The following is a 144,179-nucleotide window of genomic DNA, read 5'->3' on the forward strand; positions in this document are numbered from 1 at the left end:
CTGGATGCAGGGGGGTGGGGGTGCAGGGAGACATGAGTGGGGGCCTGGTGGAGGGTGCCCCTGACTGGTGGGGGGTGGGGTGCTGGGAGACATGAGTGGGGGCCTGGTGGAGGGTGCCCCACAGTGCTGGCGGGTGGGGGTGCTGGGAGACATGAGTGGGGGCCTGGTGAAGGGAGCCCCTGGATGCAGGGGGGTGGGTGTGCTGGGAGACATGAGTGGGGGCCTGGTGGAGGGTGCCCCACAGTGCTGGGGGGTGGGGGTGCTGGGAGACATGAGTGGGGGCCTGGTGGAGGGTGCCCCTGACTGGTGTGGGGTGGGGGTGCTGGGAGACATGAGTGGGGGCCTGGTGGAGGGTGCCCCTGACTGGTGGGGGGGTGGGGGTGCTGGGAGACATGAGTGGGGGCCTGGTGGAGGGTTCCCCACAGTGCTGGGGGGTGGGGGTGCTCGGAGACTTGAGTGGGGGCCTGGTGGAGGGTGCCCCTGACTGGTGGGGGGTGGGGGTGCTGGGAGACATGAGTGGGGGCCTGGTGGAGGGTGCCCCACAGTGCTGGGGGGTGGGGGTGCTGGGAGACATGAGTAGGGGCCTGGTGGAGGGTGCCCCTGACTGGTGGGGGGTGGGGGTGCTGGGAGACATGAGTGGGGGCCTAGTGGAGGGTGCCCCTGGATGCAGGGAGTGGGGGTGCAGGGAGACATGAGTGGGGGCCCGGTGGAGGGTGCCCCTGACTGGTGGGGGGTGGGGGTGCTGGGAGACATGAGTGGGGACCTGGTGGAGGGTGCCCCACAATGCTGGGGGATGGGGGTGCTGGGAGACATGAGTGGGTGCCTGGTGGAGGGTGCCCCTGGATGCAGGGGGGTGGGGGTGCAAGGAGACATGAGTGGGGGCCTGGTGGAGGGTGCCCCTGACTGGTGGGGGGTGAGGGTGCTGGGAGACCTGAGTGGGGACCTGGTGGAGGGTGCCCCACAGTGCAGGGGGGTGAGGGTGCTGGGAGACATGAGTGGGGGCCTGGTGGAGGGTGCCCCACAGTGCTGGGGGGTGGGGGTGCTGGGAGACATGAGTGGGGGCCTGGTGGAGGGTGCCCCTGACTGGTGGGGGGTGGGGGTGCTGGGAGACATGAGTGGGGGCCTGGTGGGGGGTGGGGGTGCTGGGAGACATGAGTGGGGGCCTGGTGGAGGGTGCCCCTGACTGGTAGGGGGTGGGGGTGCTGGGAGACATGAGTGGGGGCCTGGTGGAGGGTGCCCCTGGATGCAGGGGGGTGGGGGTGCTGGGAGACATGAGTGGGGGCCTGGTGGAGGGTGCCCCACAGTGCTGGGGGGTGGGGGTGCAGGGAGACATGAGTGGGGGCCTGGTGGAGGGTGCCCCTTACTGGTGGGGGGTGGGGGTGCTGGGAGAGATGAGTGGGGGCCTGGTGGAGGGTGCCCCTGGATGCAGAGGGGTGGGGGTGCAGGGAGACATGAGTGGGGGCCTGGTGGAGGGTGCCCCTGACTGGTGGGGGGTGGGGTGCTGGGAGACATGAGTGGGGGCCTGGTGGAGGGTGCCCCACAGTGCTGGGGGGTGGGGGTGCTGGTAGACATGAGTGGGGGCCTGGTGGAGGGTGCCCCTGGATGCAGGGGGGTGGGGGTGCTGGGAGACATGAGTGGGGGCCTGGTGGAGGGTGCCCCTGACTGGTGTGGGGTGGGGGTGCTGGGAGACATGAGTGGGGGCCTGGTGGAGGGTGCCCCTGACTGGTGTGGGGTGGGGGTGCTGGGAGACATGAGAGGGGGCCTGGTGGAGGGTTCCCCACAGTGCGGGGGAGTGGGGGCGCTGGGATACATGAGTGGGTGCCTGGTGGAGGGTGCCCCTGACTGGTGGGGGGTGCGGGTGCTGGGAGACATGAGTGGGGGCCTGGTGGAGGGTGCCCCACAGTGCTGGGGGGTGGGGGTGCTGGGAGACATGAGTGGGGGCCTGGTGGAGGGTGCCCGTGACTGGTGGGGGTGGGGGTGCTGGGAGACATGAGTGGGGGCCTAGTGGAGGGTGCCCCTGGATGCAGGGTGTGGGGGTGCAGGGAGACATGAGTGGGGGCCTGGTGGAGGGTGCCCCTGACTGGTGGGGTGTGGGGGTGCTGGGAGACATGAGTGGGGACCTGGTGGAGGGTGCCCCTGACTGGTGGGGGGTGGGGGTGCTGGGAGACATGAGTGGGGACCTGGTGGAGGGTGCCCCACAGTGCAGGGGGGTGAGGGTGCTGGGAGACATGAGTGGGGGCCTGGTGGAGGGTGCCCCACAGTGCTGGGGGGTGGGGGTGCTGGGAGACATGAGTGGGGGCCTGGTGGAGGGTGCCCCTGACTGGTGGGGGGTGGGGGAGCTGGGAGACATGAGTGGGGGCCTGGTGGAGGGTGCCCCTGACTGGTGGGGGGTGGGGGTGCTGGGAGACATGAGTGGGGGCCTGGTGGAGGGTGCCCCACAGTGCTGGGGGTGGGGGTGCTGGGAGACATGAGTGGGGGCCTGGTGGAGGGTGCCCCTGACTGGTGGGGGGTGGGGTGCTGGGAGACATGAGTGGGGGCCTGGTGGAGGGTGCCCCACAGTGCTGGAGGTGGGGGTGCTGGGAGACATGAGTGGGGGCCTGGTGGAGGGTGCCCCTGGATGCAGGGGGGTGGGGGTGCTGGGAGACATGAGTGGGGGCCTGGTGGAGGGTGCCCCACAGTGCTGGGGGGTGGGGGTGCTGGGAGACATGAGTGGGGGCCTGGTGGAGGGTGCCCCTGACTGGTGGGGGGTGGGGGTGCTGGGAGACATGAGTGGGGGCGTGGTGGAGGGTGCCCCTGGATGCAGGGGGGTGGGGGTGCAGGGAAACATGAGTGGGGGCCTGGTGGAGGGTGCCCCTGACTGGTGGGGGGTGGGGTGCTGGGAGACATGAGTGGGGGCCTGGTGGAGGGTGCCCCACAGTGCTGGGGGGTGGGGGTGCTGGGAGACATGAGTGGGGGCCTGGTGGAGGATGCCCCTGGATGCAGGGGGGTGGGGGTGCTGGGAGACATGAGTGGGGGCCTGGTGGAGGGTGCCCCACAGTGCTGGGGGGTGGGGGTGCTGGGAGACATGAGTGGGGGCCTGGTGGAGGGTGCCCCTGACTGGTGTGGGGTGGGGGTGCTGGGAGACATGAGTGGGGGCTTGGTGGAGGGTGCCCCTGACTGGTGGGGGGTGGGGGTGCTGGGAGACATGAGTGGGGGCCTGGTGGAGGGTTCCCCACAGTGCTGGGGGGTGGGGGTGCTGGGAGACATGAGTGGGGGCCTGGTGGAGGGTGCCCCTGACTGGTGGGGGGTGGGGGTGCTGGGAGACATGAGTGGGGGCCTGGTGGAGGGTGCCCCACAGTGCTGGGGGGTGGGGGTGCTGGGAGACATGAGTGGGGGCCTGGTGGAGGGTGCCCCTGACTGGTGGGGGTTGGGGGTGCTGGGAGACATGAGTGGGGGCCTAGTGGAGGGTGCCCCTGGATGCAGGGGGGTGGGGGTGCAGGGAGACATGAGTGGGGGCCTGGTGGAGGGTGCCCCTGACTGGTGGGGGGTGGGGGTGCTGGGAGACATGAGTGGGGGCCTGGTGGAGGTTGCCCCACAGTGCTCGGGGGTGGGGGCGCTGGGAGACAAGAGTGGGGGCTTGGTGGAGGGTGCCCCTGGATGCAGGGGGGTGGGGGTGCTGGGAGGCATGAGTGGGGACCTGGTGGAGGGTGCCCCTGACTGGTGGGGGGTGGGGGTGCTGGGAGACATGAGTGGGGGCCTGGTGGGGGGTGCCCCACAGTGCTGGGGGGTGGGGGTGCTGGGAGACATGAGTGGGGGCCTGGTGGAGGGTGCCCCTGACTGGTGGGGGGTGGGGGTGCTGGGAGACATGAGTGGGGGCCTGGTGGAGGGTGCCCCTGGATGCAGGTGGGTGGGGGTGGGGGTGCTGGGAGACATGAGTGGGGGCCTGGTGGAGGGTGCCCCACAGTGCTGGGGGGTGGGGGTGCAGGGAGACATGAGTGGGGGCCTGGTGGAGGGTGCCCCTGACTGGTGGGGGGTGGGGGTGCTGGAAGACATGAGTGGGGGCCTGGTGGAGGGTGCCCCTGGATGCAGGGGGGTGGGGGTGCAGGGAGACATGAGTGGGGGCCTGGTGGAGGGTGCTCCTGACTGGTGGGGGGTGGGGTGCTGGGAGACATGAGTGGGGGCCTGGTGGAGGGTGCCCCACAGTGCTGGGGGGTGGGGGTGCTGGGAGACATGAGTGGGGGCCTGGTGGAGGGTGCCCCTGGATGCAGGGGGGCGGGGGTGCTGGGAGACATGAGTGGGGGCCTGGTGGAGGGTGCCCCACAGTGCTGGGGGGTGGGGGTGCTGGGAGACATGAGTGGGGGCCTGGTGGAGGGTGCCCCTGACTGGTGTGGGGTGGGGTGCTGGGAGACATGAGTGGGGGCCTGGTGGAGGGTGCCCCTGACTGGTGGGGGGGTGGGGGTGCTGGGAGACATGAGTGGGGGCCTGGTGGAGGGTTCCCCACAGTGCTGGGGGGTGGGGGTGCTGGGAGACATGAGTGGGGGCCTGGTGGAGGGTGCCCCACAGTGCTGGGGGGTGGGGGTGCTGGGCGACATGAGTGGGGGCCTGGTGGAGGGTGCCCCTGACTGGTGGGGGGTGGGGGTGCTGGGAGACATGAGTGGGGACCTGGTGGAGGGTGCCCCACAGTGCAGGGGGGTGGGGGTGCTGGGAGACATGAGTGGGGGCCTGGTGGAGGGTGCCCCTGACTGGTGGGGGGTGGGGGTGCTGGGAGACATGAGTGGGGGCCTGGTGGAAGGTGCCCCTGGATGCAGGGGGGTGGGGGTGCAAGGAGACATGAGTGGGGGCCTGGTGGAGGGTGCCCCTGACTGGTGGGGGGTGGGGGTGCTGGGAGACATGAGTGGGGACCTGGTGGAGGGTGCCCCACAGTGCAGGGGGGTGAGGGTGCTGGAAGACATGAGTGGGGGCCTGGTGGAGGGTGCCCCACAGTGCTGCGGGTGGGGGTGCTGGGAGACATGAGTGGGGGCCTGGTGGAGGGTGCCCCTGACTGGTGGGGGGTGGGGGTGCTGGGAGACATGAGTGGGGGCCTGGTGGGGAGTGCCCCACCGTGCTGGGGGGTGGGGGTGCAGGGAGACATGAGTGGGGGCCTGGTGGAGGGTGCCCCACAGTGCTGCGGGGTGGGGGTGCTGGGAGACATGAGTGGGGGCCTGGTGGAGGGTGCCCCTGGATGCAGGGGGGTGGGGGTGCTGGGAGACATGAGTGGGGGCCTGGTGGAGGGTGCCCCACAGTGCTGGGGGGTGGGGGTGCAGGGAGACATGAGTGGGGGCCTGGTGGAGGGTGCCCCTTACTGGTGGGGGGGTGGGGGTGCTGGGAGACATGAGTGGGGGCCTGGTGGAGGGTGCCCCTGGATGCAGGGGGGTAGGGGTGCAGGGAGACATGAGTGGGGGCCTGGTGGAGGGTGCCCCCGACTGGTGGGGGGTGGGGTGCTTTGAGACATGAGTGGGGGCCTGGTGGAGGGTGCCCCACAGTGCTGGGGGATGGGGGTGCTGGTAGACATGAGTGGGGGCCTGGTGGAGGGTGCCCCTGGATGCAGGGGGGTGGGGGTGCTGGGAGACTTGAGTGGGGGCCTGGTGGAGGGTGCTCCACAGTGCTGGGGGGTGGGGGTGCTGGGAGACATGAGTGGGGGCCTGGTGGAGGGTGCCCCTGACTGGTGTTGGGTGGGGTTGCTGGGGCACATGACTGGGGGCCTGGTGGAGGTTGCCCCTGGCTGGTGGGGGGTGGGGGTGCTGGGAGACATGAGTGGGGGCCTGGTGGAGGGTTCCCCACAGTGCTGGGGGGTGGGGGTGCTGGGAGACATGAGTGGGGGCCTGGTGGAGGGTGCCCCTGACTGGTGGGGGGTGGGGGTGCTGGGAGACATGAGTGGGGGCCTGGTGGAGGGTGCCCCACAGTGCTGGGGGGTGGGGGTGCTGGGAGACATGAGTGGGGGCCTGGTGGAGGGTGCCCCTGACTGGTGGGGGGTGGGGGTGCTGGGAGACATGAGTGGGGGCCTAGTGGAGGGTGCCCCTGGATGCAGGGGGGTGGGGGTGCAGGGAGACATGAGTGGGGGCCTGGTGGAGGGTGCACCTGACTGGTGGGGTGTGGGGGTGCTGGGAGACATGAGTGGGGACCTGGTGGAGGGTGCCCCACAGTGCTGGGGGGTGGGGGTGCTGGGAGACATGAGTGGGGGCCTGGTGGAGGGTGCCCCTGGATGCAGGGGGGTGGGGGTGCAAGGAGACATGAGTGGGGGCCTGGTGGAGGGTGCCCATGACTGGTGGGGGGTGGGGGTGCTGGGAGACATGAGTGGGGACCTGGTGGAGGGTGCCCCACAGTGCAGGGGGGTGAGGGTGCTGGGAGACATGAGTGGGGGCCTGGTGGAGGGTGCCCCACAGTGCTGGGGGGTGGGGGTGCTGGGAGACATGAGTGGGGGCCTGGTGGAGGGTGCCCTGACTGGTGGGGGGTAGGGGAGCTGGGAGACATGAGTGGGGGCCTGGTGGAGGGTGCCCCTGACTGGTGGGGGGTGGGGGTGCTGGGAGACATGAGTGGGGGCCTGGAGGAGGGTGCCCCTGGATGCAAGGGGGTGGGGGTGCTGGGAGACATGAGTGGGGGCCTGGTGGAGGGTGCCCCTGGATGCTGGGGGGTGGGGGTGCAAGGAGACATGAGTTGGATATGAGTGGGGGCCTGGTGGAGGGTGCCCCTGGATGCAGGGGGGTGGGGGTGCTGGGATACATGAGTGGGGGCCTGGTGGAGGGTGCCCCTGGATGCAGGGGGGTGGGGGTGCTGGGAGACATGAGTGGGGGCCTGGTGGAGGGTGCCCCACAGTGCTGGGGGTTGGGGGTGCTGGGAGACATGAGTGGGGGCCTGGTGGAGGGTGCCCCTGGATGCATGGGGGTGGGGGTGCTGGGAGACATGAGTGGGGGCCTGGTGGAGGGTGCCCCTGACTGGTGGGGGGTGTGGGTGCTGGGAGACATGAGTGGGGGCCTGGTGGAGGGTGCCCCACAGTGCTGGGGGGTGGAGGTGCTGGGAGACATGAGTGGGGGCCTGGTGGAGGGTGCCCCTGGATGCAGGGGGGTGGGGGTGCTGGGAGACATGAGTGGGGGCCTGGTGGAGGGTGCCCCTGGATACTGGGGGGTGGGGGTGCAAGGAGACATGAGTTGGACATGAGTGGGGGCCTGGTGGAGGGTGCCCCTGGATGCAGGGGGGTGGGGGTGCTGGGAGACATGAGTGGGGGCCTGGTGGAGGGTGCCCCTGGATGCAGGGGTGTGGGGGTGCTGGGAGACATGAGTGGGGTCCTGGTGGAGGGTGCCCCTGGATGCAGGGGGGTGGGGGTGCTGGGAGACATGAGTGGGGGCCTGGTGGGGGGTGCCCCTGGATCCTCGGGGGGCGGGTGCAAGGAGACATGAGTTGGACATGAGTGGGGGCCTGGTGGACGGTGCCCCTGGATGCAGGGGGGTGGGGGTGCTGGGAGACATGAGTGGGGGCCTGGTGAAGGGTGCCCCTGGATGCATGGGGGTGGGGGTGCTGGGAGACATGAGTGGGGGCCTGGTGGAGGGTGCCCCACAGTGCTGGGGGTGGGGGTGCTGGGAGACATGAGTGGGGGCCTGGTGGAGGGTGCCCCTGACTGGTGGGGGGTGGGGTGCTGGGAGACATGAGTGGGGGCCTGGTGGAGGGTGCCCCTGGAAGCAGGGGGGTGGGGGTGCAGGGAGACATGAGTGGGGGCCTGGTGGAGGGTGCCCCTGACTGGTGGGGGGTGGGGTGCTGGGAGACATGAGTGGGGGCCTGGTGGAGGGTGCCCCACAGTGCTGGGGGGTGGGGGTGCTGGGAGACATGAGCTGGGGCCCGGTGGAGGGTGCCCCTGGATGCAGGGGGGTGGGGGTGCTGGGAGACATGAGTGGGGGCCTGGTGGAGGGTGCCCCACAGTGCTGGGGGTTGGGGGTGCTGGGAGACATGAGTGGGGGCATGGTGGAGGATGCCCCTGACTGGTGGGGGTTGGGGGTGCTGGGAGACATGAGTGGGGGCCTGGTGGAGGGTGCCCCTGGTTGCAGGGGGGTGGGGGTGCAGGGAGACATGAGTGTGGGCCTGGTGGAGGGTGCCCCTGACTGGTGGGGGGTGGGGTGCTGGGAGACATGAGTGGGGGCCTGGTGGAGGGTGCCCACAGTTCTGGGGGGTGGGGGTGCTGGGAGACATGAGTGGGGGCCTGGTGGAGGATGCCCCTGGATCCAGGGGGGTTGGGTTCTAGGAGACATGAGTGGGGGCCTGGTGGAGGGTGCCCCACAGTGCTGGGGGGTAGGGGTGCTGGGAGACTTGAGTGGGGGCCTGGTGGAGGGTGCCCCTGACTGGTGTGGGGTGGGGGTGCTGGGAGACATGAGTGGGGGCCTGGTGGAGGGTGCCCCTGACTGGTGGGGGGTAGGGGTGCTGGGAGACATGAGTGGGGGCCTGGTGGAGGGTTCCCCACAGTGCTGGGGGGTGGGGGTGCTGGGAGACATGAATGGGGGCCTGGTGGAGGGTGCCCCTGACTGGTGGGGGGTGGGGGTGCTGGGAGACATGAGTGGGGGCCTGGTGGAGGGTGCCCCACAGTGCTGGGGGGTGGGGGTGCTGGGAGACATGAGTGGGGGCCTGGTGGAGGGTGCCCCTGACTGGTGGGGGGTGGGGGTGCTGGGAGACATGAGTGGAGGCCTAGTGGAGGGTGCCCCTGGATGCAGGGGGGTGGGGGTGCAGGGAGACATGAGTGGGGGCCTGGTGGAGGGTGCCCCTGACTGGTCGGGGGTGGGGGTGCTGGGAGACATGAGTGGGGGCTTGGTGGAGGGTGCCCCACAGTGCTGGGGGTGGGGGTGCTGGGAGACATGAGTGGGGGCTTGGTGGAGGGTGCCCCTGGATGCAGGGGGGTGGGGGTGCTGGGAGGCATGAGTGGGGGCCTGGTGGAGGGTGCCCCTGACTGGTGGGGGTGCTGGGAGACATGAGTGGGGGCCTGGTGGGGGGTGCCCCACACTGCTGGGGGGTGGGTGTGCTGGGAGACATGAGTGGGGGCCTGGTGGAGGGTGCCCCTGGATGCAGGGGGGTGGGGGTGCTGAGAGACATGAGTGGGGGCCTGGTGGAGGGTGCCCCACAGTGCTGGGGGTGCAGGGAGACATGAGTGGGGGCCTGGTGGAGGGTGCCCCACAGTGCTGGGGGGTGGGGGTGCTGGGAGACATGAGTGGGGGCCTGGTGGAGGGTGCCCCTGGATGCAGGGGGGTGGGGGTGCAGGGAGACATGAGTGGGGGCCTGGTGGAGGGTGCCCCTGACTGGTGGGGGGTGGGGTGCTGGGAGACATGTGTGGGGGCCTGGTGGAGGGTGCCCCACAGTGCTGGCGGGTGGGGGTGCTGGGAGACATGAGTGGGGGCCTGGTGGAGGGAGCCCCTGGATGCAGGGGGGTGGGTGTGCTGGGAGACATGAGTGGGGGCCTGGTGGAGGGTGCCCCACAGTGCTGGGGGGTGGGGGTGCTGGGAGACATGAGTGGGGGCCTGGTGGAGGGTGTCCCTGACTGGCGTGGGGTGGGGGTGCTGGGAGACATGAGTGGGGGCCTGGTGGAGGGTGCCCTGACTGGTGGGGGGTAGGGGAGCTGGGAGACAATAAGTGGGGGCCTGGTGGAGGGTGCCCCTGACTGGTGGGGGGTGGGGGTGCTGGGAGACATGAGTGGGGGCCTGGAGGAGGGTGCCCCTGGATGCAAGGGGGTGGGGGTGCTGGGAGACATGAGTGGGGGCCTGGTGGAGGGTGCCCCTGGATGCTGGGGGGTGGGGGTGCAAGGAGACATGAGTTGGATATGAGTGGGGGCCTGGTGGAGGGTGCCCCTGGATGCAGGGGGGTGGGGGTGCTGGGATACATGAGTGGGGGCCTGGTGGAGGGTGCCCCTGGATGCAGGGGGGTGGGGGTGCTGGGAGACATGAGTGGGGGCCTGGTGGAGGGTGCCCCACAGTGCTGGGGGTTGGGGGTGCTGGGAGACATGAGTGGGGGCCTGGTGGAGGGTGCCCCTGGATGCATGGGGGTGGGGGTGCTGGGAGACATGAGTGGGGGCCTGGTGGAGGGTGCCCCTGACTGGTGGGGGGTGTGGGTGCTGGGAGACATGAGTGGGGGCCTGGTGGAGGGTGCCCCACAGTGCTGGGGGGTGGAGGTGCTGGGAGACATGAGTGGGGGCCTGGTGGAGGGTGCCCCTGGATGCAGGGGGGTGGGGGTGCTGGGAGACATGAGTGGGGGCCTGGTGGAGGGTGCCCCTGGATACTGGGGGGTGGGGGTGCAAGGAGACATGAGTTGGACATGAGTGGGGGCCTGGTGGAGGGTGCCCCTGGATGCAGGGGGGTGGGGGTGCTGGGAGACATGAGTGGGGGCCTGGTGGAGGGTGCCCCTGGATGCAGGGGTGTGGGGGTGCTGGGAGACATGAGTGGGGTCCTGGTGGAGGGTGCCCCTGGATGCAGGGGGGTGGGGGTGCTGGGAGACATGAGTGGGGCCTGGTGGGGGGTGCCCCTGGATCCTCGGGGGGCGGGTGCAAGGAGACATGAGTTGGACATGAGTGGGGGGCCTGGTGAGGGTGCCCCTGGATGCAGGGGGGTGGGGGGTGCTGGGAGACATGAGTGGGGGCCTGGTGAAGGGTGCCCCTGGATGCATGGGGGTGGGGGTGCTGGGAGACATGAGTGGGGGCCTGGTGGAGGGTGCCCCACAGTGCTGGGGGTGGGGGTGCTGGGAGACATGAGTGGGGGCCTGGTGAGGGTGCCCCTGACTGGTGGGGGGTGGGGTGCTGGGAGACATGAGTGGGGGCCTGGTGGAGGGTGCCCCTGGAAGCAGGGGGGTGGGGGTGCAGGGAGACATGAGTGGGGGCCTGGTGGAGGGTGCCCCTGACTGGTGGGGGGTGGGGTGCTGGGAGACATGAGTGGGGGCCTGGTGGAGGGTGCCCCACAGTGCTGGGGGGTGGGGGTGCTGGGAGACATGAGCTGGGGCCCGGTGGAGGGTGCCCCTGGATGCAGGGGGGTGGGGGTGCTGGGAGACATGAGTGGGGGCCTGGTGGAGGGTGCCCCACAGTGCTGGGGGTTGGGGGTGCTGGGAGACATGAGTGGGGGCATGGTGGAGGATGCCCCTGACTGGTGGGGGTTGGGGGTGCTGGGAGACATGAGTGGGGGCCTGGTGGAGGGTGCCCCTGGTTGCAGGGGGGTGGGGGTGCAGGGAGACATGAGTGTGGGCCTGGTGGAGGGTGCCCCTGACTGGTGGGGGTGGGGTGCTGGGAGACATGAGTGGGGGCCTGGTGGAGGGTGCCCACAGTTCTGGGGGGTGGGGGTGCTGGGAGACATGAGTGGGGGCCTGGTGGAGGATGCCCCTGGATCCAGGGGGGTTGGGTTCTAGGAGACATGAGTGGGGGCCTGGTGGAGGGTGCCCCACAGTGCTGGGGGGTAGGGGTGCTGGAGACTTGAGTGGGGGCCTGGTGGAGGGTGCCCCTGACTGGTGTGGGGTGGGGGTGCTGGGAGACATGAGTGGGGGCCTGGTGGAGGGTGCCCCTGACTGGTGGGGGGTAGGGGTGCTGGGAGACATGAGTGGGGGCCTGGTGGAGGGTTCCCCACAGTGCTGGGGGTGGGGGTGCTGGGAGACATGAATGGGGGCCTGGTGGAGGGTGCCCCTGACTGGTGGGGGGTGGGGGTGCTGGGAGACATGAGTGGGGGCCTGGTGGAGGGTGCCCCACAGTGCTGGGGGGTGGGGGTGCTGGGAGACATGAGTGGGGGCCTGGTGGAGGGTGCCCCTGACTGGTGGGGGGTGGGGGTGCTGGGAGACATGAGTGGAGGCCTAGTGGAGGGTGCCCCTGGATGCAGGGGGGTGGGGGTGCAGGGAGACATGAGTGGGGGCCTGGTGGAGGGTGCCCCTGACTGGTCGGGGGTGGGGGTGCTGGGAGACATGAGTGGGGGCTTGGTGGAGGGTGCCCCACAGTGCTGGGGGTGGGGGTGCTGGGAGACATGAGTGGGGGCTTGGTGGAGGGTGCCCCTGGATGCAGGGGGGTGGGGGTGCTGGGAGGCATGAGTGGGGGCCTGGTGGAGGGTGCCCCTGACTGGTGGGGGTGCTGGGAGACATGGAGTGGGGGCCTGTGGGGGGTGCCCCACACTGCTGGGGGGTGGGGGTGCTGGGAGACATGAGTGGGGGCCTGGTGGAGGGTGCCCCTGACTGGTGGGGGTTCTGGGAGACATGAGTGGGGGCCTGGTGGAGGGTGCCCCTGGATGCAGGGGGGTGGGGGTGCTGAGAGACATGAGTGGGGGCCTGGTGGAGGGTGCCCCACAGTGCTGGGGGTGCAGGGAGACATGAGTGGGGGCCTGGTGGAGGGTGCCCCACAGTGCTGGGGGGTGGGGGTGCTGGGAGACATGAGTGGGGGCCTGGTGGAGGGTGCCCCTGGATGCAGGGGGGTGGGGGTGCAGGGAGACATGAGTGGGGGCCTGGTGGAGGGTGCCCCTGACTGGTGGGGGGTGGGGTGCTGGGAGACATGTGTGGGGGCCTGGTGGAGGGTGCCCCACAGTGCTGGCGGGTGGGGGTGCTGGGAGACATGAGTGGGGCCTGGTGGAGGGAGCCCCTGGATGCAGGGGGGTGGGTGTGCTGGGAGACATGAGTGGGGGCCTGGTGGAGGGTGCCCCACAGTGCTGGGGGGTGGGGGTGCTGGGAGACATGAGTGGGGGCCTGGTGGAGGGTGTCCCTGACTGGTGTGGGGTGGGGGTGCTGGGAGACATGAGTGGGGGCCTGGTGGAGGGTGCCCCTGACTGTGGGGGTGGGGGTGCTGGGAGACATGAGTGGGGGCCTGGTGGAGGGTTCCCCACAGTGCTGGGGGGTGGGGGTGCTCGGAGACTTGAGTGGGGGCCTGGTGGAGGGTGCCCCTGACTGGTGGGGGGTGGGGGTGCTGGGAGACATGAGTGGGGGCCTGGTGGAGGGTGCCCCACAGTGCTGGGGGGTGGGGGTACTGGGAGACATGAGTGGGGGCCTGGTGGAGGGTGCCCCTGACTGGTGGGGGGTGGGGGTGCTGGGAGACATGAGTGGGGGCCTAGTGGAGGGTGCCCTGGATGCAGGGAGTGGGGGTGCAGGGAGACATGAGTGGGGGCCTGGTGGAGGGTGCCCCTGACTGGTGGGAGGTGGGGGTGCTGGGAGACATGAGTGGGGACCTGGTGGAGGGTGCCCCCACAATGCTGGGGGATGGGGGTGCTGGGAGACATGAGTGGGGGCCTGGTGGAGGGTGCCCCTGGATGCAGGGGGGTGGGGGTGCAAGGAGACATGAGTGGGGGCCTGGTGGAGGGTGCCCCTGACTGGTGGGGGGTGAGGGTGCTGGGAGACCTGAGTGGGGACCTGGTGGAGGGTGCCCCACAGTGCAGGGGGGTGAGGGTGCTGGGAGACATGAGTGGGGGCCTGGTGGAGGGTGCCCCACAGTGCTGGGGGGTGGGGGTGCTGGGAGACATGAGTGGGGGCCTGGTGGAGGGTGCCCCTGACTGGTGGGGGGTGGGGGTGCTGGGAGACATGAGTGGGGGCCTGGTGGGGGTTGCCCCAAAGTGCTGGGGGGTGGGGGTGCTGGGAGACATGAGTGGGGGCCTGGTGGAGGGTGCCCCTGACTGGTAGGGGATGGGGGTGCTGGGAGACATGAGTGGGGGCCTGGTGGAGGGTGCCCCTGGATGCAGGGGGGTGGGGGTGCTGGGAGACATGAGTGGGGGCCTGGTGGAGGGTGCCCCACAGTGCTGGGGGGTGGGGGTGCAGGGAGACATGAGTGGGGGCCTGGTGGAGGGTGCCCCTTACTGGTGGGGGGTGGGGGTGCTGGGAGATATGAGTGGGGGCCTGGTGGAGGGTGCCCCTGGATGCAGAGGGGTGGGGGTGCAGGGAGACATGAGTGGGGGCCTGGTGGAGGGTGCCCCTGACTGGTGGGGGGTGGGGTGCTGGGAGACATGAGTGGGGGCCTGGTGGAGGGTGCCCCACAGTGCTGGGGGGTGGGGGTGCTGGTAGACATGAGTGGGGGCCTGGTGGAGGGTGCCCCTGGATGCAGGGGGTGGGGGTGCTGGGAGACATGAGTGGGGGCCTGGTGGAGGGTGCCCCTGACTGGTGTGGGGTGGGGGTGCTGGGAGACATAAGTGGGGGCCTGGTGGAGGGTGCCCCTGACTGGTGTGGGGTGGGGGTGCTGGGAGACATGAGTGGGGGCCTGGTGGAGGGTTCCCCACAGTGCGGGGGAGTGGGGGCGCTGGGAGACATGAGTGGGTGCCTGGTGGAGGGTGCCCCTGACTGGTGGGGGGTGCGGGTGTTGGGAGACATGATTGGGGGCCTGGTGGAGGGTGCCCCACAGTGCTGGGGGGTGGGGGTGCTGGGAGACATGAGTGGGGGCCTGGTGGAGGGTGCCCGTGACTGGTGGGGGGTGGGGTGCTGGGAGACATGAGTGGGGGCCTAGTGGAGGGTGCCCCTGGATGCAGGGGGGTGGGGGTGCAGGGAGACATGAGTGGGGGCCTGGTGGAGGGTGCCCCTGACTGGTGGGGTGTGGGGGTGCTGGGAGACATGAGTGGGGACCTGGTGGAGGGTGCCCCTGACTGGTGGGGGGTGGGGTGCTGGGAGACATGAGTGGGGACCTGGTGGAGGGTGCCCCACAGTGCAGGGGGGTGAGGGTGCTGGGAGACATGAGTGGGGGCCTGGTGGAGGGTGCCCCACAGTGCTGGGGAGTGGGGTGCTGGGAGACATGAGTGGGGGCCTGGTGGAGGGTGCCCCTGACTGGTGGGGGGTGGGGGAGCTTGGGAGACATGAGTGGGGGCCTGGTGGAGGGTGCCCCTGACTGGTGGGGGGTGGGGGTGCTGGGAGACATGAGTGGGGGCCTGGTGGAGGGTGCCCCCACAGTGCTGGGGGTGGGGGTGCTGGGAGACATGAGTGGGGGCCTGGTGGAGGGTGCCCCTGACTGGTGGGGGGTGGGGTGCTGGGAGACATGAGTGGGGGCCTGGTGGAGGGTGCCCCTGGATGCTGGGGGGTGGGGGTGCAAGGAGACATGAGTTGGACATGAGTGGGGGCCTGGTGGAGGGTGCCCCTGGATGCAGGGGGGTGGGGGTGCTGGGAGACATGAGTTGGGGGCCTGGTGGAGGGTGCCCCTGGATGCTGGGGGGTGGGGGTGCAAGGAGACATGAGTTGGACATGGGTGGGGGCCTGGTGGAGGGTGCCCTGGATGCAGGGGTGTGGGGGTGCTGGGAGACATGAGTGGGGGCCTGGAGGAGGGTGCCCCTGGATGCAGGGGGTGGGGGTGCTGGGAGACATGAGTGGGGGCCTGGTGGAGGGTGCCCCTGGATGCAGGGGGTTGGGGGTGCTGGGAGACATGAGTGGGGGCCTGGTGGAGGGTGCCCCTGATGGGTGGGGGTGGGGTGCTGGGAGACATGAGTGGGGGACTGGTGGAGGGTGCCCCACAGTGCTTGGAGGTGGGGTGCTGGTAGACATGAGTGGGGGCCTGGTGGAGGGTGCCCCTGGAAGCAGGGGGGTGGGGGTGCTGGGAGACATGACTGGGGGCCTGGTGGAGGGTGCCCCTGACTGGTGGGGGGTGGGGGTGCTGGGAGACATGAGTGGGGGCCTGGTGGAGGGTTCCCCACAGTGCTGGGGGTGGGGGTGCTGGGAGACATGAGTGGGGGCCTGGTGGAGGGTGCCCCTGACTGGATGGGGGTGGGGGTGCTGGGAGACATGAATGGGGGCCTGGTGGAGGGTGCCCCACAGTGCTGGGGGGTGGGGGTGCTGGGAGACATGGATGGGGGCCTGGTGGAGGGTGCCCCTGACTGGTGGGGGGTGGGGGTGCTGGGAGACATGAGTGGGGGCCTAGTGGAGGGTGCCCCTGGATGCAGGGGGGTGGGGGTGCAGGGAGACATGAGTGGGGGCCTGGTGGAGGGTGCCCCTGACTGGTGGGGTGTGGGGGTGCTGGGAGACATGAGTGGGGGCCTGGGGGAGGGTGCCCCTGGATGCTGGGGGGTGGGTGTGCAAGGAGACATGAGTTGGACATTAGCGGGGGCCTGGTGGAGGGTGCCCCTGACTGGTGGGGGGTGGGGGTGCTGGGAGACATGAGTGGGGCCTGGTGGAGGGTGCCCCTGGATGCTGGGGGGTGGGGGTGCAAGGAGACATGAGTTGGACATTAGTGGGGGCCTGGTGGAGGGTGCCCCTGGATGGAGGGGGGTGAGGGTGCAAGGAGACATGAGTTGGACATGAGTGGGGGCCTGGTGGAGGGTGCCCCTGGATGCAGGAGGGTGGGGGTGCTGGGAGACATGAGTGGGGGCCTGGTGGAGGGTGCCCCACAGTGCTGGGGGGTGGGGGTGCAGGGAGACATGAGTGGGGGCCTGGTGGAGGGTGCCCCTGACTGGTGGGGGGTGGGGGTGCTGGGAGGCATGAGTGAGGGCCTGGTGGAGGGTGCCCCTGGATGCAGGGGGGTGAGGGTGCAAGGAGACATGAGTTGGACATGAGTGGGGGCCTGGTGGAGGGTGCCTCTGACTGGTGGGGGGTGGGGGTGCTGGGAGACATGAGTGGGGGCCTGGTGGAGGGTGCCCCTGGATGCTGGGGGGTGGGGGTGCAAGGAGACATGAGTTGGACATGAGTGGGGGCCTGGTGGAGGGTGCCCCTAGATGCAGAGGGGTGGGGGTGCAAGGAGACATGAGTTGGACATGAGTGGGGGCCTGGTGGAGGGTGCCCCTGACTGGTGGGGGGTGGGGGTGCTGGGAGACATGAGTGGGGGCCTGGTGTCGGTGCCCCTGGATGCTGGGGGGTGGGGGTGCAAGGAGACATGAGTTGGACATGAGTGGGGGCCTGGTGGAGGGTGCCCCTGGATGCAGGGGGGTGGGGGTGCTGGGAGACATGAGTGGGGGCCTGGTGGAGGGTGCCCCTGGATGCAGGGGGGTGAGGGTGCTGGAAGACATGAGTGGGGGCCTGGTGGAGGGTGCCCCTGACTGGTGGGGGGTGGGGGTGCTGGGAGACATGAGTGGGGGTCTGGTGGGGGGTGCCCCACAGTGCTGGGGGGTGGGGGTGCTGGGAGACATGAGTGGGGGCCTGGTGGAGGGTGCCCCTGACTGGTGGGGGGTGGGGGTGCTGGGAGACATGAGTGGGGGCCTGGTGGAGGGTGCCCCTGGATGCAGGGGGTGGGGGTGCTGGGAGACATGAGTGGGGGCCTGGTGGAGGGTGCCCCACAGTGCTGGGGGGTGGGGGTGCAGGGAGACATGAGTGGGGGCCTGGTGGAGGGTGCCCCTGACTGGTGGGGGGTGGGGTGCTGGGAGACATGAGTGGGGGCCTGGTGGAGGGTGCCCCTGACTGGTGGGGGGTGGGGGTGCTGGGAGACATGAGTGGGGGCCTGGTGGAGGGTGCCCCTGGATGCAGGGGGTGGGGGTGCTGGGAGACATGAGTGGGGGCCTGGTGGAGGGTGCCCCACAGTGCTGGGGGGTGGGGGTGCAGGGAGACATGAGTGGGGGCCTGGTGGAGGGTGCCCCTGACTGGTGGGGGGTGGGGTGCTGGGAGACATGAGTGGGGGCCTGGTGGAGGGTGCATCTGGATGCAGGGGGATTGGGGTGCAGGGAGACATGAGTGGGGGCCTGGTGGAGGGTGCCCCTGACTGGTGGGGGGTGGGGTGCTGGGAGACATGAGTGGGGGCCTGGTGGAGGGTGCCCCACAGTGCTGGGGGGTGGGGGTGCTGGGAGACATGAGTGGGGGCCTGGTGGAGGGTGCCCCTGGATGCAGGGGGGTGGGGGTGCTGGGAGACATGAGTGGGGGCCTGGTGGAGGGTGCCCCACAGTGCTGGGGGGTGGGGGTGCTGGGAGACATGAGTGGGGGCCTGGTGGAGGGTGCCCCACAGTGCTGGGGGGTGGGGGTGCTGGGAGACATGAGTGGGGGCCTGGTGGAGGGTGCCCCTGACTGGTGGGGGGTGGGGGTGCTGGGAGACATGAGTGGGGGCCTGGTGGAGGGTACCCCACAGTGCTGGGGTGGGGGTGCTGGGAGACATGAGTGGGGGCCTGGTGGAGGGTGCCCCTGACTGGTGGGGGTAGGGTGCTGGGAGACATGAGTGGGGGCCTGGTGGAGGGTGCCCCTGGATGCTGGGGGGTGGGGGTGCAAGGAGACATGAGTTGGACATGAGTGGGGGCCTGGTGGAGGGTGCCCCTGGATGCAAGGGGGGTGGGAGTGCAGGGAGACATGAGTGGGGGCCTGGTGGAGGGTGCCCCTGGATGCTGGGGGGTGGGGGTGCAAGGAGACATGAGTTGGACATGAGTGGGGGCCTGGTGGAGGGTGCCCCTGGATGCAGGGGGTGGGGGTGCTGGGAGACATGAGTGGGGGCCTGGTGGAGGGTGCCCCTGGATGCAGGGGTGTGGGGGTGCTGGGAGACATGAGTGGGGGCCTGGTGGAGGGTGCCCCTGACTGGTGGGGGGTGGGGGTGCTGGGAGACATGAGTGGGGGCCTGGTGGAGGGTGCCCCTGGATGCTGGGGGTGCAAGGAGACATGAGTTGGACATGAGTGGGGGCCTGGTGGACGGTGCCCCTGGATGCAGGGGGGTGGGGGTGCTGGGAGACATGAGTGGGGGCCTGGTGGAGGGTGCCCCTGGATGCTGGGGGGTGGGGGTGCAAGGAGACATGAGTTGGACATGAGTGGGGGCATGGTGGAGGGTGCCCCTGGATGCAGGGGGGTGGGGGTGCTGGGAGATATGAGTGGTGGCCTGGTGTAGGGTGCCCCTGGATGCAGGGGGGTGGGGCTGCCGGGAGACATGAGTGGGGGCCTGGTGGAGGGTGCCCCACAGTGCTGGGGGGTGGGGGTGCTGGGAGACATGAGTGGGGGCCTGGTGGAGGGTGCCCCTGACTGGTGGGGGGTGTGGGTGCTGGGAGACATGAGTGGGGGCCTGGTGGAGGGTGCCCTACAGTGCTGGGGGGTGGGGGTGCTGGGAGACATGAGTGGGGGCCTGGTGGAGGGTGCCCCTGGATGCTGGGGGGTGGGGGTGCAAGGAGACATGAGTTGGACATGAGCGGGGGCCTGGTGGAGGGTGCCCCTGACTGGTGGGGGCTGGGGGTGCTGGGAGACATGAGTGGGGGCCTGGTGGAGGGTGCCCCTGGATGCTGGGGGGTGGGGGTGCAAGGAGACATGAGTTGGACATGAGTGGGGGCCTGGTGGAGGGTGCCCCTGGATGCAGGGGGGTGAGGGTGCAAGGAGACATGAGTTGGACATGAGTGGGGGCCTGGTGGAGGGTGCCCCTGGATGCAGGGGGGTGGGGGTGCTGGGAGACATGAGTGGGGACCTGGTGGATGGTGCTCCACAGTGCTGGGGGGTGGGGGTGCAGGGAGACATGAGTGGGGGCCTGGTGGAGGGTGCCCCTGACTGGTGGGGGGGGTGCTGGGAGGCATGAGTGGGGGCCTTGTGGAGGGTGCCCCTGGATGCAGGGGGGTGAGGGTGCAAGGAGACATGAGTTGGACATGAGTGGGGGCCTGGTGGAGGGTGCCCCTGACTGGTGGGGGGTGGGGGTGCTGGGAGACATGAGTGGGGGCCTGGTGGAGGGTGCCCCTGGATGCTGGGGAGTGGGGGTGCAAGGAGACATGAGTTGGACATGAGTGGGGGCCTGGTGGAGGGTGCCCCTGGATGCAGGGGGGTGGGGGTGCTGGGAGACATGAGTGGGGGCCTGGTGGAGGGTGCCCCACAGTGCTGGGGGGGGTGCAGGGAGACATGAGTGGGGGCCTGGTGGAGGGTGCCCATGACTGGTGGGGGGTGGGGGGTGCTGGGAGACATGAGTGGGGGCCTGGTGGAGGGTGCCCCACAGTGCTGGGGGGTGGGGGTGCTGGGAGACATGAGTGGGGGCCTGGTGGAGGGTGCCCCTGACTGGTGGGGGTGGGGGTGCTGGGAGACATGAGTGGGGGCCTGGTGGAGGGTGCCCCTGACTGGTGGGGGGTGGGGTCTGGGAGACATAAGTGGGGGCCTGGTGGAGGGTGCCCCACAGTGCTGGGGGGTGGGGGTGCTGGGAGACATGAGAGGGGGCCTGTTGGAGGGTGCCCCTGGATGCAGGGGGTTGGGGGTGCTGGGAGACATGAGTGGGGGCCTGGTGGAGGGTGCCCCACAGTGCTGGGGGGTGGGGGTGCTGGGAGACATGAGTGGGGGCCTGGTGGAGGGTGCACCTGACTGGTGGGGGGTGGGGGTGCTGGGAGACATGAGTGGGGGCCTGGTGGAGGGTGCCCCTGACTGGTGGGGGGTGGGGTGCTGGGATACATGAGTGGGGGCCTGGTGGAGGGTGCCCCACAGTGCTAGGGGGTGGGGGTGCTGGGAGACATGAGTGGGGGCCTGGTGGAGGGTGCCCCTGACTGGTGGGGGTGGGGGTGCTGGGAGACATGAGTGGGGGCCTGGTGGAGGGTGCCCCTGGATGCTGGGGGGTGGGGGTGCAAGGAGACATGAGTTGGACATGAGTGGGGGCCTGGTGGAGGGTGCCCCTGGATGCAGGGGGGTGGGGTGCTGGGAGACATGAGTGGGGGCCTGGTGGAGGGTGCCCCACAGTGCTGGGGGGTGGGGGTGCAGGGAGACATGAGTGGGGGCCTGGTGGAGGGTGCCCCTGACTGGTGGGGGGTGGGGGTGCTGGGAGACATGAGTGGGGGCCTGGTGGAGGGTGCCCCTGGATGCAGGGGGGTGGGGGTGCAGGGAGACATGAGTGGGGGCCTGGTGGAGGGTGCCCCTGACTGGTGGGGGGTGGGGTCTGGGAGACATGAGTGGGGGCCTGGTGGAGGGTGCCCCACAGTGCTGGGGGCTGGGGGTGCTGGGAGACATGAGCGGGGGCCTGGTGGAGGGTGCCCCACAGTGCTGGGGGGTGGGGGTGCTGGGAGACATGAGTGGGGGCCTGGTGGAGGGTGCCCCTGACTGGTGGGGGGTAGCGGTGCTGGGAGACATGAGTGGGGGCCTGGTGGAGGGTGCCCCTGACTGGTGGGGGGTGGGGGTGCTGGGAGACATGAGTGGGGGCCTGGTGGAGGGTGCCCCACAGTGCTGGCGGGTGGGGGTGCTGGGAGACATGAGTGGGGGCCTGTTGGAGGGTGCCCCTGACTGGTGGGGGGTGGGGGTGCTGGGAGACATGAGTGGGTGCCTGGTGGAGGGTGCCCCTGGATGCTGGGGGTGGGGGTGCAAGGAGACATGAGTTGGACATGAGTGGGGGCCTGGTGGAGGGTGCCCCTGGATGCAGGGGGTGGGGTGCTGGGAGACATGAGTGGGGGCCTGGTGGAGGGTGCCCCTGGATGCTGGGGTGTGGGGGTGCAAGGAGATATGAGTTGGACATGAGTGGAGGCCTGGTGGAGGGTGACTGGTGGGGGGTGGGGGTGCTGGGAGGGTGCCCCTGACTGGTGGGGGGTGGGGGTGCTGGGAGACATGAGTGGGGGCCTGGTGGAGGGTGCCCCTGACTGGTGGGGCGTGGGGGTGCTGGGAGACATGAGTGGGGGCCTGGTGGAGGGTGCCGCTGGATGCTGGGGGGTGGGGGTGCAAGGAGACATGAGTTGGACATGAGTGGGGGCCTGGTGAGGGTGTCCCTGGATGCAGAGGGGTGGGGGTGCTCGGAGACATGAGTGGGGGCCTGGTGGAGGGTGCCCCTGGATGCTGGGGGGTGGGGGTGCAAGGAGACATGGTTGGACATGAGTGGGGGCCTGGTGGAGGGTGCCCCTGACTGCTGGGGGGCGGGGGTGCTGGGAGACATGAGTGGGGGCCTGGTGGAGGGTGCCCCTGGATGCTGGGGGGTGGGGGTGCAAGGAGACATGAGTTGGACATGAGTGGGGGCCTGGTGGAGGGTGCCCCTGGATGCAGGGGGTGGGGGTGCCTGGAGACATGAGTGGGGGCCTGGTGGAGGGTGCCCCTGGATGCAGGGGGGTGGGGGTGCTGGGAGACATGAGTGGGGGCCTGGTGGAGGGTGCCCCTGGATGCAGGGGGGTGGGGGTGCTGGGAGACATGAGTGGGGGCCTGGTGGAGGGTGCCCTGACTGGTGGGGGGTGGGGCTGCTGGGAGACATGAGTGGGGGCCTGGTGGAGGGTGCCCCTGACTGGTGGGGGTGGGGGTGCTGGGAGACATGAGTGGGGGCATGGTGGAGGGTGCCCCTGGATGCAGGGTGGTGGGGGTGCTGGGAGACATGAGTGGGGGCCTGGTGGAGGGTGCCCCTGGATGCAGGGGGTGGGGGTGCTGGGAGACATGAGTGGGGGCCTGGTGGAGGGTGCCCCTGGATGCAGGAGGGTGGGGGTGCTGGGAGACATGAGTGGGGGCCTGGTGGAGGGTGGCCCTGGATGCTGGGGGGTGGGGGTGCTGGGAGACATGCGTTTGTGGGCAGTAGTGCAAGGTGACATGTGGGTTGGCTGGGGGGCTGGCCATGGTGGATGGGCTGCCTGCGGGACATGTGCAGGGGTGCAGGGTAGTCCCCTGTGGTGTGGGCCGCCTGCAGGGGCCGTGGAGGGTGTAGAGGGAACAGCTGGGAGGACCCACACGGCCAATTCACGTGTGGGACTCCCCGGCACCCCAGAAATACACGTAGGCTGCTGGATTCACGTGTGGAATTTGCCGCGCACCCGGAGTACACGTACCCTGCTGAAATTGCGTGTGGAACTTCACGAACACACCGAAATACACGTACCCTGCTAATTCGCGTTTGAAACTTCCCCCGCACACCGAAATACACATACCCTGCTAATTCGTGTGTGAAACTTCCCGCGCACCCCGAAATACACAGACCCAGGGCAATCGCGTGTGGAACTTCCCGCGAACCCCGTAATACACGTACCCTGCAAATTCGCGTGTGAAACTTCCCGCACACCCCGGAATACACGTGCCCAGGCCCATCGCGTGTGGGACTTCCCGTGAACCCCGTAATACACGCACACGCTAATTTTCACACAGCGGGTGTCTGTGTTTATCGGTACCCCTTTGCACCTAATTTGTCCTAGAGGGCCACTGTATGGACCATTCATCATGGCTGTATATGGGTGCTTTTTGTTAGCGCACTTTTTGGCGCACATTTATTTCAGGCGCAGGGACGCTACCACCTGCTTTTTTGTGGCGTACTTGTTTGGCCCTGTGCGCGTCTTTCTCCGTGCGCTGGTTTGCGCTATTCGATTCCATGAATACGGGTTGTAGGCGAGCGTGTGGCCGTTCTGCGCACTTGCCTCCTGTACTTCCTCCGTGACGCCCATATTTTCACGCGTTGTTCCCCATTCCGAGTGTTACGCCCCGTGTTCCGCCTACTTTTGTGATGTGCGCCGCGCTATGTGCGATTTCGCAGTGGCCGTGGCGCACGCCGTTGGATGACCTGTGCGCCGGCCTGCGCCGCGCACTTTTTCAGCGCACATCCAATGTTTTTCTCGCGCACGGACTTCCATGAATCGATGTGCGCTGGTTTCCCTGCGATTTTCGCAGTTGCACTGCGATTTTCGCAGTTGCACTACGATTTTCGCACTTTTACTGCGAATCACACGTTGTGGCACCTCTGCACGGGAATTTTCGGCGCACATTAATTCCATGAATCGACTAGTAAGCTTTTAGCAACTCAGGCCAAGGCCATTCAAAATAAGTATGGCAAATTCTCTTTAAATCCTGAAATATTATTTTATAAACATAAGGTAGTCCCAATGACTAATCCCCCACACTAACGTACTAACGTGAGAGGGGGTTTAGATTCTATTAAAGACAGGAGGCGAGTATTATGCATAACAATCTTTATTTCTGAAACTACAGCAGCAAAGAAAAAAAAAAGTTTTACAAACAAAAAAGTTTCAAAACAGAACTAAATAGATTTCAAGGTCAATGTTAGGGGGGACTCCCCAATCCATCAGGGAGGACAGGCCATGCCCTGCAGGAGACCAATGGGCAGTGACCCTCCTCTATACATACATGCCAACATTCCGACACACCTAGGAGGGAGATTTCTTCAGAGAAATCGGGAGACAACAATTTCCCCATAGGAATGCATTGGGGAAATAATTATTTTAGGCGGGAGTATGTGAAAAAGAACATTATTTTTCACTGAAAAATCGTGAGTCTCCCACCTAAATCGGGAGGGTTGGAATGTATGTCTATATATGCCCTTTACTCAAGACCCAACCCCTCTTTCTGCTGCTGTCTTGCACCAGACACCCATTGCAACGATCCAACTGCGTAGCGCAGAGAAAAAGATCCAGCGAAACTGAAGGGACCCCAACCTCTCCGCAACCTGAAGCTATGACTAAGCTCCCTTGGATAGGTCCGCTCATCCAAAAGCTGAAACAAAATGAAACAGAACAGGGTTGGTGGATGGAATAAGAAACAGAAAAAAGGGTGCGTGGGTGGGATAATACTTGCCTCCTGTCTTTAACCCTTTAAATGCCAGCGACGAGCCGGCTCGTCGGTAAAAACCGCTCCAGGTTGCCACCGATGAGCCGGCTCGTTGGTGGCACTTAAGGGGCTAATAAGGGGGGAAATGCTGGCGGGTTTGGGCAGTGAATACCGCGATTTAAAAAAAAAACCCATTGGCACTGGAGGGGAACCTCAATGGCACTTAAGAGGTTAATCGAATCTAAAACCCCTCTCACGTTAGTGCGGGGTTTAGTCATTCTATGGCATGACAGGAGGCTTCATATTATGCAAGTTTGAAGCCCTTGCATCACCTTAACCCCAACATGATCAATACACTTGTGATAAAAATAAAAATTATTCCAATTATTATTCCCTTGACCAATCAGCTGCTTTGATAATTTTTCCCCCCCCAGGAGAATGTCCTAAACACCATAGCATCTTTAACTGAAGACCCAAAGGAGTAATTAACTCCCTCTTTCTGCATAACTTACTTAATCCAATTGGTCAAAGGGGCAAGGGACCCCCAAGGAGTTTCCACAGGAATAGCAACTGAGAGGTATTAAGAGACTAAGAGCCTCTTTATTCCACTGAAACATTTTAACTCATACATTAAAATGTTCTGGAAACTTGGATAATAGAAGGAGGAAACCCTACACTACCCCTTCTGGCAACAAAGAAAATTACCCTCCCCATCAGGGAGAAACATTAACTGTCCATATCTAATGAACCGATATCGGAAAAAACATTTTAACAGGAAGAAATATATCACCTGGATAACTTGGAAAAACAGTTGTAGCCCAGACAACCCTTCCTTAGAAAACAAAACGCACTGAACCCATATGATGTAAACGTCCCGTAGAACAAAAAACACCTAGCTTAGGTGAAACCCCAATGGCACTGGACCTGAAGGCCCTGCAGACCAAGGCCTGCCTATCCACCGTTTACCCCTTTAATGACCCTGTGTCTCGTTGAGATATTGACAGTCAAATATATTCATCAACATGTAATGATATGGGAACATAGAGCCACACACTTACTAACCCAGCGGTTGCCAGCTGAAAGGTACCCAGACTATTAAAGGCTGCCCCAAAGTCCTTGATGATACAGATAGAGTCCTGTGAAAGCCCTCGGAAGCATCAGGAAGAGATGAAAGAGTTCTAATAAGTAAGAGAGAGAGGGGTCCAAAAGGGCACTCATAAGAGAAATGTTTTTATTGTAACAGAGATAGACCACGGGTGGAGAGGAACTATACCAGTAATATACATTATAGATTCCTATAAGGCTGGGAATCACCCCCTGCGAAAGCCCACACTAGTTATGTCAACTGCATGCCCAGCTGAACCAGAAACTCTTGCTATTTCTTTTTAATTAAAATTGTGCAATTTAGTTTAAAAGAAATTACTTTTTACACATTACTTACAGATTTCAGTTTCTATATAGTAACAAAATAATTTCAATCATGAAAAAAGTAAAAAGAACAGTTACACAATTTATCACATTTCATACAACAATCATTTACATAAAATTTCACAACACGTTATGGTCGATAGTGAGTCTGCTACTTAAGTAAATCAGAAAAGGCATCCAAAATTCAATAACATCTCCAAAATCTAAGAACAGACATACAAATTCAATGAATGTATGTCATTGGGAGGAATTCAGTTACAATGATACCAGTACATATCTGCTAAGAGTTACTTAGCATAAGAGTCAACCTCATGGATGTCTAAATCCAATAGACACCGTAACTGCAGTTGGATTATAGTAATGAGACCACATAATTTAATCATAAAAGAATTGTTAGGATTCGACATACACTTTTGCCATAGGAATTCCCTGGCCAAGGAGGTGAGTCCAACATTAATCGCACCCAAATACGCAACCCTACGATCTTCAAAAAAGGGACAGTGTATTACCAGGTGTTTTAGAGTTTTAAGCTGTCGCACGTTTAAACAGAATCTACAGGAAGCAGAAGAATTGTTCGACCAGTATTGAGTACGTTCAAGCGTGTGAAACTGGTTCATTCTGAACCTAATGTATAAGTCTCAGATCTTGTCACACGGAAAACAGAGAATGTATCTTTGTCTGGGCATACGTTTATGAGCATGTGCAGCATATTCCCTATATAACCGGTGAGTTCCAATATCATCAATAGATGTACACCAGTCGTGTTCATAGAGGTTTTTTTTAGAATAGGCTGAGGGTAGCCAAAGGTCTTCCTTTGTTATGCCAATTTTTAGCAAGATCAATTCCATTCTTTTCTGGAATTTAGTCACCGAAGTGGTATTAGAATTGTTAATCATTTGAGCAAATTCCTGATATAAGGAATTCAATGGGGGATTTAACATGTTTGCATAAGAATTGAGTTGCTTCCATTGAAAGCGGGAAGCCAAGCTGGATAGGCCCAATTCAATCCGAATACAGGAATTTGGGATAATCTTGCCAAACCCCAGTACCTGTTTCCAAATCATACCTTGAAGAGAGTTCAAGCAACTAGTAATATCACAGAGACATAGGTTGAGGCCATACAACAAAACTGCTTCAACCTTATACAAATAGAACTGCAACAATGGTTTGAGTAAAAACGTACAACATTTTCTTCTAATAATCTTCAGTTGGGAAATTAAAGGACAAGCCTTAGATCTGATAGAAGTTTGCCAATTTTCAATGGACAAACGATCGGATACAATGTATCCCAGGTATTTAGGAGAGGAGACTCATTCAATTATGACACCATTTAAAGTCCATGCATAATGGTCAATTTTCCTTTTCCCAGTAAAGACCAAGATCTTTGACTTTGCTACATTTGCGCAAAGATTATTGGTGGCAGCATACGAAGCAAAGGCTTGAAGCTTATTTCGAAGGCCAAAAGGCGTTTGGTCGAAAAGCAGAATATCGTCTGCATAAGCAAGCCAATTAACCTTCAAATGTCCGATTCTTGTAGGAAAAGTAATAATGTGCCGCCAGATATTTTCTATGTCAGTGAGATACAGATTAAAAAGGGTAGCAGCTAGATTACAAGCCTGTTTTACACCTGGGTAGGTGGGGATTTCAGGAGTAAGCACACCCTGCTGATTTAATTTCACTCGATAACAGGTGTCAGAATGCAAAAAGGCAATAGTTTGAATGATAGATTCAGGAAACCCTAAAATAACCATTTCTGCCCAAAGAACATTACAAATGATGCTGTCAATAATAATAATTTTAAGTATAAGGATGGTAAAAACTTTATTAGAGGAGTCCATAAAAGCAATCAGGCGATAATTACCAGGCTCTGCTGGATTACCTTTTTTAAAAATAGGGATAATCAATGATGATTGCCAAGATCTGGGGATATAAACTGACATAAAAATGTTTTCAAATTTTAGTTTAAGTATACCAGCCCAAAAAGGTGGGTCAGACTTAAATACACAGGCAGGTATCTCATCAGGCCCTAACGCCCTGGTGTATTTCAGATGGTTAATTGCAGAAACTATCTCATCTATAGTCCAAGTGATTTGTGGAAAGGAATTCAACTTGATTGTCTTAAATACATATAGACTGAATTTAAGGGGGAGCAGGTATGCTGAAGAGATAAATTGGCACCACTTTTCTGAAGAGATAGAAGAGATCATACAATTTGCTGAGGAAAACAAGGTTTCTTTAAACATTCGCCAAATATTTCTAGTATCGTGGTTACATATACACATGATCATTGCTTGGTTCGTAGCTAGAAATATTTTATGACGAACAATCTTAGTGGCATTCTTATAGTGCATTAACAGTCTTTTTTAAAAAAAAAGAAATTCTTGGACTGGAATAGCTTGGTTTTTTAGGAGTTTAAGATCTTGATTCTTGGCCCGCTTTAATAAAGAAATGTGCTCCGAGTATGCATGTGGATGTGCTATCGGAGGGTTTGCCTTATAGGTGGTAAGTATGGCAAGCTCCTCACGAATGATAAAATTATTATAGGCTTCAATCCAAATAGTGTCAGCTATAGAATAACTTTTGTTTGGTTTGAATTGTATCGATGTACGTAAAGCATTAGTCAAGCGTGCACACAGACTCCTATTCCAACTAACAGAATGACCAGGGCGTGCTACTTCCAGCAAAGCACGTTCGGGAATGACTTCACAAAAACTGATGAAGGTTGATAGAGAGGGTGCAATAGAGATAATACAATGGTTACTAAGACCTACATCAACTCTTGCTATCAAAGGAGGAAAAAACTAAACCACAAGGAAACCGACCAATCCCAGAGGAAACAGTCTGAAGGTAGTGCACTGGGTCCACATTCTAACCGCAGAACCGGGGAACCTAGCATATAAGGGACAAGGGAAAGAGAACCAGTAAATTGCAACCCAAACATACAGGATCTTGGCAAAGACAGTCCCGTCTAACGTTATGGTGTTCTTGTCCTGGAGATGTCTGGCATTGAACCTAGAAAAATGCTCTTGACTGCAAGAGGGTCTGCTAGCAATTCCAGACTGCTGACATGCAATTTCTTCCCTAAAGTGGACCACCTCTGCCTGTGAAAAGAAAATCTCCTATCCTGGCATCCTCAGCCCAATCTGCTGGTATCTGACCCCGGAAAGGCACCCGAAGAAGGAACAGAAACAAGAGAGAGGCCGGACATTCTAGGCATTCATGAGCCTGAGCCACTGAAGGAGCACCAATGTGATCTCAGGGAACAGAAACCAACTGCGAGAAAGACAGATTCTTGTGAGGATATTTGGAACTATAACTCGGCTGGAACTGACCATCTGCCCATCCATGTTAGCTAACTGAAGGAAACCCTCCCTTTCAAGGGAAGAAGATGGATTACCTTCTTACAAAGGAGAGACTGTCATCCGGAAGGATGAAGATGCAGAGCTTTAATGTCTTGTATTTATAACAAAACAACGAACTTCAAAGAAATCTTTCCGAAACCCCCTTGGAACTGAGCTGAGTTATCACTATCTTCATTAACCTGATGAAGCACAGGGCCGAAGGGAAAAGCCAAACCGAAAGGGAAGGACATTGTTAAGTGTGGACCCATCAGTGGAACTAAAGATGAAACTCCTGATGAGGAGGAAAAACAGGAACCACCTAGCCCTCATCCCTGAGGTCTAACTTCATCATACAGTCCGCCAGGAGAATGGCGCCAATAAGTATAAAAAAACCCTTCCATTTTGAAGATGTAACAAATAGATATTAGAACTTGCAAGTTAACTATTATTATTGGGCAAAACCCCTCCCCCACTTCCCCATGTAGTGGGAGCATAGTTATTGTGTTCACAATTAAGAAACTATGAGGTCACTGACTTCCACACTATCATGTTCTGCTTGCCCTACCAAACACTGGGGGAGGAGGCACAGGATAAATGGAGGAAATACTCAAAATGAACCCTCTTTAATTTACTGTAAACCCCCAGGGATTTGAAGGTGAACGCCCCCCAAGAAAAAACTCTGGGCAGCACATGAGGCATAACAGGAGATGCCCAAGATCTAGCAGGACCCCTGCCGGCACAACCTTTCCAAAGGAGCCAAAAAACTGTGTTCAAGGCCCTCGAGCAGATGAGCAATAGTGCGCACCTCTTGATTCGCTTTGTCGAGGATAGGTAGAGCCATGGGAGAAAAACAGTGAAAGGAGCAGGCTCTATTCCCCTGAAGAGCACAAATCTTAATGAAAGCAACCTTGCCTAATGGCAAATTGGGATGAAGTCACATGAGAAAAAATACTTACTCCATTCTCTAGAAATAAAGGCATTAGTGATGCCCAGCAGGCAAACCATCCCTAGAGTCCAGCTTCGCAGGACTCGCACTTCAACCAGCAAAGCCAGTACCAAAGTCTGGGTGATCTGACTGTTAGGGAGAATTCTCATTTCATGGCTAATTCTCCTTACCTAGTGAGTCCCTCAGCAGCTTTCCTAGATCTCTGGAGTTATTTCTTTCCACTTGGTAAGAGTGTGAGCTTTTCACCACTCTTACTTGTGTTTTGCTATGTGTTTTGACCTGTTTTTGTGATTGTGGGCTCTGGAGTACACCACTTCAGTAGTCCCCTTCTTTGTGTGTGTCACACAGCACCTTCTGTGCAGTGGCACAGGCTTGTCGTTCAGACTCCCCCCGACTCCATTTCTGAGGCGACTACCGTGCCCCAGAAAAGGGTAAAGTTACCATTAACTTTACTTAGTCAAATTTAACCACAGATCCAGTTTACACCATCTTACTTGGAGTGCTGGAAGGGTTAACTCTTTACTCTTATTATCTGTACCTCCTTGAGCATTGTTTCGCTCTTTTTAACATTTAGACATGGCTGGTGGCAGTGGTATCTACCCTAAATTTCTACCGCGGTTATCTTATATAACCGTGGTAACATTGTAGGCTATTGTGGTAGCCTCAGACTTAAACCCGCTTGACCAAATCCTTTTTCGTTTGGCTATGGTGCAGTTTATTCGCCATTTCTTTTTGTTAAACTCCTTCTTGAGTTTTACTTTGCGCGGCAAACTAGTTTTGCCTTCTTTGTTCACTGTCTTTTGGCAGGCTTCTACCTAGAAGCCCTCCTAAGGGAGCCTGGGTGTCTAGGTGGGCTGAATGTGAGGGAGGGGTGTAGTCACCCCCTGCACAGGGTATCCTAGGAAACCCAAGTCGCACTTTGACATGATTGGACAAGGTGGTTGTTCGGGCTGGACATCCCCCCTGCCGGGGGATTGACAGCCAGGCTGTGTGAATGGGGGTTTTGCGCATAAAAGGCAGGTCTCTTGGGCTGGAAGTCAGAGAGTCGCCACTGGAACTACAAGGAACCAACGAGAAGTGGAGGAGAGGTCAACTGCTGCAACTACCCCGTACCGGTGAAGCCCTGCTGCAGTCCTGAGCTATCTACCCTTCAACGACTACGAGGAGATCCAGTCCGGAGTCTTCTTCCCTGAGCCTGGTGGGGATAACCAGCTCAGCCAGAGGTCGCTTTTGTGGTCGGAATCGCTGCACACTACTGTAGTGGTCTGGATAGCCACCTGAAGAACCTCTCCTGTTTTTAAGGAGCGCACCTTTTATTCATTGTTGCTGCTGCCGGCCTCATCCCTTTGTGGTGCGGACCCCCTCATCGTCCTTCTTCGTGCTGAAGCTGCAGGAAAGCGTGGGTCTGCGGGAAACCAACAGGAACAACTGCCGTGGCACCAGCTTCGTTCTTTGAGAAAGGTACTGTGTCCTGTTTGAGGAATTTTGGGTGAAATCCCTATTTCTCTACTTTAAGGCTTGTCCTTACTTTTCCCTCCTTCTTATAACTTTTGTTTCCGAACATTGACAATATCAAAGTATTCTTGGCAACGTTGAATCTCGAACTGTCCGACTGTGTGATCCTCGACAACAGGCACCCGGTGTCACTTGACTCTGGCTCCGGCCCGTTGACTCTTGAATTCCTGTCTATGTGTGTTCTTCGATTCTGTCTGCCTAACCAACATATTGCCTGGGATTTTTGCCCCCAACTCTCTCTGGGTATTTCGGGTGCTAAGTGTGTTTTTAGCCCGGTAGAATTTCTTGCCGCGGATACACGTTTATCTAGTAGACCGAACTGTCAAAAAGTGATCACAATTGTATTCACGATAACGTGTTCTGTCTCATAACACCAGTCCATTCAAACACAGGGTACTTACCCCGAATAATACTGTACAAAGTGAATTGGTTAGTTGTAGTATATTTTACGTGTGGTTTTTGAATTAATAGAAGTGTCGTGTTAATAACGAATGGTTTAAAAATAAATAAAATTCCCGGATACTGATTATGCAAATTCGATTTTACGGCTTAGACTGAATTTATAGCCGACTAGAACTAGACTAGCCATCCTTAAGAAAACAATATCTACAGAAACTAATTGTAGGTTTTGCAAAGAGCCAGATCAACAAGAAACACTACAACACTTGATTATAGAATGCCCGTCTCTAAGAGATAGCAGGAAAACAACCTTCTTTAAATTCTTCTGTGATTTTATACAATTGACAAAAGAACAATTATGGATATCTATATTTAATGCAACCAATATTTCGCTAAACACAGCGACTGTTCAGTTTTTCCAAGATCTTAAACGATCCACTGATGTCTAAATTCGACATAAGAATAATAGAGGTGAGGCCCAAACTCTAATCCTAGCTAAATAATATCTTAGGAACGTAATTGAATACATTGAATATCTCCTCAATCAGTTTCATTGAGAGTTCTCTTTATCTTATGAAAAAATGTTACGCAAATGCTGTTGTATTAAATTATAGTTTTAAACTGAAGTTTTTAAGCAAGCACCAAAGTTAAGAATAACAAACAAGATGAAATTCTAACCTAATGGAGACCAAATGGACCTTTTATATGAGTTAACATTGAATGAAGAAATGGAAAATGAATGTATGTGTTTAGATTTTTAACTAATTTTATTACTTGTAATTATATATATCTATTTTGCTTGTATTGGCGTTCTATTGTAAGATATTATAACTGTAAAAGAGCAGAACAAAGAAAATCTAATGATATGCTCGTTAATGGCATACAACTAGAAAAGATTACTGACTGAGATATCTATCTCAAATCCTATGTATATATGCAAATGGTGAATGATAAGTGGAACTTCGAACATATGATTCTATCAAACTCTGAGTGTGGGAAATGTACTACCATGTGCGGAAATGAATAAGAACTGTGAATGATGATTGAATCTAAACTGTAACACTATCTAATATATTTCATAATATGCTGTAACAAATTGAAAAAGTTGAAATGTCAACTAAAACAATTTTCAAATGAAATGAAAAAATAAATAGGTTGTCTCCCGCCTAAATCTGGAGGATTGGCATGTATGTTATTTATTTCGATGGATTGTTTATTCATAACAGGCATTATACATCAGTGTAAATCAGCCGCAGGGCCTGAGGGGGGAAAGCCCATAACAAATATGTAGATGCCCACTCAGCAGCGCTGTGTGGGCATTTACAGATGTTAATGTCACTGCGGTAGGACCAACTACATTAGCTTCCGGCCCAACTTGTTAGACAATCCTGGCTATGCCTCTGCGTAAATAAAGGAGACAGCAGGCCGCACAGGGAGCTCCGCAGCATGTCCACTCGTGTCTCCTATATCCCCAGTTTTCCTTTTTGCGCCCTTCATGCTTTTCTGTTCACACCGCCCACTTCGCTCAATACTTGCATTGCGTGTACAATACGCAATGCTGGGGAGCGTGCAACAAGAGCAACTAGGCTCTACACTATGGCCCTGCTAATCCCTATGGCCATTCTCATCCACTGCCTGCTACTTCCTGCCCAGAACACATCCTTCACATCCACTGCTTGCCTCTCCCTGCCCAAAACACAGGCATCCCTAGATCTTTAAAGCAGTAACATCAAATTTTGTTGTATTTAGAGGTATGCTACTCTGTCTATTATTTTGAGGAGGAAGGGGACAGTCGTAATGGGCCTGTAGTTCGTAGGTGTATTGGGGTCAAGGTTGGGTTGTTTAAGCAGAGGGAGGACCCAGACCTCTTTGAGGTTTTGTGGGACTGCCAAATATGTAAACGATGAGTTGATCAGGGTGGTGATAAATGGGGCTAGCTCTTTGGCCCTGTCCTTGATAACTGATGCTGGACATAGGTCACCTAGACAATTGGACGGTTTTAGGCTAGCAATTATATCAATTACTTCGTCCTCTGTGACAGGAGAGAAATTGAAAGGGGGGCAGTTGGAGTGATGTGGTCTTTTTTTTTTTAAAAAAAATTATATTATATAGCTAACATTTGACTTTTAACACATTTACAATAATACAAAAAAAAAGCTAAAATTCATCAAACAATTTACAAGATCAACATCAATAAAATCTTCATCTTAAAAGAAAAATAGAAGAACAACCAACTAGCAAACTCACAAAAGAAAACAAAAAAGAAATCAGTCTTTTCTCCCATAGAAATCAATCAATCTGCAGATCCAAATTTCACAAAAGAAAAATCCCCCATATAGAAAGCATGATTATTACACATAATCCATTATGGACCATTTATAAAAGATTTGACCAGAGTGACACTAGCCGGTCAAGTGGCACAGCGAGTAGAGCGCTTGCTTTGACATCCGTGCAGAGCCTGCTAATACAGGTTCGAATCCCGGCAAGGCCAAACTCAGCCTTTCATCCTTCCGAGGTCGATAAATGAGCACCACCACACACCGTGGCAGCGCGCAGATACCTGAGGGTTTGTAGCGCTATATAAGTGCCAAAATTATTATTATTACTAAGATCTTAATCCATACGTGGGCGAGACTGGATCACTGATTAGATTAATATCTATCAAAACTCTAACCAATTCCATTGAAAGAGCAGATTCATGGCAGGAGGATAATCTCCCCCAGAAAGCATAAGAATCAAGCCAGGATAACTGATGGACAAACCTGCTAAATCTTCTGACCCTCATATTCCAAGTACCCTGACAGTTAGATAGTAGATGCTTTATAGACTGGAAGACCTTGATTGAATATTTATCACAATGTGGGTCAGTTTTCCCTTCTCTATCTCTAGAGGCCACAGTCTTTTGAGTAGGAAGTAGATTTAAACGAAATCTAAGAAGGGATAGTCCAAAACTCAGATCAGGTTTTATTTTTAGATAAGCAGGAACCAAAGAGAGAGGCTTATTGACCACAGAAAGCAAGGCAGATCTTTTCGTCCTCTTCATATGATATGATATGATATGGTATTTGTAACGCGCCTATACACAGGTGTTTCAAGGCGCGACGAGGCAGGGAGGGGAGGGACAAGGGGAGACAGACAACGATCCTACTAGGCCAGGTGTCATTCAGATCGCGCAAGTGCAGGGGTGGGGGAGGGGGAAAAGTGCAAGGGGAAGGGGAGGGGGGGAAGTGCAGTACAAGGTAAGTGGCGTAAAGTAATAAATAAATAAATAGGGCCAGCTGGTGGCAAGTGCGAGGTAAGTGCAGAGCAAGTGCTGGGGAAGGGGGGGGCTGTAGGGATACAGAGACAGTCCCGCAGTGCAAAGGGGTTCCAGGGCATCAGTGCAAGTGGAGAGTGGCTGGGCCCAGGACCGAGGCCCTTAAGAGTGGTCCAGTTGCAGGATCAGTGCAGTTTCAGTGAACAATTAATTAGCTGTTCAGCAGGGGAGAGGGAGAGAGAAAGCAGAAGCAAAGAGGAAGGTTTTGAGGTGCTTCCGGAACCGGAGATGGTTCTCCTCAAGTTTCAGGGAGGCAGGAAGGCTGTTCCAGAGGGAGGCCCCTGCCGCGGAGAGAGATCTACCCCCAGCTCGATGCTTCGAGAAGCGGCTAACCCTGAGGGAATTGGAGGCGGATGAGCGAAGGGCACGGGAAGGAAGATATTTGGGAAGAGAGAGTTGAAGGTATTTAGGACCCAGGCCCCAGAAGGCCTTGTGGACAATGCAGAGGGTTTTGAACTTTATCCTCGCAGCCACTGGGAGCCAGTGTAGAGATTTCAGTCCTGGAGAGATACGGTCCCTGGGCTTGAGGCCAAGGACAAGTCTCGCAGTTCTGTTCTGGATGAGTTGCAGAGGGCGGAGAGTGGAGGCAGGCAGGTTAAGAAAGAGGCTGTTACAGTAGTCCAGCTTCGAGAGAACCAGGGCTCGGGAGACAGTGAGCTTCTGGGGGAAGGAGAGGAAGGGAAGAATACCTCTGAGGAGGTGCAGCTGGTAGTGTGACCTCTTGGCGACGTCAGAAATATGAGGAGAGAAGAAGAGTGTGGAGTCGAAGATGACCCCAAGGTTTTTTGCCTTGCCGGTAGGAGCAGGGAGGGGGCCAAGGGAGGCAGGCCAGAGAGCTGCTGGGAAGGAGGGAGTGGGAGTACCGATGAGTAGAATCTCAGTCTTACTGGCATTAAGGCAGAGGTCATTGGCGGCACACCATTCTTGGATAGCAGACAGACAGTCAGAGATGAGGGAAGGAGAGGGGGAGGCTGAGGGTAGCCTGAAAATGAGCTGGGTATCTTCCGCATAGCACTGGAAATTAGGGCAGAGAGCGGCGATGCGGTGGGCAAGGAGTGCCAGATACTGGTTGAACAGCCAGCGAGAGAGATTAGATCCCTGGGGGACACCACAGGTGGAGAAAAAGATGTCGGAGAGGAAGGACACCAGTTGGACCTGGGAGGGTCGATTTGTAAGGAAAGAGGTCAGCCACGCCAGAGCCTGACCAGTGATACCCAGGTTTTCCCGGAGACGGTTGAGCAGGATGGCATGGTTGACAGTGTCAAAGGCAGAGGAGAGATCGAGCAGAATGAGAACACACGGAGTGTTGGAATCGAGGTTCAAGAGCAGGTCTTCACGGATGTTCAGGAGAGCAGTTTCCATGCTTCTGGCAGCTCTGAAGCCAGATTGATGGTCATGAAGACTACCAACAGATTCAGAATGGAGGTTAAGCTGGGAGATGGCCAGTTTCTCCAGGAGCTTGCCCAGGAAGGGAGTGATGGAGATAGGGCGATAGTTAGCCGGGCAGGAGGGGTCGGAGGAGGGTTTCTTGAGAAGAGGGTGCACAAGGGAGTGCTTGAGGGGGGAAGGGAAGACTCCAGAGGCGAAGGAGTGGTTGCAGAAGTCAGCCAGGGCAGGAGCCAGGGAGTCGATGTGGTCCTTGATAGTTTTGGAAGAACAGGGGTGAACCTGTTTAGACGAGACTTTCATTGATCGGACTTGTCTGGAAACCTCGTCAGCAGAGAAAGGTGGAAAGGCAGAGAAAGAGGGAGGAGGGGTGACCGCAGAAGGGCCAGAGAAAGGGCCGGGTAGGGAGGGAGGGAGGTGAAAGGAGGAGAGCGAGGACAGGATGTCCTGAGTTTTAGAGATGAAGTGAGAGGCCAGTGCAGTGCAGAGGGCCTGGGAGGGGACAGGAGAGGTAGAGACTGCATTAGGGTTGGCCAGCTCCTTGCAGATTTTAAAGAGTTCGGCGGAGTTGTTTGATGCCGCAGAGATACGGGCTTGGATAAGGGCTCTCTTCTTGGTGAGAACGGAGAGCCGGTACTGCCTTTGGAGCAGGCGGCAGGCCAGTTTGTCAGAGGATGAACATGAAGCACGCCATTTCCTCTCTGCAACCCTGCACTTGCGTTTTAGGGTGGCGAGATCCGAGTCATACCAGGAGTTACATTTGGCTTTGGGCTTCAGGCGGATTCTCATGACGGGGGCAAGGATATCAAGAGTAACAGATATAGCAGAGTGGAGCATGGGGAGGGCTGTGTCAGGGTGGGAGTCAGCCGAAGGGGCAGGGGGGGGGCGAGAAGGTAGCAGCGAAAGCCTCAACTGACACACGCTTCATGGGTCGGATGACCGAGAAGGTGGGTGGCAGTGAAGAGGGTGGCTTTGCCTGTGGGGTAGGCAGGGTGAGGTGGGAGGATAGGAGAAAGTGATCACTCCAGGAGAGAGGAGTGGAGAGAGGGACGGAGAGGGGAAGGTCAGAAGAGATCAGAGCATCAAGAGTGTGCCCAGCAGAGTGAGTAGGCCCAGATGGGAGAATAGAGAGTGAGAGAGAGTCGCAGAGGTCACGAAAGAGACCAGTGGGGGGACTGGAGACATCAAGGTGGATGTTAAAGTCGCCAAGAAAGAGGAGTTGAGTGGTTGAGGACAGGAGTGCGGAGGAGAGGTCAGCCCACCCAGAGAGGAAGGAGGAAATTTGACCAGGTGGCCGATAGATAGTAGCCACGGTAAGGGAATGGCTAGGAGAGAGAGAGAGTCGGCAGACAAGACATTCAAAAGAGGAGTAGGTCTGCGTAGGAGTGACAGTGGCAGGAATCCACTCAGGGAAGATAAGGGCAACACCCCCCCCTGCACGGTTGGGCCTGGGCATGGAGAGGATCTTGTAACCGTCAGGTAGGAGTGTGTCAAAGCAGGTGGCAGAGCTGGCTGTGAACCATGTCTCAGTGTCTCCATGAGTCTCATACTGTCAATCGTATCAATCCAGTCTCTTTGTTTCAACTTTCGTTTTACTCTGTCTGGATTTTGGAGTAATAGGGTCGAATCACAATCCACTCTCTCTAAAATTTCCAGGCATCTTAGTTTGAACTTAGCCAAGAATACATTTTTACCATGTTTAATTTCACCAGCAATTTCCTCAAAAAGTGAATTTTTAGGAGCATCCAGTGTTGATCTATATAGAGTCAGCCACTTCCATTGAAGCCATGATCTGAGAGACAGTAGGCCCAATTCATGACGAAGAGAGACTATTGGAACGCAGTCCGGGAGTCCCAGGGTACGTTTCCATAACTTGGCTTCTCAGGATTCCCACTCAAGGTCCATTGCTATGATGTTATAGTCAAGACCAAACAGAAGAATCTGGATGACTTTCCCTATGTAGAATTTCACCAACGGGAGAATGGAGAATTTGCAAAACTGGGATTTAATTTTTTTCACTTGTGCTCCCAATTTTACAACTTTTAACTCCAACAAGCGCACCAAGTTGCCTTTCATTGGGAAGGAGCTGATTGAGGCTCCCAAGTACGTCAACTCCGAAACTACCTCAATTGGAAGTTGATCCAGGGTCCAGACATACTGCTTAATTATCTTTTTCGGATGTTTAAATCTGATTATCTTGGACTTGAGTGGATTAATTATGAGGTTATTATTTTGGGCATCATTTTCTAAGGCAGACAAAAGGCGCTGAAGTCCTACTTGAGAGTGATCAAGAACTACGACATCATCCGCATATGCCAACCAATTATTTTTTGTTTTTCTTATAGCAGAGATATTAGACCTGTTCCCTTCACTGCCTCAGCCAAATCTGCCATAAACAAGATAAATAAAAGGGGAGCTAAAAGACAGCCTTGAAGGACCCCTCTCTTTACACCAATCGGGTTTGTCAAAAGGCCTGATCGACCAAGCCTCACCTGCATGGAGTTGTTGTGATGTAATTCTCTCAGAATTGACAAGAGAGTAGGAGGCAAGCCCCATTCGTCTAATTTTTTCCAAAGAAGATCCCTGTCTATCGTATCAAAGGCTTGAGAGAGATCTAACCAAGCGGTGGACCCCCTCCTTGGACAGACTGGGAGATCAGGGCGCTCAATACCAGCCCATTTAGAGAAGGAGATAGACCCTTCCTAAATCCCAATTGCTGTCTTGGGATGACACCCATTTTTTTGCCCATGATTCCAATTCCCCTAAAATGAGCCCTGTAAAAATGTTACTGTCTGCATCTAAAAGGGAAGTTGGACGATAATTGACAGCTAACAATCTATCCCCCTTTTTATAGATTGGTATCACTGGGGAATTTTTCCATGAGTCTGGGAAGCTCTTCTGATAAATTATATTATCGAAAAGTTTCTTTAGGATCTCAGCCCATGGAGAGGGGTCCTTTTTAAGGATTGAGTTACTCAATCCATTCGGTCCCCCGGCTCTGGAAGTTGATGATTTCCTTATCAACATTTCCAGATCCATGGCTGTAAAGTCTAAGGACCACTTAATCAATTTGTTTCTCTCCCCATTTATGACATTAGGTGAGTTATATGGATTGGCAAAATGCTCGGACCAGGCTTGTTCTTGAATAATCACATCAAATTTTTGATTCCTGTTTACCTTGCTTCCCCCTACCATTGTCCAAAAATGTCTTGAATTTCCCCTCGAGAGAGCAGATAACATTCTTTCTCCATCTTGTTCCCATATAAGGTACCTATGAGCCCTGTACCAATTTCTATAGTTGTTCCTAAGAATTCTCAGACCTTCCTTAAATTGAACCAAATCTGTGCAGGAAATCTTTAGCTTCGTTCTTTGCTGTCTAAGCTCTTTTTTCTTTTTCACAATTTCAGCATTAGAAGTATGCTTATGAATCCTATGGGGTCTCTGCAAGTTGTTGTTAGGGAGAATTCTCATTCTATGGCTAATTTCCCTTACCTATAGAGTCCCCCAGCAGCTTTGCTGGATTTGGAGGGTTTGTTTCTTTTTAGCTGCTAAGAGTGAGACTCTTTTTTCCCACTCTTAGGCACTTTTGCTATGTGTGTGTAACGCTCACCTGATTCCCGTAGAGGCGCCGGTCTTGACTGGGCGTATACCGTATCTTCAAAGGTGATGTGTAACACACGGCTGGCTCTTTGGGCTGGACCTCTGTGCACTGTATGTCTGACTCGAAGGGTAAGATGTCTGCAGATAGAAAATATGGGATTAATGAACTGGGTTATTGAATGTCTCTCTCTTCTTCCCTTTCTCTTCTCCTGTAGAACCCCAAAGGTTAACGCTCTCACCTTAGGTAAGTGAACGCCGTGCTCTCCATCTGCCTCGGGGCAGGGTGCTGTAACCAGTTTCTTCACTGGATAAGGGGAGCAGGCCTCTTGACTTCAGAGGACTGCTGTCCGTCGTTTACTGCACGAACGGTAAGTTTCGAGTAATTCTAATGTCTTTAAAAGTCTTTAGTAATGATGTCTCTTGTTTTGCAGGGTTCCGGCGATGGCGGATGACGGGCTGAAGTGAGTTGAAGACGGAGCCCGTGTGATGAATAGAAGCGCCTGGAAGCACGTAAGTAAGCGCTTGTTGCCTGCTTCACGATGCGCTCTAACTGTCTTTTTATTTTGCAGGTACAAGTTCGGAGCGGCTGCAGGGTGCCGGAATACCCACTGGGTTAGATGTGGAAAGGAGTAATGGCACGTGAGTATTAAAGTTCCCCAATGTCTTTAAACGCACCTTGTTTTGTCTTTCAGATGCGGGATGCAGCGCCGAAGACCTCCGGAGCGTGCGAAGCGTTGGTAAGCTTTTGTCTTTCAGATGCCGGAATGCAATGCGAAGACCTCCGGAGCGCACGAAGAGTAGGTATGCCTTTGTCTTTCAGATGCCGGAATGCAGCGCGAGGCGTTGGTGACAGCCGATGGACCAGGTAAGTGAAGCGCTGTCACTGAAGACCGTAATGCTAACCTGTTCTTTCTTGTCTTTATAGGTGTTGCTGAAGACTGGATTCAGGATGGTAAGCCTTTTTCCTTAGGCCCAGGATCAGATGCAGAAGACACGATGAGCGTTCTGCTGCAGAGGATGCAGAATAACGCAAAGCAAGATTCATCCATCGGGTGTGGTTTAAATAGCCTCCTGTAGTGCTTAGGTGTCTCCTTCCACAGCCACGCCTAGGTAAGAAAAGAGTTCCTGCTTTCCAGAAGAGTTCCAGTGTTCTGAACCTAGGGAGTGGCTCCTGCCCCACCCAACAGGAAAAGTAGTTCCAAACAGAAGAGGATCAGAGGCTCAACTGGCAGGCAAGTAAGCAGCATGGTCTGCTGCAGGTAAGTCCACCCAAGCATTATGAGCCTGGTGCCACTGGCGCCAGGACTGGGTCCAAAAGGTCCCAATTGGTACTGGTTGGCACTCGGAACCTGGATTATGGATCTGCTTCCAAGGGAGTTGGGAAAAATCCTGACCTTTTGGAAGCAGAGATCATGACAGTACCCCCCCTCAAGGCCCCTCCCAAACCGGGCTTCTCCGGGGGTTTTGGCTTGTCAGGAAATGTTCGGTGAAATCTTTTGATTAGGCGAGGAGCGTGGACATATTCAGCAGGTTCCCAGGATCTCTCTTGGGGGCCGTAGCCTTTCCAGTCAGTTAGGTAAAATAGTTTAGATTTGGAGATCTTGGAGTCCAGAATGCTTTTGACTTCAAACTCGAGTTCTCCATCAACTAGGATGGGTTTTGGGGATTTAGTTAGTCGGGTTTGAGGTTGCACGGGTTTTAATAGAGAGACGTGGAAGACCGGATGTATCTTCATGTGTGGGGGCAAGTCCAACTTGACCGCTACTGGGTTTACTATGGTAGTGATAGAATAGGGACCAAGGTATCTTGGGTTGAATGTGCGTGGCCCTTTTAGAGGTAGATATTTGGTGGATAACCAGACTTGATCCCCTACTTGATATTGAGGGGCTTCCTTCCGATGTTGATCTGCTCCTTTCTTGTTTTGTTCTTTAGCCCTTTGAAGGTGAGAAACAGCTTCCTTAAAGGCTTGGGTGATTGTAGAATGCAGGTAGTCTACTGCTGGTGTTTCAAGATCTTGGAGGGGATCCAACTCCGAGGTTCGAGGGTGACTGCCGTATAAAAGAAAAAACGGGGTTTTCCCAGTTCCCGAATAGACAGAGTTATTGTAGGCATATTCGGCTATCCAAAGGATATCTTTCCAAGTCTTTTCAGTTTGTTGCAGCATGCAGCGTAAATACTGTTCCAGAGTTTGATTGGTCCTCTCGGTTTGTCCGTCGGTCTGAGGGTGGTGACTGGTCGATAGTCTCACATCAATTTGAGCCGACCGACAGCAACTTCGCCAAAAAATGAGAAATAAATTGACTACCTCGATCCGAAATTAGAACCGAAGGAAAACCGTGCAGTCGGACGATGTTTTCGAGAAATTCTCAGGCCAGAGTTGCTGCTGTTGGCAAGCCTTTGAGCGGAATGAAATGCGCCATCTTGGAGAATAAGTCCACGATTACTAGAATCGTATTGTATCCGGATCATGGAGGTAGATCGGTGATGAAGTCCATAGAAAGCGTATGCCAAGGGCGAGGTGGGATGTCAATACGGCGTAAGAGGCCTGCTGGTCTTTCCTTTTGACTCTTGTTTTGGGCGCATACTCCACAGGACATTATAAAGTCTCTGATATCATTTTTCCAAGACGGCCACCAGAAGTAGCGCTTGATCTTTTGTGAGGTCTTGGCCATACCGGGATGTCCTTCCATTAAAGAATCGTGATAACAAGAGATTACTTTTTTCTGTAAATCTGTGCTGGGCAGGTATAATCGTTCTTGGAAATACAATAAGGTGTCCTTTACTGCAAAGTCCTTTCCCTGCAGATGCCAATTCTGTATGTCTGCTGGAGTTACAAGTTGCCTGGCTTTATCCTTAACTTCCTCTATGGATTGTGTGGCGATTACACCCAGAATTCTTTGTTCGGGAATGATTGGTACAGGTTTAGGGTTGATCAAGTGATCTTCCACTCCCATCCGAGAAAGGGCATCAGCTTTACCGTTTTTTGTACCAGGTCGATGGGTAATTATGAAGTCAAACTCGGCAAAGAATAATGCCCAACGGAGTTGTCTAGAGGATTGGGCTTTTGCGGTTTTCAAATATTGCAGGTTTCGGTGATCCGTAATCACAGTAACGGTGTGTCGGGCCCCCAGCAGATAATGCCGCCAAGCCTTAAAGGCAGACTTGATAGCCAGAAGTTCCTTGTCAGTAATCGTGTAATTGATTTCAGGAGGCGAGAATTTGCGGGACCAAAATGCCACGGGATGCAACTGATTGGTTACCGGGTCCTTTTGTGATAGAACTGCCCCCATGGCAAGGCTTGAAGCATCAGTTTCCACGATGTAGGGGAGTTCGGGGCGAGGGTGTTTTAAGATTGGTGCAGAGATAAATTTAGTCTTCAAATCCTGGAAAGCTTGTTCCGCCTCGGTAGACCATTCAAAACGTTTGTTTTTCTTTAACAAGGCAGTGATGGGCTGGACTATTCGAGAAAATTCGGGGATAAACCTGCGGTAAAAGTTAGCGAAGCCTAACATGCTTTGCACACCTTTTACGGAGGATGGTGATGGCCATTTGAGAACTGCATCGACCTTCTTTGAATCCATACGCACTCTGCTAGGTGATAATATGAATCCCAAGAATTCAACTTCAGTCACGTTGAAAACACATTTTTCCAACTTAGCGAAAAGTTTGTGTTGACGCAATCTTTCGAGGACCATTTTCACGTGTTTCCGATGTTCAGATTCCGATGAGGAATAAACGAGGATGTCGTCAATGTAAACAACAACACACACATCTATGAGCTCTCTGAGGACATCGTTCATAAAATATTGAAAGGCGGCCGGGGCATTGCAATGTCCGAAGGGCATGACCTGATATTCAAATAGCCGATATTTGGTGCGGAAGGCCGTCTTCCATTCATCGCCCTCTTTTACTTGTACCAAGTGGTAGGCTCCTCTAAGATCCAGCTTTGAATATATGCATGCTTTTCTGACTTGGTCCAGGAGTTCAGGGATCAAAGGTAACGGATATCTATTCTTGACGGTGATCTGGTTCAGGGAGCGATAATCTATACAAGTTCTAAGGTCTCCTTCCTTTTTTGGAACGAAGAACAAAGCTGAAGAAGCAGGGGACTTGGAAGGACGAATAAACCCATTTGCCAGGTATTGATCCAGGTATTGTCGAAGGTGAAGGTTCTCAGGCTCGGTGAGGGCATAAATTCTACTACAAGGAGGAGTAGATCCAGGTATCAGGTCTATCTGGCAGTCATAAGACCTATGAGGAGGTAGAGAGTTAGCCTGATCCTTCCGGAAAACATCTTGGTATTCTAGGTATTCGGGAGGTAACTGGGGAGTCTCTGAAGAAATTGCTGCCAGTGCAACACCAGGTGGAGGGTGACAAGTAGAGACACATTCTGGAAACTGGACCGTTCTTGCTCGCCAATCGATCAGAGGATTGTGTTTCTCTAACCAAGGTATTCCTAGAATAATCTGAAACTGAGGAGCCTTGATCACATCGAACACGATCTTCTCATGGTGTCCATCTTGACTTACTAGCGTCACTTCTTGAGTGGTATGCGTTACTGGTCCGGAGGCTATCTCCGTTCCATCCACCGTAGTAATGACGTCCTTTACAGCCTTGGGACAAAGAGTTAGATTCATCCTCAAAACCATTTCATGATCCACATAATTGCCGATGGCACCGCTGTCGACGTAAGCTTCAATTGCATGTAATCGATCCGGATTATCAGGGCTAATGAGGACCATAGGTATCACGAAATGCGAGGTCACGGAAATGGTTTTCACGCTCGGCAAGAGGACCTCTATTCTTGTCGGGCGAGGTCGTTTCCCTGCTCAGAGTTTGTAACTTTGGTAACTGCAGCTCCTACTGCCTTCTTGGCAGGTTTCACCGGACAGTCTCGAAGAAAGTGCCCTGAGTTTCCGCAATAGAGGCATAATTGCAACTGTTTTCTCCTTTCCCGCTCCTTTTGTGTTAGAGGACCTTTCAGGCCCCCTATTTGCATGGGTTCCCCGGAGTCTACTCCTTTGGAAGGAGTTGGCGGTTTGGAAAATACTCGAGCATCAAACTTGGAACAATCGGCCTTCCTGTTCTGCAGTCTGTGATCTATTTGAACAACTAAGTCTATATAGTCCGAACAATCTTGTGGGGGATTCACTACTTGGGCTAACACATCTTTGAGCTCTCCACGTAGACCTCTATAAAACAGCGTAATCCTTTTGTCCTCAGGCCATTGAGTTTCCACTATCAGTCTGTTGAAAGACGCAATATAAGCCAAAAGGTCTTGATTACCTTGTTGCAACGAAAGAAGCTCATTGTCCAAGGCCTGCCCCTGTGAATGTCTTGCGAACAGTTTTTCCATACTGAGCTGAAAAGCTTGAAAATCATGGAGGACCGGATCATCTTGATTTACTAGAGGGATCGACCAGTCTGCCGCATTGCCACTAAGGTACGAAAGCACGAAAGCTACTTTAGCTTGATCAGTTGGAAAGGCTGCTGGCCGGCATAAGAAATGCAACCGGCACTGATTGATAAATACTGCAAACCTCTTTGGGTCACCAGAAAATCGTTCGGGCGGAGCCAGAGGTACATTCCCAGGTAGGTTGATCTGCACTGGATTCATAGAGGATGTAGAAGGAAGATTTCCCCCAGATGCGGGTAACGGGGTCTGTCCGGCTTGTGACTGTAGCAATTGTCTAGCGAGATCATCTGTTCGCTCCTTGGAAATAATCAGTTCCCTTCTTAGAGCGTTCGTTTCCTGACGGGCTGCATGCACTTCTGCCCTTAGTTCCCCAAGTAACTGGGCTAGCTGGTCGGTATCTGAGGTTTCCATAGCGCCTGGACGGGAGTTTTGCGGTAGGCTTTGCGTTCTGTAACGCTCACCTGATTCCCGTAGAGGCGCCGGTCTTGACTGGGCGTATACCGTATCTTCAAAGGTGATGTGTAACACACGGCTGGCTCTTTGGGCTGGACCTCTGTGCACTGTATGTCTGACTCGAAGGGTAAGATGTCTGCAGATAGAAAATATGGGATTAATGAACTGGGTTATTGAATGTCTCTCTCTTCTTCCCTTTCTCTTCTCCTGTAGAACCCCAAAGGTTAACGCTCTCACCTTAGGTAAGTGAACGCCGTGCTCTCCATCTGCCTCGGGGCAGGGTGCTGTAACCAGTTTCTTCACTGGATAAGGGGAGCAGGCCTCTTGACTTCAGAGGACTGCTGTCCGTCGTTTACTGCACGAACGGTAAGTTTCGAGTAATTCTAATGTCTTTAAAAGTCTTTAGTAATGATGTCTCTTGTTTTGCAGGGTTCCGGCGATGGCGGATGACGGGCTGAAGTGAGTTGAAGACGGAGCCCGTGTGATGAATAGAAGCGCCTGGAAGCACGTAAGTAAGCGCTTGTTGCCTGCTTCACGATGCGCTCTAACTGTCTTTTTATTTTGCAGGTACAAGTTCGGAGCGGCTGCAGGGTGCCGGAATACCCACTGGGTTAGATGTGGAAAGGAATAATGGCACGTGAGTATTAAAGTTCCCCAATGTCTTTAAACGCACCTTGTTTTGTCTTTCAGATGCGGGATGCAGCGCCGAAGACCTCCGGAGCGTGCGAAGAGTTGGTAAGCTTTTGTCTTTCAGATGCCGGAATGCAATGCGAAGACCTCCGGAGCGCACGAAGAGTAGGTATGCCTTTGTCTTTCAGATGCCGGAATGCAGCGCGAGGCGTTGGTGACAGCCGATGGACCAGGTAAGTGAAGCGCTGTCACTGAAGACCGTAATGCTAACCTGTTCTTTCTTGTCTTTATAGGTGTTGCTGAAGACTGGATTCAGGATGGTAAGCCTTTTTCCTTAGGCCCAGGATCAGATGCAGAAGACACGATGAGCGTTCTGCTGCAGAGGATGCAGAATAACGCAAAGCAAGATTCACCCATCGGGTGTGGTTTAAATAGCCTCCTGTAGTGCTTAGGTGTCTCCTTCCACAGCAACGCCTAGGTAAGAAAAGAGTTCCTGCTTTCCAGAAGAGTTCCAGTGTTCTGAACCTAGGGAGTGGCTCCTGCCCCACCCAACAGGAAAAGTAGTTCCAAACAGAAGAGGATCAGAGGCTCAACTGGCAGGCAAGTAAGCAGCATGGTCTGCTGCAGGTAAGTCCACCCAAGCATTATGAGCCTGGTGCCACTGGCGCCAGGACTGGGTCCAAAAGGTCCCAATTGGGACTGGTTGGCACTCGGAACCTGGATTATGGATCTGCTTCCAAGGGAGTTGGGAAAAACCCTGACCTTTTGGAAGCAGAGATCATGACAGTACCCCCCTCAAGGCCCCTCCCAAACCGGGCTTCTCCGGGGGTTTTGGCTTGTCAGGAAATGTTCGGTGAAATCTTTTGATTAGGCGAGGAGCGTGGACATATTCAGCAGGTTCCCAGGATCTCTCTTGGGGGCCGTAGCCTTTCCAGTCAATTAGGTAAAATAGTTTAGATTTGGAGATCTTGGAGTCCAGAATGCTTTTGACTTCAAACTCGAGTTCTCCATCAACTAGGATGGGTTTTGGGGATTTAGTTAGTCGGGTTTGAGGTTGCACGGGTTTTAATAGAGAGACGTGGAAGACCGGATGTATCTTCATGTGTGGGGGCAAGTCCAACTTGACCGCTACTGGGTTTACTATGGTAGTGATAGAATAGGGACCAAGGTATCTTGGGTTGAATGTGCGTGGCCCTTTTAGAGGTAGATATTTGGTGGATAACCAGACTTGATCCCCTACTTGATATTGAGGGGCTTCCTTCCGATGTTGATCTGCTCCTTTCTTGTTTTGTTCTTTAGCCCTTTGAAGGTGAGAAACAGCTTCCTTAAAGGCTTGGGTGATTGTAGAATGCAGGTAGTCTACTGCTGGTGTTTCAAGATCTTGGAGGGGATCCAACTCCGAGGTTCGAGGGTGACTGCCGTATAAAAGAAAAAACGGGGTTTTCCCAGTTCCCGAATAGACAGAGTTATTGTAGGCATATTCGGCTATCCAAAGGATATCTTTCCAAGTCTTTTCAGTTTGTTGCAGCATGCAGCGTAAATACTGTTCCAGAGTTTGATTGGTCCTCTCGGTTTGTCCGTCGGTCTGAGGGTGGTGACTGGTCGATAGTCTCACATCAATTTGAGCCGACCGACAGCAACTTCGCCAAAAATGAGAAATAAATTGACTACCTCGATCCGAAATTAGAACCGAAGGAAAACCGTGCAGTCGGACGATGTTTTCGAGAAATTCTCGGGCCAGAGTTGCTGCTGTTGGCAAGCCTTTGAGCGGAATGAAATGCGCCATCTTGGAGAATAAGTCCACGATTACTAGAATCGTATTGTATCCGGAGCATGGAGGTAGATCGGTGATGAAGTCCATAGAAAGCGTATGCCAAGGGCGAGGTGGGATGTCAATAGGGCGTAAGAGGCCTGCTGGTCTTTCCTTTTGACTCTTGTTTTGGGCGCATACTCCACAGGACATTATAAAGTCTCTGATATCTTTTTTCCAAGACGGCCACCAGAAGTAGCGCTTGATCTTTTGTGAGGTCTTGGCCATACCGGGATGTCCTTCCATTAAAGAATCGTGATAACAAGAGATTACTTTTTTCTGTAAATCTGTGCTGGGCAGGTATAATCGTTCTTGGAAATACAATAAGGTGTCCTTTACTGCAAAGTTCTTTCCCTGCAGATGCCAATTCTGTATGTCTGCTGGAGTTACAAGTTGCCTGGCTTTATCCTTAACTTCCTCTATGGATTGTGTGGCGATTACACCCAGAATTCTTTGTTCGGGAATGATTGGTACAGGTTTAGGGTTGATCAAGTGATCTTCCACTCCCATCCGAGAAAGGGCATCAGCTTTACCGTTTTTTGTACCAGGTCGATAGGTAATTATGAAGTCAAACTCGGCAAAGAATAATGCCCAACGGAGTTGTCTAGAGGATTGGGCCTTTGCGGTTTTCAAATATTGCAGGTTTCGGTGATCCGTAATCACAGTAACGGTGTGTCGGGCCCCCAGCAGATAATGCCGCCAAGCCTTAAAGGCAGACTTGATAGCCAGAAGTTCCTTGTCAGTAATCGTGTAATTGATTTCAGGAGGCGAGAATTTGCGGGACCAAAATGCCACGGGATGCAACTGATTGGTTACCGGGTCCTTTTGTGATAGAACTGCCCCCATGGCAAGGCTTGAAGCATCAGTTTCCACGATGTAGGGGAGTTCGGGGCGAGGGTGTTTTAAGATTGGTGCAGAGATAAATTTAGTCTTCAAATCCTGGAAAGCTTGTTCCGCCTCGGTAGACCATTCAAAACGTTTGTTTTTCTTTAACAAGGCAGTGATGGGCTGGACTATTCGAGAAAATTCGGGGATAAACCTGCGGTAAAAGTTAGCGAAGCCTAACATGCTTTGCACACCTTTTACGGAGGATGGTGATGGCCATTTGAGAACTGCATCGACCTTCTTTGAATCCATACGCACTCCGCTAGGTGATAATATGAATCCCAAGAATTCAACTTCAGTCACGTTGAAAACACATTTTTCCAACTTAGCGAAAAGTTTGTGTTGACGCAATCTTTCGAGGACCATTTTCACGTGTTTCCGATGTTCAGATTCCGATGAGGAATAAACGAGGATGTCGTCAATGTAAACAACAACACACACATCTATGAGCTCTCTGAGGACATCGTTCATAAAATATTGAAAGGCGGCCGGGGCATTGCAATGTCCGAAGGGCATGACCTGATATTCAAATAGCCGATATTTGGTGCGGAAGGCCGTCTTCCATTCATCGCCCTCTTTTACTTGTACCAAGTGGTAGGCTCCTCTAAGATCCAGCTTTGAATATATGCATGCTTTTCTGACTTGGTCCAGGAGTTCAGGGATCAAAGGTAACGGATATCTATTCTTGACGGTGATCTGGTTCAGGGAGCGATAATCTATACAAGTTCTAAGGTCTCCTTCCTTTTTTGGAACGAAGAACAAAGCTGAAGAAGCAGGGGACTTGGAAGGACGAATAAACCCATTTGCCAGGTACTGATCCAGGTATTGTCGAAGGTGAAGGTTCTCAGGCTCGGTGAGGGCATAAATTCTACTACAAGGAGGAGTAGATCCAGGTATCAGGTCTATCTGGCAGTCATAAGACCTATGAGGAGGTAGAGAGTTAGCCTGATCCTTCCGGAAAACATCTTGGTATTCTAGGTATTCGGGAGGTAACTGGGGAGTCTCTGAAGAAATTGCTGCCAGTGCAACACCAGGTGGAGGGTGACAAGTAGAGACACATTCTGGAAACTGGACCGTTCTTGCTCGCCAATCGATCAGAGGATTGTGTTTCTCTAACCAAGGTATTCCTAGAATAATCTGAAACTCAGGAGCCTTGATCACATCGAACACGATCTTCTCATGGTGTCCATCTTGACTTACTAGCGTCACTTCTTGAGTGGTATGCGTTACTGGTCCGGAGGCTATCTCCGTTCCATCCACCGTAGTAATGACGTCCTTTACAGCCTTGGGACAAAGAGTTAGATTCATCCTCAAAACCATTTCATGATCCACATAATTGCCGATGGCACCGCTGTCGACGTAAGCTTCAATTGCATGTAATCGATCCGGATTATCAGGGCTAATGAGGACCATAGATATCACGAAATGCGAGGTCACGGAAATGGTTTTCACGCTCGGCAAGAGGACCTCTATTCTTGTCGGGCGAGGTCGTTTCCCTGCTCAGAGTTTGTAACTTTGGTAACTGCAGCTCCTACTGCCTTCTTGGCAGGTTTCACCGGACAGTCTCGAAGAAAGTGCCCTGAGTTTCCGCAATAGAGGCATAATTGCAACTGTTTTCTCCTTTCCCGCTCCTTTTGTGTTAGAGGACCTTTCAGGCCCCCTATTTGCATGGGTTCCCCGGAGTCTACTCCTTTGGAAGGAGTTGGCGGTTTGGAAAATACTCGAGCATCAAACTTGGAACGATCGGCCTTCCTGTTCTGCAGTCTGTGATCTATTTGAACAACTAAGTCTATATAGTCCGAACAATCTTGTGGGGGATTCACTACTTGGGCTAACACATCTTTGAGCTCTCCACGTAGACCTCTATAAAACAGCGTAATCCTTTTGTCCTCAGGCCATTGAGTTTCCACTATCAGTCTGTTGAAAGACGCAATATAAGCCAAAAGGTCTTGATTACCTTGTTGCAACGAAAGAAGCTCATTGTCCAAGGCCTGCCCCTGTGAATGTCTTGCGAACAGTTTTTCCATACTGAGCTGAAAAGCTTGAAAATCATGGAGGACCGGATCATCTTGATTTACTAGAGGGATCGACCAGTCTGCCGCATTGCCACTAAGGTACGAAAGCACGAAAGCTACTTTAGCTTGATCAGTTGGAAAGGCTGCTGGCCGGCATAAGAAATGCAACCGGCACTGATTGATAAATACTGCAAACCTCTTTGGGTCACCAGAAAATCGTTCGGGCGGAGCCAGAGGTACATTCCCAGGTAGGTTGATCTGCACTGGATTCATAGAGGATGTAGAAGGAAGATTTCCCCCAGATGCGGGTAACGGGGTCTGTCCGGCTTGTGACTGTAGCAATTGTCTAGCGAGATCATCTGTTCGCTCCTTGGAAATAATCAGTTCCCTTCTTAGAGCGTTCGTTTCCTGACGGGCTGCATGCACTTCTGCCCTTAGTTCCCCAAGTAACTGGGCTAGCTGGTCGGTATCTGAGGTTTCCATAGCGCCTGGACGGGAGTTTTGCGGTAGGCTTTGCGTTCTGTAACGCTCACCTGATTCCCGTAGAGGCGCCGGTCTTGACTGGGCGTATACCGTATCTTCAAAGGTGATGTGTAACACACGGCTGGCTCTTTGGGCTGGACCTTTGTGCACTGTATGTCTGACTCGAAGGGTAAGATGTCTGCAGATAGAAAATATGGGATTAATGAACTGGGTTATTGAATGTCTCTCTCTTCTTCCCTTTCTCTTCTCCTGTAGAACCCCAAAGGTTAACGCTCTCACCTTAGGTAAGTGAACGCCGTGCTCTCCATCTGCCTCGGGGCAGGGTGCTGTAACCAGTTTCTTCACTGGATAAGGGGAGCAGGCCTCTTGACTTCAGAGGACTGCTGTCCGTCGTTTACTGCACGAACGGTAAGTTTCGAGTAATTCTAATGTCTTTAAAAGTCTTTAGTAATGATGTCTCTTGTTTTGCAGGGTTCCGGCGATGGCGGATGACGGGCTGAAGTGAGTTGAAGACGGAGCCCGTGTGATGAATAGAAGCGCCTGGAAGCACGTAAGTAAGCGCTTGTTGCCTGCTTCACGATGCGCTCTAACTGTCTTTTTATTTTGCAGGTACAAGTTCGGAGCGGCTGCAGGGTGCCGGAATACCCACTGGGTTAGATGTGGAAAGGAGTAATGGCACGTGAGTATTAAAGTTCCCCAATGTCTTTAAACGCACCTTGTTTTGTCTTTCAGATGCGGGATGCAGCGCCGAAGACCTCCGGAGCGTGCGAAGAGTTGGTAAGCTTTTGTCTTTCAGATGCCGGAATGCAATGCGAAGACCTCCGGAGCGCACGAAGAGTAGGTATGCCTTTGTCTTTCAGATGCCGGAATGCAGCGCGAGGCGTTGGTGACAGCCGATGGACCAGGTAAGTGAAGCGCTGTCACTGAAGACCGTAATGCTAACCTGTTCTTTCTTGTCTTTATAGGTGTTGCTGAAGACTGGATTCAGGATGGTAAGCCTTTTTCCTTAGGCCCAGGATCAGATGCAGAAGACACGATGAGCGTTCTGCTGCAGAGGATGCAGAATAACGCAAAGCAAGATTCATCCATCGGGTGTGGTTTAAATAGCCTCCTGTAGTGCTTAGGTGTCTCCTTCCACAGCCACGCCTAGGTAAGAAAAGAGTTCCTGCTTTCCAGAAGAGTTCCAGTGTTCTGAACCTAGGGAGTGGCTCCTGCCCCACCCAACAGGAAAAGTAGTTCCAAACAGAAGAGGATCAGAGGCTCAACTGGCAGGCAAGTAAGCAGCATGGTCTGCTGCAGGTAAGTCCACCCAAGCATTATGAGCCCGGCGCTTCCAGCGCTGGGACTGGGCATATTTATGAGCCTGGTGCCACTGGCGCCAGGACTGGGTCCAAAAGGTCCCAATTGGGACTGGTTGGCACTCGGGACCTGGATTATGGATCTGCTTCCAAGGGAGTTGGGAAAAACCCTGACCTTTTGGAAGCAGAGATCATGACAGTGTGTTCTAGGCTATTTTTGTGTTTAATGCCTATGGGATTTTCTCTAACCCGTGCAGTGACACAGGGGTGTCGTAGCGACCTTCAAACATAGACTCCATACCCTGGGACTGACTACTGTCTCCCAGGGCATGTAAAGTCTCCATTGACTTTACTAGTCAAATCTTATGAACTTAATCAGTACAAACCATCTTACTATGGAGGTACTGGAAAGGGTTAATAGTTTTTCCCTTGGGTTCATTTTCGAGGGGGTACCTTAAAGTCCCGCTCTCTAAAGTTTCTGGCTGGTGGCAGTGGTCACTACCATAAATATTCAACCGCAAATATTTTCCTATGGGATTTTCCCATTGTTCGAGGCTAGCACTTTTACTGACAGCCTCTTACATACCGCCGGTTTATTTTATTATTAACTTTACTCCGGTAGGTTTTATTTGCCAGAACATTAATTCAAATTCTTTCTCGTGTTTTACTCTAAACTCCTAACCCAGGTCGCACTCTAACCTGATAGGCTGGAGGGTCTCCTTCCAAGAAGACCACTCCACTGTGTGAGTGACAGCTAGGCTGTATGAATGGGTCTCTTTCTGCATAAAAGCAGGGTCCTGAGGACTGGAAGAGCAAGACGTCGCCACTGGAACTACGAAACCGAAGGGGAAAGAAGCCAAAGACATCTTCAGCATTTACACCACCGGTGAAGCCCTGCCGAATGGTCTCACCACTTTTCTTCCACACGACGAGAGGAGATCTGCATCGAAAGAGCCTTGAGCTGGTGGGACCAACCAGTTCACCCATCGCTTTCTCAGACCTGCCTTGGTCGAATCGACAGTGCCCCGCACTTGTAGAACAGATAGCCAGGCAGCAATCGACCCTGACCGCGATTAAAAGGAGCGTACCTTTTAAACTTTGTTTGGCAGCACCGCGGCTGGTTTCATCCCTGGGTAGTGCAGTGACTCGAACCTTCCTCCACAACGAGAGCCTCTCTTCCTCTGCTGGACCCCTCGACCTGCAGGAACTACCAGGAACAACCGCCGCCGCAGAAGCCACTTCTTCACGTTTAAGGTACATTGTTCCGCCAGGCCTCGCTTTCCCCATGGTAAACCTAAAGGTGTTTTAAATCCTTTATCTACTTGTTGGGTTGGCCGCCCTCTCTTTTAACATTGTCTTTCGCTTCGCATCTACCTTTTCAACATTTGTCTACCAAAGACTTGACTGCAGCTACAAGAACACTTTTTGCTCCTAAACTCTTGGTCCTGTCCCACTTACTCTGGCTCAGGCCTGTTGACTCTGTCTGATTTGTTAGATCTGCTCTCACTAGATGCACCTAAATCTTCTAAACCCCTCTTCCTTCCTACTGTTTTAACTTGTGGAGTGCCATTTTGCTCAGTTTTCATTCACTTATCTTTCTGCTAAAGTGTTACTGTGCATTACTTGTTCACAAAATTCAGGGAAGTGTTGCTAGGGGGTGTCTGAAGATATTTCGGTTTCACTTGTGCTTTCCCTCCCTTTCGTAAAATTGTTAGCGTGCCATTTGTAGTTGGTTTTCACTGTGCCGTTTTGCTCAGTTTTCACTCTACCGCAAACTTGTCTACAATTGAATAGGGAGTTGTATATACTTTTCCTTGACTGAATTTTAACTTACTTTATCAACTGTGATGTATGTGTTGACTTAGATGTGTATAGAATAAATATATTCTCTTAATACAAAGCTTTGGTCAGTATTTACTTGTTCCCTGGCACTGTGATACCTATTGTGTAAACCCTGAATACTGATCATCTCCCTCTTGAGAAAAGTCTGACTGCTTAGCCACAGCTACCAACTAAATCTTTGCGGTACGGACTGATACCAAAGGGGATTTATTGCTCTCACCTGTAGTCCTAATCCTGGGTAGTGGCCCCTGAGGGAACTGCATGGGATTCTGCCTAATACTGGTGTACAGCGGTGAGGATGAAAGTATTGGATTTACATTTTAGTGTGCTACTAGTACCTTGGTTCAATTAACCACAAGGTTAACAATCACAAAAGTTCTTTTAACAAAGTCAAGTATGGAAAGTTATAGTCAGGAGACCCTCCTTGCAAAAACTTCTGATTATCTTAAAGATTTGTGCAGACAGAAAGGTCTTCCTGTCAAAGGCATGAAAACAGAAATGATTGATAGACTGTTAGAGAAACAAAGTCTGGATAGTGGTGCTGTAGGCCCTACTACTCCAGCAAACGTAGCAAACAGTAATGAGGATAATGTTGACGATGTTATTGTTGAGCCAGATGAGGAAGAGGAGGATAACAATGTCACCCCCTCTGGTCCTCTGCCTGCTCAAGGGCCTCAACCTGTAGCTACTGGACCAGGTCCCACATTAAGTCCTGAATTTATATCTCTTGAAAAAATGAGACTTGAACTTGAATTCAAACGAATTAGTGCCCAAACTGAACAGAGACATGAAGAGCTAAGGCTCAAAGAAATGGAGCTCAAACATGAGCTTGAGATGAAGAAATTGTCTTTGGAAAATGCTTTTCTCCCCGAATCCTCTAGATCTTCCAGTCCAAAAAGACCCCAGATGCCTAAAGAGATTGTGGGTATGTATTAACTGAAGTTGGATGTATTAGATTGGCTTGCTATGTTTGAAAATAATCATGGGCTCCAGGATATCATAGGGAATCAGTTGATCCCCTGGTTATTCTCTAGGCTCCCCCCTGTTGCATCTGATGTGGTAATGGAGTTGGGGGAGGTGGATAGGATGGATTATTAATGTGTAAAGCCAGCTTTGAAAGCTAGATTTGCGAAGACTCCTTCCCAGTACCTTAAGAGGTTTAGGACCCTCAAAAAGCATGATGGTACCCCTTGGGCTACTTGGGTGAATGAATGTTTGAAAAACCTAGAGGGATGGATTAAGGGTTACAGAGTGAACACTTATGAAGGAATGAGAACTTTGTCATGTTGGAGTCTATCTATGATGCCTGCTCTCCTGAGCTCAGACAGCACTTGGCTGATTCAAAAGAACTAGATTCCAAGAAGCTAGCTAAGGCTGCTGACTTGTGGGTTGCCCACAGGGCTACTCACAAGGATTCAGGGGTCACTCAGAAGAAGGATGAGGGAAAGCAGCCTAAGACAACAAAGAGAATTCAAATAATTCCAATTCCAAAGAGGGCCCCAAACAAAATTCTAAGGGTAAGCCACCAGGGAAACCTAATCAAGCTAGTGTACCTTCTGGTCCCAGACCAGAAGAGGTCAGAACAAGCCACCATTCATAAAGACATTTGGTAAATGTTATGTTTGTGGCTCTACTGATCATGTGAAAGGGGATCCCAGATGTAAGGGTAAACCTTCAGGGGTCCTCACTGTCTCCTTAGCCTTCGCTCCAGAGGAGGAAGTACATATTGTCAGTGGAAACTTTCAACTACTGGCTGAAGATCCCATTGGAGTCTCAGCCAGTGTATCTTTAGTAACCCTTGGGTTGCAGGAACAACAGATTTTAGATGTGTATAATTCTATCCCTCCTAATACTAAAGAGTATTATAAAGACAGTATCCTAGTCAATGGTCAGGAGACTCCTGCCATTAGAGACACTGGGGCCAGCATAGCTGTGGTGGACAAATCTTTTTTCAAGGTGGAGGATGTGGCTAAGGCACCCAAACGCCTCACCAAGTTAGCTGGAGGGCCTGTGCAGATGCTTCCCCAATTACCAGCTCTCATCCAGTGCAATGAAATGACTGTCAGGATACCTGTAAGTGTACAATCTGAAGTACCAGGAAGGGTGCTGTTGGGCAATGATCTGAAAGACCTGGGAGTAGTGTCAAGTACTCCCAGACCTCCTAGTAAGAGATTATAGGAGCTTACCAGACCTGCAAGGGAGAGGACCTTGGGAAGCTCTCCTGAGGAGATGATAGAAAAAGAAATCACTCCTACCCCACTGGAGTTACTAACTGCCATTTCCAAGCAACCAGAAGCAAAGGGGAAACCCAAGACTTCCAGGAAGAAGACAGCAGAAAACATTCCAGTGCTGTCAACCAGGAAATCTCCTAGGTTAGCAAAAATCACACCTGTGATTCCTCCTCCAGCTGAGGCTGAGAGTGAGGTACAACCCTGTGTGGTTGAACTAGAACCTGAGGACTCAGATCTAGTAGGAGGCCAGGAACTCATTGGAGATCTTGACCCTGTGGACGATCCTGAGTTGCAGTTGTTACTGGCAGAAGGTGGACCCCAAAGGGCAGACATCAGTAAGGGACAAAGAGAATGTCCAACTCTGGGAGGTCTCCACCACCAGGCAGCTTCTCAGATTGAAGGGCAAGAGCCTGGGAAGTATAGGTTACACTGGGAAGATGGCCTCTTTTATAGTGAACCGACAGAGTCAACCCCTGGAGACTACAAGAGATTTGTTGTGCCCCAAGTGAACAGACTCCTTTTGTTGCAACTAGCCCATGAGATACCTTTGGCTGGTCATTTGAGCTTCAAGAAGACCAAGGAAAGGCTCTCTCTCTACTTTTTTTGGCCTAAAATGGGGGCTGAGGTAGAGAAGTTTTGCAAGAGTTGCCACACTTGCCAAACTTCTGGTAAAAGTGGCTCCAAGAATGTGGCACCCTTAGTGCCTCTCCCTGTAGTGGGAGTACCATTTGAGAGGGTAGGAATCAACATTGTTGGTCCCCTTGATCCTCCAACTTCTTCAGGCAACAGGTTTATCCTTGTAGTAGACCATGCTACTAGGTTCCCTGAAGCAATTCCTATGAGGACTGTTACAGCTCCGGCTGTGGCTAAGGCCCTCCTTGGTATTTTTACCAGGGTTGGGTTTCCTAAGGAGGTACTGTCCAACAGGCGGTCAAATTTGATGTCCCACTACATGAAGTCCATGTGGAAAAAATGTGGCGTTACCTACAAGGTCTCAACAGCATACCACCCTCAGACAAATGGATTGGTAGAAAGGTTTAACAGAACCATGAAGAGCATGATAGGTGCCTTAGAAGACCCCCTTAAGAAAAAATGGGATCTTCTACTGCCATGCCTTCTCTTTGCATATAGAGAAGTCCCTCAGGAGGGAGTTGGTTACAGTCCCTTTGAACTTCTCTATGGCCATCCGGTTAGAGGTCCATTGGCCCTGATCAAGGAGGGGTTAGAGAGTGCTCCTTCCCCCACACCAGTCAGAGTTACTGACTATGTGATAGGACTCCGGAGGAGAATGTCACACATGATGACTGAGGCAAGTGATAAATTGAAAGCAGGTCAGGCTCTGGTCAAGCATTGGCATGACCAGAAGGCCAACATGGATGAGTTCGCTCAAGACCAGCTAGTTCTTGTTATGGTCCCCACAAGGCAGAGGGCCTTGCAGGACAAATGGATGGGACCCTTCAAGGTTGTGGGAAAACTTGGAGAGGTGAACTATCTGGTGGACTTAGGCAATCCTAAGGAGGCTCCTAGAGTCTTTCACATCAACCGACTGAAAGCTTATGTCTCCAGACCAGAACTGGGAGCTCTGCTTCTAGCTTCGGCTCAAGAGGAGGAGGAGAGCAAACCTCTACCTGACCTCCTCAGAGGCAAACCTTTAGATGAGAAAATAGAAGGAGTCAATCTCTCTTCTAATCTGACACGTGAGCAACAGGAGGAGTGCAAAATTTTGTTAAATCAATTTGCCCCTCTGTTCTCTCTGACACCAGGTTTGACCCCTTGGGGCCAACATGATATCCAAACTGGTGACAGTTTACCTGTCAAAAGCAGGGGCTACAGGATGTCAGAAAATGTAAGAACCCACATCAAAGGAGAGGTCAACAAGATGGTTAATCTCGGGGTAATAGAACCCTCTACTAGTCCATGGTCTAGCCCAGTTGTGTTAGTACCAAAGGCAGGATCCAAAGAGTTGAGATTCTGTGTGGACTATAGTGCTCTAAATGCAGTCACCAAGACTGATGCCCATCCTTTGCCAAGGACAGATGAGCTGGTGGATAGACTTGGTTCAGCAAAGTTCCTCAGCACATTTGATCTCACGTCAGGCTATTGGCAAATAGCCCTGACTGACCATGCCAAGGAGAAAACCGCATTCTCCACCCCAGTTGGCTTATACCAATTTAAGATGATGCCTTTTGGACTAAAGAATGCACCTGCTACATTCCAAAGGATGGTGAATCAGGTTCTCAATGGGATGGAGGACTTCTGCATGGCATACTTGGATGACATTGCAGTGTTCAGCCCTACTTGGAAAGAACATGTTGACCACCTAGGATATGTTTTGCAGGCTCTAGAACAAGCCCATCTGACCATAAAGGCAAGCAAATGTCAAACTGGTCAAAGTAAAGTTGTCTACCTTCGGCATGAGGTAGGAGGTGGTGAAATAAGGCCTTTGCTCAGCAAGATTGAAGCTGTGCAAAATTGGACACCCCTTTCTACTCAAACTCAGGTGAGAGCCCTCCTAGGCCTCACTGGGTATTACAGGAATTTCATTGAGAACTATGGGTCCATAGCTTCTCCACTGAATGTAATCTCCTCTAAATTCCCTAAAAAGGTCAAATGGAATGAGGAGTGCAATCAGGCCTTTGAAAGTCTGAAGAAAGCCCTTTGTCAAGCTCCAATTCTCAGAGCTACTGACTACCACCAACCTTTCATTGTACAAACAGATGCTTCCAATATAGGTATAGGTGCAGTACTCAGTCAACTGGATGAGAAAGGTAGGGAGCACCCCATTTGCTTCATCAGTAGGAAACTGAAGGAACCTGAGACAAGGTGGGCAACTATTGAGAGATAATGTTTTGCCATTGTGTGGGCTTTGAAGAAGTTTAGACATACTTGTATGGATTTACTTTCACCATTCAAACAGACCACCAACCCTTGAGATGGTTGATGCAAATGAAAGGGGAAAACCCAAAACTGCTAAAATGGTCAATCTGCCTCCAAGGGTTTGATTTTACCATTGAGCACAGGTCAGGATGTCACCACCAAAAGGCTGATGGTCTTTCTAGGATGTTTTTTTTTTAAAAAACTTTATTTAACAGTTGTGGTGCATAACAATACAGCAACATGACAATTCAAGCATGTATATATCATGGATATTCGATACAGTCTTTCATCATAAAATGCAATGTTCACGGAGCAGGTGTATTATTAGGCCTTACCGGGCTACTGTTATTTCACATAAATATACTCTGAACAGGGCCCAGATGTCCTTTGGTTTACATGAACTTGCTAGCGCCATTACATAGAGCTCCTCACATTCATTCACGTACATCAGTTCCTTGAGAAAATTATTTACTTATGGTGCCTGTGCACTCTTCCATTTTTGCAGAATGCACCTTTTAGCCACCGCACATGCGATGTTAAAGTGCCTTCTCGTCACCTCAGATCTCTTTCCCTTATCCCCAAATAGGTATTTCAATGGTGTGAGATCTGCCAGTATCTGCGTAACCTTTTCCAGAATTATCGCCACCTCCCCCCAGAATACACATATGTTTGGGCAGCTCCAATACATGTGAAACGAGTCAGCCCGATCGGACCCGCATTTCTGACACTTGCCAGGGCTGTTTCGCGTAAATTTTGCAATCTTTTGGGGGGTATAGTGTAACTTGTTCAACACCTTAAATTGGATCAGCCGAAGGCCCGCATTCATGGATACCCTCTTAGTGAGTTCACAGTACCTCTTCCAGGACCTATCGGTGATAGTAGTACCCAGATCCGATTCCCAGAAAGCCCTTATCATGTTCACCGTTGGAGTATTGGCTTGTATAGTCTTGTAAAGTCCCGAAACACTGGTTCCCGATCGGCTAGCCAGGGCCACCAGGCACGGGTGTGGTGGGGGTTCATCTGGGAACAGGGGCCCCCTGGCCTTAAATGCCATTCTCATTCTATAGTATTGTAAAACCATCAATTGATCTCTACCCATCCCCGTTTTGAATTCTTCCAATGTTATAAATTTACCATTACGTAATATGTCCTTGATTTTAAATTGCCTCTCCGGATCCCATGTCTTTTGCACATCTGTATCGTACGTGGGTGCTTTACCTGGGAAGTTCCAGAACGGGGCATCTGAATAGTATGGTGTCTCCAGCCCAACTCTGCAAAAAATCTTGGACCATGCATGCACTGTTGTGCTGACTGGGTCGAATGGGCATTCGTCCTTATGTTTGTTTTTAAAGATAACAGACCTCAAATCGGTTGGGCGTGCTGCGTGTCGTTCTAAGCAGATGTGGGGCGAGGTGTCTCGCTCCTCATACCAGTGTTTAACAAACTGAGCCTGTGCCACCAAGTAATATAATTCAAAATCTGATGCTGCTATGCCACCTTTGTCATATGGTTCGACCATTTTTTCCCACTTCATCCTGACCGCCCTCCCCCCCGCACCAGACGAACTCCACCGCCATGGACTTAAGTTTATCAAAGAACTGCCTACCAGGCCATATCGGGACATTAGTAAATATATATAATAGCTTGGGGAGAATGACCATTTTCAGTACAGCAATCCGACCAATGAGTGAAATAGGGAGTTTGGCCCAAAAACAACAGAGTTTAGCGGCTAGCGTGTCTAAAAGGGAGTCATGATTATTCAAAAGTAGGGAGGCTTTATCTCCCGATACGATAACACCCAGGTATCTTATCTTAACAGGGGGCTGGAAATGCATCGTAGGGACAGGGCCTCCGTATCCTTGTCCTTTACTGCTTTTTATCGTATGTTCTGTCTTGTTTTCCACGCAGGAGTTCATGTGGGACTCCTGGCGGTGCAGCTCTCTTTTGGTTTGATGAACGGACCCGTGGGATACCCTTATGGCACCCATGGGTGGGGGTACAACCCTGTGCCCCTAGTGTATGTTTTTGGGCACCTGTGGGTGGCCCACAGAGCAGGGTATGGGCTGGTGGCAGCTCCATGCTGAATTTGACAGGTGCGCGGAGTATCCTCCATTTTGGGATACCCCGGCCCTGCCATTGGGATCAGTTGATTCCTGATGGAAAGCAAGATGGCCCCGGTGGCCTCTTGCTTTCTATTTTACCATTACCTTGTTTTTCCAAAGTCCTGGGAAGCCCTGACTCTGCCACTTCCCCCTGACTGGCTGTTGGGTGGAAATGCCATATATGGTGTTGTTGTGAAGGCCCGGCCAGACTAGCGGGAGCCTTCTCGGTGATGTATGTTGTGGGTACCTCCTGTGGGTGGGACCTGGGTGAATAGAGTGTGTGACGAATATGCATTCTGTGTTGTGGGTGTTTAGTATCTGGTGGTTGACACAATGACTGAGACAACCCTGCTCGAAACCGGTATGAATGCAGCTTGGAGTGTTGAATGGCTCGGTACTTGTCCCAATACACATACCTTGTTGTGAGTGTCTGGAGAGAAGTGAATGGCCTGAATACCTTGTGTGCCTGATTGGCTGCCTGCCTGCATGAATGCCGTAGTTGTGATTCGATGCTTGAGTGTGACCCAGCGGAATGAATGGGAGATCAACAGTATATCTGGGGACCTCTCACTGCTAGGAATCGTGTTGAGAAGCTGAAGTCCACTACGACAAGTAACTGGAGTAACTGACACTTGACCTTGAAGCCCTGCTGGACGAGAAGAATTGCTGTTGCTCTCCTTCACAATCTGAAAGCTGCTGTGTTTCCAAGGACTGACCCAGAGAGGACCTGGTAAGGCACCCTCTTCCCGAGCTACGAGGGACCATCGTGCACAGCTGATCTTTGCCAACGCTCCCTGGTAGACAGACCTTCAACAGGCTGCCGACCCGATACGGGGACTGCTGCGGAACTCCAAGCAGAAGCACCCGAACTGTTGTCCGCCACTGTCGACGACCACTGTCGCCGACCGGAGCCGCCGTGCTCCCGTTTGCCTAAGAACTTCAATTAATCATCGGACGCTCTCGTCTGCATCGTAACCCGCTTGTCTCCCGCTGGAGAAGGCCCGACCGTCGACATGCCGAGGAGCACCCACCGGTGGGTTTCCCGCCACCTAAAGACCACAGAGACGCCGATGACTCGATGCCCTTGCTGGGCCACAGTTCTTCATCATCTCTTTGTGGTCCAGAACTATCGTCACTGAGGTGCCCCGCACGCCTCTTCCTTTCAGGACGCCAACGCTCTGTCGTCGACGAGTACCGCTAGGAACGAAGCTGCCACTTCCCTGCCGTAGTTCACCCTGTTCACCGTCGGACGTTCGACGACCCGTGACTCCTGCCTTAAAGGGAGGGCACTCAAAAAAAGGCCATCGATTCCCCGACACCGAACGCCAAGTTCCCCGACTCCTCTCGACCATCCGTGGCTCCCGCCTGAAAGGGAGGCACTCAAGAAGGATCGGTCGGCGCATCGTCGGAGAACTCTACTCCACCAGGTACATTGGGGGGGTAAAACCTTAATAGGAAGAAGTGAGACTATTGAACATATGGACCGGGCTTGTGCGATATATCTTATTTTACAGGTTGCCCAGGTGGGGGGATCTCCACACAGAACTGTGCCTAAGGGTAGGGGTCAGAATTCTGCCTATTCTTTCAACCATCTTGCATTCCTTCCTATCTCTATTGCTGGTTTACTTGTTATTGATCTGTGTGACATTTTAACCATACAGTTGATGCACTTTAATGAGATTCGATAACATTGGTGGTACCACTTTAGAATTGTATATATTTATCATTATTGACTTCCGAGTACAAAGTGCGTTATTGTGATCGTGTACATACCTTTGAATGTTAATTATATAAAGACTGTGTTTTCAGTAATACAGTGTGTGGACATTCCTTTGTGGGGGTTCGGGGACTACACTGCACTTAAGAACCAGCCTGCATCACCTCCTGAGAAGCTAGGCCTTGGTTGCTCGACCACGTACCAATAATAGAGAATCTTGGCTGGGGTCCTCTGTGCCTCTCCTCTACCATATAGAGAGCGGAAGTTCAGACACCCCGTACCAGTCTTTGCACTGGTGGCAGGGGTGGGATGCTTATGGTTTTAAGAATCAGTGTATAACCGTGCGACTTACAAAATATCTGCACTTTATTCGATTAAGGTTTGGGTGTGTTCAAAATAACTGCATTACAAGCAATGGAGTCTATTGCGAATGGTAAATTGACTCGGATGAGCTTAGAGGCTCTCCAGGGTGCTTGTGAAGCCAGGGAGTTAGACTTTGTGGATAAATCTAGGGCTGAGCTGATAACTGCCCTGGTGGACTACCGGACCGATGGTGAAACTCTTGATGAAGGGGGGAATGCAACCAATGAGGACTCCGCCCCTGGGGTTTCTACTGAATCTGTTTCTGGGAATGCCGCCATTCCTGCTGCCTCTGTTCCGAACCCCAGCAATTCTTTGGAGCTTGAGTTATTAAGGATGAAATTGGCCTTTGAATATCGCAAGTTGGAAATAGATGCTGAGCTTAAGAAGGAGGAGTTGGCTCAACAAGTTCAACTCAAGAATAGGGATTTTGAACTCAAAGACAAGGACACTGAATGTCAGAGAATCCAGCTAGAGAAAGCTCGAGTGGATACTTCATACGAAACCCAGTGAGAGCGTCAGGTCCCCAGCAACTAAATTTATGAAGGATTTGGTTGGTGTGTTTTCGGAGGGTTCTGATATCCTCCAATGGATTGAAGCGGTTGAAATGGCTTGTGCAATTCATGATGTTGACAAAAGAGATTGGGCCAAGTGTTTGCTAAGCAGAGTGCCTCAAACTGGATATGACTGTATTCTGAAGCTGAGCATAGAAGAAAGGGGTCAGTATGAGTGTATGAAATCTGCTTTGATTGCCAAGTTTGGCAAGACGCCTACCCAATACCTTAAAAGGTTCAGGGATTTTAAGAAAAGAGAGAATGTGTCTTGGGTCGACTGGGTGAGTGCTGCGCACATGAATATGATGGAGTGGATTGATGGTTACAAGGTGAAAACTTTTGTTGAATTGTCCCACCTGTTGTTTTTTGAGCATTTTTCTGAAGCCTGTTCACCAGAGCTGCGTCAGTATGTTGCTGACCAGAACATTTTGGATCCCTTTAGGCTGGCGAAGTTGGCTGACAAGTGGGTCTCCCACCGGGTGTCCCCTAAGGACTCCAGTGGGAAGGACAAGGACAAAGAAAAGGGGGCCTCTCAGAAAGCTGAGGAGTCCCAAAAGCAGTCACAGTCGAATAAACCTAAACCCTCCTCTCCTAAGACCCAAAAATCTCGTGGGGATAAGTCATCTGTGGGTGGGAATAAGAGTAGTGGTCCACCTGCTGCAAAGCAGGCTCCCGGTGGTTCCAGTACCATACCCCGCACTCCCGGCACTTGTTGGGACTGTGGGGCTCTGGATCACAAAAGGGGTGACTCCAAGTGTAAAGGTAAGGCACTCAGAGTACAGGTTGTCAGCCTGACCTACCCTTACCCCATGTCTGAGGTGGAGGCCACTGTCCTCCCATCCTCTACAGGAATCACTTTTGGTGGTCCCGTAGAGATTTCCTTAGTGTCCCTTGGGGCCTGGGACCAGTACGCGGAAGTATTGGCGACTATCCCACAGAACACCCGTAGATTTTTGAGAAGTGTCCTCCTGAATGGCCAGCCTTCTACTGGTTTAAGAGACACTGGGGCAAGCATGACAGTGGTGGACAGGACCCTGCTCAAGCCAGAGGACTATGTAGATACTCCTCTGAGAACCACCAGGTTAGCTGGTGGACCTCCCAAATTATCGCCTGTAGCCCGAGTCACACTTGCAATTGGAGACAAGACAGCAAAGCTTCCTGTCCTGGTTCAGGACAATGTCCCTGCTAACATTCTCTTAGGTAACGATCTAGTAGAGATGGGATTGATCGCGGATGGTCTTCCCAGGACTGCTGCTGCGGTCACTAGGTCACTGGTGACACCGGGTCTGGACGTGAGTCAGGTACCCAAGCAGAAGGCGCGGCCTAAGGCAAGACGAAGGAAGAGCAAGAAGGCCACCTCTGTGGAGTGAGCTCCTTCTCTTCCTGCTGTTCCTACAGCACCCATTGGGATCCATGCTCCGGACGGGCTGGGTCCAGTGGTAAACCCTGTCTCAACTCCTGTGGGAGAAGAGCCAGAAGACTCTCCTGTGGGAGAGGTTCTCAACCCGGAGGATCATCCCGATCTTCAATGCTTGTTAGCTGAAGGGGGACCCTCCTGGGCAGACTTCTGTAAAGGACAGAGAGAGTGTCCCTCTGTCGAGGGTCTGAGGAAACAGGCCCTGTCCCAGGCACACGGAGAAGTGCCTAGGACATTCCGGATTTATTGGGAGGGTGAGCTCCTTGTTAGTGAGCCCACTAAGCCTGAACCTGGTGCCCTCAAGAGGTTGGTGGTACCCCAGGTTTACCGGCCCTTCCTACTGCAGTTGGCGCATGAGGTGCCCTTGGCTGGTCATCTTGGTACCAAGAAGACTAAGCAGAGGCTCTCTGCCCATTTCTACTGGCCTCGGATGGGAGTAGAAGTGGTGTCCCACTGCAGGACCTGCCCAACTTGTCAGTTGTCTGGCAAAACTTGAGGCAGTTGTCATGATCTCTGCTTTCAAAAGGTCAGGGTTTTCCCAACTCCCTTGGAAGCAGATCCATAACCCAGGTTCCGAGTGCCAACCAGTCCCAATTGGGACCTTTTGGACCCAGTCCTGGCGCCAGAGGCACCAGGCTCATAAATATGCCCAGTCCCAGCGCTGGAAGCGCCGGGCTCATAATGCTTGGGTAGACTTAGCTGCAGCAGACCATGCTGCTTACTTGCCTGCCAGTTGAGCCTCTGATCCTCTTCTGTTTGGAACTACTTTTCCTGTTGGGTGGGGCAGGAGCCACTCCCTAGATTCAGAACACTGGAACTCTTCTGGAAAGCAGGAACTCTTTTCTTACCTAGGCGTGGCTGTGGAAGGAGACACCTAAGCACTACAGGAGGCTATTTAAACCACACCCGATGGATGAATCTTGCTTTGCGTTATTCTGCATCCTCTGCAGCAGAACGCTCATCGTGTCTTCTGCATCTGATCCTGGGCCTAAGGAAAAAGGCTTACCATCCTGAATCCAGTCTTCAGCAACACCTATAAAGACAAGAAAGAACAGGTTAGCATTACGGTCTTCAGTGACAGCTCTTCACTTACCTGGTCCATCGGCTGTCACCAACGCCTCGCGCTGCATTCCGGCATCTGAAGGACAAAGGCTTACCTACTCTTCGTGCGCTCCGGAGGTCTTCACACTGCATTCAGGCATCTGAAAGACAAAAGCTTACCAACTCTTCGCACGCTCCGGAGGCCTTCGGCGCTGCATCCCACATCTGAAAGACAAAACAAGGTGCGTTTAAAGACATTGGGGAACTTCACGTGCCATTACTCCTTTCCACATCTAACCCAGTGGGTATTCCGGCACCCTGCAGCCGCTCCGAACTTGTACCTGCAAAATAAAAAGACAGTTAGAGCGCATCGTGAAGCAGGCAACAAGCGCTTACTTACGTGCTTCCAGGCGCTTCTATTCATCACACGGGCTCCATCTTCAACTCACTTCAGCCCGTCATCCGCCATCGCCGGAACCCTGCAAAACAAGAGACATCATTACTAAAGACTTTAAAGACATTAGAATTACTCGAAACTTACCGTTCGTGCAGTAAACGACGGACAGCAGTCCTCTGAAGTCAAGAGGCCTGCTCCCCTTATCCAGTGAAGAAACTGGTTACAGCACCCTGCCCCGAGGCAGATGGAGAGCACAGCGTTCACTTACCTAAGGTGAGAGCGTTAACCTTTGGGGTTCTACAGGAGAAGAGAAAGGGAAGAAGAGAGAGACATTCAATAACCCAGTTCCTTAATCCCATATTTTATATCTGCAGACATCTTACCCTTCGAGTCAGACATACAGTGCACAGAGGTCCAGCCCAAAGAGCCAGCCGTGTGTTACACATCACCTTTGAAGATACGGTATACGCCCAGTCAAGACCGGCGCCTCTACGGGAATCAGGTGAACGTTACAGAACGCAAAGCCTACCACAAAACTCCCGTCCAGGCGCTATGGAAACCTCGGATACCGACCAGCTAGCCCAGTTACTTGGGGAACTAAGGGCAGAAGTGCATGCAGCCCATCAGGAAACGAACGCTCTAAGAAGGGAACTGATTATTTCCAAGGAGCGAACAGATGATCTCGCTAGACAATTGCTACAGTCACAAGCCGGACAGACCCCGTTACCCGCATCTGGGGGAAATCTTCCTTCTACATCCTCTATGAATCCAGTGCAGATCAACCTACCTGGGAATGTACCTCTGGCTCCGCCCGAACGATTTTCTGGTGACCCAAAGAGGTTTGCAGTATTTATCAATCAGTGCCGGTTGCATTTCTTATGCCGGCCAGCAGCCTTTCCAACTGATCAAGCTAAAGTAGCTTTCGTGCTTTCGTACCTTAGTGGCAATGCGGCAGACTGGTCGATCCCTCTAGTAAATCAAGATGATCCGGTCCTCCATGATTTTCAAGCTTTTCAGCTCAGTATGGAAAAACTGTTCGCAAGACATTCACAGGGGCAGGCCTTGGACAATGAGCTTCTTTCGTTGCGACAAGGTAATCAAGACCTTTTGGCTTATATTGCGTCTTTCAACAGACTGATAGTGGAAACTCAATGGCCTGAGGACAAAAGGATTACGCTGTTTTATAGAGGTCTACGTGGAGAGCTCAAAGATGTGTTAGCCCAAGTAGTGAATCCCCCACAAGATTGTTCGGACTATATAGACTTAGTCGTTCAAATAGATCACAGACTGCAGAACAGGAAGGCCGATCGTTCCAAGTTTGATGCTCGAGTATTTTCCAAACCGCCAACTCCTTCCAAAGGAGTAGACTCCGGGGAACCCATGCAAATAGGGGGTCTGAAAGGTCCTCTAACACAAAAGGAGCGGGAAAGGAGAAAACGGTTGCAATTATGCCTCTATTGCGGAAACTCAGGGCACTTTCTTCGAGTCTGTCCGGTGAAACCTGCCAAGAAGGCAGTAGGAGCTGCAGTTACCAAAGTTACAAACTCTGAGCAAGGAAACGACCTCGCCCGACAAGAATAGAGGTCCTCTTGCCGAGCGTGAAAACCAGTTCCGTGACCTCGCATTTCGTGATACCTATGGTCCTCATTAGCCCTGATAATCCGGATCGATTACATGCAATTGAAGCTTACGTCGACAGCGGTGCCATCGGCAATTATGTGGATCATGAAATGGTTTTGAGGATGAATCTAACTCTTTGTCCCAAGGCTGTAAAGGACGTCATTACTACGGTGGATGGTACGGAGATAGCCTCCGGGCCAGTAACGCATACCACTCAAGAGGTGACGCTAGTAAGTCAAGATGGACACCATGAGAAGATCGTGTTCGATGTGATCAAGGCCCCTCAGTTTCAGATTATTCTAGGAATACCTTGGTTAGAGAAACACAATCCTCTGATCGATTGGCGAGCAAGAACGGTCCAGTTTCCAGAATGTGTCTCTACTTGTCATCCTCCACCTGGTGTTGCACTGGCAGCAATTTCTTCAGAGACTCCCCAGTTACCTCCCGAATACCTAGAATACCAAGATGTTTTCCGGAAGGATCAGGCTAACTCTCTACCTCCTCATAGGTCTTATGACTGCCAGATAGACCTGATACCTGGATCTACTCCTCCTTGTAGTAGAATTTATGCCCTCACCGAGCCTGAGAACCTTCACCTTCGACAATACCTGGATCAATACCTGGCAAATGGGTTTATTCGTCCTTCCAAGTCCCCTGCTTCTTCAGCTTTGTTCTTCGTTCCAAAAAAGGAAGGAGACCTTAGAACTTGTATAGATTATCGCTCCCTGAACCAGATCACCGTTAAGAATAGATATCCGTTACCTTTGATCCCTGAACTCCTGGACCAAGTCAGAAAAGCATGCATATATACAAAGCTGGATCTTAGAGGAGCTTACCACTTGGTACGAGTAAAAGAGGGCGATGAATGGAAGACGGCCTTCCGCACCAAGTATGGGCTATTTGAATATCAGGTCATGCCCTTCGGACTTTGCAATGCCCCGTCCGCCTTTCAATATTTTATGAACGATGTCCTCAGAGAGCTCATAGATGTGTGTGTTGTTGTTTACATTGATGACATCCTCGTTTATTCTTCATCGGAATCTGAACATCGGAAACACGTGAAAATGGTCCTCGAAAGATTGCGTCAACACAAACTTTTCGCTAAGTTGGAAAAATGTGTTTTCAACGTGACTGAAGTTGAATTCTTGGGATTCATATTATCACCTGGCGGAGTGCGTATGGATTCAAAGAAGGTCGATGCAGTTCTCAAATGGCCATCACCATCCTCCGTAAAAGGTGTGCAAAGCATGTTAGGCTTCGCTAACTTTTACCGCAGGTTTATCCCCGAATTCTCTCGAATAGTCCAGCCCATCACTGCCTTGTTAAAGAAAAACAAACGTTTTGAATGGTCTACCGAGGCGGAACAAGCTTTCCAGGATTTGAAGACTAAATTTATCTCTGCACCAATCTTAAAACACCCTCGCCCCGAACTCCCCTACATCGTGGAAACTGATGCTTCAAGCCTTGCGATGGGGGCAGTTCTATCACAAAAGGACCCGGTAACCAATCAGTTGCATCCCGTGGCATTTTGGTCCCGCAAATTCTCGCCTCCTGAAATCAATTACACGATTACTGACAAGGAACTTCTGGCTATCAAGTCTGCCTTTAAGGCTTGGCGGCATTATCTGCTGGGGGCCCGACACACCGTTACTGTGATTACGGATCACCGAAACCTGCAATATTTGAAAACCGCAAAAGCCCAATCCTCTAGACAACTCCGTTGGGCATTATTCTTTGCCGAGTTTGACTTCATAATTACCTATCGACCTGGTATAAAGAACGGTAAAGCTGATGCCCTTTCTCGGATGGGAGTGGAAGAACACTTGATCAACCCTAAACCTGTACCAATCATTCCCGAACAAAGAATTCTGGGTGTAATCGCCACACAATCCATAGAGGAAGTTAAGGATAAAGCCAGGCAACTTGTAACTCCAGCAGACATACAGAATTGGCATCTGCAGGGAAAGGACTTTGCAGTAAAGGACAACTTATTGTATTTCCAAGAACGATTATACCTACCCAGCACAGATTTACAGAAAAAAGTAATCTCTTGTTATCACGATTCTTTAATGGAAGGACATCCCGGTATGGCCAAGACCTCAGAAAAGATCAAGCGCTACTTCTGGTGGCCGTCTTGGAAAAAAGATATCAGAGACTTTATAATGTCCTGTGGAGTATGCGCCCAAAACAAGAGTCAAAAGGAAAGACCAGCAGGCCTCTTACGCCCTATTGACATCCCACCTCGCCCTTGGCATACGCTTTCTATGGACTTCATCACCGATCTACCTCCATGCTCCGGATACAATACGATTCTAGTAATCGTGGACTTATTCTCCAAGATGGCGCATTTCATTCCGCTCAAAGGCTTGCCAACAGCAGCAACTCTGGCCCGAGAATTTCTCGAAAACATCGTCCGACTGCACGGTTTTCCTTCGGTTCTAATTTCGGATCGAGGTAGTCAATTTATTTCTCATTTTTGGCGAAGTTGCTGTCGGTCGGCTCAAATTGATGTGAGACTATCGACCAGTCACCACCCTCAGACCGACGGACAAACCGAGAGGACCAATCAAACTCTGGAACAGTATTTACGCTACATGCTGCAACAAACTGAAAAAACTTGGAAAGACATCCTTTGGATAGCCGAATATGCCTACAATAACTCTGTCCATTCGGGAACTGGAAAAACCCCGTTTTTTCTTTTGTACGGCAGTCACCCTCGAACCTCGGAGTTGGATCCCCTCCAAGATCTTGAAACACCAGCAGTAGACTACCTGCATTCTACAATCACCCAAGCCTTTAAGGAAGCTGTTTCTCACCTTCAAAGGGCTAAAGAACAATACAAGAAAGGAGCAGATCAACATCGGAAGGAAGCCCCTCAATATCAAGTAGGGGATCAAGTCTGGTTATCCACCAAATATCTACCTCTAAAAGGGCCACGCACATTCAACCCAAGATACCTTGGTCCCTATTCCATCACTACCATAGTAAACCCAGTAGCGGTCAAGTTGGACTTGCCCCCGCACATGAAGATACATCCGGTCTTCCACGTCTCTCTATTAAAACCCGTGCAACCTCAAACCCGACTAACTAAATCTCCAAAACCTATCCTGGTTGATGGAGAACTCGAGTTTGAAGTCAAAAGCATTCTGGACTCCAAGATCTCCAAATCTAAACTATTTTACCTAATTGACTGGAAAGGCTACGGCCCCCAAGAGAGATCCTGGGAACCTGCTGAATATGTCCACGTTCCTCGCCTAATCAAAAGATTTCACCGAACATTTCCTGACAAGCCAAAACCCCCGGAGAAGCCCGGTTTGGGAGGGGCCTTGAGGGGGGGGGTACTGTCATGATCTCTGCTTCCAAAAGGTCAGGGTTTTCCCAACTCCCTTGGAAGCAGATCCATAACCCAGGTTCCGAGTGCCAACCAGTCCAAATTGGGACCTTTTGGACCCAGTCCTGGCGCCAGTGGCACCAGGCTCATAAATATGTCCAGTCCCAGCGCTGGAAGCGCCGGGCTCATAATGCTTGGGTGGACTTAGCTGCAGCAGACCATGCTGCTTACTTGCCTGCCAGTTGAGCCTCTGATCCTCTTCTGTTTGGAACTACTTTTCCTGTTGGGTGGGGCAGGAGCCACTCCCTAGATTCAGAACACTGGAACTCTTCTGGAAAGCAGGAACTCTTTTCTTACCTAGGCGTGGCTGTGGAAGGAGACACCTAAGCACTACAGGAGGCTATTTAAACCACACCCGATGGATGAATCTTGCTTTGCGTTATTCTGCATCCTCTGCAGCAGAACGCTCATCGTGTCTTCTGCATCTGATCCTGGGCCTAAGGAAAAAGGCTTACCATCCTGAATCCAGTCTTCAGCAACACCTATAAAGACAAGAAAGAACAGGTTAGCATTACGGTCTTCAGTGACAGCTCTTCACTTACCTGGTCCATCGGCTGTCACCAACGCCTCGTGCTGCATTCCGGCATCTGAAGGACAAAGGCTTACCTACTCTTCGTGCGCTCCGGAGGTCTTCACACTGCATTCCGGCATCTGAAAGACAAAAGCTTACCAACTCTTCGCACGCTCCGGAGGCCTTCGGCGCTGCATCCCACATCTGAAAGACAAAACAAGGTGCGTTTAAAGACATTGGGGAACTTTAATACTCACGTGCCATTACTCCTTTCCACATCTAACCCAGTGGGTATTCCGGCACCCTGCAGCCGCTTCCGAACTTGTACCTGCAAAATAAAAAGACAGTTAGAGCGCATCGTGAAGCAGGCAACAAGCGCTTACTTACGTGCTTCCAGGCGCTTCTATTCATCACACGGGCTCCATCTTCAACTCACTTCAGCCCGTCATCCGCCATCGCCGGAACCCTGCAAAACAAGAGACATCATTACTAAAGACTTTAAAGACATTAGAATTACTCGAAACTTACCGTTCGTGCAGTAAACGACGGACAGCAGTCCTCTGAAGTCAAGAGGCCTGCTCCCCTTATCCAGTGAAGAAACTGGTTACAGCACCCTGCCCCGAGGCAGATGGAGAGCACAACGTTCACTTACCTAAGGTGAGAGCGTTAACCTTTGGGGTTCTACAGGAGAAGAGAAAGGGAAGAAGAGAGAGACATTCAATAACCCAGTTCCTTAATCCCATATTTTCTATCTGCAGACATCTTACCCTTCGAGTCAGACATACAGTGCACAGAGGTCCAGCCCAAAGAGCCAGCCGTGTGTTACACATCACCTTTGAAGATACGGTATACGCCCAGTCAAGACCGGCGCCTCTACGGGAATCAGGTGAGCGTTACAGCAGTGTCATTGCCCCACTGCAGCCATTGCCAGTGGTCGGTACACCGTTTGAGAGGGTGGGCATCGACATCGTCGGTCCCCTTGACTCTCCCACGTCAGGTGGACATCGGTTCATCCTGGTTTTGGTAGATCATGCCACCAGGTACCCTGAGGCTATACCCCTTCGGATCGTTACTGCCAAGATGGTTGCCCGGGCCCTCCTGGGCATTTTCACCCGTGTTGGATTCCCCAAAGAGGTTGTCTCTGACCGAGGATCCAACTTCATGTCTAGTTACATGAAAATCACGTGGAAAGAGTGCGGGGTAACCTACAATTTCTCCACTTCTTACCAGCCCCAGACCAATGGTCTGGTTAAGAGATTTAATAAAACTCTCAAGGGCATGCTAGGTGCTTTGGAAGAGACTTAAGGAGGAAAGGGGATCTTCTCCTGCCATGCCTGCTGTTTGCTTACAGAGAGGTACCTCAAGAGGGTGTTGGTTTCAGCCCCTTTGAGTTACTCTTTGGACATCCCGTGAGGGGGCCCCTCGCCTTGATCAGAGAAGGTTTGGAAGCCACACCTCCCGGTCCCGCCAAGCAGGTGCGGGACTATGTGTTAGGCCTCAGACGGAGGATGACACAGATGATGGGTCAAGCAACGGCGAATCTCAAGGCCAGCCAGGAATTGAACAAATACTGGCATGACCTTAAAGCCTCGCAAGTAGATTGGACTCCGGGACAGGAGGTCCTCGTGATGGAGCCTACCAAGCCTCGGGCATTGGCAGATAAATGGACTGGACCCTTCCGGATAATCTCCAAGATGGGCGAGGTCAACTATCTGGTTGACATGGGAGTCCCAGGGGTAGCTCCTCAGGTATTCCATGTCAATAGGCTCAAGCCTTTCCACAGGCGAGCAGAAGTCTCATGTCTCTTGCTAGCTTCAGAGCAAGAAGAGGATGAGAGTGAGCCCCTTCCTGATTTGCTGCATAGCAACCCTCAGGATAGCTCCGTGGAGGGAGTGCAGCTCTCTGCAGATTTGACAACCGAGCAGCAGAGGGGCTGCAGGACTTTGCTCCAGCAGTATGGCTCTCTGTTTTCGCTGATGCCAGGCCTTACACCGTGGTGTAAGCACAAGATTGACACTGGTGACAGCGTGCCTGTCAAGCGCAGGAGCTACCGAATTTCAGATACGGTTAAGAACCACATCCAGGCTGAGGTCGCCAAGATGTTGGATCTGGGTGTTATTGAACCCTCAACCAGTCCCTGGTCCAGTCCCGTGGTCCTTGTCCCCAAGGCAAGTTCCCAAGCCGGTACCAAGGATTGGAGGTTCTGTGTGGACTACCGAGGAGTCAACGCCGTCACCAAAACTGATGTGCACCCATTGCCCAGGGCTGATGAGCTCGTGGACACCATAGGTGCTGCCAAATTTGTGAGCACCTTTGACCTCACCTCAGGCTATTGGCAAATAGCTCTGACGGACCATGCCAAGGAAAAGACGGCGTTCTCAACACCAGAGGGACTCTACCAGTTTAGGGCCATGCCTTTTGGGTTGAAGAATGCCCCTGCCACCTTCCAGAGATTGGTCAATCATGCTCTGAGTGGGCTGGAAGCCTTTTGTGTGGCTTATTTGGACGACATTGCCGTCTACAGTTCCACTTGGGAAGAGCACTTCACACATCTGGGTAGAGTGTTGCAGGCCTTAAAGAAGGCTAACCTCACTATTAAGGCCACCAAGTGCCAGATAGCTCAGGGGAAAGTCATGTATCTTGGTCATGAGGTAGAGGGGGTCAAATCCAACCTCTCCCCAGTAAGGTACAGGATGTACAGAACTGGGAGACTCCCACTACTCAAACCCAGGTGAGAGCCTTTTTGGGCCTCACTGGGTACTATCACAATTTCATGGCGGACTATGGAACCATAGCTTCACCACTGACAGCTCTGACTTCACCCAAGCAGCCTAGGAAGGTCAATTGGACTGAAGACTGTCAGAGGGCCTTTGATGGCTTGAAAGAAAGTCTGTGTCGGGCACCTGTGTTGTGTGCGCCTGACTACAGCCGACCCTTTATCGTCCAGACGGATGCCTGCGACACCGGAATTGGAGCTGTCTTGTCCCAGTTAGATGACAAAGGGAGAGAACATCCTATCATATTCATCAGTAGACAACTCAACGGTAGAGAACTTAGGTGGGCAACTGTTGAAAAGGAATGTTTTAGTATAGTTTGGAGCCTTAGGCGTTTTAGGCCCTACCTTACGGGGTATACCTTCAAGGTCCAAACAGATCATAATCCCCTGAAGTAGCTTATGCAGATGAAGGGTGAAAACCCGAAACTGCTCAGGTGGTCCATTAGCCTACAAGGGCTAGACTTCACCATAGAGCACAGACCAGGGAAGAGTCACGATAATGCAGATGGCCTTTCCAGAAGGTATGTTGACTGTCTGGATGAGGGTGTCTATCCCGTGGGAGATTAGGCACCCTCCACCTCAGTCTGGGGGGGTGACTGTGATGCTGGAAATGCATCGGAGGGACAGGGCCTCTGTATCCTTGTCCTTTACTGCTTTTTATCGTGTGTTCTGTCTTGTTTTCCGCACAGGAGTTCGTGTGGGACTCCAGGCGGTGCAGCTCTCTTTTGGTTTGGTGAACGGACCCGTGGGATACCCTTATGGCACCCATGGGTGGGGGTACAACCCTGTGCCCCTAGTGTATGTTTTTGGGCACCTGTGGGTGGCCCACAGAGCAGGTTATGGGCTGGTGGCAGCTCCATGCTGAATTTGACAGGTGCGCGGAGTATCCTCCATTTTGGGATACCCCGGCCCTGCCATTGGGATCAGTTGATTCCTGATGGAAAACAAGATGGCCCCGGTGGCCTCTTGCTTTCTATTACCCATTACCTTGTTTTTCCAAAGTCCTGGGAAGCCCTGACTCTGTCCCTTCCCCCTGACTGGCTGTTGGGTGATAATACCGTATATGGTGTTGTTGTGAAGGCCCGGCCAGACTAGCTGGAGCCTTCCCGGTGATGTATGTTGTGGGTACCTCCTGTGGGTGGGACCTGGGTGAATAGAGTGTGTGACGAATATGCATTTTGTGTTGTGGGTGTCTAGTATCCGGTGGTTGGCACAATGACTGAGACAACCCTGCCCGAAACCGGTATGAATGCAGCTTGGAGTGTTGAATGGCTCGGTACTTGTCCCAATACACATAACTTGTTGTGAGTGTCTGGAGAGAAGTGAATGGCCTGAATACCGCTTGTGCTTGACTGGCTGCCTGCTTGCATGAATGCCCGTAGTCGTGATTGGATGCTTGAGTGTGATCCAGCGGAATGAATGGGAGATCAACAGTATATCTGGGGACCTCTCACTGCTAGGAATCGTGTTGAGAAGCTGAAGTCCACTACGACGAGTAACTGGAGTAACTGACGCTTGACCTTGAAGCCCTGCTGGACGAGAAGAATTGCTGTTGCTCTCCTTTGCAATCTGAAAGCTGCTGTGTTTCCAAGGACTGACCCAGAGAGGACCTGGTAAGGCGCCCTCTTCCCGAGCTACGAGGGACCATCGTGCACAGCTGATCTTTGCCAACGCTACCTTGTAGACAGACCTTCGACAGGCTGCTGACCGGATACGGGGAGTGCTTCGGAACTCCAAGGAGAAGCACCCGGACTGTTGTCCGCCACTGTCGACGACCGCCGTCGCCGACCGGAACCGCCGTGCTCCTGTTTGCCTAAGAACTTCAATTAATCATCGGACGCTTTCGTCTGCATCGTTGTAACGCTCACCTGATTCCCACGGAGGCGCTTATCTTGGCAGGAAGGTGTCTGTGACTCGAAAGGTGATGTGCAGAACCCGATGGGCTTCTGGGGTCGAACCTCTTCGCACTGTGTGTCGAACTCGTAGGGTGAGGTTTCTGCAGGTGAAAGAATATGGGGGGTTAATGGTCTGGGTTGTTCAATGTCCCTATTCCTCTCTCTCCCTCTCCGTAGAGCCCCCAGGTCAAAGTGCTCACCTTAGATAGGTGAATGCTGGGCTCTCCATCTGCGTCTGGCGCAGGGCGCTGTTGCCAGTTCCTTCACTGGTGAAACATAGGCCTCTTGGACTCAGAAGACCGTTACCGTCGTTAACTGCACGAGCGGTGAGTTTCCAGACACCTTTTTAGTCTTTATAGTCTTTAGGTGCAAGGCACGTTAACATTGAACAGGACTTCGTATAATGCCTTTCTCCCTTTTGTCTTGCAGGACTCTTGAGGAAGATGGAGTGAAGCGCCTGGAAATGCGTGAGTAAATGCAAGCGCTCTAACTGTCTTTTCCCTTGCAGCGTAGTTCGTGCCGAAGAGACGCCGGAGTATTGCAGGCGTTCTATTGCGAAGAGCGCGATGGGCGTAAGTAAATACCTGTCTAATGTCTCTTCTTTTGTCTTTCAGAAGTTGGTTTGCAGCGCCGGAGTCCGCGGAATGTCCGTAAGTAGATACAATGCTTTTATCTCCGCAGGCGGCGATGCAGTGTGAAGAAATCCAGAAGTCACGGAGTGCCGGTGAGTAGTGACAATGCTTTTATCTTCGCAGGCGGAGGTGCAGCGTGCCGAAAATGACCGCAGCCGATGGATCAGGTGAGTAGCACTGCGAGTTAAGGCTGCCTTGCTAACCTGCTGTTTCTTGTCTCTGCAGGTGCTGCTCTCGACTGGATGCAGGAATGGTGAGTATGCTTCTTGCAGATTCAGGATGCAGGAATGGTGAGTATGATTGTTGCAGATTCAGGATCGTAAGAAGAAAGGCTGGAACAGACTCGGTGAGCGTTCTGCTGCAGATGCAGAATAACGCGAAGCACGTTTCGTCTATCGGGTGTGGTTTAAATAGCCTTGGAGTGATGAGGCGTCTTCCTCCACGGCCCCGCCTAGGTAAGAAAAGAGTTCCAGTTCCAGAAGCTTTCCAGTGCTGAATCCAGGGAGTGGAGCTTGCCCCACCCAGGTAAGAAAGTAGTTCCTGTTCACAGAGGACTTCTAAGAGGCTGGTAAGTAAGCCGCATGGTCTGCTGCAGGTAAGTCCACCCAAGCATCTGCACACATATTATGAGCCCGGCGCTTCCAGTGCCGGGACCGATGATTCTGATAAGCCTGGTGCCACCGGCGCCAGGACAAGGTCCAAAAGGTTCCCGTGGGGACCGGCTGGTGCCTAGGATTAGGGTTAGGGGCCTGCTTCCAAGGACGTTGGGCTGGTCCTGGCTCCTTGGAAGCAGTGATCATGACAATCGTCACCCGCTTGTCTCCCGCTGGAGAAGGCCCGACCGTCGACGCGCCGAGGAGCATCCACCAGTGGGTTTCCCGTCACCTAAAGACCACAGAGATGCCGACGACTCGACGATGTGCTGGGCCACAGTTCTTTATCATCTCTTTGCGTTCCAGAACTATTGTCACTGAGGTGCCCCACACGCCTCTTCCTTGCAGGACGCCAACGCTCTGTCGTCGACGAGCACCGCTAGGAACGAAGCTGCCACTTCCCTGCCGTAGTTCACCCTGTTCACTGTCGGACGTTCGACGACCTGTGACTCCTGCCTTAAAGGGAGGGCACTCAAGAAGGGCCGTCGATTCCCAGACACCGAACTCCAAGTTCCCTGACTCCTCTCGACGATCCGTGGCTCCCACCTGAAAGGGAGGCACTCAAGAAGGATCGGTTGACGCATCGTCGGAGAACTCTACTCCACCAGGTACATTGGGGGGGGGTAAAACCTTAATAGGAAGAAGTGAGACTATTGAACATATGGACTGGGCTTGTGCGATATATCTTATTTTACAGGTTGCCCAGGTGGGGGGATCTCCACACAGAACTGTGCCTAAGGGTAGGGGTCAGAATTCTGCCTATTGTTTCAACCATTTTACATTCCTTCCTATCTCTATTGCTGGTTTAATCATTATTGATCTGTGTGACATTTTAACCGTACAGTTGATGCACTTTAATGAGATTCGATAACATTGGTGGTACCACTTTAGAATTGTATATATTTATCATTATTGACTTCCGAGTACAAAGTGCGTTATTGTGATCGTGTACATACCTTTGAATATTAATTATATAACGACTGTGTTTTCAGTAATACAGTGTGGACATTCCTTTGTGGGAGTTCGGGGACTACACTGTACTTAAGAACCAGCCTGCATCACCTCCTGAGAAGCTAGGCCTTGATTGCTCGACCACGTACCAATAATAGAGAATCTTGGCTGGGGTCCTCTGTGCCTCTCCTCTACCATATAGAGAGCGGAAGTACAGACACCCCCTACCAGTCTTTACACTGGTGGCAGCGGTGGGATGCTTATGGTTTTAAGAATCAGTGTATAACCGTGCCAAATACAAAATATCTGCACTTTATTCGATTAAGGTTTGGGTGTGTTCAAAATAACTGCATTACAAGCAATGGAGTCTATTGCGAATGGTAAATTGACTCGGATGAGCTTAGAGGCACTCCAGGGTGCTTGTGAAGCCAGGGAGTTAGACTTTGTGGATAAGTCTAGGGCTAAGCTGATAGCTGCCCTGGTGGACTACCAGACCGATGGTGAAACTCTTGATGAAGGGGGGAATGCAACCAATGAGGACTCCGCCCCTGGGGTTTCTACTGAATCGGTTTCTGGGAATGCCGCCGTTCCTGCTGACTCTGTTCCGAACCCCAGCAATTCTTTGGAGCTTGAGTTATTAAGGATGAAATTGGCCTTTGAATATCGCAAGTTGGAAATAGATGCTGAGCTTAAGAAGGAGGAGTTGGCTCAACAAGTTGAACTCAAGAATAGGGATCTTGAACTCAAAGACAAGGACACTGAATGTCAGAGAATCCAGCTATAGAAAGCTCGAGTGGAGACTTCAGCGAAACCCAGTGAGAGTGTCAGGTCCCCAGCAACTAAATTTATGAAGGATTTGGTTGGTTTGTTTTCGGAGGGTTCTGATATCCTCCAATGGATTGAAGCGTTTGAAATGGCTTGTGCAATTCATGATGTTGACAAAAGAGATTGGGCTAAGTGTTTGCTAAGCAGAGTGCCTCAAACTGGATATGACTGTATTCTGAAGCTGAGTGTGGAAGAAAGGGGTCAGTATGAGTGTATGAAATCTGCTTTGATTGCCAAGTTTGGCAAGACGCCTACCCAATACCTTAAAAGGCTCAGGGATTTTAAGAAAAGAGAGAATGTGTCTTGGGTCGATTGGGTGAGTGCTGCGCACATGAATATGATGGGGTGGATTGATGGTTACAAGGTGAAAACATTTGTTGATTTGTCCCACCTGTTGTTTTTTGAGCATTTTTCTGAAGCCTGTTCACCAGAGCTGCGCCAGTATGTTGCTGACCAGAACATTTTGTATCCCTTTAAACTGGCGAGGTTGGTTGACAAGTGGGTCTCCCACCGGGTGTCCCCTAAGGACTCCAGTGGGAAGGACAAGGACAAAGAAAAGGGGGCCTCTCAGAAAGCTGAGGCGTCCCAAAAGCAGTCACAGTCGAATAAACCTAAACCCTCCTCTCCTAAGACCCAAAAATCTCGTGGGGATAAGTCATCTGTGAGTGGGAATAAGAGTAGTGGTCCACATGCTGCAAAGCAGGCTCCCGGTGGTTCCAGTACCGTACCCCGCACTCCCGGCACTTGTTGGGACTGTGGGGCTCTGGATCACAAAAGGGGTGACTCCAAGTGTAAAGGTAAGGCACTCGGAGTACAGGCTGTCAGCCTGACCTACCCTTACCCCATGTCTGAGGTGGAGGCCACTGTCCTCCCCTCCTCTACAGGAATCACTTTTGGTGCTCCCGAAGAGATTTCCTTAGTGTCCCTTGGGGCCTGGGACCAGTACGCGGAAGTACTGGCGACTATCCCACAGAACACCCGTAGATTCTTGAGAAGTGTCCTCCTGAATGGCCAGCCTTCTACTGGTTTGAGAGACATTGGGGCAAGCATGACAGTGGTGGACAGGACCCTGCTCACGCCAGAGGACTATGTAGCTGCTCCTCTGAGAACCACCAGGTTAGCTGGTGGGCCTCCCAAATTATCGCCTGTAGCCCGAGTCACACTCATAATTGGAGACAAGACAGCAAAGCTTCCTGTCCTGGTTCAGGACAATGTCCCTGCTAACATTCTGTTAAGTAACGATCTAGTAGAGATGGGATTGATCGCGGATGGTCTTTCCATGACTGCAGCTACGGTCACTAGGTCACAGGTGACACCGGGTCTGGCTGTGAGTCAGGTACCCGAGCCGAAGGCACGGCCTAAGGCAAGACGAAGGAAGAGCAAGAAGGCCATCTCTGTGGAGGGAGCTCCTTCTCTTCCTGCTGTTCCTACAGCACCCATTGGGATCCATGCTTCGGACGGGCTGGGTCCAGTGGTAAACCTTGTCTCAACTCTTGTGGGAGAAGAGCCAGAAGACTCTCCTGTGGGAGAGGTTCTAGACCCAGAGGATCATCCCGATCTTCAATGCTTGTTAGCTGAAGGGGGACCCTCCCGGGCAGACTTCTGTAAAGGACAGAGAGAGTGTCTCTCTCTCTCTCGAGGGTCTGAGGAAACAGGCCCTGTCCCAGGCACACGGAGAAGTGCCTAGGACATTCCGGATTTATTGGGAGGGTGAGCTCCTTGTTAGTGAGCCCACTAAGCCTGAACCTGGTGCCCTCAAGAGGTTGGTGGTACCCCAGGTTTACCGGCCCTTCCTACTGCAGTTGGTGCATGAGGTGCCCTTGGCTGGTCATCTTGGTACCAAGAAGACTAAGCAGAGGCTCTCTGCCCATTTCTACTGGCCTCGGATGGGAGTAGAAGTGGAGTCCCACTGCAGGACCTGCCCAACTTGTCAGTTGTCTGGCAAGACTGGAGGCAATGTCATTGCCCCACTGCAGCCATTGCCAGTGGTCGGCACACCGTTTGAGAGGGTGGGCATCGACATCGTCGGTCCCCTTGACCCTCCCACGTCAGGTGGACATCGGTTCATCCTGGTTTTGGTAGATCATGCCACCAGGTACCCTGAGGCTATACCCCTTCGGACTGTTACTAGCCAAGATGGTTGCCCGGGCCCTCCTGGGCATTTTCACCCATGTTGGATTCCCCAAAGAGGTTGTCTCTGACCGAGGATCCAACTTCATGTCTAGTTACATGAAAACCATGTGGAAAGAGTGCGGGGTAACCTACAATTTCTCCACTTCTTACCAGCCCCAGACCAATGGTCTGGTTGAGAGATTTAAAAAAACTATCAAGGGCATGCTAGGTTCTTTGGAAGAACCCCTAAGGAGGAAATGGGATCTCCTCCTGCCATGCCTGCTGTTTGCTTACAGAGAGGTACCTCAAGAGGGTGTTGGTTTCAGCCCCTTTGAGTTACTCTTTGGACATCCCGTGAGGGGGCCCCTCGCCTTGATCAGAGAAGGTTTGGAAGCCACACCTCCCAGTCCCGTCAAGCAAGTGGGGGACTATGTGTTAGGCCTCAGAGGGAGGATGACACAGATGATGGGGCAAGCAACGGCGAATCTCAAGGCTAGCCAGGAATTGAACAAATACTGGCATGACCTTAAAGCCTCGCAAGTAGATTGGACTCCGGGACAGGAGGTCCTCGTGATGGAGCCTACCAAGCCTCGGGCATTGGCAGATAAACGGACTGGACCCTTCCGGGTAATCTCCAAGATGGGCGAGGTCAACTATCTGGTTGACATGGGAGTCCCAGGGGTAGCTCCTCAGGTATTCCATGTCAATAGGCTCAAGCCTTTCCACAGACGAGCAGATGTCTCATGTCTCTTGCTAGCTTCAGAGCAAGAAGAGGATGAGAGTGAGCCCCTTCCTGATTTGCTGCATAGCAACCCTCAGGATAGCTCCGTGGAGGGAGTGCAGCTCTCTTCAGATTTGACAACCGAGCAGTAGAGGTGCTGCAGGACTTTGCTCCAGCAGTATGCCTCTCTGTTTTCGCTGACGCCAGGCCTTACACCGTGGTGTAAGCACGAGATTGACATTGGTGACAGCGTGCCTGTCAAGAGCAGGAGCTACCGAATGTCAGATACGGTTAAGAACCACATCCAGGCTGAAGTCGCCAAGATGTTGGATCTGGGTGTTATTGAACCCTCAACCAGTCCCTGGTCCAGTCCCGTGGTCCTTGTCCCCAAGGCAAGTTCCCAGGCCGGTACCAAGGATTGGAGGTTCTGTGTGGACTACCGAGGAGTCAATGCCGTCACCAAAACTGACGCGCACCCATTGCCCAGGGCTGATGAGCTCGTGGACACCATAGGTGCTGCCAAATTTGTGACCACCTTTGACATCACCTCAGGCTATTGACAAATAGCTCTGACGGACCATGCCAAGGAAAAGACAGCGTTCTCAACACCAGAGGGACTCTACCAGTTTAGGGTCATGCCTTTTGGGTTGAAGAATGCCCCTGCCAGCTTCCAGAGATTGGTCAATCATGCTCTCGGTGGGCTGGAAGCCTTTTGTGTGGCTTATTAGCCTTTTGTGTGGCTTATTTGGACGACATTGCCGTCTACAGTTCCACTTGGGAAGAGCACTTGACACATCTGGGTAGAGTGTTGCAGGCCTTAAAGAGGGCTAACCTCACTATCAAGGCCACCAAGTGCCAGATAGCTCAGGGGAAAGTCACGTATCTTGGTCATGAGGTAGGAGGGGGTCAAATCCAACCTCTCCCCAGTAAGGTACAGGATGTACAGGACTGGGAGACTCCCACTACTCAAACCCAGGTGAGAGCCTTTTTGGGCCTCACTGGGTACTATCGCAATTTCATGGCGGACTATGGAACCATAGCTGCACCACTGACAGCTCTGACTTCACCCAAGCAGCCTAGGAAGGTCAATTGGACTGAAGACTGTCAGAGGGCCTTTGATGGCTTGAAAGAAAGTCTGTGTCGGGCACCCGTGTTGTGTGCGCCTGACTACAGCCGACCCTTTATCGTCCAGATGGATGCCTGCGACACCGGAATTGGAGCTGTCTTGTCCCAGTTAGATGACAAAGGAAGAGAACATCCTATCATATTCATCAGTAGACAACTCAAGGGTAGAGAACTTAGATGGGCTACTGTTGAAAAGGAATGTTTTAGTATAGTTTGGAGCCTTAGGCGTTTTAGGCCCTACCTTACGGGGTATACCATGAAGGTCCAAACAGATCATAAGCCCCTGAAGTGGCTTATGCAGATGAAGGGTGAAAACCCGAAACTGCTCAGGTGGTCCATTAGCCTATAAGGGCTAGACTTCACCATAGAGCACAGACCAGGGAATAGTCACGATAATGCATATGGCCTTTCCAGAAGGTATGTTGACCGTCTGGATGAGGGTGTCTATCCCGTGGGAGATTAGGCACCCTCCACCTCAGTCTGGGGGGGGCGACTGTGATGCTGGAAATGCATCGGAGGGACAGGGCCTCCGTATCCTTGTCCTTTACTGCTTTTTATCGTGTGTTCTGTCTTGTTTTCCGCGCAGGAGTTCATGTGGGACTCCTGGCGGTGCAGCTCTCTTTTGGTTTGGTGAACGGACCCGTGGGATACCCTTATGGCACCCATGGGTGGGGGTACAACCCTGTGCCCCTAGTGTATGTTTTTGGGCACCTGTGGGTGGCCCACAGAGCAGGGTATGGGCTGGTGGCAGCTCCATGCTGAATTTGACAGGTGCGCGGAGTATCCTCCATTTTGGGATACCCCGGCCCTGCCATTGGGATCAGTTGATTCCTGATGGAAAACAAGATGGCCCCAGTGGCCTCTTGCTTTCTATTACCCATTACCTTGTTTTTCCAAAGTCCTGGGAAGCCCTGACTCTGCCACTTCCCCCTGACTGGCTGTTGGGTGGAAATGCCATATATGGTGTTGTTGTGAAGGCCCGGTCAGACTAGCTGGAGCCTTCCCGGTGATGTATGTTGTGGGTACCTCCTGTGGGTGGGACCTGGGTGAATAGAGTGTGTGACGAATATGCATTCTGTGTTGTGGGTGTCTAGTATCTGGTGATTGACACAATGACTGAGACAACCCTGCCCAAAACCGGTATGAATGCAGCTTGGAGTGTTGAATGGCTCGGTACTTGTCCCAATACACATAACTTGTTGTGAGTGTCTGGAGAGAAGTGAATGGCCTGAATACCTCGTGTGCCTGATTGGCTGCCTGCCTGCATGAATGCCCATAGTCGTTATTGGATGCTTGAGTGTGACCCAGCGGAATGAATGGGAGATCAAAAGTATATCTGGGGACCTCTCACTGCTAGGAATCGTGTTCAGAAGCTGAAGTCCACTACGACGAGTAACTGGAGTAACTGACGCTTGACCTTGAAGCCCTGCTGGATGAGAAGAATTGCTGTTGCTCTCCTTCGCAATCTGAAAGCTGCTGTGTTTCCGAGGACTGACCCAGAGAGGACCTGGTAAGGCGCCCTCTTCCCGAGCTACGAGGGACCATCGTGCACAGCTGATCTTTGCCAATGCTACCTGGTAGACAGACCTTCGACAGGCTGCCGACCCGATACGGGGAGTGCTGCGGAACTCCAAGGAGAAGCACCCGGACTGTTGTCCGCCACTGTCGACGACCGCCGTCGCCGACCGGAGCCGCCGTGCTCCTGTTTGCCTAAGAACTTCAATTAATCATCCGACGCTCTCGTCTGCATCGTCACCCGCTTGTCTCCAGCTGGAGAATTGCCGGCCGTCAACGCGCCGAGGAGCATCCACCGGTGGGTTTCCCGCCACCTAAAGACCACAGAGACGCCGACGACTCGACGCCCTTGCTGGGCCACAGTTCTTCATCATCTCTTTGCGGTCCAGAACTATTGTCACTGACGTGCCCCGCACGCCTCTTCCTTGCAGGACGCCAACGCTCTGTCGTCGATGAGCACCGCTAGGAACGAAGCTGCCACTTCCCTGCCGTAGTTCACCCTGTTCACTGTCGGACGTTCGACGACCTGTGACTCCTGCCTTAAAGGGAGGGCACTCAAGAAGGGCCGTTGATTCCCTGACACCGAACTCCAAGTTCCCCGACTCTTCTCGACGATCCGTGGCTCCCGCCTGAAAGGGAGGCACTCAAGAAGGATCGGTTGACACATCGTCAGAGAACTCTACTCCACCAGGTACATTGGGGGGGTAAAACCTTAATATGAAGAAGTGAGACTTTTGAACTTATGGACTGGGCTTGTGCGATATATCTTATTTTACAGGTTGCCCAGGTGGGGGGATCTCCACACAGAACTGTGCCTAAGGGTAGGGGTCAGAATTCTGCCTATTGTTTCAACCATCTTGCATTCCTTCCTATCTCTATTGCTGGTTTACTCGTTATTGATCTGTGTGACATTTTGGATGCACTTTAATGAGATTCGATAACATTGGTGGTACCACTTTAGAATTGTATATATTTATTATTATTGACTTCCAAGTACAAAGTGTGTTATTGTGATCGTGTACATACCTTTGCATATTAATTATATAAAGACTGTGTTTCCAGTAATACAGTGTGTGGACATTCCTTTGTGGGGGTTCGGGGACTACACCGTACTTAAGAACCAGCCTGCATCACCTCCTGAGAAGCTAGGCCTTGATTGCTCGACCACGTACCAATAATAGAGAATCTTGGCTGGGGTCCACTGTGCCTCTCCTCTACCATACAGAGAGCGGAAGTACAGACACCCCCTAAAAGTCTTTACAACCATCTTAGACCGTGTGTGTTTATCGGACATCTAGTGGCCGGGGTTAAAGGGAAGATTTCCGATTTGGAGCGGTTGGTTTTGTATCCTGAGTATTCTGCAAATTCATGCACCGTCTCCATCACAGGTCCCAGGTGTGTGTCTGGCTCTCGGATATATAACAGAGCATCATCTGCATATAAGGAAATAGATTGGGTCAGGCCCGACATCCATATGCCCCTCTTGTTTTGGTGTTCTCTAATTGCTGCTCCAACCGGTTCCACAGTGAGGGCAAACAGTATCCGGGAGAACGGGCAGCCCTGTCTCTTGCCCCTTCCCAGCTCAAACCATTCCGACATGGTGCGATTGGTCAACACCCTAGCCCCGGTGTTTGTATATAATAGCTTAGCGCTTTGTAGGAAGTATGGACCTAGTCAAATTTCTCAAGAACCAGGAACAAGTATCTCCACGACACCAAGTCAAACGCCTTTTCCGCATCAAGAGACACGGCCACCGCCTGGGCCTCCGGCCTAATCTGAGCCATGATACCAAACAACCTGCGGAGATTCAGAGCCGTAGATCTGGTAGGGATGAACCCGCATTTGTCCGGATGTACCAGCTCGGGCATGTTGGGTAGGAGGCTCGTAGCCAGGATCTTAGCAAAGATTTTGGCGTCACAATTTATAAGGGATAGGGGCCGGTATGAGGACATCTCATTTGATGGGCGCCTAGGCTTGAGGAGCACCATTATTATAACCTCTCTCATGGATGACGGTAGCGTCCCCAATTCCACGGCCTCCTCCCACATGGACAAGAGCACCGGGGCTAGCTCCTCACTGAGTTCTTTGTACAATTGAGCCCCTAGTCCATCCGAGCAAGGTGCTTTCCCGTTAGCTAGTGATTTTATCGCTTCCTTTATCTCATCAACCCTTATGGCCTGATCAAGCAACAGTCTATGTTCTGTTGACAGTCACGGGAGTGTGACGTTATCTAAGTATTCTCCAACATCTTGTGGTGTCTTCAGATCATGGTTGGCATACAAATCAGTGTAGAATTGGGTGAATTCTTTATTTATGCCTTCCTCACTTGTGGTTACCGTACCATCCCCCGCTATTATGCTAGAAATCATGGAATAGTGTCTTTCGGCCTTCAACAAGTTGGCCAAAGTGTGACCAGCTCTGTTCCCCTCGCCGTATCGGCGTGCTTTAACTGGGTTTGCCATATACAGCAGCTCTCTAGTGGCCAACCTGTTGAATTCCTGTAGTTTTTCGTTAATGTCTGCCAAAACCCTATCCTCATGTGCGGCCGTATATTGCATTTCCAGCTTGCCCAATCGTTGTTCTATGTCCGCCAGTTCCACCCTTACCGCCCTCAATAGTCCCGTGGACTTGGAGATCAGGATCCCCCTCATCCAAACCTTAAACGTCTCCCATAGGGTTGCACTGCTATTTACTGAGTCTTTGTTCATTTCAAGGAAGAGTTCCACCTCCATGTGTAATGCCTCTGCCACTGCGGGATCCCTAAGGATATCGGGTGGCATACGCCATCTCCTGGCCGGGGGCTTAATATTTTCCAGTGTCATAACTAAGAGGATAGGAGAGTGGTCAATTAGGGTACGGGGGAGCATCTCACTACTGTCAATTTGGTTCATAAGAGACGCAGACACCAGCCAGTAATCTATACGGGACTCTGTGTCATGCACTGAGGAGTAAAAGGAGTATTGCCTCTTATGGGGGTGAAGGGTTCTCCAAGCGTCAACTAGTGTAAATTGCAATAGGATTTGGTGTAGGACAACAGCGGTTTTGGTGGGATTTCTGTGTCTGGAGGTGGAGCGGTCTAGTGTGGCATCGAGAATGGTATTAAAACCTCCCCCCCACACCACGTGCTCACCACCAGAGGAGCCCATCTCTTGCATTACACTAGTGTAGAAATCAGGATCATCTATATTCGGGCCGAATGTGTTGACCAGTATTAATTATTCCCCTGCTATGTTTCCCCACACTATTACGTAGTGACCTAGTGGGTCTATTTTACTTTTTCCAAATTGAAACCCAACCGAGGGGTCAATCAGGGTGAGCACTCCTCTTGCCTGTGTATTCAGTGTAGTATCTTTGTAGCCCCCATCCCTTCAAAAGCTCAGTGTTAACTTTCTGAAGCGCATGAGTTTCTTGCAACATTACTATCTGGGGATGATGTCGACTGACATAGGTGCCCACCTTTTTTAACTTTGTCCGGTTGTTCAGCCCACGGACGTTCCATGTAAGGAGCTTCAGCTTCGACCCCCGGGCCGTCACATTGGGATTAGTCATATCTGCATATCGACATCACGCCCCGTGTCTCACTGTTAACCATGAAAGTTTCTTGTGCTGCACTGTCACCACATTGTTTGAAAACTTGTGGGACTCTTCCAACTGAGTCCCAACACCGCAACTCCCCCCGGACATTACCACATTGCTCAACGGAGCTAAACATCCTGCAATACTTTAATCCCCCACCCACATCATCTGCCCCAACTTGACAATGCTGCCCCCCAATTAACATTCCCTTAAACAGGTGGAGCTTTCCTGAGGGTCATTAGTTGCAGCCATCTGGCGCACTCTAGACGGAGGCTCACCGCTCGGTTAATCAACAGTCTTTGTTCAGTTAGTCCCCATTACATATCTTCCAATTTTTCCTCGGGTGGCAGGTAGTCAGGCCCCATTCCCACTTTCAATCTGTTGGGTCTCGCCTCTCATCTCTCGGTTGTGGTCTCGCATTTCGGTTCTCCACTCGGTCCCCAGGGGGCAACGGGGTGGAAGCCTCCACATACGACATGGCTTCTGTGGGGTTCTCGAAGAAGTGAGCCCTTCCCCCATGTTGTATTCTCATCTTTGCCGGGAAGATAAGGGCACGGGGCACATTTCGCATACGTAGCTGTCTTTTCACCCCTTCGTAAGATCTCCTTTGCATTTGCACATTGGCCGAGAAGTCTGGATATATGTGGATTTTGTTTTGTTCATGGTATAAAGTTCCTTTTTCTCTCGACAGTCGGAGTATGGTGTCTCTGTCCCTATAATTAAGGAGCTGTGCAATTATAGTATGAGGGGGAGCTCCTGGTTTCAGGTGCGGTGCTAGGGTGCGATGGGCTCTTTCAATCAGAAAGTGTTCCGAAAAGGAGTCGGCGCCTAGGATGTCCTTCAACAGAGTCTCTACTTGTCTCTCCATGGGTCCTTTGCCAAAGTTTTCCGGTGCCCCAACAATTCGGATGTTGTTTCTCCGGGATCTCGATTCAAGGTCCTCGCACTTATTTTGAGTTTTGTGTAATTCCGTTTGGAGGTGGGCTATGTCTCGACTATGTTGTGATATTGTGTCTTCGCTTGCACTTATCCTGTTTTCCGCTTCTGTAATACGTGCGCTCTCTTTCTCCACACGTGCTTTCAGGGATCCAATCGGCGCCACTATGTCATCTAGTTTTACATTCACAGCCATGAATCCATTTTGCACGAGTGTTGCTTGGCGTTCCATCGGGTCAGTCTCCTGCCCATCTGGTGTCGGTGGTTCCCCCCCAGTCGCCCCCTGTGGTTGTGAACTGGTGAAGGTATCCATCGGTCCGATCTTTTTCCCTCCTGCCCCCTTCTTCTCGTTACGGCCCATGTCTTGTGTCTTTCAGTTGAGGATGGACTGTGTTCTCCCACGTATTGTTGCTCAAAGCACCGCTGTGTGGCTCAAAAATGGAGAGGGGGGGTGTTCCCCTATACGTCCGTCCTTACCACATGGTGCACTGTTTTTATACTGAAGTGAATCCAGCAGCTCTGTGCTGGCGGGAAATCCCCCGGCCACCACTCCGGACCATATGCTAGAGGGCCTTGTTGGAGCATCCAGCAGTGGGCTCGGAGCCACACGGGAGTCTTGCTGTGCCTGCATGGTCTAGGGCCTGAGGTTGTGGGCGGTTATTTCACACTTGAGGGTGTACGTCCATTCTTCCCCAAAATCACATGAATATGGCCTAATGGGCCCCTGTGATGTGCTAATGTTGCACAGGGTGTTGTAGGGCTGCGGACAGCCGACCCCCGTTCGTGGATTAGTGTTTATTTCCCCCCTATTTGTTAGGGTGAAACCTAGTGGGCCAAGTCAATATCTGTGGAGCGCGAGGTGGGGACCTCCCCTGTCGCCGATACTACCATGGGCCGTATGCTACACAGGTCCACTTCATAAGCATCAAGAATGGGGCTTCCGACACGGCCCAAAGCACTTACTTGGTGAATGTGGTGGGTGGGCTCCTGCTCCTCGCGTCTCCGGGCCAGAATCACATCCCCAGTGAATGCCGCGGGGAGCCGTGGGCCGTGCCGCGAGGAGCCGCGGGTCTGGGGCAGGGCCAGGCAGCAATCACGGCTCCCCCAGCCAGGGAATATCAAATGGCCTCCGGGCCCCTCTTCCCCGCTCCCGCTGCCTCCCGCCCGACTCCGCGGGACACGGGTAGCGGTCGTCAGGGAGCCGCAGTTGTCACAGGGCAGGCGGCCCGGCTCTTCCTTCTAGCAGCAATCCCGGCTCCCTCAGCTGGCGAATAGTACCGGGCCTTTGGGCTCCTCTCACCCGCTCCCGCTGTCTACCTCCACGGGTCGCGGGGAGCGGACGCCGGGTAGCCGCAGTTGTCTCCGGGCAGGCGGCCACTCAGGTCTTTCTTCAGGCAGCAACCACGGCTTCCCCAGTCGGAGAGCAGCTACCGGCCTCCAGGTTCCTCTTACCCGCTCCCGCTGTCTCCCATCTCCCTCCATGGGTCGCGGGGAGCGGACGCCGGTTAGCCGCAGTTGTCTCCGGGCAGACGGCCACTCGGCTCTTTCTTCAGGCAGCAACCACGGCTCCCCCAGTTGGAGAGCAGCACCCGGCCTCCAGGCTCCTCTTACCCACTCCCGCCGTCCCCCGTCTCCCTCACGGGTCGTGGGGAGCGGTCGCTGGCTTAGCCGCAATTATTTCAGGGCAGGCAGCCACTTGTCTCTCTCTTTGTCTGCAGGATGTTACAGGGCGCGCAGTGCCCCTCCCCCACCTCGGCTCGCCGCCCGAGTGTCCGTGGAGTCCACAGGCGGCCACTCGGGCCCGCGACAGCTGCTAGCGATGCCGAACGCGATATCTCGCCACCCCGGGCCCAGTTTTTCACAGTTTTTTCGCCAAATTGTATCTTACAATCTCCGCCACCAGATTTTAGCTTCCAATGAAGTCTGGGACGATATTGACAGGATTTATATCAAATAAGGATTGTGTCCGAGCCAGAGCTCTCACACTAGGCGGCCATGTTCGATGTGCGCAACCTCTCTCTGGGATGTTTATAACCGACTAGAGGTATGAGACTCATCCAGGAGTGGATTAGATCCTCCTGTCCCTTAGTCTGGGGGGTGAGTGTTAGGGAGAATTCTCATTCTATGGCTAATTTCCCTTACCTATAGTGTCCCCCAGCAGCTTTGCTGGATTTGGAGAGTTTGTTTCTTTTTACCTGCTAAGAGTGAGACTCTTTTTCCCCACTCTTAGGCACTTTTGCTATGTGTGTTCTAGGCTATTTTTGTGTTTAATGCCTATGGGATTATCTCTCACCCATAGGAACCATCTTTATTCACATGTGTTACACAGCACCCTCCGTGCAGTGACACAAGGGTGTCGTAGCGACCCCCAAACATAGACTCCATACCCTGGGACTGACTACTGTCTCCCAGGGCATGTTACATCTCCATTGACTTTACTAGTCAAATCTTATGAACTTAATCAGTACAAACCATCTTACTATGGAGGTACTGGAAAGGGTTAATAGTTTTTCCCTTGGGTTCATTTTCGAGGGGGTACCTTAAAGTCCCGCTCTCTAAAGTTTCTGGCTGGTGGCAGTGGTTACTACCATAAATATTCAACCGCAAATATTTTCCTATGGGATTTTCCCATTGTTCGAGGCTAACACTTTTACTGACACTCTCTAACATACCGCCGGTTTATTTTATTATTAACTTTACTCCGGTAGGTTTTATTTGCCAGAACTTTAATACAAATTCTTTCTCGTGTCTTACTCTAAACTCCTAACCCAGGTCGGGATCCTTTGTTCGCTCTTTTGGCGGGCTTCTGCCAACAAGCCCTCCTTTCGGCGCCTCTGAGTCTGGGGTGGGTCTGTTGTTTGAGAGGGGGAGTAGAACCCCTGGACAGAGTTGCCGCAGCAACTCAGGTCGCACTCTAACCTGATAGGCTGGAGGGTCTCCCGCCAAGAAGACCACTCTACTGTGTGAGTGACAGCTAGGCTGTATGAATGGGTCTCTTTCTGCATAAAAGCAGGGTCCTGAGGACTGGAAGAGCAAGACGTCGCCACTGGAACTACAGAACTGAAGGGGAGAGAAGCCAAAGACATCTTCAGCATCTACACCACCGGTGAAGCCCTGCCGGATCGTCTCACCACTTTTCTTCCACACGACGAGAGGAGATCTTCATCGAAAGAGCCTTCTTCCCTTGAGCTGGTGGGACCAACCAGTTCACCCATCGCTTTATCGGACCTGCCTTGGTTGAATCGACAGTGCCCCGCACTTGTAGACCGGATAGCCAGGCAGCTATCGACCCTGACCGCGATTAAAAGGAGCGTACCTTTTAAACTTTGATGGCAGCACCACGGCTGGTTTCATCCCTGGGTAGTGCAGTGACTCGAACCTTCCTCCACGACGAGAGCCTCTCTTCCTCCGCTGGACCCCTCGACCTGCAGGAACTACCAGGAACAACCGCCACCGCAGGAGCCACTTCTTCACGTTTAAGGTACATTGTTCCGCCAGGCCTCCCTTTCCCCGTGGTAGCCCTAAAGGTGTTTTAAATCCTTTATCTACTTGTTGGGTTGGCCGCCCTCTCTTTTAACATTGTCTTTCGTTTCGCATCTACCTTTTCAACATTCGTCTACCAAAGACTTGACTGCAGCTACAAGAACATTTTTTGCTCCTAAGCTCTTGGTCCTGCACCACTGACTCTGGCTCAGGCCTATTGACTCTGGCTGATTTGTTAGATCTGCTCTCACTAGATTGATTTTCAATGAGAAATGTGTTGATGCACCTAAATCTTCTAAACCCCTCTTCCTTCCTACTGTTTTAACTTGTGGAGTGCCATTTTGGTCAGTTTTCATTCACATATCTTTCTGCTAAAGTGTTACTGTGCATTACTTGTTCACAAAACTTCAAGGAAGTGTTGCTAGGGGGTGTCTGAAGATATTTCATTTTAACTTGTGCTTTTCCTCCCTTTCGTAAAATTGTTACAGTGCCATTTGTAGTTGGTTTTCACTGTGCCGTTTTGCTCAGTTTTCACTCTACCGCAAACTTGTCTACAATTGAATAGGGAGTTGTATATACTTTTCCTTGACTGAATTTTAACTTACTTTATCAACTGTGATTTATGTGTTGACTTAGATGTGTATAGAATAAATATATTCTCTTTTTAATACAAATCTTTGGTCAGTGTTTCCTTGTTCCATAGTACTGTGATACCTATTGTGTAAACCCTGAATACTGCTCATCTCCCTCCTGAGATAAGTCTGACTGCTTAGCCACAGCTACCAACTAAATCTTTGTGGTACGGACTGATACCAAAGGGGATTTATTGCTCTCACCTGTAGTCCTAATCCTGGGTAGTGGTCCCTGAGGGAACTGCACGGGATTCTGCCCAACATTGGAATTAACAGGAGCCAAATTAGAAAGAAAGAGAGAAAAGTCATCCGGATTACAGATTGAGAGTTGTTGATCTGATGATTGATTCACTCAGCCCCGCAGTTCAGAATTTAGATCACCCCCCCTATGAAACCTCCTAACAACATTTCCTACTCTATTCGTTGTAAGAGCCTGGTCACAAAAAGGTACCTCCCCAACCCCTTCAGACAATAGAAGTGCTCTCAGGATTTGATGGTCATCTATATTCCCTTCCCCCACTTGAAAACTTGAGCAAGACTCAAAAATACATTGCGAGGCAAAGAGATAATCGATGGTGGAGAAAGCCGAACCTCTATTCCACGAAGGGGCACTAGGGATGTCCCCTCTTACATTACAATTGAACATTTCGAGGCCCCATTCATGCATAAAGTCTGTCCAAATCTTCCCATTTGAGGTCTTCTGGTGGATTTTTCCTGAAATATGGTCAGTTGTGGAGACACAATGTGAATTAAAATCACCAGCAATAATAAGGTCACCCGATGGATATTGCTGCAAACAATCTACCAAAGCGTTCGAGAGATTAAGCAAAACATCTGGGAGAGGGATGGCACTGGGGTTCCAGTAAACATTTACAACAAGCCAAATATTCCCCTTGGTAATCCCTCTCCTTTTCACTCTTACCACAAGGATGCCATCTGTATTATTCCATACAATCTTTGAATTCTCAAAAATCTCTTTGTTACATGCCTCATGCAAACCCCCTATGGGCCTACCCCCTTCTGACCCTCGAGCAAGTTGCTGAAAAATGGAAAAACCATCCAACCCAACTACAGTAGTTAACCAAGTCTCTTGAAATAATGGTTCAGATGATTTGAATATTTGCGATTTTGTTAGTTCCTGGGAAAAAGATATATACCCTCTTGTGTTCCATGACAGTACAACCCTCTTGTGTTCCATGACAGTACATTAATTTGAGTCTTCCCTAGAGTCTCTGCTGGGGAACACCCATTTTACGGAATACCTCAGAGATTATCTCTGGGGCCATTTCCCACATATTCGAGGAATTAGAGGAGATTCTTTCTTTATTATTGGTTTCAATCTTCTGGTTTTGGGTGTCTAATGGACCTTGACTCGGCTTAATTAAAGTTGGGCATATCTGGGAGATCGTAAGCCCTCTCTGGTCCCATGCCATTGACTCACCCAAGATCAAATCAATACCCAGTCTTGATTTCAGGGTAACCTCTGCAGTATTTGTGTCAGGCCCAAAGGGAAAGCTCACCACATCAATGTCTGCAGTAGTAAAATATTTGAGGGCTGGAATCATCTTCATTACCCGCAGAATTGTAGATCGATTCAACGGGATTGTATTTTGGGAGCTGGGAAATTTTCTTGAGAGAAAGACTCTACAGTCTTTTACTTTCGTGTCAACGTAGGAAAGGCTCTGCGAGCATCTCATCTTCTTACTGAAATCATGTGTGCCTTCCATGGAATTATTTCCATTCTCCCTTTCTAAGTTCATCGTTCCCTGATCCCCAACGGGAGATATTTCAGGGTTTTTATTCAGCGGTCTTCCGTCCTCAAAATGTACCGTTGCCCCTCTGATTTCCGCCCCTCCTCCAGTGTTCGTACCCTGATTCCCCACTGGGTTTGCAGAGGGACTATTTTTTACTTTTTTCAGATAAATCAGAGAAATTTTTAGCGGCGGATCGGTGAGCTTAGTTTTACGTTTTGCCAGAAGGAATATAAGAGCAATTTTTTTTTGGCGGCTCAATTTTATCCGTTTGGATCCCCACCGTTAATTTTTCCACAGTTAAATTTTTGTCCACCGAGTCCTTTGTGTCTTGGGTATTTGATTTAGTCTTTTTCATCTTTTTTCCTTGACTCCTTTTGGGGAGACTTTCCTTCTGTTTGATTTCGCCTTTTTTCAGACCATCTTTTCAGTTTTTCAGGAATTTGCTAGCCCTTGATGTCTTACGATTCTTTTTACTATTTCCTTGAGTAGTAGCCGCCAATGGAACTTCAAGTGTAGCTCTTGCTTGCCTTTTTTTTCCGCTTAGTTCTTCCATTTACTTTCTTCTTCCTAGAAGCAGCACATTCGGAGTCAGACAAGGATATATTAATCGGTTGGTCAAGGTCGGGTTGCATGAGATCATTATCCAACACAACTGCCAGCCTCAAAAACTCTCCCATAACCAAAGCTGATAATGGGGTATCTTGCAAAACGGATTCTATACTCATTTCAGAACAGACTTCTTTCTCTTGGTTCACAGGATTTCTGTCAATAGAATCATGTTTCTCTGAATTGATCATTGACACCCTAAGTAAATCAGCACAAGCTGCTGTTACTTGGTCCATTTTTAGAGATTGCTCTTTAACTTCTTTTTGGGTCTCCTTCACAGCTACCCTCATTGATTTATTAATTGCCGATTTCAGGGCAGTCATGGTTGAGTCGTTTATGTCCAATTCTTTAGTGACCTCCAGCAGGATACCCGTATGCTGTTGAACTTCCATCTTAAGATCTTCAAAAACTTTTACTAACGAAGTTAGAACAAAGATCAGAGCCATTATCGTCGGCTGAGCTAACTACTGGGATTTATTGCCTTGGTCCATATTTGAAGTTGCTTGTGGAGATTTTTAGGAGTGAGGTGGTCTAAGTGTGTTGCTCACGTGGTCTTAGGAAGCAAGGTTGGCTCTTGTAGATTCTATCTTAGCTTGCAGGAGGGCTATATTATTTGATAGTGCTTGTTGGATGTTGTTACACTAAGTTTTGTCCTTGATGCAGTCATCGGTGGGGGGTACGGTTGATTCCAGTTCTCTTAGGATGGAGAATAGCTCTTTTGTGCCGGATTTGGCATTGTGAATTCTAGTACTGAAGATCTCTTTTTTTGCGTTTGTAATAGCGGCTTTGTATGTAGCTGCTGTCGAGGAGAATTTTTCTTTAGTGGAGATTGAAGGGGCTTTCCTTCAGGGGGATGCAGCTGTTCATTTGAGGTTACGCAGTGCTTTTAGTTCTGCTGGGAACCATTAGTTCACATGGGCAGTTGGTTTGATCTTTCTTAATTTTAGTGGTGCTATTTGGTTCAGGGCTAGTTCCAGTGTGTCATTGTAAAATATGACTAAGGATGTGGGGTTAACTTTGGTGGTGGTAATAGCAGCAGAGGTGATTGGGTGCAGTAAGGGTTTGAGATTCTCAATGGTGATGTTGCGTTTGTTCCTAGCTAAGGATTGTAGTGGTGGGGTGTGAGGTGACCTTTTTTGTGTAGTTATAGGTATAGAGAAGTTGATGAGATGGTGGTCTGACCAGGCGCATGGTATGATATCTGTCAAGGAGATGTCACAGTTGACGTCGGCCAGCCAATCTAGAATTCTGCCTTTAGCATGTGTGGGCATGTTAATGCGTTGTGTCAGGCCTAATTGTATGATAGTGTCATTGATCAGGGAGGCATTAGTATCATTAGGGTCCTGAGGGCTGAGGTTGAAGTTGCCCAATAATAAGATTTGGGAGCCTGGTTTAGTATAAGTGGTCAAAAGATGGGAGATGTCCTCCTCAAATGAAGTGATTGCACCTGGAGGTCTGTATACAAGGTGAGCAAGTACAGTTCTGGAGCTAGACAAAAGCAGTTTACAGGACAGGAGTTCGGCAGAAGATATGTCTAATTTGGTGACTTCTCGGATATTCAAATTAGATTTAGCAATGACAGCTACTCCACCCCCTATCCTGAGTGGTCTATCTGCTCTGATAATAGAGTAGTTCTCTGGTATGGCAATAGAGAGGGATGGTCCGGCAGCGGTATGTAACCAAGTTTCTGTTACTGCAAGAAGGTCTAGGTTATTGGATGTAATCACGTCTGCAATATCGAGGGCATGGGCTACTAGGGATCGGGCGTTGATGAGGGCACCTTTGATTGTAGTAGTGGCAGAGGCCGTTAATTCGTTGAGCGGGAGATCACATGATGAGGGAGGGGTGAAGTTGTAGGAATTGTCGGTAGGAGAGGCTCGTGGAACAGGAGGTGGCGATTTAAAGTCCTATGAATGTGAGGTGGGAGTTCTCAAAGGCATATGTTTAAGACTGGTGCGGGATCTTAGTCTACTGTTTCTTAAAGGCACGGGACATGCAAGGTCGCTTCAGACCTGCTCTCAAATTCTTACTCCTGTGTTCGGAGGTGAGAGTTACCTTCACTCTGGACTCAGATCTTAGCAGGGCCTGGACAAGAAGAACTAAGCTAGCGAACACCAGCTTTGCTCAAAATACTGTGCCTCAATTCAATTACTCCATACACTGCTGGATTTTCTACCCTGCACTATGTACATCAACCTGAGATGACATTTGCACTTAGGTACGCTATCAGAATTTTAGATATGATAAGCTTACCCAAGTAGCTTTAGCTCCTATTAGGCCGTTTTCTTTTTCTCTTCCTGCATTTGCACTTTATTGGTATTACATTGTATATATAGCAACGTCCAATCAAACTGTATTCTGTATTTAATGCTCCCTCTGACTGTGCTTTGTTCCCTCACCAATTGCACTTTGTTTGAGATATATTGTAAAAGTAAAATTTAGCCAATGCATTTTGTCCACCTCCATTTTGCATTTCTGCACACCAGCTGCGGCCGCTATTTGTATTCAATTATTTATTCTTTTATATGAGTACTCAAAGAGACGTTTCAAATCCTGTACCTAAAGCATATTATGTGGAGATCCTTGAATCAGAATGTATGGTTACTGAAATTTCTACTTCACACAAATTGTATCTCTAGCCGTTAACAACACTTTAGGTTCTTTTTTTTAATTTATTTATTTTTAAACTTTTATTTTCATTTCCAAAACATACAACAAACAAAAGTCTCCCCGACCCTCCCCCCCGCTGGAGTTCGCTCTCGGAGTCTTTTGAACATCTCATGCCTGAAATAGGTCTAAAATTCTAATATTGTGCAGGCACCATTGCACCATATAGTCCGATTGGAGGTATTCCAACACTATTCCCCAGTCTTTTTCAAAGCATTCATTCCCCCCTTTCACAGAATATGACAGTTTTTCCATCGCCATCAGTGTCCATACCCTTTGCAGCCAATTAAAGATCAGTGGGGGATTAGAGTCTTTCCAGCTCTGGGCTATGGCCGTCCAGGTCGCTATAAGCAGCCCCAGAAAACATCTCCAATGGGCCTTGCAGAGTCCCTTGGCTGAAACATCCTTAAGGCCACACAACCACACACTCTCCCCCATGCGTGCGGATGTCGGAAAGATCCTCTGGAGTTTCTGCTTTACATCCCCCCAGAAGCCTAGCAGCTTGTCACACTCCCACAAAACATGCTTCCAGGTACCCACTTTTCCACATTTCCTCCAGCACAGATTGGAAACACGAGGATACATCACATGCAATCTTTCAGGGGTCAGATGCCATTGCATCATCACCTTCACCCACATTTCCCTCATCTGCACTGAGCGTGTCAGCCTCGGAATATCACCCCATAGCGCTTCCCAGTACTCTCTAGCGATGGGCTCCCCCAGAGTCCGTTCCCATTTTCTCATATATGACCAGGTGACTTTTTCGTCGTGTTCAACGATCAACTTGTATAGGGTGGACACTAGTTTCCTAGAGCCTGGGTTGGTAATCGCAAAGGTCTCAAAATGTGTGAGGTCTCGTGTGGCCGCCTGTTTTATCGGGGGGGAATTCAGCCAGTGCTTCAGTTGCTCATATTTGAATCTATCTGCCTGTTTAATCTTCAAACTCTCCACACATTTCTCGTAGGATAAGACCTCTGAGCCATCCATCATTTCCCCTATCTTCGTACATCCCATACGTTCCCAAGCTGAGTATGACCCAGCCCCATTCCCGGGTAAAAGTCAGGATTCCCAAACATAGGGGTGAAAGGACCCGGAACTGTTGATAATACACCCCGCTTAGTGAGTTCGTCCCACACTCCCAGGGGGGCCTTTATTACCTCACTCAGTCATAGGTTAACGTGCCTGTGTCAAGTGTCTTTCCATAAAAGGTACCTAAGTGGGGTCCTAGCTACCGCCCGGTCCTGTTCAGCCCACACCTTCTGCTGCTCCTCCCCCAACCATTCCTTGAGCACCCATAACTGCGCAGCCTGGTAATACTTATAAAAGTGCGGGAGGGCTAGCCCACCTTCTTCCACTGGGGCCGTTAACACCAACCTCGAAGTCCTCGGGGTTTTCTTCCTCCAAATGAAGGAAGTAGTGGCTCTGGTTAGTGCCTTGAAAAAGGAGCCTGGGATCTTTGTCGGGCAGGCTTGGAAGTAATAAAGCAGCTTCGGCAGTGTAGCCATTTTAATTACGGCCATGCGCCCCATCCACGAGATCACCAGTGGGTCCCACCTCTCGAGGTCTCTCTTAATCTCCCCCAGCAGCCCTGGAAAATTAGCCCCATACCAACCTCCTACCTCCCTCGCCAGGAAAATGCCCAGGTATTTTATACCACTATCCGCGCAGCTCAGTCCCGTTGCCGCGGCCACTCTCTCCAACTCCCCCAAGCCCCTCACCAAGGGGAGAACCACTGACTTACTCCTGTTAATTTTTAGGCCCGCCAGTGCCCCAAACTCTTCTAATTCCTTAATCACCTCTGGAAGAGTGCGGGCCGGGTCCCCCAGAATCAACATCAAATCATCCGCATAAGCGACCCCTTTATGTTGCCTCCCTGCCATCACAATCCCCTCTATCACACTCGACTCCCGTATTCTTGTTAGCAGGGGCTCTAGAGAGATGGCAAACAGCAGTGGTGACAGGGGGCACCCCTGTTTGGTGCCTCGGAAGAGATCCACCCTATCTGTGAGTTCCCCATTAACTGCTATCCGGACTGAGGGAGTGTTGTAATTGGCTTTGATCATTTTGAGGAAGTTGTCACCGAAACCCATGCGCTCTAAAGTTTTAAAGAGCATTGACCATTCCACCCGCGCCAGAAAGGACACAGGGATGCCCTGAATACCCACTTTCTCCACCAAGTGTGCCATGCGTCTGAGGTTATCATGGGTCTGCCTGCCCGGGATGAAACCCGATTGATCCGCATGAATCACTTCAGGAAGAAACAGAGATAATCTAAGGGCCAGAATTTTAGTGTAGATTTTAGCGTCATGATTTATCAGGGCAATTGGGCGATAAGAGCTGACAGAGGTCGGGTCTTTCCCTGTTTTATGAAAAACTACCACCTTCGCCTCGTTCATCGTCTGAGACACATTACCCTCTTCTCTGAAGGAGTTATACAACTTAGTTGGAAAAGGGACCAAGACGTCCGCGTATTTCTTATAGAAGGCTGCCGTGAAGCCGTCAGGCCCCGGGGCCTTGTCTGTCTGGAGGCTCTGAATAGCCTGACGCACCTCCTCCTCCCGTATTTCACCATCCAGCGCTACCCTATCCTTCTGAGATATCTGTGACAGAGTAAGGGAGTCCAGGTATCTGTCCTGCTCGATCCCGTTTGGGCGCTCGATGGCATACAAATCTGTATAAAAAGTTCTGAACTCCTCTCCTATATCCGTGGTTGTGGTGAGCCTTTCACCCTGTTTATTATAGATTGCCCTGATCGTCCCCTTCTGCTGCCGTGCGTGTAGTTTTCTCGCGAGCAGTTTATCCGCTCTATTAGCCTTGGTATAGTACCAATGCCTGAGACGCAGAAGATTAATCTCCGCTTTTTTCGTGCGTAGTACGTCTAACTGCCCCTGCACGTGTCTCATAGCCCTTCTCAAAGATAGTGTCGGGTGTTTGGCACATTCCCGTTGTATGTCTGTTAGTTTATCTTCCAGCTCTCTTGTCCAGGCCACCCTCTGCTTGTCTTTAGTCGCTTTCTTTTCAATGAACTGCCCCCTTATAACCGCCTTTAGGGTGTCCCAGACCACACCCAGCCCGACCTCCCCCGTGTTGTTAATGGTTAAAAACTCCTGAATATTCCCCCTGATTTCTTCACCCAGTAGCGGATCACGCAGGACCTCCTGCGGGAGTTTCCATCTCCACAATCCCGAATGCCTGTGTGGCAGTTTCACCTCCATAGACAAGGGGGCATGGTCAGAGATCGAAATCGGCCCAGCTTCTATGTCCAGAATATGCCCCAATAGTCCTGTTGTCACCCAAAAGTAATCTATTCGTGACATTGTGTCATAGACATGTGAGCAGTGAGTAAAGCCACTTTGTTGAGGATTACGCTCCCTCCACACGTCTACCAGCGACAGATGGTTCATTAACTGCTGGAGACGCTTGGAAGGGGCCCCCAAACCCTGACTACCACGTGAGCTCCTATCTACGGTCGGGTTCCAGGCCAAATTTAGATCCCCCCAGAATAATTTCCCCCTCTGCGAAGCCCTCCAGTTTCCCAACCGCCTCCCTCAAAAATCTGTCTTGCCCCGTGTTTGGCACGTATATAGTCGCTAAAGTGCAGCGAAGCCCATCTATTGAGACCCTCGCAAACAAATACCTCCCCATTTTATCCGTCAGCGTACCGAGAAGGAGGAAATGAAGGTGTTTGCGGACCGCTATCAGTACCCCTGCCTTCCTGTCTGGAGCATTGGACTGTCCCACCAGGTCATATCCCTTTATGCTCAGTTTGTTTTTATCCCGCAACCTGATATGGGTCTCTTGCAACATAATAATGTCACCCCCGTCCCTCTTCAAGAAAGCCTCTACCTTTTCCCTTTTAACTGGGTGGTTGAGCCCCCTGACATTAAAAGTTAGTATCCGCAGTTTACCCATTAGCCCAGAATCCTGATGGAGACCCATCACCCATGAACAGCCTGCTCCGAGCACTCCTCCGGCACCCCGCCCCTACCTCCCCCATCCCCCCCAAGTGGCTCCCCAACTCTTAACAGCGTTCCCCCTCCCACCCCTTCTGCCCCACCCCCCAACAACCACAACGAATCCAAGATAGGACCAGATAACTAACACGGCTAGGGCGTCACACCCTTCGCCCCCAACCCCCTGCACACTCGGGCATAACTGTGCGGGGGATTCTAAATCCCGCATTTACCTCTAATTTTTGGATTCCAGCCCTGGAGCCCTCCTCCAGGCCGCCTTCCAGTGGTCAACGAACCACCGGCGCCCAACCAGAATTCCCCATAAGGCACAGTCTCACCGCGCCGGGGTCTCTTCACCAAGTATCATCAGGACCACCTCTCCCTTTTCCCCTTGTTTGTGATTTGCTCTTGTTCTGCACCGTTTTCCATCCGGACAGTTTTCTGCGACGGACCTCCCTCTCCCGGCGGAGATCCTCCTCATCACACGCCTCCTAAAGCCCCAAGGTCTGCAGCCCCTCCTCACATGTGTGCACTCTCTTCTGTTTGACATTCCACGTAAACAGAAGACCAAATGGGAAAGTCCGCCTGTATCTGATGTCTCTAGCCTTTAATTCCTTAATCACTGGAGCCATTCTTCGTCTCTTCTCCAACGTGGCCAGAGCAAGATTTGGAAACATTGAATGTCCACTCCATTCATCCGGATATGTTCAATATCACGCGCCTTCCTCAGGATCCTTTCCTTTTGTTGGTATGAGGTGAGAGCAACAAGCACATCTCTAGGACGCTCCCCTGGTTCGCCCGTTCTCCTCGGGCCAACCCTGTGAACTCTATCAATTCCCATTTCTTCCTCTCCATCTGCCCCCAGGATGTCCCTGAAAACCTCCGGAACGGCGGTGCGTAGGTCCTTATCAAGGACTGACTCGACCATGTTCTTGATCCGTATGTTCGACAGCCGCGACCGGTTTTCCAGATCCTCACAAAGTAGTTCCAAGTTATGAGTGAGGGAGACTAGGTGCTCCTGTACCTCCCCATTCCTTTGGGTGTCCTCCTCAATACCATGAACCGTTCTCTCAAGTAGATCTGTCCGTTCTTCCAATTTGGAGACTTCGGTTCTAATTTCCTGTAATGCTTTCTTCATGTCGTCTCTTAGGGAGCCAAATTGCTCCTGCACTGTGGACATGAACGACTCTTGTAGCTCCTTAAAGCAGGTGTGCAGCTCCTCCTTCGAGTTGGAGGCCCGCGGTGGGGAGGCCCGTCCCCCCCGAATTTCCTCTGGACCGGACTCTTTCGAGTTAGACTCTTTCGAGTTAGCCACCGGCTCTGATGCCCACATCTGGACCAGGTTCTGGTCTTGCTTGGCAGCGAGGACTTGTGCAGTAAGTGCAGCACCTTTCCCCCGTTGCTGAGACATTCTGCGTGAGGAGGGGAGGGGGCCCGGCCCCCGGGGGTGTATTGTACAGGTTCTCTTTTTTTTTTTTTCTTTTTTTTTTTCCTTCCACCTGAGGACTCGCCTTCAATTCCAAGGCCCGTCGCCCGGAGCCCTGATCTGGCCTGGCTCCAAAAGTGTCACCACCTGTCTTAAGGAGGGGTCCCCCTTCTCTTATTGTAGGGGGGACGCACCTCCCCCGCCTTCCTGCACCCCTGCGGGTGGACCGTATCCAACTCTCCTGATCTGCCCCTCCTGTCCGGCTGTCACCCCGCCAGGGGAGTCCACTCAGGTCTCTCTTGCCCCACTTCCGCTGCCTTGGGTCAGAGGGCCGTGCAACCTCCTCCAGCACCTATTCCGGGCCCCCGAAAATGCGTGGGGCCCCTCCTCCACCGCTCCCTCTCCTTAACTAGGGGCTGCCGCACGTCGCCAAAGTCTTCCCATTATGATCCTCTTCTCCAGCGGGCGATCATTCCTATAATGGCATGGGACCCCTCCTGGAGCCACCCCCCATCTGGCCCCGCGGGTCTGCTGCTCGGGAGGGCTCGTGAGGACAGCCTGAGGATCGTCTGCTCCCACTCCAATCGCCGATTGTAGGGGAGGGGTAGAGCTCCCGCCCCTCGCACGGGCCGGTGCCTGGTCCCGCAGCACCGGCTCCCGCCACGGGCCTCACGTCCTCGGCCCCACCGCCCAGACCTCACAACCCCAGCAGGGGTGTTGCAGAGCCTGCGGGCGGGCAACGGGAGCCCGTAACACTCCTTTAATGCAGCGGGGCGCTGCCGCTGTGGCCGCGCCGCTCTTCGGTAGCACTGGGGGTGGGGGGTGGGCGCCCCTCCTCCCAGACTCGCACCTCACGGAACTCGCCCTCCCTGGAATCCGAGGGGCCACAACTCCCCTCCCGCTAGTCCCCGGCACGGAGACAACAGAGGGAGACAACGTTGGGCACACTGCCGGTGGGTCGCTGGCTTTATTGTTCCCCGTTATGCAGGCGGCCCGGCGGGAGAGACACAGGAATACATCTCTACACCACCGCCGCCATCTTGGAATCCCATTACACACTTCTGACAAGAGGGACGTTTAGCCGATTTAATATGTGGACATGGCATTTGCAACTACCTCACTTTTACTTTCTGACTTTCTGTACAAGATTGTTTTGTTCTTTTACTGTGAATCTTTTATGGCGTAACCCGCCGAAATAAAGACTTAGTGATTGATTGGTACACTACCCAAAGCACCACCTGGTGTTTCAGTGAGTCCACTTGGTGAAAATTCTTTTACCAGGCTGATTATCACCTATGGATTGCCATAAGAGCTATATACAAAAATGGGGCAGTGGCTCTGCCTCCCAGTCAGGCTGCCACGAGATGGAGTGGAGATGTGCTGAAAGTCCTGTCCTTCGAAACAGGGGCATTAGGGGGTTGTGCAGCTGGGCGTTTTAACCAATTTTACTGGGACAATGTTCTTTAAAATGTCCCATTCATTTATCACAAACTGCCCAAAAAACATACGCCTGGCACTGTTTGCTGTGTAAAGTCATTAATTGTGTTTCACTTCCTCAACTCACTAAATTGGTACAATACTGGCACAAACAATACACAATTTATTCACACAAAGAAAAGGCAACAAACACAGCTAGCAGAACTGACATAATGAAAAGGTAAAATATGGGTATCAGAGCAAACAGGTACAGCATGGGAAGCACCCAGTCAGGAACCAATAAGTCAGTCTTGGCAGCAGTGCTGCAATGCTTATATAAATACAAGCTTTCCTCACAAATACAGCACATACAACTACTATATGCACAGGACCAGCACATGCTTCCCTCACAAAGATAAGCACAGGCACAGGAACATCTTAGGGAGGGCCAGCACAGGTTTTCCTCTAACAGATAAAACATAGACCAGGCTATTGCAATCTTTCCTCAAGAACCATGTCTGGGCTGACTCTGGATCTCTGCACTCTAAAATAGGCCAACTCACAAGAAAGGAATGCATGTTGTTATAACAAGAGGTGCAAATAAGACGACTGACCTGTCAGAAGCAGCAACGGTGAGCAGAATGTGATGAATCGCCCTGAGATACTTATCTCCCCTGATGCGATAGCCAGGGTGACAAGGATCCCAGGGAAACCCCCTGCAGAACAAACCCCTGTTGGTCCTCAAGTTAGTTAGTAGTAGCCGGGCGTGTTAGATGTGATGGTGTTCTTCGTTCATCTGTCGGCGGAAAACTGTAACCAGTGTCAATGTCGACTCAAGGATTGGAAGCGTCAGAGACCTTGCGCTGTAATACTGTAGCAACGAGAAGGCAAAAAGATTGAAATGAGGTAAGACTGACTGAGCGAGGCCCTTGGGGGGATTGGGTAGCATCCGCTATGAGTGCTGCAGGGAAAGAAAATTATCCTACCCGCATCGGGCATGGACGGTAAGTCAGAAGCTCGGGCTCGAGATCGAGAAAGAGCAAGCATTTTGTTATCTTCAGGGACGCTGGGATTAGGTCCGAAGAAAAACTGAGCAAAGAAAAGGAAGGGCAAATTGAAAATACATACATAAGATTCAGTAAATGGTTGAAGAAAGCATCAACAGAGAGGCGAAAAAACTTACAGGCGTCTTGCTATGGATGTGGCAACGCGCCATTGTCCATGGCAACCGCTCACTTGTAGCCTTTACTCATTCTGTACCAATGTCGTCGGAGGAGCACTGATGACGAGGCACACTGGGTCTGCTGCAGCTGAACAGGTGCTTCGAGTTGTAGGCGCCATGTTGGGTGAGGAGGTGGAGGCTATGTAATGCATCTGGCGCCACCTAAACCACAAAGAATACAGGCGAAAGTGGAATGCAACACACATTGTCATTGAACCAAGTTTATTTCACAACGGCCGCTGGGTGAGAGGCAAGACAACTTCTTGGAGATTTAACTAACCTGCGTCTCCCTGAACCACAGAACAGATACAGCATACATACATTTCCAGAACAGTTAACACACACCTACATCTCCCTCATGTTCCCTTACAAGCAGTGCTTTAAGTGGGGTAAGAAATTGAGGGTGGGGACTCAATTGGTGGCATGGCTTCCATGATGGGCGTGGCCTGAAAATTACCATAGTAAGGTACACAAACAAATATATAAATGCATGTAAGCATTTATATATTTATATGCATACCTTACTATGGTTTGTGTACTTTTCAAGCCATCTTTTATAAACAAAGAAATAAACATATTTCTATGTTTATAAAAGATGGCTTGAAAAATACGCAAATCATAGTAAGGTACGCACACAAATATATAAATGGGAATATTTATATATTCGTGTGCGTACCTTACTATGGTTTGTGCACTTTTCAAGCTATCTTTTATAAACACAGAAATACATAACATATTTCTATGTTATTATAAAAGATGGCCTGAAAAGTACACAATTCAAAGCATCTTGTGTAAAGCTTTGCCGACGGACAAAGCCTGAGGCATATTTTCCGACAAAGCATTATAAAAGATGGCTTGGATTGTGTACTTTCCAAGCCATCTTTATAAACATAGAAATATGTAAAGATGGCTTGAAAAGTACACAATTGACCCTCAGTGAACCTGGGGGCTCCGTGAGTCCCCAGGTTTGCCGAGGGTCAAAGGCGCCTCGCTGACCTGGGGAGGGGGTGAGGAAACAAAGGGACCGTAACTTCCGCTTGTGAGCCCGAGGGGTCATGAGAGGAAGTTGCAGTGACTGAGAAGTGCCAGCAAGCCACATCATTGCTGGTTTTGAGCGACGCTGTGGCTGGCTGGCACTGCTGTCGGCTTGTCTGACTTGAAAAGTGAGGGCTCATCTCCCGTCACGGCTGCGGCCGTGGCGGGATAATGTGGCCCACCTTGGCATGGTGGGACCACTTTTTAGAGACAGCCGGGGCCCGGCCCCGTCTGGCACCAGCCCAATTAAAGCACTGTTTACAAGGTCATCACCCAAAATACAAATGGGTTGGCCCAATACAAGGAAATCTAATGCCTACAATCTCATTGGCTGCCTTCACTGTGGCACCATTCTCTTAGACATACAATTTGAATGACATACAACTACAAGCCCAACCCTCTTCTTGGGTTTCTTTCTGCAAGACCCACAACCCTAACATTGGATTTCACTTGGTCACACACCTGCGACGCTAAATCTGACATGCATGGTTTATGTATGGGCAATTTATGAGGTTATAGAAAGCTAACAAAAGGCTGCTTTAATCGGGCACTATCTCATTGCTCCTAACACTCTGAAACTCTGGATATTTATTCTTGGCATCCTCTCGCGCCCCTTCGATCTGCGACCACCAGCAATCCATCTAGACTCTGTTCCCATGATAATCTTTTTCCTGCTAATATATTTGACCTTCTCATAGGCCTGCGGTCATCTCTGCTCCTAGTCACCCTTTTACAGTTGTAGCCACTAACCCTAGATAGACAGTGCCCAGTGGCAGATGCTCATCGGCCACTCAAACAACAATGCCCAAGCTAAAAAACACTTGGCCCATGCCCTTATTCTATTTCAGCTCCAAATAGCCCCTTCCATGTTGTCACAGCTGTTCCTCTGCCAATTGATACTTTCCTCCTTAGCCAGCCAGTGTTCCAAACAAGCTAGGAATCTATTTTACAAACCCAGGCCTCAGCTTATATGTGTTCAAAACTACTGCATCCCCGCCTAATGGGTTTCCCATTCAAGAACCTTTTCCCACTTTGTAGGAAGCGCTGTGCTTTAAATCTCATTGCTCTAAGTTGCACAATGTCCTCTCATATTGTGTTCACACAATCTTCATTCTGTTGCTACATGTTACTCATGATAACTACTTTAGCAACCCTCTTCGTATAAACATGGTGTGCCTACACTGCTTTGGGCCACCCAGCTCATCTGCATTAATCATGCTCTAATACCGCTCGGCGTGCATCACGTTATTACTTTTGCTACTCCATAGTGTGCCTGTTTATTTTCTTTACGCGTCCTATGAGCCTGTGTTGCTTCTGTTTTACTGTTAAACATTGCACTATGTGATTCACAAGGGCACCGCCAAGTATGCCCGATATATCTAAGTACTGAGTGAGGCTCCGTCTGTTATAATTCTTTACTGCATGTCTCACGTATCTCACCTTTGTCAATGCCCAGCGTGTGTATCTTGCCATTTGCCCCGGGAGGCCCTCACCCTAAGGTTTAATACTGTACTGCGCGCCTAGTGAGACCCCAACCCCTTTGCTGATATACCGCACTGTGTGTTTAACTCTGCCACTGTCTAGCGCACCTGTGTATCAAACTACTAGCGCTATGCTGTTCAATTGTGTTTCTACCTAACCTCAGTTTCATGCCACGCAACTGTGATATTATCAAACATGAGTTGTTTGACTTCTTTGCTTATATACCGTACCGGATGTTTAACTGTGCCATTATCTTGCGTATTTATGTGTTTACTAAACAACTAGCTCCATGTTGAGCAATAGTGTGATTACCACTCCACTTGTTTTATGATGTTCAAATGCGCCGCTTATATACAGACATCGTTACCTTGTTACTTACCACTTTTTGTAATTAGTGAGATGCCATTATTCTCTCATACCCATTTGCGCCCTAACCAGTCATAGTGACCAACCACCTGTACTATGCTTGCCTTTGCCTATCTGATGCTACTGTCGATGTACACCTTGCCGACGGCTAGCCAACAGGCCACAGCTACACATCCTATACCTACAGCCCATCAGTATCCAACTATGTCCAGTCTCACCTGCCCAATACCTGGCATCAAACCTACAACCTTCTTGTCCTCACTCAAGTATGACTGCCAGTCTATGAATATTAGACCCACTAAGTTCCTTCCCAAGTTACAAGTAGATGCCAAGTTTTCTAACACAGACCTCATCAGTTGTGCAGACCCTGACCTCTTGCGTACCCCTATCCAACGGGCTAACCACCTCGCCACTAAACCTGTACCTAACAAACCCTGCCCAGCTATAGCTAGAAATAACAGACTAGGCTCCAGACTGCCTAAACATTATGAGCTACTGTCCAATACCCTATATGGAGTAAATCTCCCCACTATAGGCAAGAACCTTTGGTCCAATACCCATGCCACCAATAAAAATAGAGTATCGCGCAATAATCACAGCTCCAAAATTAGTGACACCAACAATAACAGAGTGAGCCACAGCAAATCCAGTGCTACTCAGACTAATACTAGTACACCAACTATCAAAGGCGCATTAATCAACGCCGATTTATGGTGGCGCATGCCACCAATATTGCTGATCTGATTACAACTGACAACCGTGACTTCATAACAATAACTGAGTCATGGCTTCATGCTGCAGCAGGCCCTTCTCTCCTACTGGCAGTACCAGACAACAACAACATCCTAAGAGTTGACAGAGCAGATTCCAAAGGTGGAGGTGTAGTCATCATTGCTAAATCCAACCTTGGTCTGAGAGCAGACATCTCCCCAACTGTCACAGCCTGCGAACTACTCACTGTTAAAGTACCCATTTCTAACTCCCGTACCTTAAGCATTCACTTAATCTATAGACCACCAGGGCCTTTAGGCGCCTTTGAGGAAGATATCATCACAATATTATCTGATAATACCAAATTTTCCTCACAAATACTACTACTAGGGGACTTCAGCTTAGGCTACAACGACCCCAAGGACCAACAATCCTTAATAGTGTCTAACGCCCTTATCGAACATGGCCTCGCCCACAGAATTACTCTGCCGACCCATTATAAAGGCAGAACTCTAGATTGAGTAGCTGATCTTAACTGTGAAACTGTAATTACCTCCATAGCACCTCAACCATGGACTGACCAGTGCCTACTTTCCTTTACCCTCTCAGCTAATACCCCCACTACCAAAGCTAACATAATAGTGCCTCCACTCCTCACCAGGAACAAACAAAATATTACTGCGGACAACATTGTACCTCTTGTAATCCCCATCCTCAACTCGCTGTCTGACACAGCCGCCCCAGACACCCTAGTAGACGTCTACAACTCCACGATGACCAAAGCTCTAGACACCATTTCCCAGCTTAAAATGCGCAAAGGCAAACCTAGAGCCCACCTAAATTCTTGGTTTACACTGCAACTAAAAGCCATCCGGGCTGAAAAAAGGAAACTGCAAGGCCGGCCTCTGGAAACACCTCCCCACTGTGGAAAACAAAACTAACCTGCTGAATTTCTCAGCTAAATACAAAAAGAGATTCTTCTCACTAAACGTGAAATGTATAACAAAAGAATTAACAAAGCAAGTGCAAGCACCAAGGAACTCTTTGTTATCCTAAGAGAATTGGAAGCCCCCAAGCCCCCAACTGACACTTGCATGAAGGATAAACTTTGGTGTACTAACATCCAGAACGCCTTTACCACCAAAATTGCCCTCCTCCAAAACAAAATTGCAGACAAAAGATCGCACCTGCCCAACATAGGTACGCACCATAGAACCCAAACTAACTCTTCCAAACCCCATCAACGCTTGAAATTCTCCAAAGTCACCATCCATGAGGTAGAAAATATTATTGCCTCTCTCAAACCTTCAAACTGCCAGGGAGATAGCTTCCCTGCTCAGATAATTAAAGATACCGCCAAAGACTTGGCGCCCTTTATCTCTACATTAATCAACGCCTCCTTCGCATCCAGCTTTGTCCCCAGCAACCGAAAAGAGTCTTGGGTCTTACCTGTTACGCTCACCTGGTATCCACGGGGACGCCACCCAGCCCTGGTTGGATGATTTGCACTCTCGAACCCTCTCCCGGTCCCTTGGTAATGCCTCTGGTTAAAGATGGGTCTGCAATATAGGAGAGCTGGATTCAATACCAGATTGTCTTTATGTTTTCCCACCTCTCTTGGCCTCAACTCCTTCCTCCCCCTTGGGCCTTCTGCTCACCTTAATATTGTAAAAGGTGGATTCTCTGTCCTGCTCCTCGTGGCAGGGGCGCGTAGATGTGGGGGCGAGCAGCGACCAAGTTACTTCACTGGTGCAAGCCCCCCTGTGGGAATCCATGCCTGCTGCGACTCCGTAGGTTTGCTGCTTTACAGTCTTTATATGCAGTTCTTATGTTCCGTTTAGTTCGAATAATAATGTCTTGCTTCTTTCCTTTTAGGTATGGAAAGGTATTTTGGTGTCGTCATGCAGTTTGAAGATGAGCATGGGCCGGTAGGCGAAAGCGCGGTGTGCGCAATGCTGTCCGGTGTGTAATGCGCGATGCGCGGCGCTGTTTCGCCCTTTATATTGCTAACCTGTGTCTTTTCTCTCCTTGCAGGTTGTGATGTTCCTCGCCGAGCACCGTAATGTTCCAGCAATGATACTGACCAGGAGATGACTGCTCAGGTAAGAATTGTGTGGCTTTCCAGGATGCATGCGGTGCCGGATGATGGAGTTCGTACCTTCAGGTGAGTGGAGCTGAAGTCAGCGATGGATTGAAGACAGGATACTGTTGCAGGTAAGTTTCGTAGTGTTCTTTCTCTCTCTGCAGGTCCTTGGTTTCAGGTAAACTGGCATCAAACAACTGGACACGGTGAGCGTTACGCTGCCCACAGCAGAATAACACAAAGCATGTTCTGCTGTTTGGGTGTGGTTTAAATAGTCTCAGGTAAAGTAGTCCAGGTAAAATAGTCCCAGGCCTGCCACACCCAAAGTATCCCAAGGAAAGTAGTCCCAGGCCTGCCACACCCAAAAGGCTAGACCGCATAGCTCAGTTCCTTGTAACTGAGCTATGTGTGTTCCTTCATGTTGGCTGAACCCCCCCCCCAAGTTAAATAGTCCCAAGTAAATAGTCCCATTCTAATGTTGGTCTTCATGATGGTTATGGGCCTGGCGCCAAAGGCGCCAGGAATGACTCCAGGAGAGTCTTGGATGAGGTTTTAAGGCCTTTGACCTGGCCCTAACTAGAAGGCTGACTTCCAGTGAGGGCCAGGGGCAAGGGTCATGACAGCACTCCCCCCCAAGTCCCCTCTCACGGTGGCACTTTTGCCTGGTCCTGGTTTGGCTGGGTAATTCTGATGGAACTTTTTAATTAAGCGAGGTGCATAGATGTATTCACTAGGTTCCCATGATCTGTCTTGAGGGCCATATCCCTTCCAATCAACTAAGTAGTATAGTTTGGATCTGGTGTATTTTGAGTCTAGGATATCCTTTACTTCAAACTCTGGTTCTCCGTCAACTAATACTGGTTTTGGTGGTATTGTAACCCGAGTACCGGGTTGTATCGGTTTCAGGAGTGATACGGGAAACACAGGATGAATCTGCATAGTGGGTGGTAGGGCTAATTTAACTACCACTGGATTTATTACGGATTCAATAGAATAAGGTCCCAGATATCGGGGACGAAAGGTCTGAGTCCCTTTTGTGGGCACATATTTTGATGCTAACCAGACCTTGTCTCCAATTTGATAGTCGGGGGCTTTACTATGATGTTAGTCAGCGAATTTCTTTTGTCTATTCTTGGCTTGGAGTAAATGTTCTGCTGCTTCTTTGAAGGCCTGCGAAATAGTCGTATGCAGGGTTTTAACCGATGGCATTTCCAAAGAGGTTGGGAGATCCAATTCTGAAGTACGTGGATGTCTACCTGTCAGGAATATGGGGTGGTGGAGGCGAAAGAGGAGGTGTTTAAATCTGAAAAGAGCTTAAGTATTGATAGATGGGGTTGGAAAAACTACATTTCCTAGCAGCCCCTTTGACAATTCGTAGTCCTTGCCGTGCGCGTTGGCCAGCTGTCTTTAATTAGCAACAGCTTATCACGGGCCATCGGCACATGGCAGGTGTGGCTTATTGTTTTCACGAGGCGAAGCCATGCCGGAGGTTCGTGCGGTCTCGCGCACGTCCTAAACTTCCTAGAGGATTCCGGGTATGTGGTAGCAGCAGCACACGGAGAACTACGCGGTCCATGAGAGAACGAGCGGCGGAGCACGGGAAGTGCAGGGAGGACTCACGCCGCCTCGTTCAAGCTCCGCTCCCATACCGGCGCTGACACTGTGAACGGTGCCTCACTTCTGTCAAGGCGTCATCATTCATCGTCTGGGACGGCTTGCGAGTCTCCCAGACGCACAGATAAGTGCTCAATGAGTTTGTATGCTTGCGTGAATTAACGTGAGGCAATGTTTGCATAATTATCTCTTTGAAGATAAACAAAGACTTTCGGGAGCATATCATATGGGTAGAACTCTATGATTAGTCCATGTCTAAGGGATTACTGAATGTTTCTACTATGGAGGCACTAAGCTGGCATGCAGTACAACATACAGCTTAGATTAGGGGCTGCTCCCTCAGTGTATTTGTTTGTTGGAATCCATTCTCTGTTAGTGTTGAACTCACATCTTTGGTCCTACATGTTCTATGAGGTTTTTTTTATTTTTTTTAAGTTTTAAAAAAAAAAAATTATTTGTTTTTAATCAAAAAGAGATTTTTACAAAAGTGCATTTTGTCGTGAATTTCACATGAAGAAACCAGTCTTGCTAAAATGTGCCCTCGTTTTAGGCTGTGGCCGCGGCAGATTTACTGCTTCCAATATTTTGTATGTTGCTATTTGCCATTTCGTCTTGTCTCCGCCAATTAAACGAGCCCAACAAGTTTCTTCGTCTGCAATAATAAAATCCGAGAAGATAGGTTTTAGGTAACAGTCTCTAAATTGTTGGTTTGCGGCACATTTCAGCAGTAAATGACAAATCGATTCTATTTCTTGTGTGTTACAGAAGCGGCACAAGTTTGATGAAGCTTTGCCTCTTATAGCCAAGATCTCATTTGTAGGCAGAAGGTTGAGTCGAGCACGTAGCAGCATGTCTCTCCCCTTCCTGCAAGGGAATTTTTTGATGTATTCTTGGAGTTCATTTACTCTTTTGACATTTGGCGGCAGGTGTGTAGTTAATTAGTTTTTTTCTGCAGCTTTCAGAGTCAATATCCAGTCATACTCTTAGTTTTATGAGGATTTTTTTCGGATTGGTAATTAGCATTTCTTCATCCGCCTGTATTTGTTCTCGCACTCTGGTGTTATCTTCTTTCCATTTTATGAGTCTTTTAATACTCTTTCGTTCAATTTCCTGGTTTATCAGGCTGTATATTGAAGGAGGCTCCGCCATCCGGCATTTCCTGTATAGCATTAATGTCGCCTGCTCCACTGTGCTTTTAAGAGACGGTAGACTAAGCTCTTTGCGAATTAGTGCTCCTAACGTTGAATTTGGTAGCATGAGGGCTTTCCTCCAAAACTTTGCCTCCATTTTGGCCCAGATGTTCGTTGGCAAGTTTATCATTGCATCTCCTCCGTATGTTAGTGTTGGCATCACCTTTTTCTTATAAAATTCACGCACTGGAATCAGCGAGTATCTGCCAAACTTTCTGTCTATGGCCCTGGCTTGGGCTGCCATTTTGTTGACTTTCGATGTTAATGATGCTTGCATAGCTTTGTCTTGTTTTGTGCAGTCTAATATGACTCCAAGATTTTTGAAGTCAAAAACTGTTTCGATCGGCACGCCCTCGAGGTTTAAACATATTTTTTTCCTTTTTCTGGCAGATGCCTCGAATGTCAACAGTTTAGTTTTTTTAACGTTTATTTCCAGCTTGTTTTCTTGCATATAAATCTGTAAATTGGCCATTTGTCTCTGTAGTCCTATGGGAGTATGGTCCAATAGGACTAAATCGTCCACATAAAGAAGCCTCGTTATAGGAGTTTTACAAAGTTTTGGTGGAAAAGATCGTATTTCTGTATCTGAGCTGTTGATGTCACCAATAAAATGCCAGGAACAAAGCCGGAGCCAGTGGGCACCCCTGTTTCACACCTCTTGCTGTTGAAATCGGGTTTGATAGTACTCCGTTTTGATCCAAACGGATCCGCATGTTGGTGTCCGAATACAATGCCTTGATTGGGTTCAACAGGGTAGATGGACAGTCCCACACTTCAAATTTTGACCAGAGCCTTGACCTATCAATGCGATCAAAGGCCTGAGTGAGGTCGATGAATGCAACGAAAATTTTTGGTCCTCCTTCCAGAACTTTGTTTTTCAGCGCGTTCAATAGTAGTATATTTGCCGCCGTGCCCATGTTTTTCTTAAATCCCATTTGAAAGGGGTCTTCACAGGGAGCATTTGATGCCCAGGTCTTGAAGTGATCTAACAGCATTGAGCCAAACACTTTCCCTATTACATCAAGCAACGCAATTGGTCTATAGTTGGCTGGGTCCTTTTTGTCACCTTTCTTAAAAATGGGTACCACTGTTGCTGATTTCCATGATTGCGGTATGGTTTTCAAATCCGTGCATTTTTCAAAGATTTTACTCAATAGACTGGCCCACTCCTTCGGGTTTGTTTTTAGATCCACATTTGTGACCCCATCAGGCCCTGGGGCTCTTGAGTTCTTCAAGCTTAAGATCTTTAATCGGATCTCCTCTTGGTCATCCACTCTTACCCATGGGCCGGGCTTGCATCCTGGATGTGGACTTGTCGGTGTCATTGGAGCCAAATACATTGCTTCAAAATGTTTTAGCCACGTTGCTTCCCCGACATCACTTGTTAAAGATTTTTCTTGAACATCAAGCGTAGCTCTCAGAGAGCTCCAGAATTTCCTTGTACATCTACCACTTATGATTTTTAAGATGTTTTCTGAATCTTGTTGATAAAGGTTTATCCTGTGTCCTTTTACCCATGATTTATAGTGTTTTACTGCGGTTGCTGCTTCTTCCTCAGCCGCCGGTGTGTCATTTATTTTTGCTCTGCGTTGGATTTGTCGGAGAATGCAGCGTTTGTCAACCAGAGTTTTGTCAAACACCTGCCTTGGGTGATTTCCACCGATCTTTTTTGCAAGTGTCATTTTTTTATACTTTGTTAAAAGCGGAATGTAATTTGTTTTATTCGCATCCGCTATCTCCGTCATAGAGCTGAATCTGTTCTCTATTTCTACAATTGACTCCTTTGATAATTTTAGGCAATTTCCCTGCCCGTTGATGACAATATTGGTTTCCATATGGTCATTCGGAGGGCTTGTTGACTCCCAAGTAGTCGAAAGAGGATTATGATCACTGGCGCTTACTCTTGTTATCTCAAAAGATTTTGTTACAGCCAAAATCGGTTCCGTTACGAACATATGGTCTATTGTTGCCTTAGAATCGTTTCTTTCCCATGATGGCGGACGCTTTGGATCTAGGAAAGCTTAGTGCAAATTGTGTAAGTTTCTCGAGTCCATCAGACGGGTCCATAATTCCCCCCACTGTTCTCCTATTGATCTAATTTCTTGCTTTTTTCCAATTCTGGGTGTTGCAGAGCAGATGGCATTTAAGTCACCACAGATCAGGAAGTATTTTGCTAGATGACCTGCCAAGGCCTCATCGATTGCTTCTTCTACTTTTTCCAGGAAGATGGTTGTTTCTATGGACGCAGGGTTCCAATAGATGTTTGCTATTATTAGTGTTGTTTTTTCATACCCTTCCTTATTGTTTACCTTGCGGGTCCATGAGGCTTTCACCATTAGTATCGCTAAGTTACTGATCAAAGTTTCTTCTAGTCTGATCCCACATCTGTTTTTGCAGGCGATCAGTAGCCCCGATGATGGCCTTCCTAAACGGCCCTGTTTGGCTGGTGCCAGAATAAGGTCATACCCCCTCATGGATGGTGGTTCGCACAACCAGGTCTCCTGCAGGCATGTCAAATCATATGCCCCCAATTTCATGTCGCTCGTGGATAGCAGATGAAGATGCCCTCTCGTGTTCCACGAGCACATTTTTATCGACTGTTTCTGTTGACTTGAATCGGATATTTCCCGTTGAATGTGCTTGTCTCTGATGAACTGCTATTTTTGCTTTTTTTCTGTCAACGCTCTTGGCAACCAGGACCATATTCCTTTCATTGGGGCGCATTTTGATGTAAGTTCGCTCTAAATTTTTTTTGTTGTTGTTGGTTTTGTTCCTCTTGTAGGTTTGTTTTCCTGACTCTGTGGGTCTTTCTTATATCTTCTGTCTCAGTTGCTCTACTGTGATGGATGTTTTCTTTCGGGATCAACAGCTTTTGCCCTACTCGCCTTTGAGTTTCCCGTGCCTTTTCTTTTACCACATGGCTTTTATGACTTTTCTTTTCTTGAATATTGAAATTTTGCTGCTTGCTAGACTTTATGTCTGATTTTCCTGACCTCTTCCGGTCTTCGCTTACGTGTTTCTGTCCCGTGCGAGTTACCGGATACACTTTTAAGTCAAATCCCAGATTTTCTAATTCACCTTTATTTTCAAAAATGAGGTTTTTTAGCGTTGTTGACGCTATATGCAGGTAGGTTCTGGCCTTGGTGTCTCTGTGGCTTGGCTCTACCACAAGTAGCTCTTCTGATTTGATGTGTTTTAAGTTTTGAATATATTTAAACAGTTGTAACACCGAATTTCTGTTCAGTGTTATCTTGTCTTCATTTTCTTCCACTTGAGTTAATTTGATCTGCCATTTCACTTGCTCCCATTTCCTTGGTTTTTGATTATACCATTTTGTTGTGACTCTGCGCCGAGAATCCGTTTCCCCTAGGTCCCTTGATGGACTCGAAAAGTTATTTTTGTTTTCTCTACCTCTATCAGGTGTAAGTTTAATATGGGGGCGAGTTGGCGTGTGCCGTCTAGGACTTTTTCTTTTGCTCCCTTGCTCCTCTCAGCGATACTGCAGTTCATCTCGCTGTTTTTGGTTGACTTGTTTATCCTCACGGGCCTCTTGCCGTGAGTGAGGATGATAGTGCACTTTCTCTAAGTTTCTGCTACTCTGCTTTTCTGGTGTTCTTGATCTAGCCATTTCTCTCTCCTTTTTTGTATCTGCCATCATCTGTTTTAGAATTTTCTGTCTCGAGGTTTCTTTTGACTGAGTTTCCTTTTTGTTTTGGCTATTGATGTTTACCGCCGTTTGATTTTGCAGGTTTTCACTACTTTGTGAGTTCTCACCCGAGTTGAACTCAGCTTTACTTGTTTTACTGATGATTTGTAAATTTGGTATTTTAAGGGTTTTATTTGGACTCACACCTGATGCAGAATGCTCCGATAAGTGTCAGGTTCATCAATTCCTCATTTGCGAGGCAGTCATTTGTCGTCGTAGGTGATAGTGTCTAATTTTTCCGGAAAACGTTCTTGTTTTTTCGTTTGTTGTGCATTTGTATCTGGTCGCTCCCCAGGTCGGGCTTGATCCTTATGACCTATTGAACGCGCAAAGAACTGGCAGATGGCTTCTGCTGATTGAGTACCAGATTTGGCCAGCCTTGGCGACAGAGACTTTTTTCCAGTTTTTTGGGCGACTTTTCGACTTTGAGATTTCCCTCCTGGTGCTTCTATTATAATTTCTAATTTGTTCGAGTTCAATGTTTTATCAGGTAGACCTGATTGAAAGTTTGTCTCACTGATTTAGTAGTTTCCTCATCTGCTGTTTTTCTTGTTGTTGAATCATTCATAGTGATGGTTTGAGTCCCTATTGTTTTTCCTCCTACTGTCTGCTCTTCGCCTTCCCGGTGTACTTGTTTCGATGTTGATGTTAAATCTTGATTGACTTCCGGGATATTTGTTTTTCTTGTTTCTAACGCCATGATGTATGCTTCTAAGAAGATGACTTTGATATACATCATTGCTTGAATGCTGGTATGGTCCTTCAATGAGTCGGCAATGGCTTCATAGAACTTCAAATGTTTCTTTGTCTGGGCCTGAGCTGGTGTGGTCAAATAAGATGGAATTAGTAGATCTTCTAAGTTTGTGTTTTCTTCCGTCCTGCTCGACTGCCGTCCCAGTCTGGCCCAGTCCGTTGACTTCGTCCACTCCGCTTATGCTTGCCCAAAGGGCCATGTGTCATGTTCTTCATGTTGGGAATCACATCCCATGAGTTTGTTTCATTTACGCTTGCATACATGTATTCTATGTCCTGGTAATTTATACATGTGCCTGTATCAAGGGGCTATTAGAGAGCACAAATACACTAGCTAAGGTACTTATTTGGCCTGTATTAAGGGGCCATGTTGGGTGACCTATGTGTGTGTTATATTTCATGGTATACGATCTACATATTAGACAGTGTAGGGTTTTTTTCCTGTTCTTCCCCCTATCCTATCCACTTTGGGTGTTTCCTAACCCTCTATCCAGTTTCCCTTAACCTCCCCTTCCCCGTCCACAACCTCTCCCTAACCCTCTTCTCCCCATTGGCTGCCACGTGGTATCCTGTGTTTTGAATATCAGGTATCTGTACCAATCACGGGTGGAGGGTCGACTTCATTCGGCTTCTGTGGTTCGGGGGAGAGTGCCGACACTTTCCTCCCTTATGGTGTTTTGACACTACCATATATATTGTAGAAAGGGGTTTGTCCAGTGCTGGTGTGTAATGAATTATTATAGGCATATTCAGCTATCCATAACAAGTCCTTCCAATTTCTTTCCACTTGATGTAACATGCAACGTAAGTATTGCTCGAGGGTATAGTTTATTCTTTCTGTTTGGCCATCTGTTTGAGGATGGTGACTTGTGGATAGTCGAATGTCAATTTGGGCCATTGAACAGCATTTCCTCCAGAAGTTGGATACAAACTGACTACCTCGATCTGAGATCAAGACCAATGGAAAGCCATGTAGCCGTACGATTTCCTCCAGGAATACCTTTGCTAAATTGGGTGCATTTGGATGACCCTTAAAAGGAATAAAGTGTGCCATTTTAGAGAACAAGTCTACAACTACTAAGATGTTGTTGAATCCTTGACTGGGAGGTAGATCTGTAGTGAAATCAAGGGACAGTGTGTGCCATGGTGCGGGAGGAATTTCCAATGGTTGGAGAAGACCAGCTGGTTTCTGCTTTTGGGACTTGTTTTGTGCACACACACCGCAAGATTGAATAAATTGTATGATGTCTTTATGCCATGTGGGCCACCAATAGTTTCGTTTTACTTTGGCTAGAGTTTTGGCAATTCCAGGATGACCTTCAATCAGGGAGTCGTGATAACCCGAAATAACCTGCTCTTGTAAATCTTTACTTGGCAAGTATAGACGGTTCCTAAAATATGGTAACTGGTCTTTAATGGTGTAATGTTCTCCTTGAGTACACCACTCTTGTGAGAAAGTGGGATCCATTAAGAGTTGGATCTTGTTTTGGAGTTCACCCTGTGTCAACGTTGTCGTAAAAGCCAGGAGTTTGTCTTCTGGAATGATGGCTACTGGATCTGGAGTTATGTATACCTTTTCATCAACACCCATGCGGGACAAGGCGTCAGCCTTTCCGTTCCGGACTCCTGGCTGGTAGGTGATCACATAGTCATATTCAGCGAAGAAAAGAGCCCACCGCAGTTGACGGGATGATTGAGCCTTTGCTGTTTTTAGGTATTGCAGGTTTCGATGATCAGTTATGACCGTGACAGTATGTCTAGCACCAAGGAGATAGTGTCGCCATGCCTTGAAAGCTGATTTTATAGCCAAGAGTTCTTTGTCTGTGATAGCATAGTTGAGTTCGGGAGGTGAGAATTTTCGTGACCAGAAGGCCACAGGGTGTAACTGGCCAGTTCCTGGGTCCCTTTGTGAGAGAACAGCTCCCATAGCCATGCTAGAGGCACCTGTTTCAACTATATAAGGGAGGTCTGAGCGAGGATGCCATAGAACTGGAGTGAGAAGTGAATTTTTTCTTAAGTTCTTGAAAGGCCTTCTCTGCTTTCTCGGTCCAATGGAACTTTTTATTGTTTTTTTCTCAATAGTGATGTAATTGGATGCACTATTTGGAAAAAATCTGGGATGAATCGGCGGTAAAAGTTTGCAAAGCCCAACATACTCTGGATTCCTTTAAATGAAGTTGGTGACGGCCAGTTAAGAATGGCATCTACCTTGTGCCTTTCCATTCTGATACCTTTTGGTGTGAGGATAAAACTGAGGAACTCCACTTCGGTGACATGAAAAAAGCATTTTTCGAGTTTAGCATACAGTTTATGTTGGCGGAGTTTAGTAAGGACAGAGCGGACATGCATGACATGGTCTTCTTTTGTGGCAGAATACACTAAGATGTCATCAATGTAAACCAGGGCGCCAACGTTGATTAATTCCCGCAAAACATCATTCATAAAGTACTGGAATGCAGCAAGAGCGTTGCAAAGTCCAAAAGGCATTACCTGGTATTCATACAAGCTGTATTTGGTACGAAAGGCGCTTTTCCATTTGTCTCCTTTCTTCACTCGAACAAGATGGTACGCCCCCCTAAGGTCCAGTTTTATAATATAGATTTGGGCGTCTTTGACTTGATCCAATAATTCGGGAATAAGGGGCAGTGGATAACGTTTTTTTACTGTGATCTGGTTTAATGCGCGATAGTCGATGCAAGTCCTCAAATCTCCTTCCTTCTTTGGTACGAAGAATAAGGGACTGGCTGCCGGTGATTTAGATGGGCGGATAAATCCATTTGCCAGGTACTGATCAAGATAAGATTTCAAATGGAGGTTTTCTGGTTCCGTAAGTGCATAGATACGACCACAAGGAATTTGCGTACCAGGTATGAGGTCGATCTGACAATCATAGGGCGTGTGTGGTGGTAGAGTATTGGCTTGTTCTTTCTGGAACACTTCTTTTATTTGGTAGAGTACTAGTCACACCTAGTACAATCGCCACCGTACTGGGAGTAGCAGATGTACATAAGTCTGTTTTCCCTTTTCTTGGTAATAACAGGTGCGAGCACAATCATCGGAAAAGGCCAACTTCTTGGCATGCCAATCTATTAGAGGGTTGTGAGCTACCAACCATGGCATCCCTAAGATTGGTCAAAACTGAGGAGCTTTGATGAGATCGAATGCAATAGATTCTCAGTGTCCATCCTGGCACAGTAGGGTTAGTGCTGCTGTACATTGGGCTACTGGTCCGGAAGCTATTTCTGTCCTATCAACAGTAGAAACTGTTTCAGTAGTCGACTTAGAGCATAAGGGAAGCCCCATCTCTGCTGCCAGATCTTGGTCTACATAATTCCCAACTGCTCCGCTGTCTATGTATGCTTCGACAGTATGCATCCGAGACCGTTGTTGGTGATTGATCAAAATTACTGGTAATGCAAAGTGTGAGGTCTGTGGCTCATCCTTCTCGCTCGACAAACGGACCTCTACGCTTGCCGGGCTTGGTAATTTTCGGACTCCTTGTTATTATCTTCCTTCTCTGTGGCTCCAACAGTTCTCCTTAGTGGTTTCACTGGACATTCTTTGAGGAAGTGGCCATATTTTCCACAATATAAGCATAATTGCTGTTGCCTTCTCTTGTCTCTTTCAGTTTTAGTTAAAGGGGGCCGTACACCTCCGATTTGCATGGGTTCTACTGTGTTTTCCAATGTACGTGGAACATTATCTTTTGACCGGACACACACAGCTCGAGTGTCTAACCTTATCCAGTCCGCTTTTCAGTCATGTAATCTGTGATCTAATTGCACCACAAGGTTGATGAATTCTCCACAGTCTTTAGGTGGGTTAACACTTGAGTAAGGACATCCTTTAGTTCCCCTCGTAGACCCCGATGAAATAGTGTGGTCTTTTTTTCCTCAGGCCACCGAGCTACAACGACTAGTCTGTTAAATGTTGCTATATATGTAAGCAAGTCTTAACTTCCTTGACGGAGTGACAAATGTTTGTTGTCTAATGCTTGGCCTTGGGTATGACGAGCAAAGAGTTTTTCCATTTCCATCTGGAAACCCCCAAAGTCATGTAACATCGGGTTATCCTGACTTACCAATGGTACCGACCAATCCGCAGCACTGCCACTCAGATATGACAAGACAAAAGCAACCCGCGCTTGGTCGTTAGGAAAAGCCCTAGGTCTTCGAAGGAAATGAAGACGACACTGGTTCATGAACGTTGCGTACTTCTTGGGGTCCCCTGTAAATCATTCAGGTGGAGCTAAAGGAACTGCCCCAGGAAGGGTTATTTGTACTGGATTGGTGGAAGAAGTTGGTAGAGGTGCTGCCGGAATGTTACCAGGCAATGGGGTCTCTCCTGCCGGTGATTGGAGCAATTGTCTACTTATTTCGTCGGTACGATCCTTAGTAACAATCAAATCCCTCCTAAGGGCGTTGGTTTCTTGCCTGGCTGAATGTACTTCATCGCGTAATTGTCCCACCAACTGAACTAACTGGTCAGTCTCTGAAGTCTCCATGACGTCCAGGTGGATAATATTATTGAGGATTTGCGTTCTGTTACGCTCACCTGGTATCTACAGGTACGCCACCCAGCCCTGGTTGGATGATTTGCACTCTCGAACCCTCTCCCGGTCCCTTGGTAATGCCTCTGGTTAAATATGGGTCTGCAATGTAGGAGAGCTGGATTCAATACCAGATTGTCTTTATGTTTTCCCACCTCCCTTGGCCTCAACTCCTTCCTCCCCCTTGGGCCTTCTCCTCACCTTAATATTGTAAAAGGTGGATTCTCCGTCCTGCTCCTCGTGGCAGGGGCGCCTAGATATGGGGGCGAGCAGCGACCAAGTTACTTCACTGGTGCAAGCCCCCCTGTGGGTATCCAGGCCTGCTGCGACTCCATAGGTTTGCTGCTTTACAGTCTTTATATGCAGTTCTTATGTTCCATTTAGTTCGAATAATAATGTCTTGCTTCTTTCCTTTTAGGTACGGAAAGGTATTTTGGTGTTGTCATGCAGTTTGAAGATGATCATGGGCCGGTAGGCGAAAGCGCGGTGTGCGCGATGCTGTCCGGTGAGTAATGCGCGATGCGCGGCGCTGTTTCGCTCTTTATATTGCTAACCTGTGTCTTTTCTCTCCTTGCAGGTTGCGATGTTCCTCGCCGAGCGCCGTAATGTTCCAGCAATGATACTGATCAGGAGATGACTACCCAGGTAAGAATTGTGTGGCTTTATTCATTCGGGAGGAAACGTGAGTAAATGCTTACTAATGCTGTCTTTCTTTCTCCTCTTTCCAGGTTACGGTATTCCAGGATGCATGCAGTGCCGGATGATGGAGTTCGTACCTTCAGGTGAGTGGAACTGAAGTCAGCGATGGATTGAAAACAGGATACTGTTCCAGGTAAGTTTCGTAATGTTCTTTCTCTCTCTGCAGGTCCTTGGTTTTAGGTAAGCTGGCATCAAAGAACTGGACACGGTGAGCGTTACGCTGCCCACAGCATAATAACCCAAAGCATGTTCTGCTGTTTGGGTGTGGTTTAAATAGTCTCAGGTAAAGTAGTCCAGGTAAAATAGTCCCAGGCCTGCCACACCCAAAGTAGTCCAGGTAAACTAGTCCCAGACCTGCCACACCCAAAAGACTAGACCGCATAGCTCAGTTCCTTGTAACTGAGCTATGTGTGTGCCTACATGTTGGCTGAACCCCACCAAGTTAAATAGTCCCAAGTAAATAGTCCCATTCTAATGTTGGTCTTCATGATGGTTATGAGCCTGGCACCAAAGACGCCAGGACTGACTCCAAGAGAGTCTTGGATGAGGTTTTAAGTCCTTTGACCTGGCCCTAACTGGAAGGCTGACTTGTCAGTGAGGGCCAGGGGCAAGGGTCATGACATTACCCCTTCTAAAAAAACAATCACTGGACCCCAATATCCCCATTAATTATAGGCCGATCAAAACTGTCCCGTTCCTACTTAAGATATTAGACAAATTGGCCTAACTCCAGATCCAGAAATATCTTGAGACCAATCACCTCCTAGGGATTCGACAATCGAGCTTCAGGCCGCAACACAGTACTGAAACAGCACTGATTGATCTAAAGTCCCAGATTGATTAACTCGAAGACAAGGGGAAAACGGCACTCCTGCTTCTACTAGACTTGTCTGCCGCCTTTGATTTGGTGGACCATAAAGTATTATGTAAGCACCTTGGCTCGGCAGCCCACTTCTCCGTGGATGCGATAGAATGGATCCAATAATTTCTGAACAACAGGACCATGAGAGTCTTCTCCCCCTCGGCGGTAGAAGACCCTATACTAATAACATGTGGAGTACCTCAAGGTTCATGTGTTTCACCAACAATGTATAACATTTTCACAAAGCCACTGTTCGACAACCTTGACCATCAGGATATCACCTACACTAATTATGCAGATGACGCCCAGATCCTCTTCCCCCTCACAGGAGACTATGATACTGACTTGGCCCTTGTGAATAAAATGTATCTAATCATTCAGGCATGGATGCTTCCAACAGCCTCTGCCTGAATGACGATAAAACTGAGATCCTGATACTTGGAGCCTCAGCTCACCTCAATAAACTCAGCAACAAATACACTGCATTAAATGTTGACGGGAATAACATTAAAGTGTCAAAAGAAGTAAAAACGCTAGGCTTCTACCTAGATACTGCGCTCAACCGAAGTAAACAAGTCAATGAGACGGCCTCTGCAACAGCCTACACTTGTAAGCTGATTCTTGCCTGCAAACCCTTTCTTTCCAAAGAAAGTTGCTTGATTCTAGCCAAATCCCTTATCCTTTCAAAATTGGACTACTGCAATTCACTATACTTAGGCGCAGGTAAGCACATTGTCAATAAACTCCAAATTCTCCAAAATAATGTACATAGAACTGCTCTAAGTATATCCAGAAGAGAACATATTTTGGAGACTAGGAGGCAGAATAAAAGGCTTTTGATCAATGATGAAATCCAGCTTAAAGCAGTCTCACTAACCCACAAATGTTTGTATCATGCAGCCCCACTATACCTATCTCAGAAAATGGTCATACAGTCCTCATCACGTCCCACCAGGTCGGCTAACACAATCTGCCTGGTTGTTCCAAGATACTAACTAAAAAAAGCAGGGGTGAGCAGTTTCCCGGTAATGTCGGCTCAGTTCTGACACACCCTCCCTCTCTCCCTTAGATCGGACCACTCCTTCCCCAACTTCAGGAGAAATACCATAGGTTGGCTTGCGACAAAGGACCAATGATTTGTCAAGGATAGCTCCGGACTCTCTGCCAACTGCTTTACTCTGCTCTCTCATTGCTTAATAACACGTTTAGATTCTAGAACTTGCTGCTTCAGGGATGGATGCCTGAAGGCTGAGCTCCTGTACCTGCCTTATCCCTCATTGAAATCACTACAATGGCTGAGGAAAATTCAGGAAATTCACAACCATCTAAGAGGTAGAAAGGAGAGGAGGCCAACTCTGAACAAAGAGAAGACAAACTGATGGAACTACTGCTCAAAATGACTGTGGATATTGCTGACATTAAGGCCTCCCTTGTGGCTTCTGAAAGCAGCTATTACGAATTGTCTGGAAAGGTTACCATCATGGAAAATCATCTAACAGTAGTGAGTGATGACTCCCAGAAAATGCTTATCTAGATAAAGGACTTGCAGGCTCAATTAGAGAAATTATCTCTCAAATGCTCTGAACAGGAGAATTTTTCAAGGAGAAATAACGTCTGTGTAGCTGGATTTCATCATTAAATTTCTGAGGTTTTCTGTACGTGAGCTGGTGCTCAGAAAGGCTAGGGATAAAGGTGATTCGTCATGGGGAAGCCATAAAATCATGATCTTTGGAGACCTGAGTCGTGATGTTTTGGAAAAAAGGAAAGCTTTTAATATTGCTAAGGAGAAAGCGAGGGGAAAGCACTTAAAGTACTACATGATCTATCCAGCAATACTGAGAGTGCTTCTTAATGGCACAGTGCACTCTTTCTCTGATCACCACGGGGCTGAGGCGTTCCTCTCAGATTTGGATCACCAGCCTATGGAAGAGGCGTCTGTTAAGGGCTCAGGATCTGTTTCCAAGAAGAAAGATGATGATGGGATTTCTCTCTCATGGTTTCATTTGACTTTAATTGATTTATTTGTTTCACTTTACTTTAATTGATGCTTATTTTGTCAGCTTTTTCAGCTTTTTTGTTGTGATTTTTGTCATTGATTACCTAAGTGCCGTTATATTTGTTTACCTTGGCTTTTATTTAAACTGTGCGCGTGTAATATCGTATTAGATAGCATTGTTGTTGTGATTTGAGGAAAGAACCTACAGCAAATCTGAAATAATGTGACCAGCGTGAAGTTTGGAACTTCTGTGTGGAGGTCCCCGTTATGCGTTCACTGTGTAAAGGAAAAGACTACTGATGGAACTTACATTGTGGGTCTTAACAGGTGCTCGGTAAGAGTAAGAATGACAGTTGTAATCGTGGGTTGGAGGGTGCTCATGGAGCCCAGAATGTGGATTGGGGTGAATCACTTGTATGCGACTGACAGGCCGGAGCTCTATGCGTGTGAGATCACGGCCCGGCATGTCAGCTGTTATTGTCTTTGTTGAAATTCACTTCACTGCATGTGAAAAGGTAAATGTTAGGAGACGCGCTTTATAATCTGACTGTGCCTACATCAGCTGCTTTATAATAATATTAGCCGTGCGTTCTACTTTTCGTTTTAAAACAGTGCCCATAGCTCTCAACCTTTCGCAACTGCTTGGGGGTGAGAGCCTGGGTTGGACACCAGAGGTGGCGTCTGGCGTTAGAGCAAGTGACATCACAGGAAGGTGAGCGCAAAAAATCCCAATATTAACTAACTATGGTGCTGCAACACTAGGCCCTTTTGCATGCAACCATTGTACCAAGTAAATGCAGTTAAAAAGAAAATACAAACACATGTTCATTCTGTACAGTTCATTTCTTTTCCCCAGAAGCGCACTTGCCTAAAAATAAATGTACAACTGTCACATGATGTTTAAACTCGCACCCCTCCTAAAATTGATATTCTTGTTAACGTATGGCACTTAAACACATATTTTGAGACTTGCTATGTTGCTTACTAATGTAGAATTTTGCTAGACTGACATTGTTGGTCAGTTCAAAATTATCTTCAGTTCTTAGGATCACACACACACACACTTTAGTTAAGCAGTGAAGCTGGGATTTTAACCCACTCTTCAATTTAGCCACTTATCCACATTCTTTTTTAGGTTTATGTTGTACACATATTGGCTATCTAGGACTTCAATAATACCATCTTACAGTGATTACTTGCAAAACATACAAATCACATAGTAAAGCAACCTGGCAACATGTAAATCCTCATAGAAACATTCCTGCTCAGCACGCTCATTGTCCTGGCAGCAGGTCACCTTACCCTTTCTGAATGGAAGAGGTGTCCCGCTGCCAGGACAATGTCCCAAAGGAGCTCCGGGCAACAGAGGAGCTCTCACGTTGCTCTGTGTCAACAGAGCATTTCAATGTGAGCCATTAGGCACTGATGGGACAGAGGCAGTACTGTTAGAGGGGACTCTTGTCCCTTTAGAAATATGCATGGGAGGGAGTGATCAGCAGTGAGAAGGAAAAGGTGCATAATGTTGCATGCTTTATTTATTTATTTGTTTTTTTAACAGCTCGCTTAATACCGGAGTGAAATAATGACTATGGCTTTACCCAAGGGGGATTTGTTAGGCAGACATTAAACTGCATGATGCTAATGTGACTTTGCATGCAGGATGGGGAGAATACAACTAAAGCCATACTCTTATTGCTCAACATATTTCTATAATGATGTATATAATGTAAAGCTAATTATGAAAGGCATTTTAAATATTATTTAAGAACATGAAATGCAAAGGGAAACCTTAATAAATATCTATATCAACTAAACCTGTGAAGATGTGGTCAGTTGCTTAAATTGTCAACATCCCAGTTTCACCATTTAACCAAAGTGTGTGATCCTGGGCAGATCTGCAGCTCTGTAAGTGTTTTACTTCAGAGCGTATGTTAATATATCATGCTGTTATTTTTAAAAAGTCAGACTGTAGAGTTGCTCTATATATAACAATAGTGCAAAATAGGTATTTTGAACCACAAAGTTATTTGCCACTTGGCTTACCTATGGCAACTTATTCTAAAGTCTACTTCCATGGTGCCTCCAAGTATCAAAGACTGATGCGAAGTCCTTTTCTGTGAAGTCACTTCTGTTGGTGCGATCCATATGCAAATTAGGAGGTTTGTATGTATTTTGCCTCAGAGCGCCTGGACAGGGCTCTAATAGATGAGTTCCCTGCATCTGTAACGATTTGCAGTTTTATTTTTTTTGTTATGTGCTAAAATGCCATCTGCCACTAATGTTACCAAAAAGGTAGATTGGGGGAGGGGTAGGCGGTTTGTGGGTGCGAAAGAGACCGTATGGAATTGCGTGCACTGCATTTGGGAGGAAGTAGTAGGACTTTTTTTGTGCCCTCCCCCGCCCACAACTCTTTCAATGCTGGATACTCCCCTGGTTGTCACATGGTAAGCTTAAAAAATATATATATCAGAAATGTATTTTAAATTTGAAAAATGGCCAGTCACTCTCTCTGGCCACTTTTTCAAATTTAAAATACATTTGCGGAATATATATATACATATTTAGTGATATGCGAAGTTGTAGGAGAGAAAGATAGAGGGTGAATCAGCCTCTTCAGAGAGTTCCGATGAGAATGAGGAGTTGTTTGCTGCAGAGGCTCAGAGGAAGCATAAACACTGCACCAATTCATTTAGCTCTGGAGATGAAGATACATTGGACGAGGTAGTCGGAGGCGGCCCATTATTGCCTGAAACGGTGTCTGTTTTTAGCCCAGTTTGCATGTGGTCTTTTTAGCGCTTCACTCTGACAGGCTAAGCTATATGTTTAAAGGTGAATTGGGTGCGGTTTTCCTAGTTTTTCTAAATAATCTTGTTAGCAGATCAAGCAGTTATTGTGGTGTCACGTGACCCTGCGCATGCGGGCACGTGACACAGGATGAATAAAGGAATCACCGGAACTGACGTATGCACGTCAGTCCGGGTTAATGCACTCCACCAGGGTGTCGTGTATTGATTGCGCTGCGACTGCTTACCGCGCCGACCCTCGAACCAGCCCGCCCTCGCGCATCGGCGGAGGCCGGAACACTACGCGAGAGGCCAGGCCTCTGCGAACATCACACTGCCGACGAAGTGATCCACAGACCCGACGCGGACCCGCACCCCCGCGCCTCCTCATCACACGGAGCCACGCACCGGCGCCCGCTCCAACTACGGAAAACCAGCAGCTGAGCATAACGCAGCTCACAAGGTGGTTGAAGCCCCACCTTCTTGATCAAATCAGGGGCTCCCACACACAGCGTCAACAAGACCATCCAACGCTCCTGGCAACATCCAGCGATTTTAAGCAGGTACCGCGCAGAAGCACACAGGCTGACCGCGACAACCCACATGACGTTGTGGTGCCGTACTCTACACCGCCACCCTAGGCCCACGCTCCAACGCTAGAAAGAACGCACTAAAAAAATACTAGCAGGTCGAGCCCAAGCACCAGCCCTGGGAGGGCCAGCATGAGCCCATCATCCAGGAGGAGCCTCTCCTATGAACATCCCGACCCGACACAGACGTCATTTATGCCGCCGTTTGACCCATTCACCACAGGCGCCGCCATCAGATGGGAAATCTGGCTCCAACAATTCGAGATGCACCTCGAGGCCAGAGACATCACCGTGCCAAAGAAAATGCACACTTTTCTTCTACTCAACATTGGAGCAGCGGCCCTGCGCCTCTTCAATGCAACACCCAACCACGGTAACGCAGACAATTAGGACGCAGCGAGATCTGCACTCACAAATATGTTCAAGCCCGACCTCAACCCAGACTACGAACGCTTCCACTTTTGCATGGCGAGGCAGCGGGAGAAAGAGACAGTAGACAAATTTCACGCTCGCCTTCGCGAAATGGCTGTAGGCTGTGAGTTCCCGGACAAAGAATTCGCCATCCGTCTCCAAATCATCAACGGGATATCCTCCGAAAAACTGAGAAGAGCTATACTATCAGAACGTAACATACGCCTCTCACGCATCCTTGAAATGGCGCGTCTCCGTGAGCAAACGGAAGACCAGGTAGCAGTCATGGAAGCTGCGATCCAGAAACTACCACTGGACAGCCCTGGACCTGCGGAAGACGTAGCAGCCATTTCCAGGCGCCAGAACACTCGCACGAGGCAAGATTGGAAGCCTCACCCACCACAGGGGCGGGACAAAAGCTGCAAATGGTGCGGAGGCCCGTGGCACAAAGGCGACTCCTGCCCCGCATGGGGGTCCACGTGCAGGAAATGCAATCGCCTCAACCATTTGGTCTGTTTGAACCCGCCAGACAAAGATCCTGCCCCACGCCAGACACAAGAACGCCGGAAAAAGTTTGCGCCCAGAGAATCCTCACACCACCAAGCACGCAAAGGCAAAGCCAGAGCCGTCGACGAATCCCAAAGGTCCCCAAACTCGAGCAACAGCGATGACAGCGACAGCAGCACGTCCCCCGAAAGAGGTGATAAAAGTAGACGGAAAAAAGGAAGCAGACAGATACACCGCATACATCTCATATCCGCGGTTGAACCACATCGGTCACGGCAGAGGAAACGACCGTCGTGCACCGTTCTCTCCAATGGAGAGCCACTGAAGGTAGTCATCGACACTAGCGCAACAGTGAACGTCATGCCAGTGGCAGCATTCAACAGACTTCGCCCGAAGCCTAACCTTCAACAAAAAAATGTCAGGCTATATGCCTATGGTTGCAAGAAACCCCTCCCCGTACGAGGGTTGTTCAAATCAAACTTTGCCCACGAAGACACCAACTGCCGTGCGCGCATATACGTGGTAGACGCCGGCTGCCAGACGCTACTGAGCTGCAGGACAGCAGAGAAGCTGAAGCTAATACACTTCGCGTTCAGCCTCCAACAAGATGAACTCAGCAACCTACTGAAACGACACAGAAAACTATTCCAGGGCATTGGGTGCCTCAAGGGGAGAACCATCAAACTCCACATAGACCCCACCATTGAACCGAAAGCAGTTCGACACAGACGGATCCTATTCCACCTAAGAGGCGCAGTAGAAAAAGAACTAGCCAAGCTTGAGGAAGAGGGGATCATTGAGAAAACGTCTGGACCAACCCCGTGAGTCTCACCCATGGTCGTAGCACAAAAACCCAAACAGCCGAACGCAGTAAGAATATGCATAGATATGAGGCTTCCCAACGTTGCGATCGGGAGAGAACGCTATGTAACCCCCACGATCGACGAACTCATCGTAGACCTCACCGGAGCAACCGTCTTCAGTAAACTTGACCTCAGATCAGGCTATCACCAGCTACGCCTTTCCAAAGAATCGAGGTACATCACCACTTTCTCATCTCACCTCGGCCTGATGAGATACAAACGGCTCAATTTTGGAATATCCTCTGCTGCAGAAGTGTTCCAACATGAAATCCGCAAAGTCATCACGGGTTTGGAAGGGACCACCAACATCAGCGATGACATCCTTGTATACGCTCCGAGGAAAGATGAGCACCATCAACGCCTAGCGGCGGTCCTGAAAAGGCTCAAAGATGCAGGCCTGACACTCAACGCAGAGAAGTGCGAATTCAACAAGAGTGAACTGTGTTTTTTTGGCTACATATTCAGCGCGGAAGGGGTACCCCCCGATGCACGTCAGTCCGGGTTTATGCACTCCACCAGCGAGTCGTGTATTGATTGCGCTGCGACTGCTTACCGCGCCGACCCTCGAACCAGCCCGCCCCCGCGCATCGGTGGAGGCCGGAACACTACGCGAGAGGCCAGGCCTCTGCGAACATCACAGTTATATATCCGACTCACATTGTGCTTCACAGCTGATATTTCCCAGAAACTGCAAGCATGTCCAAACCATATCACACTGATGAGAGTATTCCCGTTCCTTGAAGTAGTAGTAATATGTCCTCCACTCCAGCAGGGCCTATGCCATGCACGATGGGCGCAGAAGCCGAATAAAGGCCGCAGTCCTGGCACAGCGTTAGTTCGGGCAGCAGCTAAAAACGGAAGCATCCGGTCGGATCAGAGGCACTAGCAGGCAGCAATGTGCAAGAAGCAGAAGCCAGGTCAGGCAAAATGCTTGCAGGATGCAGCACGCTTGCCTGGAATGGCCCCTCTCGGCAGGAGACTGTCACTTTCTGCACAGTACGTGAGGTGGGGGCGGCGGGTGAAACAAAGGAGCTGGCGGTTGGGCGGGTGTGTGGATGCTTTTGGCGGGTGATACCGGCCGCAAGCGGGTGAGTTGAGAGCTATGTAGTGTCTGCACTACGAACGCTTTTAGCTATGAAACAATATCATTTTATGAAGTTATGCTCATCCTTTTATGACTCCAGGAGTGTTATTCTTGCCCCTTCTCATTTAAGGCACCGCGCATCAAATTGCTGTAGTAATTAAATTATTTGAAAGCGGCCATTGACTGCATGCACCCTATATATTGAGCCATGCAGAGTAGCATGTGGCTGCACCTGTAATCGGTTAAGTGGCAGGAAACAAACAACTCTGCAATGCTCGCACATTCTGTTTGGTGGGAAGATGTGGCCTTTTGTGACAGCGGATAGAAAAGATTTTCTATGTCAACATAATTAAGGCTGCAGTCACTTTTTATTTGTTTTATGACTATAGCCCATCTATAGGGTTGGTTACCTTCAACGTTTTATAATTACAAAACTCGATTTAAAAAACATGGTGTCAACGAAACATGCAATGGAAATACTTTTTGGTTGGAAAGCAAACAACTTAGAGGCCGATTCATGGAATAATTAGCGCGGCGCAAGTGGGCAAAAACGTGCGAATCGCAGTGGAATAGCGAAAATCGCAGTGCAATTGCGAAAATCGCACGAAAAGCAGCGCACGTCGATTCATGGAAGGCCGTGCGCGAGAAAACCAGCGGATGTGCGATAAAAAAGTGCGCGGCGCACGTTGGCGCACAGGCCATCTAACAGCGTGCGCCAGGTCACAGCGAAAATCGCACAGGCCACAGCGAAATTCGCACATAGCGCGGCGCACGCAACAAAAGTAGGCGGAACACGGGCGTAACACTCGGAATGGGGAACAACTTGCCAAAACGTGGGCGTCACGGGGGAAGTACAGGGCACAAGTGCGCGGAACGCCCACACGCTCGCCTACAACACGTATTCATGGAATAGAATAGGGCAAAAAAGCGCACGCTCAAACCAGCGCACAGGCACAAACACGACCGCCACAAGAAAGCAGGCGGTAGCGTCTCTGCGGCTGTAAGAAATGTGCGCCAAAATGTGCGCCAACAAATAGCACCTATATACTGCCATGATGAATGTCCCATACTGTGGCCCTACAGGAAAAATTACGTGCAAAGGGGTACCCACAAACACGGACACCCGCTGACAAAAAATACGTGTGCGTGTATACCGGGGTGCGCGGGAAGTCTAACACGCGATTTCAGCAGGGTACGTGCATCACAGGGGTTCGCGTGAAGTTATTCACGCGATCGGGCCTGGGGGAGCGGGCTACGTGTATTTCAGGGGTTCGCGTGAAGTTTCACACGCGATCGGGTCTGGGGGAGCGGGCTACGTGTATTACAGGGGTTCGCGTGAAGTTCCTCACGCGATCGGGCCTGGGGGAGCGGGCTACGTGTATTTCTGGGGTTCGCGTGAAGTTTCACACGCGATCGGGTCTGGGGGAGCGGGCTACGTGTATTACAGGGGTTCGCGTGAAGTTCCTCACGCGATCGGGCCTGGGGGAGCGGGCTACGTGTATTCCAGGGGTGCGCGTGAAGTTCCACACGCGAATAGCCTGGGGGCGTGTATTTCAGGGGTGCGCGGGAAGTTCCACACGCGAATAGCCTGGGGGCGCGTGTATTCCAGGGGTGCGAGTGAAGTTCCACACGCGAATAGCCTGGGCGCGTGTATTTCAGGGGTGCGCGTGAAGTTCCACACGCGAATAGCCTGGGCGCGTGTATTTCAGGGGTGCGCGGGAAGTTCCACACGCGAATAGCCTGGGGGCGCGTGTATTCCAGGGGTGCGAGTGAAGTTCCACACGCGAATAGCCTGGGCGCGTGTATTTCAGGGGTGCGCGTGAAGTTCCACACGCGAATAGCCTGGGCGCGTGTATTTCAGGGGTGCGCGGGAAGTTCCACACGCAAATAGCCTGGGGGCGCGTGTATTCCAGGGGTGCGAGTGAAGTTCCACACGCGAATAGCCTGGGCGCGTGTATTTCAGGGGTGCGCGGGAAGTTCCACACGCGAATAGCCTGGGCGCGTGTATTTCAGGGGTGCGCGTGAAGTTCCACACGCGAATAGCCTGGGCGCGTGTATTTCAGGGGTGCGCGTGAAGTTCCACACGCGAATAGCCTGGGCGCGTGTATTTCAGGGGTGCGCGGGAAGTTCCACACGCGAATAGCCTGGGGGCGCGTGTATTTCAGGGGTGCGCGGGAAGTTCCACACGCGAATAGCCTGGGCGCGTGTATTTCAGGGGTGCGCGGGAAGTTCCACACGCGAATAGCCTGGGCGCGTGTATTTCAGGGGTGCGCGGGAAGTTCCACACGCGAATATCCTGGGCGCGTGTATTTCAGGGGTGCGCGGAAAGTTCCACACGCGAATAGCCTGGGCGCGTGTATTTCAGGGGTGCGCGGGAAGTTCCACACGCGAATAGCCTGGGCGCGTGTATTTCAGGGGTGCGCGGGAAGTTCCACACGCGAATAGCCTGGGGGCGCGTGTATTTCAGGGGTGCGCGGGAAGTTCCACACGCGAATAGCCTGGGCGCGTGTATTTCAGGGGTGCGCGGGAAGTTCCACATGTGATTTGACAGTGTGGGTCCTCCCAGGTGTACCCTGTACACCCTCCACGGCCCCTGCAGGCAGCCCACACCACAGGGACTACCCTGCATCCCTGGTCATGTCCCGCAGGCAGCCCACCCACCATGGGCATGCCCCCCAGCAAAGGCACATGTCTCCTTGAACTAATGAACACCAACTCATGTCCCCTTGCACCCCCACCCCCCAGCAGTGCAGGGGCAGCCTCCACCAGGCCCCCACTCATGTCTCCCACCACCCCCACCCCCCAGCACTGTGCGGCACCTGCCAGCAGGCCCCCACCCATGTCCAACTCATGTCTCCCACCACCCCCACCCCCCAGCCACCAGGGGCACCCTCCACCAGGCCCCCACTCATGTCTCCCACCACCCCCACCCCCCAGCACTGTGGGGCACCTGCCAGCAGGCCCCCACCCATGTCCAACTCATGTCTCCCACCACCCCCACCCCCCAGCCACCAGGGGCACCCTCCACCAGGCCCCCACTCATGTCTCCCACCACCCCCAAACCCCAGCAGTGCAGGGTCACCCTCCACCAGGCCCCCACTCATGTTACCCACCACCCCCACCCCCCAGCCACCAGGGGCACCCTCCACCAGGCCCCCACTCATGTCTCCCACCACCCCCACCCCCCAGCCACCAGGGGCACCCTCCACCAGGCCCCCACTCATGTCTCCCACCACCCCCACCCCCCAGCCACCAGGGGCACCCTCCACCAGGCCCCCACTCATGTCTCCCACCACCCCCACACCCCAGCCACCAGGGGCACCCTCCACCAGGCCCCCACTCATGTCTCCTACCACCCCCACACCCCAGCCACCAGGGGCACCCTCCACCAGGCCCCCACTCATGTCTCCCACCACCCCCACACCCCAGCCACCAGGGGCACCCTCCACCAGGCCCCCACTCATGTCTCCCACCACCCCCAAACCCCAGCAGTGCAGGGTCACCCTCCACCAGGCCCCCACTCATGTCACCCACCACCCCCACCCCCCAGCCACCAGGGGCACCCTCCACCAGGCCCCCACTCATGTCTCCCACCACCCCCACCCCCCAGCCACCAGGGGCACCCTCCACCAGGCCCCCACTCATGTCTCCCACCACCCCCACCCCCCAGCCACCAGGGGCACCCTCCACCAGGCCCCCACTCATGTCTCCCACCACCCCCACCCCCCAGCCACCAGGGGCACCCTCCACCAGGCCCCCACTCATGTCTCCCACCACCCCCACCCCCCAGCCACCAGGGGCACCCTCCACCAGGCCCCCACTCATGTCTCCCACCACCCCCACCCCCCAGCCACCAGGGGCACCCTCCACCAGGCCCCCACTCATGTCTCCCACCACCCCCAAACCCCAGCAGTGCAGGGTCACCCTCCACCAGGCCCCCACTCATGTCTCCCACCACCCCCACCCCCCAGCACTGTGGGGCACCTGCCAGCAGGCCCCCACCCATGTCCAACTCATGTCTCCCACCACCCCCACCCCCCAGCCACCATGGGAACCCTCCACCAGGCCCCCACTCATGTCTCCCACCACCCCCACATCCCAGCCACCAGGGGCACCCTCCACCAGGCCCCCACTCATGTCTCCCACCACCCCCACACCCCAGCCACCAGGGGCACCCTCCACCAGGCCCCCACTCATGTCTCCCACCACCCCCACCCCCCAGCCACCAGGGGCACCCTCCACCAGGCCCCCACTCATGTCTACCACCACCCCCACCCCCCAGCCACCAGGGGCACCCCCCACCAGGCCCCCACTCATGTCTCCCACCACCCCCCAGCCACCAGGGGCACCCTCCACCAGGCCCCCACTCATGTCTCCCACCACCCCCACACCCCAGCCACCAGGGGCACCCTCCACCAGGCCCCCACTCATGTCTCCCACCACCCCCACCCCCCAGCCACCAGGGGCACCCTCCACCAGGCCCCCACTCATGTCTCCCACCACCCCCAAACCCCAGCAGTGCAGGGTCACCCTCCACCAGGCCCCCACTCATGTCACCCACCACCCCCACCCCCCAGCCACCAGGGGCACCCTCCACCAGGCCCCCACTCATGTCTCCCACCACCCCCACCCCCCAGCACTGTGGGGCACCTGCCAGCAGGCCCCCACCCATGTCCAACTCATGTCTCCCACCACCCCCACCCCCCAGCCACCAGGGGCACCCTCCACCAGGCCCCCACTCATGTCTCCCACCACCCCCACACCCCAGCCACCAGGGGCACCCTCCACCAGGCCCCCACTCATGTCTCCCACCACCCCCACACCCCAGCCACCAGGGGCACCCTCCACCAGGCCCCCACTCATGTCTCCCACCACCCCCACCCCCCAGCCACCAGGGGCACCCTCCACCAGGCCCCCACTCATGTCTCCCACCACCCCCACCCCCCAGCCACCAGGGGCACCCTCCACCAGGCCCCCACTCATGTCTCCCACCACCCCCACACCCCAGCCACCAGGGGCACCCTCCACCAGGCCCCCACTCATGTCTCCCACCACCCCCACACCCCAGCCACCAGGGGCACCCTCCACCAGGCCCCCACTCATGTCTCCCACCACCCCCACACCCCAGCCACCAGGGGCACCCTCCACCAGGCCCCCACTCATGTCTCCCACCACCCCCAAACCCCAGCAGTGCAGGGTCACCCTCCACCAGGCCCCCACTCATGTCACCCACCACCCCCACCCCCCAGCCACCAGGGGCACCCTCCACCAGGCCCCCACTCATGTCTCCCACCACCCCCACCCCCCAGCCACCAGGGGCACCCTCCACCAGGCCCCCACTCATGTCTCCCACCACCCCCACCCCCCAGCCACCAGGGGCACCCTCCACCAGGCCCCCACTCATGTCTCCCACTACCCCCACCCCCAGCCACCAGGGGCACCCTCCACCAGGCCCCCACTCATGTCTCCCACCACCCCCACCCCCCAGCCACCAGGGGCACCCTCCACCAGGCCCCCACTCATGTCTCCCACCACCCCCACCCCCCAGCCACCAGGGGCACCCTCCACCAGGCCCCCACTCATGTCTCCCACCACCCCCACCCCCCAGCCACCAGGGGCACCCTCCACCAGGCCCCCACTCATGTCTCCCACCACCCCCACACCCCAGCCACCAGGGGCACCCTCCACCAGGCCCCCACTCATGTCTCCTACCACCCCCACCCCCCAGCCACCAGGGGCACCCTCCACCAGGCCCCCACTCATGTCTCCCACCACCCCCAAACCCCAGCAGTGCAGGGTCACCCTCCACCAGGCCCCCACTCATGTCACCCACCACCCCCACCCCCCAGCCACCAGGGGCACCCTCCACCAGGCCCCCACTCATGTCTCCCACCACCCCCACCCCCCAGCACTGTGGGGCACCTGCCAGCAGGCCCCCACCCATGTCCAACTCATGTCTCCCACCACCCCCACCCCCCAGCCACTAGGGGCACCCTCCACCAGGCCCCCACTCATGTCTCCCACCACCCCCACACCCCAGCCACCAGGGGCACCCTCCACCAGGCCCCCACTCATGTCTCCCACCACCCCCACACCCCAGCCACCAGGGGCACCCTCCACCAGGCCCCCACTCATGTCTCCCACCACCCCCACCCCCCAGCCACCAGGGGCACCCTCCACCAGGCCCCCACTCATGTCTCCCACCACCCCCACCCCCCAGCCACCAGGGGCACCCTCCACCAGGCCCCCACTCATGTCTCCCACCACCCCCACACCCCAGCCACCAGGGGCACCCTCCACCAGGCCCCCACTGATGTCTCCCACCACCCCCACACGCCAGCCACCAGGGGCACCCTCCACCAGGCCCCCACTCATGTCTCCCACCACCCCCACACCCCAGCCACCAGGGGCACCCTCCACCAGGCCCCCACTCATGTCTCCCACCACCCCCAAACCCCAGCAGTGCAGGGTCACCCTCCACCAGGCCCCCACTCATGTCACCCACCACCCCCACCCCCCAGCCACCAGGGGCACCCTCCACCAGGCCCCCACTCATGTCTCCCACCACCCCCACCCCCCAGCCACCAGGGGCACCCTCCACCAGGCCCCCACTCATGTCTCCCACCACCCCCACCCCCCAGCCACCAGGGGCACCCTCCACCAGGCCCCCACTCATGTCTCCCACCACCCCCACCCCCCAGCCACCAGGGGCACCCTCCACCAGGCCCCCACTCATGTCTCCCACCACCCCCACCCCCCAGCCACCAGGGGCACCCTCCACCAGGCCCCCACTCATGTCTCCCACCACCCCCACCCCCCAGCCACCAGGGGCACCCTCCACCAGGCCCCCACCCATGTCTCCCACCACCCCCACCCCCCCAGCACTGTGGGGCACCCTCCACCAGGCCCCCACTCATGTCTCCCACCACCCCCACACCCCAGCCACCAGGGGCACCCTCCACCAGGCCCCCACTCATGTCTCCCACCACCCCCACACCCCAGCCACCAGGGGCACCCTCCACCAGGCCCCCACTCATGTCTCCCACCACCCCCACACCCCAGCCACCAGGGGCACCCTCCACCAGGCCCCCACTCATGTCTCCCACCACCCCCAAACCCCAGCAGTGCAGGGTCACCCTCCACCAGGCCCCCACTCATGTCACCCACCACCCCCACCCCCCAGCCACCAGGGGCACCCTCCACCAGGCCCCCACTCATGTCTCCCACCACCCCCACCCCCCAGCCACCAGGGGCACCCTCCACCAGGCCCCCACTCATGTCTCCCACCACCCCCACCCCCCAGCCACCAGGGGCACCCTCCACCAGGCCCCCACTCATGTCTCCCACTACCCCCACCCCCCAGCCACCAGGGGCACCCTCCACCAGGCCCCCACTCATGTCTCCCACCACCCCCACCCCCCAGCCACCAGGGGCACCCTCCACCAGGCCCCCACTCATGTCTCCCACCACCCCCACCCCCCAGCCACCAGGGGCACCCTCCACCAGGCCCCCACTCATGTCTCCCACCACCCCCACCCCCCAGCCACCAGGGGCACCCTCCACCAGGCCCCCCCTCATGTCTCCCACCACCCCCACACCCCAGCCACCAGGGGCACCCTCCACCAGGCCCCCACTCATGTCTCCCACCACCCCCACCCCCCAGCCACCAGGGGCACCCTCCACCAGGCCCCCACTCATGTCTCCCACCACCCCCAAACCCCAGCAGTGCAGGGTCACCCTCCACCAGGCCCCCACTCATGTCACCCACCACCCCCACCCCCCAGCCACCAGGGGCACCCTCCACCAGGCCCCCACTCATGTCTCCCACCACCCCCACCCCCCAGCACTGTGCTGCACCTGCCAGCAGGCCCCCACCCATGTCCAACTCATGTCTCCCACCACCCCCACCCCCCAGCCACCAGGGGCACCCTCCACCAGGCCCCCACTCATGTCTCCCACCACCCCCACACCCCAGCCACCAGGGGCACCCTCCACCAGGCCCCCACTCATGTCTCCCACCACCCCCACACCCCAGCCACCAGGGGCACCCTCCACCAGGCCCCCACTCATGTCTCCCACCACCCCCACCCCCCAGCCACCAGGGGCACCCTCCACCAGGCCCCCACTCATGTCTCCCACCACCCCCACCCCCCAGCCACCAGGGGCACCCTCCACCAGGCCCCCACTCATGTCTCCCACCACCCCCACACCCCAGCCACCAGGGGCACCCTCCACCAGGCCCCCACTCATGTCTCCCACCACCCCCACACCCCAGCCACCAGGGGCACCCTCCACCAGGCCCCCACTCATGTCTCCCACCACCCCCACACCCCAGCCACCAGGGGCACCCTCCACCAGGCCCCCACTCATGTCTCCCACCACCCCCAAACCCCAGCAGTGCAGGGTCACCCTCCACCAGGCCCCCACTCATGTCACCCACCACCCCCACCCCCCAGCCACCAGGGGCACCCTCCACCAGGCCCCCACTCATGTCTCCCACCACCCCCACCCCCCAGCCACCAGGGGCACCCTCCACCAGGCCCCCACTCATGTCTCCCACCACCCCCACCCCCCAGCCACCAGGGGCACCCTCCACCAGGCCCCCACTCATGTCTCCCACCACCCCCACCCCCCAGCCACCAGGGGCACCCTCCACCAGGCCCCCACTCATGTCTCCCACCACCCCCACCCCCCAGCCACCAGGGGCACCCTCCACCAGGCCCCCACTCATGTCTCCCACCACCCCCACCCCCCAGCCACCAGGGGCACCCTCC

The sequence above is a fragment of the Ambystoma mexicanum genome, chromosome 1q (genome assembly GCF_040938575.1).
Source record: "Ambystoma mexicanum isolate Mex_15411 chromosome 1q, UKY_AmexF1_1, whole genome shotgun sequence".
In the NCBI taxonomy this organism is placed as follows: Eukaryota; Metazoa; Chordata; class Amphibia; order Caudata; family Ambystomatidae; genus Ambystoma; species Ambystoma mexicanum.